The 119,324-nt window shown below is 43.4% G+C and overlaps 1 protein-coding gene across 2 annotated transcripts; it reads right to left on the bottom strand.

The window, feature by feature from the left end:
- Positions 1-7,370: 7,370 nt before the first annotated feature.
- Positions 7,371-104,766, bottom strand: MECP2 (methyl-CpG binding protein 2). Of its 2 annotated transcripts, none has more exons than XM_063119363.1 (3): positions 104,711-104,766; positions 18,785-19,117; positions 7,371-17,132 (listed from the first exon to the last, which is right to left on the bottom strand). In XM_063119363.1, exons 1-3 carry the CDS (start codon positions 104,740-104,742, stop codon positions 16,073-16,075), a joined length of 1,425 nt encoding a protein of 474 aa, XP_062975433.1. In that variant the 5' UTR covers positions 104,743-104,766; the 3' UTR covers positions 7,371-16,072. The 2 variants fall into 2 exon arrangements, with proteins under 2 accessions (XP_062975433.1, XP_062975435.1); XM_063119365.1 differs by lacking the exon at positions 104,711-104,766 and adding an exon at positions 82,267-82,310.
- Between the last annotated feature and the right edge of the window lie 14,558 nt (positions 104,767-119,324).

The following is a 119,324-nucleotide window of genomic DNA, read 5'->3' as shown; positions in this document are numbered from 1 at the left end:
CCAGAGAGGTGGGGCTTATGGAGCTAAACCTAGCAGTGGAGGCTGGTGGCTCCGATTTCGGTGGGGCTGGGAATCCATTCTGGGCTTCAGTCAGAACCAGCCAGAACTCTAGAAGAGCTATCTAAGGTGCTGAATCCCCCCCCAAATAGCTTCAACCCCTTGGGGAGCTTTTTTAGAATTCTGGCTGGTTCTGACTGAAGCCCAGAATGGATTCACAGCCCCACCACAATCGGAGCCACCAGCCTCCACTGAGACCTTTCAGGCCGTCGTCCCGTGTGTTTACCTGGCCGTAAGTCCCAGTGTACGCAGAGGCACTTATTTCCGAATAAACAGGCGTAGCAAGGGGTTACACGAGTAAGGAGGTGAAAGAGGAACGTTTCCATAGAGGGGATGTAGAGCTTCAGGGCTCCCGCTTGGAATCAACACACGTGTTCGGATCTTCATCCTTGTTTTCGGTACCAGCCGAGCACAGAGCCGAAATTATCCGCGAAAGCGGCAAGGTAGCTGGAGAGGAAGGCTCGATGGAAAGGGGCGTGAAGGCAAGGGGGTAATCCGGACGGCGCCTCGGAAGTTCCGAGTTCGCAGTACTTAAGGCAGGGACGGGAACCCTGTGGCCCTCCCCAGTCAACATGGCCAGATCTACACCAAGCAGGACCTGACACTTTGAAAAGGGTTTCAAACCTGTCTATGCCTTGTGTCCTGGGCCCCAACAATTGTCACTACTGTTATAAACTGCTTTAAAGCAGTAGTGTAGATCCTGCCCAGGGCCAGATATACATCAAGCAGGATACAACACTTTAAAAATGGTTTGAAAACTGTTTATGAAATGTGTCCTGGGCCTGAACAGTTGTCAAAACCATTATAAACCATTATAAGCAGTAGTGTAGATCCTGCCCAAGTGTGAGGGGATGATGAGATGCAACATCTGGAGAGGCCACAAGCTCTCCATCCCTAACTTAAGGTTGTCTGAGAGGGATATGGCCGACACACCCGATTATTAAAGGAAGTGGGGCAAAAAGTAAGCTTAGTCCAGAGAGCAGAATGCTAATAATAATAACAACAACAACAACAATCTGGATAACTATCAAAATGGAGAGGCAGGTACCTGCCTCTCCATTTTGATCGAGGCAGGGAACAACAATACACTGCGGCGCTGCTCCGTTACTCTTGACGCGATTGTGTTAACGCGCTTTCTCCTCGTTCTCTCAAGACTAAGTGCATTGCCATCGTCTGAACTTACTTCTGCTGAAGCAGTGTTTAGGGCGGCAGCCTTGCAATCTAGTTCTCTTCACTGTATTCAGAGGGTACTATTCAGATAGTCCTCCGTAGGGTAGACCCCATTGAAATGAATGCGACTTACATTAATCACAACTGTTCCATTAATTTCAATGGGTTTACTCTACGTAGGGCTAACATTAGATACCCAGTGCTGCCATCGAGGAATTACATGCTTGGAAGCAAACCTCTTCGATCTTGCTGCAACTTCAATCTAAACACATACTGAATTCTGACGACACACTAACCTGTGCCTATTAATCCCCCCGCCCCGTTTGATTAACGTATTGTCCAAACATGGCCATAGGCACGGTTGGGCTGGTAAGAGTGCTTGTTGCAACCTTATGTCACCCAAGTTATAACTACTTGCGTTTGACAAATAATAAACAGTGGTTCTCAACCTTTTTTGCTCCATTCCCCCCTTTCACCATTGTTCAGAATATAATTTCCCCCTTCCCAAGATAGTCTAACTCAAAAGGTGCATTCCAAATAATATGCATATAATATTGAAAATCTTTTTTCTATATTAGTCCCATTTAAAGGGGCAGTGCAAAGCATGGCCCCTTTTACATTCTCCGTTCCCATGCTTTGTGTTGCCCCTTTAAATGGGAAGCTTGAAACTTCTAGGATTGCGAGGGAGGGAGGGAAAAGAGAGCAAAGGCCTGGCTTTTGCAGACAACATGACACTTCTGGGACATTTTTAATAACGTGTAGGAAGACATAATCCACAGGACATCGTACTTTGCTGAATAGTGGTCCCAATTCCCCACCCCCCGAACCCTGAATTCCCCCCCCCCCCCCGTTGAGAACCCATGCAATAGAGGATCTGCTGCCTCCACCTCTGGGCAGGACTTACACTAGCCTGTTTAGAAAAGGGTGCAAGCCTAGGCTAAGACATAGCTACTACTTTCAGTGGCAGTCCTAATGCACACTTACCTGGGACTAAGTCCCACTAAATTATCCTGAGTAGACATACATAGGTTTGTGCTACAGTTTGGTTTACACAGAGACAGTATGCACTGGCTGGGACCCTGTAACAATATGAGTGTTTCAATTGGTCTGAGCACCATCAAAAGATATCGAAGTCAATGCCTAAATATGGCTTGCACTTTTATTTGCAGGGAGAGGTATCATTTGGATGTTCCATAACTACTGGTTCCAAATGCTGATTTTTAAAGCAAGTTGTGATTTTAATAGCAATACTACAATCTAGCAAATTTGAAGTGCTCAAAGAACTTCACAAATTTTACCCTAAGTAATTTCTTACAAAGCTCTTCGGAGTATCTTTTAAGTGCACAGCTCCGTTGAAATTTGAGCCAAGGACTTCCAGAGTCACAGCCCTAGGGGCAGAAAAAGAGATCCCTACTGAACTTTTGCCATGCACCCCTTCAGTGCTAGATCCTAGCAACCTTGCCAACTTCTTCCAGCGGCCAAGTGGTTTCTGAAAAGGGCTTTCTGCTTTTCTCAGGTTGCACAATGAAGGTAAAAGGGACATGTAGAGTAACTACCTGTGTTTATGACACTGCTTGGCTGAAGTATTCAATGAAGCCAAGAACATGTGTGTAAGTGGTAACTTACCTTTTATTTTTTATTGCATCATGATTTTATGCCATACTAAGGGCAGGACAACACCCCTCATTTAGGAGCAGGCATACATGCATACTCACCCACATTCCAGAGAGTTACCGCCTTCACGTGGCAATGAGTTGGAACCACTGACATCTCTGAACAAGATCAGGGACATGGGATTCAGGATACATGAAATAGTAATGAAGTAAAATTGTAGTAGAAGTCCAGGTTTCCTTGTGAGCCAAAATTTGACCCTATTGGCCACTTAGTCTGTACAAGAGGATGTGCAAAGCCAAAGAAATTCAGCCTGATCAGTTTTGTGATCAGTGCTGACACAGTACATATACATGCATGAAGATGTAATCTGTATGTCATATGGAAGTTTTGTTCTGTAAGTGAACATGCATGCACACTGTGCTTCTTCCTGTAGTTCTGCCCCTTGAAAGAACTTTGAAAGTAGTTGGCATCCTGTGGCAAGGGGCATTTGGTAATTCTGCATGTATTTAGGTCTTGCTGATAAACCAGGAAGCTTGGGGAAAAGCTTGAGCATCTCCTACTCAGTTGAATGGCTGCCTGCCATTTCACACCAGGCCACAATATCTGTGGAGCTATTACCACCCTAGGCTTTCAGGGCCGTAGGACAACGGTTTCTACAGTCTCTGGATAGTTGAGGAAGAAAGCATTCCTTCATAATGAAAAGGGACTTCATACATAGGAACACTTTGCCTCTAAGCGTGTTTCAGATACTGTTCTTCTGGATGACAAAATGTTTGCCCATTCTCACTTAAGCCTAGGTGCCAACATATTTGTAATCAGGGCACTAGCAGCTGTCAGATGATCACCGTGTCTGTGCATTTGCTCTGTGGAGGAGGGGTCACCCTGTGATCTACTAGAGGGCTTGCAAAATTTCTGAAGATGATCTATTCTTCTCAAAATGGGTTGGTAGAAGGTAGATCATGATATGGCCATAGCTGCTGGGATTCTCGGAAGAATGCCAGAAGTGGGCTTTGGTCTGGTCAAACAAGGCATTTTTATGTTCTTAAGCAAGAATGCGGAGTCAGGATTAACTCAACACAAGTTCTGTCAACTAAGTGTATGGGTGTGAGCATGTGAGAGAGGAAATAATGAATGCCTCTTTTAAAAATCCTCCCTCTAACCCAGGGGTAGACAACCTAGTGCCCGCCAATGTTCTGGACTACAACTCCCATCAGCCTCAGCATAGCCAACAATTATGTGAGTTGTAGTACAAAAGCAGAGCACCAGGCTGCTTACCCCTGCTCTGACTGAATGACTAGAATCCTCATTGTGGAGAGGATCCTTCCTGTCCTGAAGCTCACACATCTCTCTCAGATATGGATGTTCCCCCTAATAGTTTCTGTTCCAATGGAAGAATGCTTTAAATATCTGAGTAATCCATTGCTAACCCTAGTTTTAGTTCACACTTATTCTCTGCCTTTCTTCCATGGAGTTCTAGCCACCATATGTAGTATTTCCAGGCAGTCTCCCATATAGCACTGACCACATCAAGACCTGTGTAGCTTCACCAGAGTGGCTGGAACCACAACTGCAAAACTCCCTGGCTCTGGGGTCTTGCTGAAGTTTAATCTCCATGACAAATACTGGTCTAGCCTTAAGCAGAAAAAGGGTAATTCAATATTGTCGTATGTCACTAAATTATTTTATTATTTTTGAGTTATTCTCCACCCTATGGGAACTTCTAAATTTTGGGCAGATTGGAAACATCAATATATGTTAAAGTTTATTCCCAGATTTCCCTCACACTCCAGAGCGACAACAGAAACTAAACCCACACAGATAATTAATTTTCAATGGCTCTTATAGAGCAAGAGGACAAATTAATTGTAATTTGCAAAATAGTTGAGGGGTTAAAAACAACAACTCTAACCCTTGACAAAGATACGGGCATCACAAAAGATGGTATCTTGGTCCCCACTCTAATGGAATACCTAAGGGTACCCCTTTCCTTTCACCCATATATGAATGGCTACTACTCAGTTCTTTAGGTAAAAATACAGGACTGCACATAGGGATGTTTTTGGTGTGGGCTGGAGTTAGAATCACCCTCTCCTACTACTGGTTCAAACACAGGACATAACTTCTGCACACATACAGAAAGCGGCTTTCTGGCTTAATCACCGTGGTTAAAGCTGTGGTTTAAGGTATCTTCTGAACAGGGCCAATCCCACCCAACTCAGCTACTAATATTTTGTAAGAGTAGACAGTTTATATGTACGATAGGCGGAGGCTCATATGCATTGCAACAGAACAGCTGTTGATGGATCTTTAGGAAAGTGGGATACATTAAATGTGTTTCAAGTTCTCAAAAATTGAACATTGCTCTTATTCTGATTGTGTTGTGTCATTGGCCTAAGGCTGTAGTTTTCCAAACTGTATTCCAAGCTTCCCTGAAGGACTATGGTAGACCTTAACTGAGTTTACCACCATTCTGCTACCCTCTTTGTGGGTGGCAAAATGGAAGAGGGGGGATTTGAGGCACAGGTGAACTCAGTGGCAAAGAGCACCTTTTATCAGCTTAGGCTGATATACCAACTGCGCCCTTATCTGGACAGTGATAGCCTAGCTACAGTTATCCATTCTCTGATAACCTCTCGTTTGGATTACTGCAATGCGTTATACGTGGGGCTGCCTTTGAAAACGGTCCGGAAGCTTCAGCTGGTACAAAACAGGGCAGCCCGTTTACTAACAGGGCCTGGCTGGCGAGATCACATTACGCCAGTCCTTTTACAACTTCATTGGCTGCCAGTCCAGGTCCGGGCCCGATTCAAAGTGCTGGTATTGACATTTAAAGCCCTAAACGGTTTGGGGCCAGGTTATTTGAAGGAACGCCTCCTCCCATATGTACCTACCCGGACCTTAAGATCATCTACAGGGGCCCTTCTCCGTGAGCCCCTGCCAAAGGAAGTGAGGCAGGTGGCTACTAGGAGGAGGGCTTTCTCCGCTGTGGCACCCTGGTTGTGGAATGAGCTCCCCAGAGAGGTCCGCCTGGCACCTACACTGTACTCCTTTCGTCGCCAGCTGAAGACCTTTTTATTCACTCAGTATTTTAACACTTAATTTTAACTTAAATTTAAATTATACTGTTTTAACTCTGTATTTTAACCTTATATCAATTTTGCTGCGTGGTTTTATCCTGGTTTTGCTTTTTATATTGTATTTGTATTTGTGTTTTTAACTTGTTGGTTGTTTTTATGATGGTTTTAATTTTTGTGAACCGCCCAGAGAGCTTCGGCTATTGGGCGGTATAAAAATGTAATAAATAAGTAAATAAATAAATAAATTTCAGTAATTTTGTAGGAAGAGGGGGCAAACTCATTAACGTCTTAGAATCGAAGCAATACGGTAAGAGGAAAAGAGGAAGCTCCTGCAGCAGCCTCGAGCCATGCGAGCGAGGAGGAGCTGGTTGGGTAAGCTTTGTGTTAGGCAAATTTATTCGTAAGTCCCATCGATTTCCATGGGACTTACTCGCGTGTCGTCGTCCCCTGGTGCACAGACAAGTAAAGAGCGGGACTGGAGAGTTAAGTTTACTCTTTGTTTCAATGCCCCCCCTTCTTCCCGCGCAAACGGCAGTTTCTTCTCTCACAGAGGGAAAAAAGGACACAACCATTAGAAGAAAGCGCGGAAGGGGGGAGGAGGTTGGCTGGGCGGTGAGGGAAGTATTTCTTTGATTCTAAGATGCCCTTTTTCCCCAAATAAACATCTCTAAAAATGGGGTGCGTCTTAGAATCGATGGCGTCTTAGAATCGAAGAAATACGGTACCCTAGGAAACCTTTCTCCAATCTGATGCCCTCCAGATATTTTGGACTACAATTCCCAACATTCCTGAACATTTGCCATGCTGGGCTGATAGGAGTTGAAGTCCAAAACTTCTTGAGGGCATCAGGTTGGGAAGGCTGTCCTAGGCCCATGGTGTCTCAAATGCAGTCATCAGTGATAGTAGGATATGGCAACCAGGGCTGTGACTATACTGACACCTTGTGGATTCTGTCACCATACCTGTTCTATGGCCTCATCTGCTATTACAAGTAAAGACCAGTTCGAGAACCCCCTTGCCCACCACTGCCCTAGGCAGACCTATTGTAAAGGTTACCTATAGTAATAAATAGGCATTGGCTGCTATGTTTTGCCTGATATACAAAATAGGTAAGATGCTTCTACAGTTCTAACCCTCTGCATGTCAATGTATTGTTTTATGTATTCAATATTTTGCACCACTGAGTAGGGTCTCCCTGAGGTGACAGATATTTCTGTAATGGGTAATCTGGCATGCTCTCTAGCTGAAAACAGACCTCTCTATTCTGTCCAGTCCAAAGGTCTGTCTAACATAAAGCTTACATTCAAGCCTAGAAAAAATGATTTTAAAGGGTGGGATATTATAATGCCTAAAATAAATGCTCTTGCATCAGTAAAAACTGGCCAAATCCACAAAATGGCCACCTTCTAATCAACTCAAAAACTAAAAGACATCCTCATCCACAACAGAGAAAAAAATATTATATTTTAATGGCAGGGCAGAACAAATCTACCTTGGTAATGAAAGGCTCAAACAAATCTGTAACATTTACATAGGTTTATAATCCAATTCTAGCACAGAATACAGTACTTACCAACATGAGATGCAACTAGATTACTGTGTAGAATGCATGCTGAGTGCTAAGACTGGGCTTGAACCTATTTTTTTTTAACATAAAAATATAATTTGTTTCCTTTAATGACCGTACATATATAAAAATCAGTTGCCACAGTATCTTTGTTGCCAAAGGGGGGGGGGGGGGGGAAAATAAAAGCAAGTTGCTTGTTTTTAACAACCAAAAAAAAAAAAAGATGAGACACCCATAAAGAAAGGACTGTTTCTTGTAAATTTATAAGGCAAACTTTTTATATAATAAATAGGATACAAGGGTAGGGAGGGGGTTGGTGGATTTTTTTTTAAACATATACATGTACATTCAGACGGATTTTGTTATTTTCTTACTGAAATTATACAAATTTTCCTTTAATAAATTTCTTTTTTTTCTTCTTTTTTTTAAATATAGTCAGTGCTTTCAGTCTTTTTTTTTCTTTTTCTTTTTTTTGGCTGTACACAAAACTTACAAAAAGAGCAATCAATTTTAAAGTTTTATTAAACAATCTACTCAGAGTTCTTAAAAGTAATTGTCCCCAAAAACGCATCAATCAAATGCAAGGTGCAATCAGGACATATGGGTGGGGATGAATAATGAAACGTACTTTTAAAAATTAATTTCAAAAAGAGTCAACACGATTTGCTATAATCCCCACTTCAATTAGGTCCTATTTGGAGGATTCTTGGCAAGTTTTTTATTCAACTAAAATTAGAGACTTACTATGGTTGAATCAGAAGTTCCCATCTATAAGGATTAGTAGAAACTTCTTGACATTAAAAAAAATTGAAAACATTAATGGACCTTCCTTAAAAATACATAAAGCCCATCTGATTGGATATTACTTGAGCTCTGAATCTGGCAGAAAGTTTCATAGCATTCCTTTTTATTGCCCATACGGTGCTCGGTCCTTCTAATTTTCTGTCTTTTTTTTTTTTTTACCCCCAGCCAAATGAGTATTCACATGAAGGAATCTAGCCACTTCACACATTCTTGCTACATTGCCTACTGATGGTGGACTGTTAGAAATTGAAGCTGTACAAAATACCCTGGGAATGCCTTTTTTTTAAAAAAGAAAATGCTTCACCTATTACATCCGCAATTAACCTCCGTTTTCTCTTTACTGTCAACAGACAAGACAAAAATAAAAGTGTACATTTTCCTCCCTTTAAAAATCTATACATACGCTTGAAACACTCAAAAAATCTGAAGCGTTTGTGCCTGGAACAATTACTTTACAGAAATGTTCACGATACATACTCGTGGACCATTTAAAAAAAAAACACAAACACAGAAGGTTTTCACCGACATTCCTTTTTTTTCTTTTTTCTTTTTCAGGGTGGGGTGGGGAGATAAAACCCTACACACAATGAGAGTCTCAAACACCACAGTTTTGTTTTCTTTGTTTCCAGAAAAAGACTATTGAAAAGGAAAAGAAAAGAAGACAACCCCTCCCACCCAAATTTGTGTCTCCGAAATTAAAAATAATAATAATTAAAAGTCAGAAAGTGAAAGGAACGCCACTGGCGAGAGAGAGGGAGGGAGGGAGGGAGAGGGAGAGAGAGAGAGAGTTGGCTACGTGAGGATTAAGAGCTGTACAGGGTAGCAAGCACTCAGCATACATTTAATAACAGTCCTTGTAATATTTGGTCATATGGTGATCACTACTGAGTTGTGAAGCAGAAGGAAGTTGTTTTGTGGTTAGCGGCATGTTGACTGGTGGAAGCAGGGGAAGAGAGTGCCCCAATCCCTCCCCACCCCCAAATACAATAAATGGAGGAGAGGCTTTGCCAAGTTTATTATTAATTTTTTTTGCACTCACAAAGAAAAGGGGGGAAAAAAGGAAAACGATAAAAAATTTCTAACTCATCTACCTACTCCTCATGCAGAGATACACACAACTGCAATAAGCACTGCCCGTCTCCGCGGCTTGGAAAAGAAAACCCAGGCTCCTGACTGGAAGAAAAGCCTGTGCAAGTTGATCTACAGAATGGGAAGTCGTCTTGACCCACCTCAGTTAGGAAGAATGTAGATGCACTCCTGCCTCGCCCCCCACCCCCACCCCACAAAGTGTATTCTGCGCTCAGTTTAGTTATCTTTGCTTTTGGAAGAACGGCAGATTTAAGCTGCTACCTCTCGAGCGGGTATTGCTGATTTCGGCAACTTGTGGGCAGAAGCTGGGAGAAAGCAAATGGTCCAACAGAGCCTTCTTCCTAATGGCCCCTTATGGGACGTGGTGAGGATTGGATCAAGAAGTGCTAGCAAGCCGACCCTTTATGATCTACTTCCAAACACATCAGCCTTTGAATGCTAGTAGAGCCCTGATGCTATGAGTACTACCAGCACTTGGGAATTTTAGACTTTATATAAAATGTAATATGGATTACCCCCCAAATAATCACGCATGCAATAATAGGCAGCATCAGAAGGGCACATTTCCACCTGAAGAGCCTGTTTACCCTGTCTGAATTAAAAATATAGAGTGTTGAACTTGTTTCTATTTGGAAAGCTTGAATGCCCCCATCCCTACCCCCTACCTGTCTGCCCCTATGACTCTATCTTGCCCCTTTTTCGCTCAACCTATTTTTTTCTGGAACCACCTCTGCATAAAATATAAGGAGAAGGACCCATAAAATTGCAACATCAAAGACAGAAAGTCTTTGGAAATTAGATATAGAGTTGTGCTAAACTGGGGGGGGGGTGCGGTTGGGGGGGGAGAAGTTTTCAGCTGGTAGAAGGAGACACCTTTATTGTGGAGTGCTGCCAATTTATGCCGGCTGGCACACAAGGCACACAAGTAAAGAGGAGTGGAAGGACAGTGGCTAACCCTGAAATCTATGGAGGTGCTCTAAAGGAAAATCTCAGACAAGAACTTTTCTGTAAGGAGGAAGAAAAACGCTCTAGAAGAGCAGTAGGGGCTTCAGTTGAGAACCAAAAGGACTTTTCAAACAGCAACACTAACAAACTAAATTGTCTTACTATTGAAGTGGCCATAAACGACAGAACTAAAGCATGCTAAATGACATTGGTAAGACTCAAGTTCAATTGGATATAGGTTTTTATGGAAGCCAGTCTGAGTCCAAATTGAACACAACCCTTCATGTCTCTCCACTTTCACCATCCCAAACCCTGCCCCATAAAATGACGGAGTGCAAAAAAATGAAATTAAAATGTTGGCTATATTCAACCACATTGTTGGTTTTCCCCTCGTGGAAACAAAAGAGGAAATCCCCTAAAAAAAGAAGAACACAGCCAGAACTAAAAGGCAGTTCAATTCTGTCATGGAGAAAAATGACTGGCAGGCAGATGGGTCTATTTTATTTCCCCTCTTCCTATGATACTGAACACCAAGAATAATGGTCAAGAAGAAACATATGGTAATTCTCAACAGACCATATCTTTCCTTTGTCTGTCTGTTATCTTTGTTTGGTAGTGGCGCAACAGAGAAAAAGCAACCCCCTTCATTTATAATGCAATATACACATATATAAAATTAGACATTTTTTCTGTCTCTACTTGGTGCCTTAAAAAAAAAACGCACACACACACACACGCACACACACACACATATACACACGCAACAGAAATTAAATCCCCAAACAAAAAAGATTTAGGCCTAACGTTAAACTCTACACATTATTGGATAATAATTGAAACCAACGAGATGTTTATTTTCACTTGACACAGAAACATCGGGTGGTTCACAATGCTAACAAGGTAGAAACCTCTTGCACAGTCTCTCAAACGCCAGGCACTATCCACACTTGTCTTTTGAGGGTAGAAGTGGGCAGAGCTGAGAACGTAGGTTGAGTTCACTTCTGAGCTACAACTCTGTATCCCTATAAGTAAACAAGACTGCCAAGCCACAACCAATGTTAATTCCTGCTGGAGAAGCAGCTAGCTTCAATACAGTATTATGTCAGCCGGAGGGGGGGGGGTTAGCAGGGAGAGGCCAGGACTTACATCACTCACTGCTTTGACCTCCCGCTGCATTTCACCAATCCCTCTTATTTGAACTAGATTTTTGGTGGAAGACCCGAGTCTCAGAACAGCTGCGAAGTGGAGCAGCAAGGATGCCTACTGCAGCAAAGAAGTGGTGGGGAAGGAGACAGGCCAGGATTAAAACTTTCTGCCTGCTTGCAGCTTCTCCAGGGCAAAACTGCCCCCCACGGGTCGCTTTGTAACTGTATGGCAGAAACCCAGGTCTGCCGCCAAACATTGAGTTTGGCCTAATGTTACTGACAAAAAGCTATCCATCTTCCGTTTTGAGCCCTGGATCGCACCACGGAAGGGGGAAATGATGTGAAGGCGCCATCCTTTCACTTGTCTGGAATGTAGACACATATGGGATCAGGTTACCCCATGGTTTTTCAAGCTCTTCACTCTTCATCACGACTGGTCAGAGGAAGCAGGGATGCTCCAGTGCGAAAGTGAGTATTGGTGTTCTAGTCTGGATTCTCTGACATGATCTGGACTCTTCACACTTTTCCCTGGATACATTTCGGATCTAAAGACACGATAACCAGATCTACACTGCAGCTTTAAAGCGCTTTATAACAGTTTTGACAACTGAATACGGCGTGTGTCCTGGGCCCCAACAGTTGTCAAAACTGTTATAAAGCGCTTTAAAGCAGTAGTGTAGAACCTGCCCTAGCCTCAATTCAGTCACACATGGAAGCTTTCTCTGAGAAACATAAAGATCTCAATTTTGTAGCTTTTAGATAAGATTCCTCAGCTGATTATGGTGTGTTAGCCCCTTCCTCAGGCTATCTCCAAGACACTGCCAGAACTTGGCTTTAAAGTGCATCATTCTTTAAAAAGAAAAAGAAAAGAAAGGGAGGTCTTGCAATTAGGAGGGCAATTGGCCGCCTCAGTGTCATTTTGGGGCAGCAGGAGGGTGCGTGGGTATGGAAAAGGATTATCAGCTTCTGATGTGAAGCAAGCTCCATAGCAGGAAGTGCTTTGGAGCACTGAGAGAGGCCACATGTGCTTGTTATACCAAAAGCCACATTTTCTAAATGGTCTCTACCAAATAACTAGGAAAGCTTAAGGAGACCTCTTCAAGGCCCAATGCCATTGACACTGATTCCCAGTGATAACCCACAGGAGATTTGCCCATGAGAGTGATGGCAAAGTATACTGCACAAAGGTTTGGATGCGGAGTTTGCTTCCTGCAAAGGAAGATCCCCATTTGTAACCTAAGATGTACTGTTAGGAATCCTAGAAAGGTACTGGAATGCAAAAATGCCCTGCGCTCCACATTTTAAAGCAAAAGCTGCACGTGGATTAGCCCTCCCAATGTCTGTTTTAACTCCCACAGGGATGCTTTCCCATCCAAACGGAGTTCTGATATCAGAGCTCAACCCAGGAGAAAAATGCATGCGTGTGCCCGTATGTGCAAGAGACAAACAGTAAGAAGTAAACCCTAGGAAGGTGGAAGGTTTAGAGCACGCTCACACACCACCTTTGAACTCTTTTTGCCTCGCCTCCGTTTACAAGAACATTTAACACAAATAGGTTTGCGAAGACATCTAGTTTGGCCTTCAATCATTAGTCAGGTTAACTGCAATTTCCCACCGCTATTTTTATTCCGCCCTTTCTTTAGATCTGACGCTGCCCTGTCCTTCCGGATTGCGCACCACTTTACCCATAACCCTTTTCTGTGGAAACCTTTGTGACGTGAAAACTGCGCAAGTACCTTCTTTAGCTGCAACGACACATTCCAATGGCAGTGCACGGCAGATTCCAAATGTGCTTATCGCAGCTAACACACGTGCAATTCTCACATACATCTGTATATATGTTTGGTGTACGAAAAAGTCATGTGAGAAGCAGCCCCGGAGTGGAACGAAGTGCAAAATCCTGCACTCCATCTACGAAAAACCCTCCATAATTCAAAGAGAATTAATAAAGTAGGGAGGGCTATCCATGCAGACTTGGAAGCTGGAGCCTTGGAAAGCAAAACGGACAATAATTCATGCTGGCTCTGTCAGAGGCACATTAAACTTCCTCGAATGCAACTTGAGATAAAGGGGATGTTTTCCCCATCCCAGGTTTCCCGTAGCTTGATGAATTGTTAATTCCTCCTTCCCCACCCCCATTCAATTTGTGCCTTTTTTAAAACATAAAGGAAAAGCCCTTTGAGGTGTTTGTTTTTAAGTTATCACAAAGTCAATGCTTCCCTCACCCTAGTTTTTTTCCTTTCCTTCCTCTTCATACTTCTTTACATTTTCTGCCATGTTTCCACAGCAGAGTTTTCAGGGCAACCACCTCCACTGAAATGAACGGTGAACCATTTTGCAGATGATTTACCCTTTGGAGGAGGGTAGGAAGTGTTACATTCAAGGGCCCTCCACTGGCAACAGACTCAAGCCCAAACTCTAGCACAGTCACGTAGGAGACGTTTGTTTACTCCCCGGTAAGCAAAAACTTAGAAACCAGTCCCAACTCTACTGCAAATGCAGGAAGCTTAGTAAAAATGAGGAGTCCGTACTTTGTTGCACGGAAAGCAGGCCCGATCCTCATCAGTCTTCTCACAGTGAAACTGTAGTTTTTTCTATTATGGCCATTGTTCTTTATCTACAGTTAATAACTGCAAGTCAAATGCGTCTTTTGGCCTTTGATACACATAGAAGGAATTTTACTCCAATGTCTGGTGGGTAGGGAGGAGCTGGGGAAGAGGTTGCCTCTGAGGGCCAAAACAGACATGTCCAGAAATCTGTGATCAGACCGCCCAACACCGTAATTATTATTGTTTTTACACTTTATAGTACCTGTAAAGGACTCAAATTTTGATCAGAAGTGGGGCTGAGAAAGGGGATTCCCCCACTTCCACCCCATTTGCCCCATTCTTCCTTCCACACCCCGTCCTATGCTGGGAGAAGAACAGACTCCATACTCCCCCTGCTCCCCCAAGAGAACAACTGTGGGGTTGGGGATTTAGACTTGGAAAACATCCTTCTTCAGCACTGCTGCTCTGATCAAAAAAGTGGAGCCTCCTGTGGCTACTTTAAGGTTGTTTATTTTACTCTGTGGCAACTTTAAGGTTGCTTATTTTTATCCTTCCACACCCTCACAAAGTGTGAAAGGACTAAAGATTACGGTTTCTGCTTTATGCCCAGGCTCACCATTTTGTTATCAGGGTACTTTGCTACCGCACTGGACGAGGGACACAGATTGTGTCTGTGCTACATAAGCAGTTAAAAACAAAAATAAGCCAGCTGGGATAGCCAATGCTCCCCTCTCCGCATTAGATTCGGTAGTTTTCTCTATTCAGAATTGTAAAAAAAGAAGCAAGGGAGACCTTCTGTTTGAGATGAAGCCCCTTCCCTAATATACGCTACACTTCTGCTGAGCCCACTTTTCCTGGGGAGTGAGGAGAGGCGCACTCACCTACCATGGAAGAGCATGGTTGCCAGCCATAAGGAAGTCCTTTGAAATGACAAAATATTAGGTTTCTCAGTTCAGCCTTTGCCACGTACCAATCCCAGCACAGATGTACAGGTAGTTTCATAAACATTCAGCTACCTTTCTGCCCCAGAAGTAAAGTGGGAAGGTGAGCCAGTATTCAGTCAAAATGCCCCACCACCCCAAATACACACAGGCACGCTCCATACATCTTTCAAGCCATTGCCTCCCAAGAGGTGGGCAAAGGCCTCCATTAGTGCAAACGGTTCCCTAAGCTAACATCATTGACAAGAACTGGAAGAACTTCTCATTTTAACTCCTAGCATGTGACAACACACACACACACACGCACGCACGCACGCACACGCTTCAGCACACCCAAGATTGCTTTAACAAAATCAAAGGCCCCTCCTTTCAGGATAGACATAGGAAAGGAGGACATTCTTACAACGCTGCCCTCAGTATCCCAGTGGTCTCTTAGCAGCAGAACTGTCCTTGGGGGAGAGGATATCCTTCTTAATTGCTGGTCTAACTGGCAGATGGGGGGATATTGATTCCCCGGTGCACCATAACCCCATCTCTTTCTCTCTCACGTGTACACACATCCTACTGAAAACTACAGAACTCCAACTAAGACTGGACGACTACATTACATGGCACAAGGGAGGTGGAGTGGAATACAGACATGGCCCCCCACCACCCAATTTATCCATGGGGCCTCTTTAATATGGGGGGGGAGAGAAGCAGGATCAGGACGACAGTCCAGAGTTTGGAGCTGCCCCTCCCCTGCCAAACAACTCGCCTTGTCAGTAGTATATGCAGCAAAGCATGGCAGAAGGGGCAGGGGCAGATGGGGAGACGGTGGAGGAGAGAAGAGGGTGCCCCCATTCTGTAGAAAAAGTGCAAAGTGGCTTCCAGCCCTGGGAGGCATGTCTCTGCACCCCACACTGTGCTTGTCTGTATTAAAAATGGGGGAAGGAGGGGAGCAGAGGAAGAATGGTTTTGGGGAAGCTGATCGATTGAAAGCCGGGGCACTGTGGGGAAAGGGGAGTCCTACCCGGCAGCTGCCTGGAGTCTCATCTGGATGTGTGGGGCTGGGAGTGCCTGTCCCTCTCTTTGTTTCCTCTGGCGCTCACTTGCTCACTCACCCCCCTCAAAGTCAGCTGACCCGCTCTGACACAGGCGTCCTGGTGTCCACGGCCTCGTCCCTGTTTGTGGGCCGGGGCAAGGCCGCGGAGGACGACACAGTGTCTTTGCGCTCATGTTTGTAGGGCATGGCTGTGCCGCCGGGCTGAGTCTTAGGTGGCTCCTTGGGGCAGCCGTCACTTTCCGGAGCCTTCTCCTCTTTACAACTCTTGCTGCTCAAGTCCTGGGGTTCAGCTGGAAGGCTCTTGCTGTCCTTGGGGCTTTCAGGGGACTGAGCAGGGGGGCTGCCCTGGGGCTCTGAAGGTGACTGATGGGGCGGGTGGTGCTGATCCTTCTTGCCAGGGGAGGAGGAAGGGGCAGAGGTTGGCACTGCGTTGCCACCCCGCCCTTTCGGGCTGCTTTCCTTGCTGCGGCGCCCTGGGCTCTTAGCAGCTGTTCGCTGTCCCTTGGGGCTCCATTCCCCTGTGTTGCTTGGGGGAGGTGGGCTTGGCTTGGCTATCTCTATGCTGACCGCCTCACGTGTCTTGCGCTTCTTGATGGGAAGGATCGTCTCCCGGACAGGCTGGATGACAGGCTCCTTGACCGCTTTCTTTTTGGCTTCGGCAACGGCGGCTGCTGCTCCACTGCCTGGCTTACGCCCCCGTTTCTTGGGCACAGCCTGGGGGTCCGATTCAGATTTCCGCTTGCGGCCAGGGCGCTTGATGACCATGACCTGTGCTGAGGTGGTGGCCCCACCGGTGCCTTCTGCCTTTGCTCCTGCTGCAGACGACTGCAAAGGCATCTTGACCAGCAGCTTTCCTGAACTCTTCTCAATCACCCGCTTCACCTGCACACCTTCCGAGGCAGCTCCTCTGGGTTTGGCAGAGCCGCTGCCCTTAGGCCGGCCCCGTCCACGGCCCGTACCGGAACTTTTAGGGGCTTTGGCCTTCTTGGGAGGCTTTTGTTCCCGCCGTGAAGGGCTCCCACGTCCAGTCACCGTGAAATCAAAATCATTAGGATCCAGAGAGGTGTCCCCCACCTTTTCAAAGTAGGCGATGAGCTCAACTTTGGAGCGGAAGGCCTTGCCCTGGGGACTGTGGTTACAAGAGCCAGAGGTATGAGAAAAGACAAAAAAATAAGGGGGGGGGGAAGAGAGAGAGAAGAATTAATAGCATTCCAGTACAAACACACACATTAGATTACCACATGGGTTAAAGAGGCCTCGGCTTTGCAGGCAGTACTAAGGAAGTACAGGGTTGACTTTAATCGACAACCCTGTACTTGCTTAGCACTGGCTAAATGATCCTAGGTTGGCAGTGCATCCCACTGGAAACAAACATACATAAGAAAGGAGAGGGTTTGGGGAACATTGTGTTGATTTATTCCCTGTGGGATGAACCCTGCTTCTCCCCACTTTTGCTACTGAAAGCCGCCCCCGCCCCCACTGCAAATACCTGGCATATTATCTGTCAAAAAGTTTATTTGATGCTTTATTACTTAAGAACTATCCTCCCTTCTTTTTGCAATTTAAATCTGCTAAGAGGGGGAGGAAGGTGGTTTCCTGACTGACTGCTGTGTAAATCTAGCTTTGCAAAAATGGGGGTGGGGTGGGAGGAGAAAGAAAAGATCCCCCTTAAAAAAAAAAATTTGAAAGAAGGGTGCATGTGTGTCACAAGTGTGGTGAGCACACTGCACTGCAGACGAACTGCTGCATTTATGTACATCTCTCTCCACGATTGCCATATATTGCCAGATGCCTTGCTTGTGAATCTCACTGAGAAACCTGTCTAACCACTATCCCAGGTTCAATTCCATCATCTCCAGATAAGGAGCTTCAAGAGTTGTTGCCAGACAGAGCTGCAGAGATCAGCAGTCTGATTCAGAATAAAGTATGCGCAGTCTGATGGTAGACTATGGGTGCTTTCAGACAGATGGCACCTAGAGCTAAGGATCAAAAGGCACTGTGCAGCTATTCAGTCTTTCCCTTATTTAAGAGTTTTAGGTTTATATACAGTACATGTGGTGGGGTGTGGAGGGGGAGGATTGTAAACAATGAGGTTAGAAAGAAATTAAATATAGAAAATACTGACAGTGACAATCATGATATCAACAGTGATCATTTACAGTGCAGTTGCTGCTGATAACACAAACATCATGGCACTAGTTAAGGCAATTTTCAGGGATTTAACAAAAGTGAAAATTAAGAAATATGATCACCTCCTGCAGTACAAAATGGAACAGGGAAGTTGAGCTTAATTGATTCCGGATCTGTTTTTAGGTTCAGCTGATCGCTTATAGTTGTTTTTAGATGTATGTTCTTGTGTATACTGTCTGTGCTATGTTTTTAAATTTTGTATATCATTTTTAATGTTTTAATCTTATGTAAACTGTCCAGAGAGCTTCAGCAATGGGGCGGTATAGAAATGGAACAAAATAAATAAATAAATAAGCAGTGAACTGTGCACATAAACCCGCACAAGGGGACCAAATAAAAGTCCTGGAAGTTATGTTCTCGGTTCTAAAAGCCCAGAAAATAAGAGGGCTGGCTGTTGTTACTTGCTGGTCATGGGGAAGAACATGTGTCCCATGTTCCGAGGCACTTCGCTTCACCTCTCCCAGGATCTAAGCCTGACGCAAATCAGGTTCCAGGACGAGACCGTGGTAAGCACTGATTTGTTTAAAACCTCAGGGAGCAGCATATATGGGAGCAATGCACTACCAAAACACAAGGGCCCTCATCACTCACTTGATAAGGTAGACGTCATACTTCCCCGCTGAGCGACCAGACTTCCTCTGCTTGAGCTTACGGGTCCAGCCCTCAGGCAAAGTGGGGTCGTCATACATTGGCCCACGATCCCGGATAACGGAACGGCGCTGTTTTGGAGAGGCAGAGGCTTCAGGCACGGCCGGAGCAGTCCCAGCTCCTTCTGACATCTCTGCCTTGCCAGCTTCAGCTGGTTCTGCGGAAGGGTGCGCGTGCTCATGCTGCTTTTCCTCTTTCCGCTCCTTCTTGACTTTTTTGAGTTTGGGGGACTTGTCCTTCAGGCCCTGTAAGTCTTGGTCCTCAGATTTTTCTTCCCTGCAGGAAGAAAAAAGCCCACGTGAGCACTATGCATGCTACAGAGCAAAATATAAACAGGAAAAATGGAGGAAGAAAGAACTCATGTACAACCACAGGCAAAGCCTGGCTCATAAAATGCCCCCCTCTTTTTTTGAATACCGTCTGCTGGGAATTCAGTAGCTGGAAACAAGAGATGTAGGAGCCCTGGTGCACAAGTGTATGATTTTGGGCTATCAATGGAAAGAACCTACTCCAAAAAAGTCAAATTAAATTCTGTCGTATACATCTCCTGTAGCAGCAATATAAAGCCATTTTGCAGGACAGCAATAAGGCTTCATTTGGAACAGAGAATGCTCTTATACTGAACATATTTTTTTTTCAGTAGAAACTATGAATGGTATAACCACAAGCCCTAAATTATTGAGAAGTTCACATAAGCAAGAGTACTGAAAATGAGAAGAGATAAAGTTTCAATGCTTATAGACTTATTGTTGAAATTCCACTCTCCCTCTTTTTCTCATTCATTTCATTTCAATACTGCCCAATAGCTAAAGCTCTCTGGGCAGTTCACAAAAATACATAACATAAAAACTTTATCATACCAAATTTAAAAACAATTTAAAAACAGCTAAAAGAGTTACAATAAGATACCAGCAGCCTTATAAAACAACGGATATTAAACCCCCTTCTTATGCCATCAAACGCCTGGGATTAGAGGACAGTCAACGTGGCCCCCAAAATATGACAATGTTGGCGCCAGGCAGACCTCAGAGGGGGGATCATTTTACAATCAGGCGTCTACCAACAAGAAGGCTCTCTCTCCCTTGCTGCCATCCTCCAAGCCTCCCTTGGAGGAGGCACTCAGATGATGATCAGGGTGTATGAGTAGATTCATACCAGAAGAAGCACTCCGTCAGGTATTGTGGTCCCAAGCTGTGTAGGGCTTTATAGGTCAAAAGCAGCACCTTGAATTGGGTCTGGAAACATATAGGTAGCCAAAGGAAACAGGGCAGAATTGGGTGTTATACGTTCAGACCTCCTAGTCCATTCTATCAATCTGGCTAATGCATTTTGCACAAACTGCAGCTTGCAAATCATCTTTAAAGGTAGCTGCACATATACAAAACACTGCAGTAATCAAACTTGGCAATTACCAGAGCAAGAAACCAGATAATCCCTGTCCAGACAGGGGCGTAGCTGGTTCACCAACCAAACCTGGAAGAAGGTACTTGTTGCCAATGACACCCTCTATCTGGTCAGAAGAACCACCCGCTAACAGCATCTGGATTCAGCTTCAGGCGTGTGTGTTTTGTTTAGCTCTTATTCGGTCCATTGTCACAGCCAGGCAGTGATTTCGCACATCCACAGCCTCACATATTCTCTCTCTCTTTGAAATTCCAGGGTTTTGTAATACAACACAGTCTTGGAAGTCAGGATGGTAGAAAAGGATCTGGCTGCTCCTTTTAAAGGAATAGTATAATCATTGGAGACTACAAGGCTTGAACATAGAAATGTAAGAAGACATATGCTAGATCAGTCCAAGGGTCCATCTAGTCCAGCATTCTGTCCACACAGTGGCCAACTATCTGCCCACGGCAAACCCACAAACAGCACATGAGTTCAACAGCACCCTCCTGCCTGTATCCCCCAGGAACTGGGGTACACAGGCATACTGCCTCTGATAATGGAGATAGCATGCAGCCATCAGGACTAGTAGCCATCAAGAGCCTTATCCTCCATAAAAAATTCCATTCCCCTATTTAAAGCCACCTTGTGGTAGTGAATTTCATAATTTCACTATGCTTGGTTCTTCATGTTCTCAATTCTCCCACTGGTAAAACATTTCCGACACAGAGAATGAAGCCAACGATGGTAGTTCAAAGAAAGAAAACTTCCAGAGATGAAAACAAGGTTTTATCCTGGTTGTGCTTTTTATACTGTTTTTTGTATTTGTGCTTTTATTTATTTATTTAGAATATTTATATACTGCTCCCCATTGAAAAATTTCAGAGCGGTGTACAAGGTAAAATGAAAACAAAAACAGAATAAAACAGTTAAAACAAAATTAAAAAGAAGCAATAGCAGTAATCCAAGGCTGCATGTTAAAGAAAGGCTTCTTGGAATAAAGATGTTTTCAGGAGGCGCCGAAAGGAGTACAAGGTTGGCGCCTGCCTGACTTCCAGAGGCAGGGAGTTCCACAGGAGGGGCGCCACCACGCTGAAGGCTCTTCCCCTGGTGGATTCCAATCGGAGGATGGATCTATGTGGAATCACCAGGAGCAGGCCCTCGGATGACCCGCAGGTTGGTAAGGGAGAAGGCGCTCTCTCAGGTATCCTGGTCCCAAGTTGTTTAGGGCTTTGTACACAAGTACAAGAACCTCAAACCTGGCCCGGGAGCGAATAGGCAGCCAGTGCAGTTCCCTTAGCAGAGGAGTTACATGCTTTTAACCTGTTGGTTGTTTTATTATGGTTTTAATTTTTGTGAACCGCCCAGAGAGCTTCGGCTATTGGGCGGTATAAAAATGTAATAAATAAATAAATAAATAAAGGGCTGGTGAATTCCAAGGTGCCTATTTGCTTGGACACCCAGGTGCCTAAGAACCTGGAGTTCACTTTTCAGCACTGTACAGCAAGTGGTGCCTAAAATCCTGAGGTCGGTGCTTAAGAGTTGAATTTTTTTCTATATTTTCCAAGCAGATCAACAAAAAATACTCAGATACAAAACCTATTAGAATCATAGAATCATAGAGTTGGAAGGGGCCTGTAAGGACATCGAGTCCAACCCCCTGCTCAATGCACTAAACATAGAAGATACAGGACGTGGCGGACTATGTAATTCAGATTGCCAAATCTAATGTAATCAATCCACCCCCACCTTGGTGTCAGATTTTATCCTCTGCCATCTCCCTTTCCTTCACATACAAGTGAACCTGGCAGCAGAGACAAACAGAAAGACAGGAGGTGTTTAGGAGGAAGTGCTTAGATCCTCCAGGCTATAATTACTACTGCAACAATTCAAACTGTTTGTAAATAAAGCTGGTAAAGCAAGATCTGGCAGATTACGTTGCTTGCTTTCCGGAAGAGTGCAAAAAATCAAACTCAAGGCTGCAGAAACGTTGCTTGTTCACAAACTATTGGTGCTCTAGGAGGGGAGAGTGCACATTTCTCAAATGGAAGTGTGGTATATAAAAGAGAGCTGTGTATCTGTGGCAATACCAGGTGAATACTCTTGTATTTCCACTTATATGAAAAGAAGATGGCACAGTTCAGTAACAAATAACAATCATCTGTTTTGTCTCTTACTGCTAGCTGAAAAGCATTGCATAGTAACACAAAACTATCCTTTTTTCACTCTAGCAAAATGTTCTCCAAGTCACGTAGGCAGACACACTTGCAGTCCTACTTGCTATATTAATTTACCTGGGGGGTGCTCTTATAATTGCCAAAGCAGGCTGGAAATTGCTATATTATGGCATGGCATGGGGATGGCAATAAACCAACCAGTAGTTAGACCCTAAATATGAGCAAAATCCCACCCATTTCCCCAGGGAGATTTTACTGCGCCGAAAGTCCCTACCACTCAAAAACCTTTCAGCTACTATTTATTATCATAATTTTTGTTCCTACTGAAAATTAATAGAATGCTTTATGATATATCATGGAGAGTAGAATGTTCCAAATTTAGAACAAGCCAGAAATTTCTAGAAATGGAAGTCAGCATTCAGCAATGCAACATTTTATTGGAGTACATGTGGCACAAGTATGTGCTCTTTCACCTTCTCTCGATGGAAAAATGAGGAGTGTACATAACCAGTTTCCCTTCTGAACACAGGGCTGGCCAACGCTATAGATACTTCTAGACAGAGGTGTCCCAGCACTAAAAATTAGAAGGCAACTGTTCCATCTTTTCCTTCTTAACATATTTTCTGTGGTAACAAAGAAATGGTGGGAAAGCATGGGACAGTTATTAGTTGATAACAACAATATCTGGACCCCTGGTAAAATTCCTTGATGAGGCATGGTATTGACGCAATGAAAGCCTTATCTAGAGGTACCCTTTGTTTCAAGATAAATAAGCTACTCCCTTCTGGGATGAGAGTTTCCAAATCAGGTCACATAATACAAAAGCTGCACTCTCCCATGCCCAGCTCTGGGTTGGCAAAGGAGATGTGGTGACAGGCTGAGAGCTCAGGCAGAAAACTGACTTCACCCACTGGACATTCCACAAAGGCTTACCCTAACTGAAGTCACCACAGAGCAGTTGGCCATAGGAAAGAGCACGGTGGCCAAACTCCTTGTGGATATAAAGATAAAGAGCCCAGCTGTACATATCTTGTTAGAGAGGAGGACATTGATGGCCCCAGGGAGAGGTTTCATCTCTCTGATGAATGTAATATGCCAAAGGTTAAAAGATGGCTTCTCTGCCAAAGGGTGGCTACATGCCAGATTTGCATTCCTTAATGGTGGACATCAAGTCCTAGAAGACAAAGAGGAAAACTTTCAACCAATAGAGCATCGAATGTAACCTATGACTCATTGAGATTGTGCACCTTAACTTGAAAACTGAATGTAACTTAATTTTCTAATCCAGAACTGACCAACAGAAGGGTTAGAAAGAGACTAACACCTTCTTGTAGTCAGGGCCTATATATACTGTGCGATTCCTTTGTTCTGGGTGTCTCCGTCTTGTGGAACCGGAGAGCACCCCCATACTGCAGTATCGGAAGTAAATGGATTAAGTGTATTCTCCAGTCTCGTGTGTTTGATTGGCTATTAACGTGTTGGGGAAGCGGGCCTTTAAATCCCTGGTTATGTGACAACAACATGGGCACAGGAAATCTCTAATTATCCTGAACCAATAGTAGAACCTTTTCTGGAAACAGTCCTTTTAATGATGGTTTCTTTGAGAACAATGGAGAACAAGGTAAATGTTGATAATTAACATTGAATAGTAACTTCGGATGCTGCTGATGGGTTAAAGTGTCACCTTTTGCCGTACACATTATTTTAACCCTGGATGATAGAGTCTGAAGAATTTTACCAGCCCCAATGTTCAAACCCTATCAGAATATCCCTAAAAATTATGAATCGAATAATATCTCTTCTCCAGAAGTGCCCTGACCCATCCATTTGTTCAGCTGGAAACTGCCAGCCCAAGCTCTGCAAGGTGGATAAGAATCCACTGTTACATTCCTCAGGGATTTACAGTAGATCAGCAAGGATTTCTGACTCTCAATTGTTTAACTATAGTGACAACAAATTTGACTCTCCTCTGACCTAAATTATACTGCTGAAATGAAGAAAGCTAGGGAAGGGGTTTAACCAGGAGTGGATTTTTATGTGGAACAATTCTGATCTCCGTTCTGTCCAGTTCTGGTATTCAAAAACTAATACCTGGGTTCAGAATTCTTTAAATCTAAGTGTCTGTCTTTTTTTTTAGCAGGCTCTGGTTGGTAGATAGATTCCAATGTTCCAGTAAAAAATAAAGTAGATCCCGCGAGTATAAAGTCTGTCTACCTCTACAATAGATGTTCTCTCCACAGAAAGAACATTTCTCCCAGGTCTCACATGTACCCTAGCATAGTCCTGGATAGGCTGCATCCATATAAAGGAACAACTCTGTTACATTCTGGCAACCCATATTATATCCAGGTTGGTTTTTTTTAATAGCAGTTTAAACAATACAACATTAAATATTGAATGGTCAACAAACAATGAACAACAGCTGAGAAACTGAACTAGCCAAATACCTATAGAAAATTAATGCAAACTTATTAGTACAAAAATAAAAAGCAGCAAGTATATAATTTATAAAGTGGCAATAGCTTTATATATAATTCAACAGAGTTGTAATTCTAGCAGGGTATACAATTGCTCTACATCAAGGAGGCACTGATAAAGAGCTTTCCTCATTAGCATTTCACAAACAGTTTGCCTCGAAGAAGCAACACATAATTATGGAACACGTGTGATTGGGCAAGTTAAAAATATTACAAAGAGCCAACTTCTAAATATTGAACCTCAGAAGGATGTAGCGGCTACGTCACATTGTCAGGATTTCCCGATCTTTTTTTCTCTTTGAAGCAATCACTGACGCAAGCCAACTTAACAGCTGAAAGTGAACTCTCTTAGCTCATTCTGCTTTCAGGAAATGGAGCCCCACGTCGAGATGTTTCAACTACGTCCTATATTCCAAAAGGACACAACTGTGTGTCATAGGGATAGCAAAAACCCTACTGTATTACATTTTAATCTGTATAAAATTCTGCATAAAAAAATAAAGGAAGTGGTTCAGCCCATTCTGGATACAGGATTAGCCACTAAAAAGAAAAGAATAACAAACATATGTTACTCAAGAGAATGAAGTGGTTTGATTTGATAAGTGCACAGCTTATTGCACTTCTGTTATATGTTGGTATGTCTAGCCATACAATCAAGCTTGACATAAATGCTACTCTGACACTCAGATGTCTTGATGCAATTCAGTGAAATGTAGTGGGTTGTATCCAACTGTGCCTATCCATCAATGGCGTAAACATTACTGGCAGGATGGATTTCTCTTTCAGTCCCCCATACACCCCCCAAATCTGTTCTGGAGGACTGAAATGCTCATACCCCACAGCAGATCCGGGTGGGGGGTGTCTGGGGGAGGAGAGGGAGGGAATGTCTGCTTGCACAACATTAGATGGAACCTACTGTTTGGATTTAGAAGAACAGTTTTTCAACTCTCTGTATCTTGTTAAGGCAGAGTACAGGCTGGAAGAATACCTGGGAAGCACAATAATTCTTACATTTAAAAGTTACATTTACAAGATGTTACATTAAGAGGAATCAACCTTACAATGTAGTATATGAATGCAATAGTACTCCTGGATCATTGCTCACATATGTGCCCGCTACAGGGAGAAATTAGGCTAAAGCAAGCTGGATGCTTTCCTTAAAGAGCTTCTGGCTTTTCAGAAGAAAAATAAAATAATTAAAACTTACAGAATTCTTTACCTCGTGTGGTGGCGATCATTTGCTTAGATATAGACCTGTTAATAACTATTAGAAGAAGTATTATTTATTTAGTAAAGATACACTCTATTTTGCTACTCATAAGGCAACATACAATGCCAGATGTTGGGGAGAAAGAACAGGGAGAACAGTTGCCTTCATATCAGGGGTTTCCCAAGGAACCTAGAAACAGGATGCTGGTCTAGATGAACTCTTGGTCTCATCCATCATTGGGAAATATGTTGTGGAATCCAATTTGTGTCCCTCTGACAACAGCTCTAGTTGGATCAGTGAAATGCAGCATTCGACTTCCCCTTGGCACTACAATCCCCTGCTCTACCACCCCCAAATCTGCTCAAGGGTCCCCCAACTGTCTGGAACAGATCTGTGAGGGCCCAGAGAGGAATTGCTGAAAACTGCCCCCTCCCCATTCCGATGACAGAGGAACACTGCCTGGATGTTGCCCTTTGTTCTTTTGGCTATTAACAGTACAGCCAATTTTCTGAAAATTAATGCTGTTTCTTGCCTTATTATGAGCCCCAAAGGTGTCTGGATGTTTGCAGATCTCTAGAGATCTTATGCTACTTGTTCAAACAACAATACATTTTATGTCATAAAGGCAAACTTGCTGTCTCAACAATAAACTATGCTTTGCCATATGCAATATACATTATCCCCCATCAAGTGTGTGTGTGTGTGTGTGTGTGTGGTGGGGTATTCCCTAACATTTCACTACCTGTTTTTGGTTGCCAACAGCTGCAAACCAAACCAAATGAGAACTTCATATTTGTTTACAGGACATTCCCAAAAATTACCATGTCAGGGCCCCAAAGTGTGTATTACTGAATTTCAGTGCTTGCCACTCTCAACTGTATTACTAAATACAAAGATATTCAAACACAAAACAGACAGGTATAACTTGCATGCCTCTCCAGGACTGGTCCTACCATTGTGCAGAGTGAGGCAGCTTGGAATGTGTAGATTCTTATGTACACATAAATGCCTAGAACAGATGCTAGCTTAGGAAGTTCAGCATGCCAAGTGAAAATGACCATGAAACCACAGGAATTTCCAATGTCATGTGCACATCACAGGCAAGTCAGCTAAACTCTGTTGACTCTGTGCACGTTGTCACAGCACAAGTGAAGTAGTTTGCAAAGATGCTACTATGGTAGCTGAATCAGGTGTAACATGTGTGCAAACATCTCTTTAGGTACAATCCACGCTTGAAAGCGAGATGATTAGTAGAACTGCAGTGCCAGATTAGAGCAAGAGGGACTAACGAACTTAAAGGGACTGGGAATAGTTTTGTCTCTAATAGCTCTGGTAATTTGGGATGGTGAGGAATTGGTCCCTTCTCTAGCCCCGCTCTGCTTAGGGTTGTGCAAAAACCCCATAGGAAATCCTGGTATAACTTGATCTGTTTGCTCTAGCATGATGAAAGTGTGAGTGTGTGGGTGAGGCCTGAAGCCTTGGCCTCACAGGCTTTTTACTACTATCCTGAAATACGGCCTGAGCTCCCCTCTCTGCTGAAGGCTAAAGTCCAGGAGCAGATCCACACAGAGGCTTTGGGACGCCCTGAAGGCGCTTTAGGGCGCCCCGAAATCGATGATGTACACCCTACCTTAACCGTTCCAAGAAGAGGAGGAGGAGGAGGAGGCGACCCCGCATCGCCCCTCGCAGGGACGGGATGAAGAGTTGCCGTGCCCAGCGGCTTTGCCGGGGAATCAGCTGCCGCCCACCTACCCGCCGGCCTCCTTTTGCCGGCGAAAGAGCCACCCGGGTCATAGAGCTCGGCGGAAGAAGCCGCCGGCGGCTTCTTCCGCTGAGCTCTCCGACCCGGGTGGGCCTGGGTGGCTCTTTCGCCGGCAAAAGGAGGCCGGCGGGTAGGTGGGCGGCAGCTGATTCCCCGGCAAAGCCGCCGGGCGCGGCAACTCTTCATCTCGTCCCTGCGAGGGGCGATGCGGGGCCTCCTCCTCCTCCTCCTCTTCTTGGAACAGTTAAGGTAGGGTGTACATCATCGATTTCGGGGCGCCCTAAAGCGCCTTCAGGGCGTCCCAAAGCCTCTGTGTGGATCTGCCCCAGGTCATTTGGGCAGCTGCTGGGGGAAGAAGGATGCTCAGAAAAGTGAGCTGCTAGTTCTAGCTGCCATTATCTAGGTCACTGTAATCCGTGGCAAGCTGGGAATCAAGAGCTGGTTATATAGGGAACATAGAGACAGAGCGCAATGGGATGAAAGGCTCTCTGGAGCAAGTCAACTTTAGAGGATTAAATGTGTTGCTCTTTGCAGGCCTCAGACCCAGGCTCCCAGAGCCTCAAGCTGTCATCTTCTTGTTATTTGTAGCAAACATTCTTGCTAGCTGATGTAACAGGGCTTTCTACAGAATAGCTGCTCGCTCTAGACTCTGGGAACTCCCCATGCTGTTCAACATCTATATGAAGATGCTGGGTGAGGTCATTAGGGGTTTGGGGGTTGGGCGCCATTAGTATGCTGATGATACTCAGCTCTACTTCTCCTTGTCGTTGGAGTCAGCTGGGGTGGTAAAGGTCTGGAGGCTGTAATGGGCTGGATGAGGGCCAACAAACTGCAGCTGAATACTGATAAATGGAAGCTCTGTGGATTGGTGGTTCCCAAGTCCTGGAATTGGGTAAGTGACTTGTTCTGGATGGGGTTGCACTCCCTTTGAAGGAGCAGGTGCATAGCTTGCTTGGGAGTACTCCTACATCCATTCTTGTCACTGGAGGTGCAGGTGGACTCTGTGGCCTGGAGTACTTGGGGTCACCTTTGACTGATCCGCCAACTACGGCCTTTCCTGGACAGGGACAACCTAGCCACAGTAGTACATGTGCTGGTAACTTCCCGATTAGACTACTGCAATGCACTCTACATGGTGCTGCCCTTGAAGACGACTCGGAAGTTGCAGCTAGTGCAAAATGCAGCAGCTAGACTGCTGGCAGACCACATAACACCGGTCTTAAAGGAATTGCACTGGCTGCCTATATGCTTCCGGTTGGAATTCAAGGTGTTGGTAATGACGTTTAAAGCCCTAAACAGCTTGGGATGTCGATCCTTATATATGCCTGCCCAAGACTTGAGATCTGTTGGAGGAGCCCTCCTCCACATCCCACCATAGCAACACATATGCTATGATGGGACAAGGGAGAGGGCTTTCTCTGTTGTGGCACCCCAACTGTGGAATGCCCTCGCCTTGGAGGCCCGACTGGCGCCAACGCTGACTTTATTCTGGTGCCAAGTAAAAACATGGCTTTTTAACAAAGCCTTTAATGGTTAAATTCACCTGGCTTGCACATTGTTTTAACTGTTTTAATTGTTTTAACTGCTTTTAAATTATATACTGGTTTTAACTTGATTTGTTTTTGGCTGTGTATATTTATCGTTTTAAATTGTATGATTTTATCTGTAAGCCACCCTGAGATCCTAGTGATATAGGGTGGGATAGAAATATTTTAAATAAATAAATAATATTCATACTACCAGCTGAGCTGAAAGGTGCCTCAGCCCAAGCAAACAGATGACAGCTTCATCTCAAAAGGAAAGAGCTCAGCAACAGGAAGGAGGTCAAGCTTTCTATGACAAAAGCTCAAGCAATTAGATGGCAATCAAACAGGGTTATACATATTTCAATCGAATGGCCAATATGATGAGAGGGTGGGGTTTTAATGAGAGAAAAATAGAGAGAGGGAGAGAGGGAGGGAGAGAGAGAAAGAGAGATGGTGCAATTTAGTAGTTAAGAGCATGAGCCAGGAAGTCACCTTAGCACAGCCCTGAATTCAATGACTGCCTTAGGCAAGCCACTTTCTCAGCCTAAGAAAAGTATTACAGCAACATGGATTTGGAAAATTCTGTAATACGTAGAGCAATAATACTAGCCTGCCTTGCAGGCCTGCTGGAAAAAAATCTACTGAGCTTATGCTTGAGTGATGGGACTGTACTATTTCCAGTATCCAAACTGCACCACGTTCAGCCATACCCACTGAAAGCTGCCACTGCTATGACTGCTTTGGGGCAGCTCCAATCACTACTGTCAAGTATTCCTGCTCTACTAAGCCCCTGTAACCTTCCCGGATGTCTTCTCACACCTGCCTCTGCCAAACATTCCCCATAATCTGCATCACCCTAGCTCTCAGTTGAATGCTATCCCTAGCAAAAGAGCCCAGTTGCAACATCATCCTCTCTTTAGCCCCAACGATGGCTGGAAACATTTTTGGATAGCCACAACTCCAAGCGCTGCATTCTGAACTACATTCAGAAAATACGTACTGTATGTAACATACATTCAGGAAATGGAATGGCAGATCTGCCAGGGTATGAGAAGCACGATAAAGGGTTTTTCTACATAAAGCTTTTAACTTGCACTGGATTTTCACTCTGCTTCCAGATTCTTTACAGGTTAAAAATGGCTCCTCTGTACACTTTCCCCCCTCTAGGTTTCTTCTTTTTCTGCCTTTCTATTATGTTCAGAAACCATTAAAATATAAAGTATAAAACTATTCACATAAGGAAAATAGATAGCCCACACAACAATATATCTAAAACAATTTAAAACCATCAGTCAGAGACAATCCAGGATCCGATCAAAAGACTCATTATATGCTCCCAAATCTCAGGGATATCATCCCATAAGTGGGGGGCCACCACCCAGAAGGCCTCTCTCTTGTTGCCAGCCTACCTAGGGGGAGGGCCTTGGATGCAGAACGTAGTATAAGGGTCGATTCATGCCGGGAGAAGTGTTCCATCAGGTATTTTGGTCTTGAGCCATGTAAGACTTCAAAAGTCAAAACCAGCACCTTGAATTGGGCTTGGAAACATACAGGCAGCCAGTGCAAGCGGAGCACTATCACCATTATATGATTGGACTGTCTTGTTATCAGTCTGGCTGCCACATTCTGCATAAGCTGCAGTTTCTGCACCATCTTCAATGGCAGCCCCATGTTGAGTGCATTGCAGTAAACGAATTTGGATGTTAGCAGAGCATAGACAATTGTAGTCAGATTTCAGACAGGGGTGTAGTTGGGCCACCAACTGAAGCTGGTGGAAGGCACTCCATTCTACTGAGGCTACTTGAGATTCAACAATGGCTCCATGAGGACCACCAAGATATGAACTTGCTCTTTCAGGGGGAGTGCAATACCATCTATACAACTACTAGGTGGTGCTATAGTATAGCAGAATTGTGCAATTAGACCAAGATTTATAAAGGCCATTGAGAAAGAATGCCACAGTTTCCCCATTAAGAAACCACCACCACCCGCTGCAATAATAGTTGCAAACCACAGGAGAAGTGCTGGAAGATGATGACATCTTATAAACGATCCTCAAATTATCACGCACACAATAAAAGCCTTGTGTAGAAAAGCTCAAACACAAGGGATTGATGCAGGGAAGAACGGCTGTGCAGATGATGGGCTCTGTTCCCCCCACCTGCATAAATTTCCCCCTCCTCCACTTTCCCTTTTTAGAGCTAATCATGGTGCAGTGTTATATCTTTCCCAGTGTTAATGCCCACCATAGTCAGCATCATACTTTACAGAGTTTACAGCCAGCTTTAGAAGATGATTGGCTAACTGGAGTTAGCTGTAGATTTTTTTTTCAAATCAGGTGACACTGCACTAAATATCAAATAGTATTAGCGCTATTGTTTATTTTACCATTTATTTCCATATTTTGCCTTTCTAGAAATTATTCAAGGTAGCTTGTAACACAAGAAAAAATAAATCCATCTATCTATAAATAAGAAGTTTTAATAATTTCCCAGGAAAAGATATGCCACTGGTAAAATGCTACTTTCACCACAATTTCTGTTTTGTTTTTGTTTGCTTTTCCTGGGAAAAGGAAATAAAAAGAACTCACTTGGAGGAAATTCTGAAGCTGACAATCATTCTTCCACCAGTGTCACCTGTTTAACTTTTAAGTAAACTCACAAACGTACACCCTCAAAGAAAATACCCCAATGTACCTAGAACGGCATATTATCATTATTCTAGCCAGCTTAAAAATGGAAAGTGACATAACTGGATTTGGAGGCACTGAAAGATGCAAACACAAGCCAACCAGGAAGAACAAAACCAGCACTACAGAACAGCAGGAACCACTGAATTGCTGAGACACTTGTCAGCTAAGCAGTGGTCCTCTGAAACAGCAACAATCCCCAAAACAAAACTCCACAAATAACAGCCTCTGTAGGGAGCAGTGAAGCTCAGTGTATTCATTCAACAGCACAAGGGGAATTCCCAGATTTCATACTGTTTCCAATAAAGCTGAAATGTTTAAATTGCCTCAGAATGCGATGTGAGTGGGTGTCTTGCCTGTATGAGAGCACAGATCCTATTTCTGCCTTTTCCTTAGCTTTTTGGACAAGTTTCTTTTCTTTTAGCCTTACCATTTTGTCTTCTGGGCAATCAGTGTTTTGTGACTGACCCCACCCACTATGGCAGCCATTTTCTGAATGGGCAAACCTCACATGGCAGTCATTTTGTGAAAGTGCTCATGATGTGAAGTTCCCACTTGTCCAAGTGTTGGGGAGAATGCATCTGGATATAATATTATACTTCCCAGAAACTGTTTCCTTGAAATATTAACTTGCCTGTGTATTTCATTTATTGTTTGGATTAATGGTTCAACCAATGCCTCAAAGGAAGTTTTGGAATATTCTGTTATCAGATTGTCTGGTCTGTGTGAGTTCTTATTATTTGTTCCCTTTAATAGTGTGATTTCTTATTATTTGTTCCCTTCAATATTTGTTTTAATTCTTCTTTATAAATTCACCAATCTCAATATACCTGTTTTAACTGTGGCTGCTTGATCCCACCCCATACATTCACAAATATCCTTTAAATTTAGTTTTTGCAATACATAGAATTTTGAATAATATTTTACAAATTTCTCAACTCTATCATTATCTTCTCTTTATTGAGACTTTTAATAGAGATAATCAAACCCTGTTTTTGCTCCTTTATATGGGTATACTAATGGTTTATTGCTTTTGTTTCTATAGTGAACTGCTCTGTTTATATATAACAACCTCTATGATGTCTTATGTGTCCAGCATGACTAATCCCTTTTACTATATTTTACTGAGATAATCTGTTCTTTTTAAGTATACTTTCTAAATCTTATTAATATTCATGTTTTCTGTGTCTTATTTCTTCTCACTATTCTCCAAATTTCAGGAGCAATTTCTCAAGTTTATTTTATTTGGAACTAAAAAATAAACCTTTTCCCCCAGATAATGTTGTGAAATCAAAACACGTTTTAATAAAAAACCTCTTTTTCAGACCACGTAATTCTGGTTGAAATTTTAGTAAGTTGGATCTGGAGTTGCACGAAGCAGAACTCCATGTACTGGCTGATCCTGGGGTTGTCTATATGTTGTCTTTGCCCCGGGGTAGCTCTGAATCTACATTGCATTGGTTATATGACACAGCCACCGATTCGGAGCCACGGAGGGGCAAAAAGCCGAAGATCTGGAGTGGAAAAGTCAGGATTTACCCCAATTTCTCCTGCCCAAGTGAAGTCTTCCTTGTCTGTCCTCGCTCAGGCGCTGCTCCGCGGGCGTTCTCAGGTGGAAGGTGACCTGCCATTGGTCTCTGGAAGCCACAGGAAGGGGAGAGGGTGGGCCCGGCAAACCTTACGGCCACCAGAAGGCTTTCCTCTGTCTGAATAATTTGCCAACACCCAGCAGAGGAGGAGTACCAACTCAGTGCCATGAAGACAGCCCCCCAATTGGAGGAAGAGAGCAAGGCAGCCATTTTTCCTATCTCTTCCCCCTGCCCTGCGGAACCCTGTGCTCCAAAAAACTGCTATGGAGGGTTGAGGGACCCTCCAGAACAGTGTGTGAAGCAGTGCTGAAGGGAGGAGGAATCAGTGACAATTGCCACCCCGTCCCCTGCTCCTGGCAGGAAGGCCTTGCATTCACTGAGGAGCAATAACCTGTTCTAACAAATGATACACAACCAAATTAATGTCACTTCCTAATATTAGCTATTCTTCCGCAAACTAATAGTTTAGCAAGGTGTCATCAAATCTTTTCTGATTATTATTCGGAGCGCCAATATGTCCATTTGTTATCTTCTTTACTCCTACTTTCACATTAACAAAAACAAACCCTCTCTCACCTTTTACCACTTCCATATTTTGGGCTTCATATATATAGCCACTGCTCTTGATTTGAACGTCCCGATAACCACATATACTTTCCACAGCCTATTTTCTAATAGGTGATTATGTTGTTGTGTGTGTGTGTATATATATATATATATATATATATATATATATATATATATTCCCTATTAACATAATAAATGAATTTTTAACTTGAACCCATGCTACACCCGGGGGTGTTCTCACTTTTCTGGCATAGGTTGATCAACTGAAGTAATCCTGTCAAGTGGAGTTTTGGGGGGGAAATTAAAATGAATGTGGAAAATTGAAAAATTGTATTTATAAATATGAATGGGAATAATAATATGGGATATATAAGAAGTTAGATGTATCTTAAATGAAGCCCCATTGTCTGCATTTAAGTGCAGCTGAAGTAGAAATGTAAACTATCCAGAAATTTAGAAGCCATGGAAAAAATGGAAATTTGAGGGGGAAAACAAGCAATACTTTTTTTAGTGCTCTTTACGAGTTCTGCAATCATTTTACTGCTTTAGTTTGCCTTTCCCAAACTAGTGCCCTCCAGATATTTTGAACTGACTCCCTTCAGCCTCAGACATAAAGCAGCCTTTATGTTTATTTATTTATTTATTTATTGCATTTTTATACCGCCCAATAGCTGAAGCTCTCTGGGCGGTTCACAAAAATTAAAACCATGAGGAACAAAATAAAACAACCAACAATTTAAAAACCCAAATACAAAATACAATATAAAAAGCACACAGCAGAAATTGATCTAGGATTAAAATACAGAATTAAAACAGCAACATTTAAATTTAAGTTAAATTAGGTGTTAAAATACTGAGAAAATAAAAAGGTCTTCAGCTGGCGACGAAAAGAATACAGTGTAGGCGCCAGGCTACACTGTTCCTAAAGTTATATTATGTGTAACTTGGTTTGGTCATTAAATTATCATCTCACACTATTGCCCCGCTCGTGCTCTTCGCTCCTCTGATGCCATGTTTCTCACCTGCCCAAGGGTCTCTCCTTCCCTTGCTCGGCTTCGTCCATTTTCTTCCGCTGCCCCTTATGCCTGGAACGCTCTTCCAGAACATTTGAGAACTACAAGTTCAATCGCAGCTTTTAAAGCTCAGCTAAAAACCTTTCTTTTTCCTAAAGCTTTTAAAACTTGATTTTGCTCTGACTTTATACTGTTAGTTTTACCCTACCCTATGCCTGTTTGGTGCATTCTCTTCCCCTCCTTATTGTTTTATTATGATTTTATTAGAATGTAAGCCTATGCGGCAGGATCTTGCTATTTACTGTTTTACTCTGTACAGCACCATGTACATTGATGGTGCTATATAAATAAATTATTATTATTATTATTATTATTATTATTATTATTATACTTAAAATATTTACTTTTAAACTCATTTAGTACATTTGTAATTATTGTCTGAATAAACTACACTTTTGATTTTATATACCAATCATGATAATTTTATGACCAAACCAAGTTATCCATAAGATATTTTAGTTTCCTATTTAATATCTGACCCCAAGGAACATCAACAAGTATTCCCTGAAACTACTTGTGAATCATCCTAGAAGCCAGAAGAAGAACTGGAGGCAGAAGAAGGCTGCTGTACAGCATCTGTTCTTATTTGTAAGTAGTTTAGGGAAATTCCTAAACCTGCTCCTGTTTGTGGGGTGAACCATAGGGGAATCTAATCTGAAGAAAAAGCCACTGAGATTTTATTTAGCTGGGAAAGACTCAGTTTAGGAATGGTAAGCAACCATATTTAATTTAAGAACATGTAAACAATCTCAACGTATTATTTGAAGAATGGCATTTTATTCACTTTTGTAAATAATTTCTATTAACTAAGAGCTTATTTTTGTTCATTTAGAAAGGTGGTCTCTAACCACAGCAAGTCCAGAAACACGGGACTCTGTAGAACAAAACCCAAATTGTCAAAATGCAAATTCTCTTCCATATTATGATGTGGTGACTGTATTCACATGTTGAGAAATGATGATAAAGGTCCCTGGTATTGCTAGCCTGGCATATGAGAAAGAAAGTAGGTGTTTTATCTTGTTAGCAAGACACAAACCGGAGTGCATTTTTTTTTAAAGCAGCTAAGAAAATGTGTATTCTCAAGAAAAATAATAGACTTGTCTCTTCGTTGCATTTGCATGCTGTAAGGATAATATAGTTTACAAATTGGTTAGATTGAATAGATGATATTAGTGTAAATGACTATTGAGGATGATTAGGTAATGCAGTTGCTCACTTTGGGTGCTGCTGACTGCCAGGGGCAAACTTTCTCTGCCTCTTGTGTGTTTTTCTTGAGGCAATCCAGTCACGGTCCCATAAGTTAAAGTGGTCACTGAATTAATACAGTTACTTAATTTGTTATATTTAAAAAAACAAACAGAAAAAAACAAAAGAAAACCTAGATATTTTCCATTTCCCCCCCTAAGAACCGTTTTTGTTTTTTACACACACACAAAATGGTGTTTTGGATTATGAAATATTTTCTGTTAAAACTTTAAAACAAAGTCTTCATATATTGCTACCCAGTCTTTATTCTCCACAAAATAATTTTTATTTATTTATTTATTTTATTTTTATACCGCCCAATAGCCGAAGCTCTCTGGGCGGTTCACAATTTTTTAAAAAACTATATAATAAAAACACTTTTATAGAAAGTCCAGAGATGTAGAATGTTTGGAAATAATGAAGATATGGGGAAAATGTTTTCAATCCTTTCTGTAATATTCCCAGCATAGTTATTTTTTCCTTATTAAAATTATTGATCTAATGTATCTTTTATTGATAGACTTTTAGGGATTCTCCAAGTCATGCTCAGTTTCATTTGCTTTTAACATACACAATGCTGTTTTATGACTACTTGTTAGGTACCTGGGTAATCTTTTCATCTATACATATTACTGAATGTTTATTTCAGGCTAGCAAAATAGCTACTTGGCTGGATACAGGAAGCTTTATGAAACCTTGTTGGTTACTTATTTTAAGAATTTAAGTGACCAACATAGGCATATTTTAGGCAGGCTGGGAAAAGAAGAATCTTTGCAGGCTAAAACTTTTCCGGATTTAGCCAGAAAACCTAAACATAACGTAACAGCCCAAACCTGCAGCCTAAGGCAACCGACTCACTCTGCTATGTGAAAAGGCCAACCCTGGATTTAGAACCAGAACAGTGTCAATCACTGTTCAGCAAAATGTTCAGCAATCGGGGGAGGGAGGGGGGAAGAAAAGGAAAAAGAACAAGGTTTGCTATTGTAGTAGTCAGGGTGTGAAGCATACTGATCCTGCAAAACATGCTGCAGGGAAAGCTAATTTAACAGGAAGCTGAAAAGGGGGGCGGTATTTAAAAACATACAAGGATGGCCCCATGGCAGCAAATTCCACAGTGATGGGGCCACCACTGAAAAGGCCCCGCCTCTTGCACCCACCAACCTGATGGGCCTCACCAGCAGCCTAGAGAGCAAGGCCTCAGTGGCTGATCTTAACTGTCAGGCATTCTCATATGGGGGTGCAGGCAGTCCTTCAGATAATGTGGTCAGAAGCTGTTTAGGGCTTTAAAGGTGATCCGTACTTTGAATTGGTCTCAGAAGCACACCACAGCACAGAAGTAGTGTTATGTGCTCCGATTTCCTGCAAGCAACTAGGCAGTTGCATTCTGTACCAGCTGCAGCTTTTGAACTGTCTACAAATGCAGCCCCACATACAGCACATTACAGTAGCCCAGTCCAGGTGTAACTAGGGCATAGGTAACTGTAGCATGATCTGCTTTTTCCAGATAGGGTCTGAGTTGGTGAACCAGCTGATAAAGTCTTGGCCACATGCCCCTCCATTGACAGCAGAGGTTCAGTATAACCTCCAAGCTGTGCACCTGTTCCAAATGGAAGGGGGGGATGGAACCCCATCCAACACTGGTAGAAGACCTCTCTCCAGATTGGCAGATTTCCCTACCCACAGCAACATCCATTTTATCTGGACTAGGCATCAGCTTGTTTGCCATCATCTAACCAAGAACTGCCTGTAGACACAAGTTCAAGACTTCCACAGCCTCCCTAGGATTTGTAAATAGAAATGTGAGATAGAGCTCTGTGTTATCCACCTACCGATGACTCCTTCACCTAAAAGCCTTTGGATGACTTCCTCCAGTGGTATCACGATAATGTTTAAGTGTGGTAGGGGACAAGATGGAACCCTCTGATTGCCCCAGCACCACCTTCTGGTCCTCCCCTCACCAAAGGTCCAGAGTCATCCTAACACCGTGCCTCCTAATCCTACCCCAACTAAGCGACCCAGAAGAATAGCTTGACCCATGGTATAACAGGTCACTGAGAGGTCCAGGAGAACTAACAGGGTTGCACTCCCCCTCTCAGGTGACCCAGGCCCTTTCTAAGACAAAGCCAGGTCAGAAATAATCCATATCACTCAAGGCCACATTTTAAAAGATTTTCACCACAGTTAAGAAGGTTCTCCAATATACTCACCTCTTGAAATACAGATATGAATTTCAACTCCGATATGGAGAAACCCCTGGCCAAATAAAAGCTTCAAAAGAAGCATACAGCCCACAGGCTATTGTCTTACAGCATTTGCAATATAGACGCACAATCCTCAAACTATATACATGGAGGTACACGACAATAAGTTTACCTATAAGTCATTGTTCTGAAAGCATAGCCCACAATAGGCTGAGAACTACTGTCCATTTCATTATTCCCATTTCATAAGCAAAGCATAGTAGCTTTTGCTCTGGATTATACAGAAAACTGTTCAACAAACAAGCTGTTCAACTTTGATTTCCCCCCACAATTAAAATTCACAGCCTTTCGATTATTCAGAAGGACCTGGAAGGCTATAACTTACAAAGACACTGCACACTTATCTCTTCTGGGAGCTTCCATATGAAAAGGGTTTTTTTTTTTTTGCCTTTTAAAAAATAAATAAAAACACAGGAGAGACATGAACATGCTTGCAGTCACAAACATACGCTCCAAGGAACTGTGGTCCTTGTTGGTGAATCAAAGCAAAGAAACTCAAATTTCAGCCCATCTTGCAATCCAATTCTGTAAAGAGAAGTGGGGTGTGTGTGTGTTTTAAAGAGTTGTAATTCACATTTGTAGCACAAGATGGCACTGGGGTCCTGAAGAGACAGGTCTGTCATAAGAATTTAAAACCGTAAGAAGAGCCCTGCTGAATCAGACCAAAGATCCATCTAATCCAGCACTCTGTTCACACCGTGGCCAACCAGCTGTCGACCAGGAACCCACAAGCCCACCATGACCTTTTCTAAAGCAACACTTCTCAGGAACTCAGACCCAAATTAGAATTACATGGAGATCTAGGATTAATCTTCCCCCTCCCTTTACTTAAATTAATTAACAGCCCCAAAGGAAAGCAGCACTCAAGGAGGAGTTTTACCCCTTTCCCCATTTCAATCCTGCTCCCATCCACAGCAAATAGCAGACAGCAGCTATGTGGGGGTAGAGGTGGAAACAGTTAAACACCGTTTCCCCAAGTCTTGCCTATTTTGACCCTCAGTAGTGTCCTTTTCTGCTGTGGTGCTGATCTCACAATTTGTGACACAGAAGACAAGAAAGGAACGGCTAATTCGTACCAACACCTGTATGCTAGCAGTACACATCCTTCTACCCAATCTTTTCATCCAGACCCCAATGACTTAGAATTCTGAAAAATAAACATTTCTCAAAAGTTTTCAAACATGACTTCCCTGCAAACATGCCACCACGTAAACAATAACCAAAGACATTTTTATTCTCCCAAGGCATTTTAAACTGCTGTTTGCTGTATTTTATAATAAGCACACTGCTGTACTTTAAAATCCCCTTCTGTTTTAGCTGTTCATTTTTTTTCTTTTAAATGCTGGTTTTGTTGTTGTTGCTTTTAAAATAATACATTTTGATGTGTTTTATTATAGTTTTTTTATCATTGGTTGTATTGTTTTTGCTTTTATTATGTCTGTCACCCTAAAAGCTTTGGTTATAGGGCAAATCATAAATTGGGTAAATAATAAATTGGTTAATTGGCAAAGATATACACATTCTCCTACAAAGCCTCGTAGGTCGCTGTTTTTTGTTTTTTTAATGTTTCATTGAAGCAGCCCAGGTCAGTATTAAGAATGGTGTGTTTACTAACAAAACATCTACACAGCACCAACAGTAGGAACCAGCAAACAATTTTTAAACCTAGCACAGAAGTGTGGATCAGGGAAGAGTTTTCATTACACATTTCAATAATCAGAGGAAAACTCCATCTGTAGAATAAATTTAAAAAAGCACTCACTTCGCACTCTGAACTTTTTGTAAGTTCATTGTTTTTACTTTTTTGCTCATGCTTGTGGTCCAACTTCACCCACCCCATAATATAACACTAACAGGGAGTGCTGTTTATATGGTCTTAATTGTGTCCACATGTAATACACGTAATAGTAAACCTGACAGCCACTGAGATGAGAATTATTATTATTATTATTATTTATTTATATAGCACCATCAATGTACATGGTGCTGCAACTTCCAGTGGTGATGATCAGGAGCACACAGAAGCATTTGACCCTTTTCCTGTATACCGGGGTCCCCAACCCCCGGGCCACGGACCGGTCACGGTCCGTGGCCTGTTAGGAACCGGGCTGCGCAAGTGAGCTGCTTTCACACACACCTCACCCCAGCATACCTGGGCACGGGAGCCATTTCGCCTGCCCAGCCAAAGCGAAGCCAGGATGCTGGGGTGGGTTGGGGCGGCATTCCGAAGCTTCCCAAAATCATCTCCTCAAACCCCCCCCCCCGTGTCTGTGGAAAAATTGTCTTCCATGAAACCGGTCCCTGGTGCCAAAAAGGTTGGGGACCGCTGCTATATACTATTCCCCATGGGGCTGGGGGGCGGGGCGGGGGTGGATTTAGAGTAGAAAAACTTTTTTGTCTGTCTCTTCTGCCAAGACTCCTGTTCATGCATGGGTTATTTCTCAGTTGGACTACTGCAACCTTCTTCTCACTGGCCTTCCTTCTTCTCACATCAGTCCATTGGTTTCTTTTCACCACTCTGCTGCTAAGATCATCTTCTTGGCTCGCCGCTCTGACCATGTTACTCCACTTCTGAAATCTCTTCATTGGCTTCCAATTCACTTCAGAATCCAATATAAACTTCTCCTGTTGACCTACAAAGCTTTTCACTGTCTAGCTCCTTCCTATCTTTCCTCTCTCATCTCACACTATTGCCCCGCTCGTGCTCTTCGCTCCTCTGATGCCATGTTTCTCGCCTGCCCAAGGGTCTCTACTTCCCTTGCTCGGCTTCGTCCATTTTCTTCCGCTGCCCCTTACGCCTGGAACGCTCTTCCAGAACATTTGAGAACTACAAGTTCAATCGCAGCTTTTAAAGCTCAGCTAAAAACTTTTCTTTTTCCTAAAGCTTTTAAAACTTGATTTTGCTCTGACTTTTATACTCCCTGTTTGGTGCATTCTCTTCCCCTCCTTATTGTTTTATTACGATTTTATTAGAATGTAAGCCTATGCGGCAGGGTCTTGCTATTTATTGGTTTGCTCTGTACAGCACCATGTACATAAATGGTGCTATATAAATAAATAATAATAACTAGACATGGAAGGCTGAGTGCCCCCATCTGTGCTCTAGCCACCCATGCTGAAAATCACTTTTTAAAATCTCTATGGGCCATCTACTTGGACCTCAAAGGGATGCACAGTCACAAAAGGCTGGTTCACATGTAACTCTAAAGCAGAGATTAGCTTTACAAGAACAAACCACAGCAAGCCTCAGGCTGATGTATTTCCACCCCCACCAGAAGTTTGGAGGTTTCTATTTCCGTTTTTATTAATCGCGGGCATTTGTGTCATTCAAACCTGACAAACTGTGGTTAACTTTAACTATGATTTGTTGAAACAACCCACTTTAAACCATGTGTTATGAAGCAGATTGTTTGAACAAATCATAATAAAGCGGAACCACAATTTAGGCTTCTGACTGCATGCTAAGCTGTGGTTAATCTAAAATAGAAGCGGAAGCTTCTAATCTCCTCACAGCCATTCTGAAGAGGAGGGGCATGAGCCCAAATCTTGGTGCAGCTCATCCTGGTAACGCTAAACCATGGTAGAGTGCATAGGTGGGCAGAAAATAGATCAGGATCTACTGGTGATTTGCAATAGATCAGCAAGGATTTCTGACTGCCAACAGTTTAACAAATGCAACATCAACATTAGTTTTTCCATCTAAATTTAGCTGCTAATATGAAGAAAGCTTGGGGTAAGTAGGAATGGACTTTTGTGAGAAAGGGGTATGAGCTTAGCTGGGTTCTGATTCTGAAAAAACAAATTCCTATCTTCAGAATGTGTTCAGGGGTACCCTGTTCTTTTTCATCTGGCTCTGGTTGGTGGATCTTGGGGTTGTAATAAAAACAATTCTCTTCCTGTCTTTATGTGTGTGGGGGGGGGGAGAGAAGGAGCAGAGGCTGAGTTGCCTAGAACGGAGCATACTGAGGTCACGCTGGCCAGGGGTCAGTGGACATTGGGGGTTCCAGAGGGAGGCAGGTGTACTGGCAGGTTTCCGGGGGAGGGGGGGGAATCTCTGACATGATGGGTAAAGAGTGAGTGAATGAGAGAAAGAAAGGGCAGTGTCCCCACTCACTTTTTCCATGGGCCCCATCCATCACTGGTGTGTAACCCTGAACAACTGTCCTCGAGGAAATTCAGCTCTCAATGCCAAAAAGAGTGTCCACCTTTGATTTAGCATTATGTACACTTCAGGCCCGAGGTGGAAAGGACTACCTGCACCAGAGTCTCCTGTGAAAACTTGTCTTTTAAAATCCGGTTCTTGTTCTGGAAATTGTTTCAGACATCAGCAACAAATTGACCCTGATTTAAACAGGAGTATATTTATAACAAGTAAATGTGTATTAAACGGATAAACTGAGTACAACAAGGAGTTCTTTGATACTGCATTGTCTGAATGTGTTTCTGCCATCTCTTCCACTTCTGTCCGTGTGTATTCTGAACAGCCATTAATCTCCAAGTAAACAAGATGTATCCTGCCTTTTCTTAACAAAGGTGACATTTATTTCAGCACTTAGTAGAACCAGGTGACTTATTCTTACGTGGTCTTTGCACAACATACCGGGGGCCCTTTCCCCAGGATTTTTTAAATCATAGTTGCCATCCCTATACCTCTTTGTTCTGTATAAGAGAAAAGATACAGGCACTCCTGTTTTTTTCTCTTGTGGGAAGGCAAATAGCTGGGGGGTGGGGAAACGGCCCACAGAAAAAGGAATAAACACTGCCCTGCCCAATTCTGTTCCAATCAAATTCACAGTCTCCTGCTGCTGCATACTGCCCCCAAAAGAAGTTAAAACGGAAGACTGTTATTGCCTAGTTTGGCCCTGGGTGAAACTAAAGTTTAGCCTTACTGCCAAAAAGCTTGGGCAGTTGTTTTTAACGTAGAACTTAAACGTTTCTTCCCAAAGTGTCTACTGCAGACACTGATGCCCATATACAATTTGTTCCATTGAAGCAGAGGATCACCCAATCATTATCCCCACTTCCTAACTGACAGGCTCCATTGCTTTGTAAGAGAAGAGTGATGCTTTAGCAGATCACAAAGTAAGAAGAAAGTTAAACCAACGGGAGTGGGGAGGAGAAAGGCAGACAGAAATCAGCCTGGAACTACTAGAAACCTTTGCTGCATATAGGTGGAAAACGCCTTCTGAGCAGTTAGCGCACCCATCTCCCAACCAGTCAAGTAGAACACATTGTCTCATTTGTTTGTTAAACGATTTTTAATAAGCTGTATCTTTTGTATGCCTCCAAACATCCAAAGGGCATTTCTCTAAATCAGATTACTCAATGGTGCTGCCAGGTACTGTATACCTGAACACACACAAACCTAGCTCTTCCTTACTTTATGAAAACAAGCAGATGTGTCCCCAATTTCTTCCAGTTTTAATTGTTTCAGAGTTTTACTTCTCAGACAAAAATACTGGATTCAGAGTATATTTGTCAAATGTTGCAATCTGGGATACTCCGACAAGTAATTTCATTTACACCCCCCCTAAATACCTGGCGAATCATCCAACTCTGGGTTACCAGTTTGTAACCTGAAGATTCTCCTTTAAAATCTGCTGCTGAAATGGAAGGCAAGGTAGCGTCTTCTCTCACCCTTTTCCCCCAAACACAAAGATCTTTCTGTCCACTGGTTTACAGTATACCTCGAATCCTAATCATTACAATAGGTGAGGAAAGGAAGACATATAAATGGACAGTGAAGAACGGGTGGAAGAAGCTGCTGGAACGGATTCAGTAGCAGATTTTAAGATAGACACTCCAGTGTGCAACATGGGAAGCCTATGTCCGACTATAGCGGAGCCTAACTTAACTTCATATAAAATATAGCTACCATATTAATTGATAACCCATTTAAGCTTCTTTTTACAAAGGATGCTTTCAACTATTGATGCTTCATTCCTGGTAATGAGTTAAAGCCAAAATGGAAGCTAAAATGCCCGTGCCATATGTCTCAGGACAGCCACTTACTCTCCTGTGTCCATCCTCGCTTCATTTCCCTCCCACCCCCAAGCTCCTTGACCCAGAAGCAAGGAAACGATGCAACAGTGAAGCATCATCAGACAAGCGTTTTATAGCACGCTTGTTACTGGGCACTCACGGATTTTCCGTGAGTCCCTCTCATGACGCCGTCCACCTCCTGCGCGCTTCCCACTGGTTTCCCGCTCCTTCTGCCATTTTTTTCCGTAGTAAAATATCCCAAACAAAATGCGACTCTTCTAAGTTATAACGAAATTGGTCGCCATTTCCTGCTGTGTGCGGGAGAAGTTTCACTATAAAATGCCCACTAGAGGGTGCTGTCCCACTACACTGAATGGGCCACAGGGTCGCTGCTTTCTTCCCCTTTCTCTCCTGGGTGCTTCTTCTCCTCCCTATAGCGGAAGAGCAGAAGCAAGAGTGATGGCAAGGAAACACGATTCCCACCGGGACCTGACGATCCCCAGTATGACTCCACTGCACTTCCTGTAACGTCTGGCCAGCAAAAGAGTCTAAAAAAGAAGAACTGGGGAATCTGGGCGGGAACCCTCCTGCACATGCGCAGTGGAGACGGGAGGGTTCCCACCCAAAATGGCTCTTAGCTATGGGAATTTCTCGAAGCAGGGCTTGGCGCAGGCGCAGAGCCCATACGTGTGATTCACAGAGACCACGAAGAAGAATCTTAACTTGCGCATACTACTTCAGTCAGGTTTAATGAACAACCCACTCCAACTTAGACACAAAGTTAAAATATGAAGGAGATGCAGTTACGGAGTGAACCTACAAATTCTTTGCAAAACTCATTCAGAACTCTGAAGAGAGGGGTGAGTAGAGGAAGGTTTTGAACAGAGAAACAGCTGATGGGGAAAGAGGCATCCCCTCCCCTCGCTCTTCTTCGGCTCAAAATTACAAGCCTCGCAAACTTGCTTTTTATTTTTTTAAAAGAATAACTGTCAAGGGTTCGTTACACAAAATTGCATGCATGGATATATTGTCAAAAAAGAGAAGGAAATGATGGAAGATAACACTTTTCTTCTATTAAAAATTCAAAGAAAGGCTCAGGTACCAAAAAACTGATTGTGTTATTTACGCACACGCATGTATATATGCTTAAATCTAACTTCACTCCAGCAGGCATCTGCCAGCGCAACAAATCTTTCTTCCCCTTCCCTCCCCCATGTCGCCTGAAAACCTGCTCTGGAGGGCTTCTCAGCCCTCTGGGGCAGATTTTGAGGGTGCAGGGCAGGGGGCTGAAGAGGGAGGGGGAATCGCTCTGCTCTCACTGGCAGAAGCAGTTTGAGCAGCGGAATGGCAGCACTGGAACTATATGGCATAGGAGCCTGCCATGTCAAATTACTATTGCAACTTTCTTTGTTAAAAGTGAGACTCAAAGCTGCTGGAAAACATGCATTCAACATGAAAAACAGATGTTTCAAGGAAAACAGAGCCTGTTAAGTCACTGGAAACTTGGGCATTGCAACATTGAAAATGCAGCACCATCAGAAACAAGAGGTAACCTTGACCTTATCACTATCGCTCTTTCTCTTTGGAAGCAGAGATAGACAGTAGTATTCTACTCTTGGACAGCAGACTCAGTGGTCTATATGAAGTAGCCAACGTAGGGAAGCCAACCCTGGTCCTGATTAAACAACGAGTACCATGAGCACAGCTAAACTAGAAAAACAACAACAACCCACCACTGTCTTTTCCTGTCTTAATAGGGGGGGGGGATCTGTTGTTGACAAATCTGAAATGGGCAGGCCAATCTATACAGAGAGAGAGAATCACTGGTAAATCCATGTTCTCTGCTAGTAAGGTAACAGAATAGGAAATTATGGAAGGGCAGGGCAGGGCACGGAAGGGCACAAGCATCTGAGGGCAGTAAAGGGAACCTCCTCAACCCAGAGGTTCCCCATCCCTGTTCTATAGTCCTGTGTTTCAGGCTTGTTGCAGTTAGATGCTGTAGCAATCAATGAATGTAGTTCTAAAACTTGTATGTAAAAGAAACACTGTGGTATCCAGCCACAACCACCACACGCAATGAAAGAACCTGTGAGGGTTTTTTGTTTTTTTAAAAAAACACAACAATACTCAGATCAAGGCTTAGGTCTATGGAATTCACTGCCACGCTTTTTAGTAAAATTCCCAATTAGGCCTCGCAATTAGGAAATGATGGCTCACCTAGAAACTACTGCGATCAGGGATATCTCATGATGTTGTAATCAGAAACTCTCAATGTAGAAAGTACCACTTCACACTCATTTCACAACAAAACGCACTAAATCGATGAGATGCAGCCACATGTCAGGGAGCAATAATACAAATTCTTACTTTAAAAAAAGAAAAGAAAAAGAAAATCTGATCCTTATCTCATCTTTGTGTTCCCTAAAGACATTCAGCACCTTGGTCAACAATTGCTTCTGTCAACAAGGCTAATGAACTGGTGCTATCTGTACAGCTAGATCCATCTTTAGGAACCCAACAAGGATAGATTTAACTGATTTAAAGTTGGGCTAAGAAATAAACAAAAATATCTTCTTTGCTTGAGAAACTCAATTATTTTACCATCACTTGGTCTCAGCCAAACAGTTGGCGGGGGAATGCAAATTCTGGGGGGAACTGAAACATCCTCTTAACTTAACTTAACTGAAACATGCCATGTTTCTTGCCTGCCCAAGGGCCTCTACTTCCCTTGCTCGGCTTCGTCCATTCTCTTCTGCTGCCCCTTACGCCTGGAACGCTCTTCCAGAACATTTGAGAACTACAAGTTCAATCACAGCTTTTAAAGCTCAACTAAAAACCTTTCTTTTTCCTAAAGCTTTTAAAACTTGATGTTGTGCGGACTTTATACTGTTAGTTTTACCCTACCCTGTGCCTGTTTGCATTCTCTTCCCCTCATTGTTTTACTATGATTTTATTAGATTGTAAGCCTATGCGGCAGAGTCTTGCTATTTACTGTTTTACTCTGTACAGCACCATGTACATTGATGGTGCTATATAAATAAATAATAATAATAATAATCTTACAAAGTATTTTTTCTTTCATAAGTGAATTACTACTTAAAGTAATGTTGTCGTATAAAGTGATCATTTTCAGATATTGTGGTATGTAACACTGCACCTATGTGCACTTGCACTTGAATTATTCCTATGATTATGGTATAATACACAGTGAAAGATAATATGACCATAGTTAATAGAATAATGGAACATATTTGAACAATATTACAATTGTAATTTTTATAAATTTCTGACATAATATACATGTGCAAACATTTGACATATGTTTATGTTAGCCATATATAGTACTGCAAAGGTTGGTAAAAATCAAGTAGAATTTGGGTGTCTGTTGTTAAAGAAAAGGGTATTAGATTTTATTTAACAATCATCTGCGCTGATCAAGATTACTTCACGTTATTGAACTTATTAGCTGGCGCATTCTTCCCCACAGGCCTTGGAAACAGTGTCTGCTTCCAGACATGGCCACCACGGAAGACTGCCCTTTTAATACACCGCTCAAAAGCAGCTAACATTGGAATAATTCTTTTCACAGCATTTCTCTTTGCAGACAGCTTCTTTTTGTTTTTATACTTTTTTATGTTTTTGATGATTTTTAAATTTTGCCTACTTTTAATGTTTACCATTTTTAATTGTTGTAAACCGCCCAGAGGGCTTTGGCTGTGGGGCAGTATATAAATGTAATAAAATAAATAAATAAATAAATTTTTGGCTGTATCCACTTCAGTGCAGGGGGCTGTCTTAATGATGGAGCACTGGTGCTGTGATCCCCCATCACCCCATGGTTTCGTTCCTGCGGGATTGCACCATGTTATCCCCACATCCAGGAGTGAGCGTGGGGTTTATATGGATCATCACTGCGGGGGGGGGGGGGAGCTGCTACCTGTCCCTCCTTGGCTTTGTAGAGAACTTTCCAAAAGGGAGACTCTTCTCCCCACTCCAGAGGTAGCACAGGGGTGTTCCGGCGGCCATTCAGTTCACCAGCCCTACCCCCTGCTCAGGCAGACGGCAACCAATCAGGGATCACCATTCACCTGGCCACACCTCCACTGCGGCCCCAGAATGCAGCAACAGATGGTGATGCGCCGTCCTCGTCGCGCTCCAGACAAAGAAGTCGGGTTAAGTCCCCAACGTTTTTGTTTCAGAGCTTCGGGAGGAAGTTCCAGGGTGCGTGCCTGGTGGCTTCTGTGTCATATAATCAACACGCCACTGCATAGCCACCCCAGGGCTTTCATCACGTATAGACAGATGTTTGTTTGGTCATAAAGCAGTAAACAAAGTTCTCAATGATATGTATAGTTTCTTCTGGAATGATTCATGGGGCACATGGCAGTTTTAGCAGTACATCAGTAAACTCTGGCAAAGCATTCCATATGAACCAGGCTGTTACATTTCCATGCCCAGGAAAAGATGATACAGTATCACATCCTTTAAGAGCATGAACATTGGAAGAACATGCGATTTCTCAGGCCTAAGGCAGGTGATATTTTATGAGCAGCCAAATAACAAACTTTCCCCCCATCTAAAAACCACAGTTCATCATTATATTAAAATTAATGGTACTGACCTTAAGTCCTACTGATTTCCTAAGCATGACTAAGTCTGTATCCAACCCACAATTACAAATGTTTATCCATGTGAACATGTATATTATGTCAACAGTTTTTGTTTTGTAAAAATACAATTTTAATAATTTTATGTCATCATATAATTTTGTTTCATATTTCAGTCAGTGTGTGTTATACCATTCTCAAATAGAAGCATTATTTCAATCAACTGCACACACATATGCAATATCACAGTGCCCAATATCTTAAAAGTATCACTATGTATTAGTCAACAAATGGTGTGGATTTGGTGCTTTTATGAAAAACGGTGTGACTACACTATTAGCACTGCCCTTTATTCTTTTGAAATGGCTTCTAATGACACCTTAACATGAATACCATTAAAAAAATCTATAAGATTGGGCAATTATTATTCTAGTATACTGAAGTCCCATATGAGTATCTTTATGATGCATGTTGGGAGCATTCCCAGACACTTGATGGCATGTGATGGGGCTTTTAATATTAGTTGTTTTATGAGATCCTTGTATCTTAATGTAACTCTTTTTTTAGCTGTTTTAAAATTGTTTTAAAATGTTGTATCTTAAAGGTTTTTAAATTATGCTTTTGTTAGGCTTTTTTTAGGGCTTGTAATTTTTGTGAACCACCCAGAGAGCTTTGGCTATTGGGGAGTACAGAAATGAAATTAATGTTCTAATGTAACACAAACTGTTCAACACTATGTGCATGAGCAGACAGGAGCCCACCTAAACCCTCAGGTTCAATCCCATGCAAACAAGACGACTAAATCAGCATTCCAATTCACTTAGCAGATTCCAGATTTGGTGCTACATGCAAACCAGGAATAATGGTTTAAAAGAAACGCTAGTCATTTGCTAAAAAAAGCCAACAACAAACCGTGAGTTGTTTTGCTGGCTTGTTTAACAAACCAGAGTTTATTTTAAAACATCATTCATTGTTCACAGGTTTCAAACCAGAAATCTGCTCAAGTGGAACTAAATTCTGCTTTATTCCTCTTCCCGGTCATGTGGGCAGAGCAAGTATGCGAGCCTAGTGCTTTCGACAGGTGCCATTCTGCTCATGCACATAATGCTAATTTAGTGTTACATGCAAACACTGCAGGTCTGTGTTATGATGACACATGATTAAAAGGAGTTCAGTAAATATCCAGATTTTCCTGCTAGTTAATACCATGTTCTGTTACATTATAGACATTTTTCAGCCTTTTCTCTAGAAATCCATATTTCTTCTACTACTGCATGTTAATGCCAAAGTCTATATACAATTTCTATACCCAAATAATAACCTTCCCAGTGAAATCACCACCATGTTGACAGTTTCTTTTTTCTGCTTATATGATTATTTCCTACCTGCCAAGTGGCAAAAATATGTACTTAGGTACCTAAACAGCTTCTGTCTAGAATTACCATTGGAATAAAATCCGGTAAATTTATACTTCATATAATACCAAAACAAGTATGGTTTTGTGTGCTAAGCTGCACTATATAAATTTCATGTTTTAAAAGTAATTAATAGATATAATCCCTGTCCTCCCCATCAAAAATAAAAAGCATATATAATTTTTCTGTATGGCTTCAGAATTTCTGAAAATCTGACTTCTCTAATCAACACATTGGCCCAGGTTGAACAAATCATAAGCATGTGTGAATGAGCAGGAGGGAGCCAGCACTTCCATTTCCTGAAACATCCCAGGAACACTATGCCACCCTGGGTTGTTTAGGGTTAAACAACCCAGAATTTTAACCCATGGTTTGTAGTCGGATTAAAAGTTGGGGTTGTTCAACCATAAACAACCAGAGTTCACAGGTTCCTGGTTTGTTTTGGAAAGCTCATTCAGGGCAGAAACGGCGAATGGGTGAAAGTGAGGCAGTGGGGTCACTTGCTCCTGCACACCAATGCCAGTTCCTCAGTTGTTTATCCCAGGAATTGACATTATATGAACTAGGAGCTATCTTCATAGTGCCAAGTTGGCACCACATTGTGCTAAAACCCCGCATTTTTGCTCCTGCGGGGTTGCGCCAGATAATCCCCTTGCCAAGGAGCAAGCACGGGGTTTACAGTGATCATCTGCCCCCTCCCCCATCCCTCCCTGAAAAGAGACAAGAAAAGACGTGACTGAGGAGTTGGAGGTGGTGGCAGCTTGGGGGAAGAAAATTATTTCTTTACCTAAATTCTCCTCCCCACAGCAAGGCAGAGTGGGGCTTTCCGGCGGCCATTCCGCTTGCCGGCCAGCCCCCTGCCCCAGCAGAGGGCGACCAACCAACGGTCACTATCAGCCAGGAACGTCCCGGGGCAGCTCCTGAGCAAGAACAGACAAGCAGAAGAGCAGGGCTACCCTCGCTCTGGCCAGAAAAGTCGGAGTAAATACCCAACTTCTCAGCCGCATATCTTTGCTCTTTGCCCCAGGGTGGCTTCGAATCTGCGGCTGCATCATCTAACCAACACTGCACAGATTCGGGGCCACCCCAGGGCAAAGAAGAAGACATCAAGACAGGCCCCAGGTCAAAATGTTCTCAACAGATAAAATAAAGGCTATCCCTAATCCCTCTGGGCCTTGGAGAGCAATATTGTCAGGTTGAGGGCAGATCTATATCAGCAAACACATGGTTCCAACTTGGCACTTGTCAAGGAAGCAGTATGGGAGCTATGAGGGAATTAACAAAGGAGGATTGGCAGTTGAGAATTTAAGGAATCCCTTCTTCTCTGCCACTGTGGATCCATCAACATTACAGGTTTCCAAAATCTGCTGGAACAATACGTTTGTCAATATAGTGCTTCCTTTGTAATGTTTCGTTTATCTCCAAATAATTATTTGCCCTAGCTAGGATTTCTGACTCTCTGCTCAAAGCGTTGCTGTTTTTTTACCTCAAGTTTTTATTGTTTCTGTAACAGGCTCCAGTGCGACTGCAGGACCCAATAGCTCCACACTCTTTTACATCACTACACTAGCAATTTTATGCAGAGATCCTCCCAGGTTCAAGGGCCATCACTTTCTCCTTGCTTTGTTTCATTGGCAGGTCAGTTGCAAAAGCTTATGTTCTTCCATTGTGATTAACATCTGGTCAGGAACTTGACTGAAAGTAAAAAAATGCCAAGCTCATTTGATGCAATTAGTTTATGAGGCATCTGTCAACTAATTTGGAAGAAATGGTTTCCCACCATTTAGAGAGAGCAGAGACAACCCCTGCATGATCAACTCCTTTTTTAATTACAACCGTGACAGTTTTGTTTCCAGTACGTTGAATGGTGTGCAGGAATACCAAGCATGTGATTTTTTGTACAAATTACTCAGGGAGGCTTTTTAGAAACAAGGAAGCAAGTCTGGCCTCATCCCAAGACAAAGATGGTTGCAGTGTTTAATTCAGCATCGTGTCATTCTTTGCTGCAGATTTACTGCATTAATAAATCTGAAACCACTGGACAATAGGAAGAAGGGAAACCTCAATGACAGAAGAAACACCCTGTAATTTATGGAAGTTAAAACTCCAAGACCAGCGTGGATTGGCCCACTCAAGTCAGAAACATCACACAATCGTCCTCCACCAAGGAAACCGATTTGATTAGCAGCAGTAATTAAAGCAGGTGTCGTTCACAAGGCCATGTGGGCTTCAGTTATGTATGACAACAATGTTTCTGTAATAGAAAAAGTGTCTCTACCACAAAAATAGAGCACAACATAAATGCATAATTTTAAACATCGAAAACAATCTTGACTTGGGGGTGGCTTTCAGACAGCGGGCTCCTAGCACTAAGAATCAAAAGGCATTGTGCAGCTATTCCATCTTTTCTTTCTTAACAGGTTATCTCTAGTACTAGAAAAGATGGGAGGGTTGGGAAAACATAGGAGGGTTGTGAACTGAAAAAGATAACTGGACGATGACGCTATGATTATGTAACATTCAATGAATGAGGCAGGGTAATAGAGCCAAAAAAGCCTCCTCTAGAAGCACGCTTGGACGCAGTTTGGAATATGCCTCTACACACACACACACACACACACACACACACACACACACACACAAACTTAAAAATCAAAGCTCCAGACTGAAGGATGTGGCACAAACATAGTGTACAAAGCCCTTGCAAGCTAGAGTAGCTCTATCTGCTGCTCTCTGCAGCTTATTACAATTCAAAGCAACATAATTTACTCCAGGCTAAGAAGAATATCAACTGCATTTTAGCATCTAGACCAACCTTCCTCAACCTGGGATGCTCCAGATGTGTTAGACTGCATCTCCCAGAATGCCCCAGCCTGGCTGGGGCATTCTGGGAGTTGTAGTCCAACACATCTGAAGCGCCCCAGGTTGAGGAAGGCTGATCTAGACGCTCAAATGCATCCTGTACATTGGCTGTTGGCTGGGGATAATGGGGGTTGTGGTCCAACGTATTCGAAGGGAGAAGTTTGGAGAATGCTGCCATACACACCATCCAGGTGAGACAGAAATACGATAGAAAGATTAAAATGTAATAAATAAAATTTTAAAATAGATGAAAAAATGGCTAAGCCCTTGGCTTCACTGGAGAAAATCTCCTCTGCTACAGCCCCACATTATGTCTAGTGCCAAGAAACACAGCACCTCTTTTGGCATCAAGAGGCACTCAGAGGACCAGTTCACACTTTACTTTTGGAACTCCAGTACAAAAAGTATCCCAGTGTAAATGGCACAATCCACACACAGCACTGTCAACTGAAAAAATGATGAATATATTTTGCAAATGGACTTAATATACCACACTAGAGATGGAAGCAGGAAGGCCATCTTTTCCTACTGGCCTCTTCAAAATGAAAACGCTAAGAGAGCAAAGGTGGTTAGTTAGTTGATGCAGCAGGGAGTTCAGGTTCCTCAATGAAAATAAATACTGAGCCTAGAAGGCCCAGATTCAGAGTCTCAGAACAGGGCCTCCAAGTTTGGGAGCTGTAGAATCTCAAGGACAGATTATTCCAGCTAAAGGTCACTACTGGAGAGGTCTGGATCATGGCACGGGTCCTTCATCCCATTTAAGCCCCCAGGCAGTGAACCTAAGCCATGCGTGGCCCTCTTGTAGTGGGGAAGGCAGCCAAGGCAACACAAAACCCCTGCGCATGTACAAACAGAGACGAGAAAAAGGGGCTGAGGCCCACAACTCTGTGGAGGTTTGCAGAACTGGCAACAAACTTCACAGGCAGCCTCTCGTACTGGAAAGAAAGCGACACACTGCTAGATTTCCGTGCATGCAGAGTCGGGAAAGTCATGGGTGTCTCCAAAAGAGGGTGACACCCATATGTCCACAGGGTCTTGCGGGACCAGGACCAAACTTCGTACTCAGCATCCCTTGGTCAGGATTCACCCGTTTCACTCTCAAAACATTACATTGCATGATTACACAGAAAGGGGCAAAAAAGATGGTTGGGCAAAAAACTGGGGTGATCCAAATACTTATTTATTTAAAACATTTATATTCCGCCCTCTATCAATAAGATCTCAGGGCGGCATACAGATACACGGAAGTTTACAGGAATGGGACACAACTACATACGCAGCATCCCCTAGCGTGGTTGAATACAAGGCAAAATGAAAACCCTGCACAGCTGCTGCCACCCAACCACAACATTGAGACTTGGGGAGCTTGCAGTGTGTCCTGCTGAGGGAAGGGTTAGGGCAGGATTACGCTGAATGAGCAATCGGTAGCTAGGCAGATGATGGAAATAGAGATCCGGAGGAGAGTGGCAGCAGTGATTTTTACTGCTCTTACCTAGTGACTCTGTTGAGGGCTGAAATAGCCCATGGTGACCACCACATGACACAGAAACTCATGATGGTTTAAATAACCCACTCTGCAAACTATGGGTGATGAGTGGTTTATTTCACCCAAATAAGCCATCATGGTTTTAAAAAAATCCTGCCACAACGACATGGTAACTTACGATGGTTTATTTAACCCATCATTTATTTATTTTATTTATTTAGAATATTTATATACCACTCCCCATTGAAAAATTTCGGAGCGGTGTACAAGGTAAAATGAAAATAAAAACAGAATAAAACAGTTAAAACAAAATTTAAAAGAAGCAATAGCAGTAATCCAAGGCTGCATGTTAAAGAAAGGCTTCTTGGAATAAAGATGTTTTCAGGAGGCGCCGAAAGGAGTACAAGGTTGGCGCCTGCCTGACTTCCAGAGGCAGGGAGTTCCACAGGAGGGGCGCCACCACGCTGAAGGCTCTTCCCCTGGTGGATTCCAATCAGAGGATGGATCTATGTGGAACCACCAGGAGCAGGCCCTCGGATGACCTGTGACCGGGCAGGTTGGTAGGGGAGAAGGCCCTCTTTCAGGTATCCTGGTCCCAAGTTGTGAACCGCCCAGAGAGCTTCGGCTATTGGGCGGTATAAAAATGTAATAAATATAAATAAATAAATAAATAAATAAATAAAGTTGTTTAGAGCTTTGTAAACAAGTACAAGAACCTTAAACCTGGCACGGTAGCGAATAGGCAGCCAGTGCAGTACCCTCAGCAGAGGAGTGACATGCTGGAAAGGGGCAGCTCCAGACAACAGCTGAGCTGCGGCATTCTGCACTAGCTCCAGCTTCCGGAGCAGCTTCAAGGGCAGCCCCACATAGAGCGCGTTGCAGTAATCCAATCTTGAGGTTACCAATGCCTGTACCACCGTGGTCAAGCTATCCCTTTCCAGGAGAGGCCGTAGTTGGCGAACCAACCGAAGATGGTAAAAGGCACTCCGAGCCGTGGCAGCTACTTGAGCCTCCAACAACAGGAATGGGTCTAAGAGTACCCCCAAACTACGAACCTGTTCTTTCGGAGGCAGTGCAACCCCATCCAGAACAGGCAATGAGCCTGTCTCCCGGACTCGGGAACCACTCACCCACAGGGCTTCCGTCTTGCCAGAATTCAGTCTCAGTTTATTGGCCCTCATCCAGCCCATTACTGAGTCTAGGCACTGGTCCAGGACCTGCACAGCCTCACCTGATTCAGTTGTCACAGGGAGATAGAGCTGCGTGTCATCAGCGTATTGATGGCATTTAGCTCCAAATCCCCTAATGACTGCTCCCAATGGCTTCATATAGATGTTAAATAACATTGGGGACAAGATGCCCTGCGGCATTCCATAGCTCAATTGCCAAGAGGCCGAGGACTGGTCACCCAATGCTACTCTCTGAAAACGACCCCGTAGGTAGGACTGGAACCACTGTAACACAGTGCCTCCGATGCCCATCCCACGGAGTCGATCCAGGAGGATACCATGGTCGACGGTATCAAAAGCCGCCGAGAGATCGAGCAGGATTAACAGGGTTGCATTCCCCGTCTCTCTCTCGATAAAGGTCATCCATCAGGGTGACCAAGGCAGATTCAGTCCCGTAACCAGATCGGAACCCAGACTGGAATAGATCTAGATAATCTGTATCCTCCAAGAGTGCCTGCAGTTGCTCCGCCACAACCCTGTCAAGTATCTTCCCTAAAAAAAGAGTGTTAGCAACTGGGCGGAAGTTGCCTAATACCATCGAGTCCAGGGTGGGCTTCTTCAGGAGTGGTCGCACTACTGCCGCCTTAAGGACAGCAGGGACCACCCCTTCCCAGAGAGAAGCATTTATCACCCCTGGACCCATGGGTTATTGTGACATCCGAACACAGTCTATGAACAATTTTACCAGCGTGCCTGCACATATACATGCTTATGTTAGTCATTTTATTTCGTGGAGTGTTTTGCTGATAAACTTTGTTGGGTTGGTTTTTAAGTTGTCTTGGTACTGATATTGCGTTTTCATACATTACAAGTCACCATAAAAACCCAATTTATGGATAGAAATTTTGGAAGTAAATAAAATGTAATTAGTGTGTTGCGGGGCGGTGAGCAACTTAATACAAAAGGAACTTTTCTGGAAACAAATACTAGCTATAAATATAGGTTTATACACTGTACTATAGAGAAGAGTAATAGAGTTCAAGCTGAAAGGAACGGTTAGCTTACTGAAGGACGGGGCCCAGAAGACAGCAATGATGGAAACAGCTGCCATGTTGGGAAAAGGCTGTTGTGGCTGAAGGGTGGCTGAGTGCAGGCTGGGAGGGAACCAAGATGGAAGCGTCAACCCTATTCATTACATTACTTGCCTTATTTCTCTGCTTAGCTCAAGGTGACATACAATGGGGCTCCCAGGTGGCTCCCTTGACCAAACTTAGATTTTCCCAGCTTCAGCAAGATTACTGAAACATAATTCATGTATTTATTTATAAAATGTACTATCGCACCTTGTAGCTCAAACAACACAACAGTAAAGAAACAACAACCCAGCAATACAGTGAAATAAACGAAGAACGAGAAAGCAACAAGAGCTTTCAATAACAGCAGTCTGAAAAATTAATACGCTTAGATAAATTTAAAAAAGGAATCTGCCTGATATCAAAAAGATAGAAACCTCAGTGCTAGGTATTCCTCTTTGAGGAAAGTGTTTCACAGTTAGAGAGTGCTACCACCAAAAAAGTTCTATCCCTACTCACCACTGGCTCACCTTAGCAGGCAATGACGCCCGGGGGAGGGGCCTCGGAAGATGACCTCCGAATTCACAGTTTCATGTGGAAAATAGGTAATCCTTCAGCTCACGCCTTGGGATAATGAGGCAAAGTAAAGTCTAGGGCTCAGGCAGAAGATATAGGGTGCCGACCACCGGGATTTCTTGTGCTCAAAGTAAACTGCCCCATGCAAATGTGTGCATAGCAATGACAGTACAGGGAGGCAGGAAGATTGCCTCTTTCTATACGGCACACAGATTTCTCTTAATGATGCATTGGCAGCGTCTAAACATTCAAATGAAAGGTGCCACTGCTTGTGAACTCCCCAGCCTCTGCTGTGCAGTGCAGTGACCCTAAGCCAAGGGCCTTGTTGGCCTGCTTAGCTTGGCTTAGAAGCAATTCAGCTGCTTCCTGTGTTACTGCAGCCATTACACGGGGGTGGACTTTGGGACATGGAGAGACTTTCATTTTTGAGAATCAGGAGCAGCAGGCAGCGTTCTAAGAAGGCATCTTTGCTGCCTGAGTAAGAGACTTGTCCTAGAGCAAACTGAAGAGATGGCAGGGGCTCAGGGGCAGAGATGAAACTGCCTTGGTTTATAAGAGACAGGAGGGGACCTGCTGTATAGAAAAAGGGGAGAAATGTGGTGAGAAAGCCGTTTGAGGAAAGGGGGAAGATGGGGCCAGCGCAGTAAGAGAAAGACGAAGAATGGAGATATTGGCAGCATTTTTTAAAAATCATATTGGGTGCTTCCAGAAGAAGGGCCCCTAGCACTAGCAATCAAAAAGCATCGTGCATCGTTCCGTCTTTTCTTCCTTAATTTTTTTTCTTCCTCGGCTAAAAAAGATGGAAGCAGCGGTAGAATGGAAGACGGAAGAAGGGTAAATGAAGCAGTGTTTGTATTGTACGTTGGCCTCGCTTGTAAGTACCTACTGTATCTTTTCCCCCCCAAAGCTAAATGCAAAAGGAAAATTAGATGGTATCACAGACTGAAATAAAATGCTTTTTAAAAAGCGCAGGTGCTTTACTGCAACTGTGATTTTTTGAGTGGTCATAGGGATTCTGCGCCTAGAGCTGGGCAGTTTTGGCAGGAGCCTTTCCTCCCCACCACCCTTCCATTGGACACGCTCAGATCTGGGTGACACACCCTGCAGCATTCCAGGGTAAAGCTGCCTGCTTGGGGAGCCTGAGGAACTCCCATTGATTCATGAGCAGTAGGGTGGCAAACCATGGTGTTTTTTTGGATTGTACGGACCTCGCAAGAAACCAACCCTGGATTCTTAAGGGAGCAAATGGTGCGACTTGGCATGCCTGAATAGCAGGCTGAGACCGCATCTGATGCACAATAGTCACCAAAATATCTGCCCTGTCAGGAGGAAGACCCAAGACAGTGTTCAGACAGGCCCCGATGTACTGCAAATGCTGAAATGGGTGAGGATGGAATTTTCTTCATTCACCAGGACTACCAGATCATTTAGCAATGAAAGCATTGCATGGATATTGCAGAGCAAATGTGGGGTGGGGGGTGGGAGAGACGAGACTAAGAACCAATAATCTATGTACGGAAATGCAGTCACACCTTCCAGTCTCAAACACACTGTCACTGTTCTTGGGGCAGTAGCAAGCCCCAAAGGGAGGACGCAAAGCAGGAACAGACAATGTCCCAGCACAAAGGGGGGGACAGATGGAAATGAGGAAATAGGGGTCTCTCTAGTCAATGGTAGCAAACCGATCACCTCAGTGAAGCAATGGAAGAATGGCAGAAAGTGTGGCCATGTGGAAATTCTTTGGACAAATAAAGCAATTGACTACTCCGAAATCAAGAATAAACACTTTTTTCAGTACTGTGAAATACCAGAAAAAGAAACCCCCTATATTTCTGGCCAAGAGTAGGGGTTCTAAGATGCCTTTGGCCAAAAACAGATTTCATCCCACAAATGTTAGGACTAAGCAAGTAGCTGAAAAAGCCCAATGGGGAGAAGAAAGCTGAACTTGATGGCATATCTCGAGCATATAATGTTGAGGCATATCTTGTAATATATTCCCAGAAGTTGGCGAAAGGAAGAAGCCTGTTGCCAAAGAGCAATCCTCTGAAGATGGAGAGACAGGTTGCTTACCTGTAACTGTAGTTCTTCGAGTGGTCATCTGTGCAGTCACACATTATGGGGGGGCTCTGGCCTGCGCGGGGCCAGCTCCGGAAACTTCACTAGCTGAAAAGCCTTTTTGGGCGGGAACCCTTCCCCCACTGTCCACTGAGCATGCTCAGGGGTTCCCGCCCTAACTCCTCAGTTCCTGAAACCACCTAAACAATCTCACTGAGGTAAACCACTACATAATCAAGAATGACACCATAGTGGGGACAGTGGGAGGGTTGTGTGACTGCACAGATGACCACTCGAAGAACTAGTTACAGGTAAGCAACCTGTCTTTCTTCTTTGTGGTCTCTGCGCATCACACATTATGGGCGAATAACAAGCTGACTTACCAGAGGAGGGTGGTGTCAGACGAGATATGCAGCTCAAAATATTGCCGATAAGACGGCACGCCCAAAAGCACAGTCCTGACGTGCTCGAATGTCCAAGTGATAGTGACTGGCGAAAGTCAGAGGTGTTGACCAGGTGGCCGCTTTACAGAGGTCTGGTAAGGCAATCCCTCTTTCAAATGCCGTAGAGGTGGCAACCCCTCTCGTGGAGTGGGAACGCACTCTGCCCTCTAACGGGAGGCCAGCAAGTTCACAGGCTAGTTTAATGGTCTGTACGACCCATGCAGATATTCTTTGCGAAGATACTTGAAGACCTTTGTGTTTGCCCCCATAACAAACAAAAAGTCGTTGGGATCTCCGTTGCCGCCATAAATCCAAGTAGTCTTTGAACTTGGAAGGCGGATACGCTGTGCGAGCGGTAAAGTTTGAGTACGAGTGTCCTCAATGTGATGGCTCTTTCCTCCGGAAGGAAAGCCCTGGAACGGGTTGAGTCCAGAATCGCTCCAAGGAATTTTATCTTTTGGGTGGGTTGGAAAATCAACTTCTCCTCGTTGATGTATAGCCCTAATGTGTAGAGGAGGTCGATAGTGAGCTTGGTGTTGTGAATGGCTTCTTGTTTTGTATTTGCCACTAGCAGCCAATCGTCCAGATATGGGTATATCTCTACCCCCCCCCAAGTCCTGAGGTGAGCGCACACAGGTGCCATGCACTTTGTGAAGACTCGGGGGGCAGTAGAAAAGCCGAAGGGGAGCACCTTGAATTGGAAAATGTCTTCCCCTATAATGAAGCGAAGGAAGTGACGATGATCGTTGTGAATTGAGACGCAAAAGTAGGCGTCCTTGAGGTCGATTGCCGTAAACCAATCTCCCCGAGAGAGAAAAAGCAAGATGGTTGCTAAAGAGTTCATTCGAAATTTCTTGGGCTTGATGAACTTGTTGAGCTCTCTGAGGTCCAAAATAGGGCGAAGACCCCCATCCCGTTTCGGAACCGTAAAGTAACAGGAGTAGAACCCGAGTTTTAGAGCGCTTGTTGTTCTATGGCGCCCTTCTTTAGTAAGGATGTGGTCTCTTGTAAGAGAATGTCTGTAGGTGGTGAGAACCTTGCGGTTCCGAGCGGAGGGAGAGTAGCAAACTCTATTTTGTAGCCCCAAGAAATGATGTTTAGGACCCAGACGTCGGTGGTAATGGTCGTCCATGTAGGGTAAAAAAGATAGGGATTGTGAGGCAGTCAAAGATGACGTTTTTGGGCTCCATCCGGTTTGCCCTTGTTCTGTTTAAAGTGACCAGTGAATTGTTGTCTCTTGTACTGTGCTTGGGGTTGGTACTGAGACGTACAGTCCTGTGGTTGTTGTTGTCTTGGGAAAAATTGTTGCTGGGTTCTGAACCAGCATCTTGGGCGAAAGGCTCTTTGTGGCTGCTGTTGCCCGATGCCCATTTTCTTGGCTGTATTTTTAGCCTTTTGAATACTTTCCATCGATTCATCGGTGTAGCAGTGAAATAAACCTTCACCATCGAAAGGTAAGTCCTCTATACGGGTGCGTGCCTCTTGGGACAATCCCGTCGATCTTAGCCATGCATGTCTCCTTATCGCTTTTGAAGCACAGTCCGTTGCATGGCGTGCTGTGTTCAGCTCTTGTCGAGACAGTCTCATTGCCTCAGTATAGAACACGTTGGCTAGTTCCCTCTGATCATCAAGGAGCTAGCCAGACAAAGATGCCATTTTCTCCCACAGTAAGAGTTGGTATTTTGCCATGGTGGCTTGGTAATTATGGACTCTTAAGGACAGTGCCATAGAAGAATAGATTCTTCTACCCAGACCGTCTAATCTACGCCCTTCTTTATCTATGGGTGCATTATGCCTTCTTTGTGAACGTCCCTGGGAGACTTCCACAATAATAGAATTAGGTTTGGGATGAGTAAACAAAAATGGTGCTGTTTTCTCCTGTATCTTATACAGGTTCTCCAGCCTCCTTGACGTTGGTGGCATAGAGGAGGGCAGCTTCCAGGATTGTTGGGTCGTTCTTAACAATACAGGTAAGTAGGGGATGGCAGCCAGTGTTGAGGATTCGCAATAGACGTCATCATAGACTGGATCGTTTAGTTTTTCTAATGGCTGGGACATATCGATCCCCAAACACTTTGCCATCCTTTGTACTTGTTCAGCAAAATGTGCTAAATCTTCCGAAGGGGAGACCACATCTGAGGTTGCCACTAGATCATCTGGTGAGGGGACGGATGGTACTGGTGATGCCTCTTGTGAGGAGTCGGATTGGTAGTCCTCCTCCGACAGTGCATCCAATCTGTTTCCAACTTCATCCCGTCCGGACAACGGATGCATTGCATGGGTCGGTACCAGGATGGTCGGTATTGATGCGGTGTTTTCCACTGACGTGTGTGTCGATTGCGATGGGCGCCTCGATTGCGACGGTTGTGGGGGTGGCGGTGGTGACATAGATGCAACCTCTTCTGGAGGTGGGGGACAGGAGATTGTCTCCGAGGGTGGTTGGCGGAAACGCGGGTAGGAAGTGTGTGGACGTCCTTGAGGATAATAATAGTCTTGCTCTCCTCTGTGTCTCCAGTCCTCATAGTAATACAGAGGATACGGTGGAGGTGACCAATCAGCATAATAATCACGCCTTCTTGGTGGAGAACGGGAGAGTTCGCCATAAGCAGAGTGCTGGCGACCCGAATAAACAGAAGTTGGAGAGAGATCACGAATGTGCCGGTACGGAGACATCTGTCGATATCGATATCTGTCGGTACCGACTGGCGGGAGAGGTTCCTCTCAGTATCGAGGGGAGGAGGGCCCCCGGTCTGCTACGGCATTGTCTAAAGAGGAACCTCTAATTTCTCCCTCTGAAATGGATGCTCTCAAGGTGGAATCTTCCACTGGTATCGTGATTATCTGGAAGGGTGATGGTACCGGGGAGTCCAAAACTTCCTCAGACTGTGTTGGAAGGGTTAGTACCGGTGGTGAAGACGGTGTCGTCCATCTCGGTATCGACAAAGTCCTCGGTATCAAAAGCCTCTGTATCGGGCTCATCGGTATTGGAGGGGACTTTTGTAGTGAAAACCTCGATACCGGGCTCCTCGGTACTGTAGGGGACTTCGGTAGCGAAGTTCTCGGTACCGGGCTCTTCGATATCGATGAAGCTGGATTGGCTAATTTTCTCTTGCCATGTTTAGCCTTCAGCTTGCTCTTTTTCTTTTGGTCGTCTTCTGCCCCATTATGCTCTCTAGCCCTCTTAGAGAGCTTTTTCGCTGCTTTAGTGGAAGCGGTATGAGAAGAGGCGGGGGGAACCGATAGGGCTTCACTCCGAGTAGGAGGAGGCTGGGGCAAGGACTCCATTTTATCAGGAGAGGTAGAAACTCGAGCAGGTCTCGGTTTGTCTACTGCCGCCAGAGCCCTTTCCCAGAGAATCGCCCTAAGGCGGTCTGAGCGGTTCTTTCTCGCTTGTCTCGAGAATTTTAAGCAGAAGGCACAGGATTCCACTACATGTGTTTCCCCCAAGCACAATAAACACAGAGAATGTCCATCTGTTTGTGAAATCTTCTGTCCACAGGTTGAACACTTCTTGAAAAGTCCTGTTTGTGCCATAAGCACCTAACAACTAACAATATATATATATATATATATATATATATATATATAAAGGTAGAAAACAGGAGAGGAAGAAAAAAGGGAGAAAAAAACGACAATTTTTCAGCTGAGGTAAGTGTACCTAATCGTGAAGTCTCCAAGAAAGCTGTTGACCCACAGGCGGTTGAAGAGAACGAGGAGTTAGGGCGGGAACCCCCGAGCATGCTCAGTGGACGGTGGGGGAGGGGGTCCTGCCCAAAAGACTTTTCAGCTAGTGAAGTTTCCGGAGATGGCCCCGTGCAGGCGCAGAGCCCCCCCATAATGTGTGATGCACAGAGACCACGAAGAAGAACATGGAAGCTCTTCGTCAAAGGCATCAATTGGAATTATTGGGCTTGCTTGCAGTCTGGAAGAAGGGCAGTATTTCTGCTGTTGAAAAGGATCACTTCAGAGGATAACAAAGCTCAACAGGTGAGCTTGAAAACTGATCTGCCAAGGTTGATCATGGCCAAGTTTGTTGTTGGTGTAAAGAGGATGAAGAAGACTGCACACCAGTGTACAGTTTATGGGCTGTGATTTTCACTTTCTGCACATGGTCCTAGGTATGATCTTTCTTGAAACTAAAGAGCCATTCGCCATCCTAGGGTATATCCTTAATCCTTGAATATGCCTCCTGGGTCAGACCTGCAGCGTACAACCACGCATTCCTCTGTAACGCCCCTGTCCCAGCCATAGTTTTAAATCTACAGTTTGCCATGTGGTGTGCTCTGTTGATTGCTGACCAGCCAAGCAGGGAGTCTTAGCTTGGAAAATCATGACCATGCACATTGCCTTCTGGAAGGTGATCAAAGAATGATGAAGCTTTCTCCCAAAGGAAATGTTGGTAAGCAGCCATGTAGACCTCACAAGGCTATAATTCTCAATTCACAAGGCTAAAAAAGCTGTAGAGTAGATCTTCTGGCTCAAGGAATCAGCTTTCTACTGTCCCAAGTAACTGGTATTGTATGTGATTTCTGTCTAGTCTTGCCTTGGAACGCCTCCATAATGACAAAGAGCATGATAAAAGAACTTGGAGGCTTCCTCTTGCTCTCTATACAAGTTCTCTATCTTGCAAGACATGGGAGGTATAGATGAGAGTTTTACCTGCAGCTGCTTAAACACATGAAAGACTGCAACATGAAAATAGTCACTAGTGTAACCAAATCTGAACCCTCTCGTAGACAGGATCAGTCCTGAGAGCCAGCAGAGCCTTGATTTAGCCATCCTGAGGACCTGTTCAGCATAGGGACGCACATCATCTGTGGGAAATAGTGGAGCCTGGACTCCCACCATCACATTTAGAGTTGACAAAAGCACTAATGATGCAGTCGACTCACAATGGTAAGCCTCTGGATGCAATGTTGGGTCTGCGAAGGCCAAGGGGACCAAGGACAAAATAGCATTAAGTAAGGTGCAGACATGGTCTGAGCAGTCAAGGTCAAACCAAGGGCTCCCTTGGAAACACTTAGATTTGTCAGTACAAAAATCAGTACCATTGCAATAGGTACCAATGTAGGTATTGATCCACTCATGGATGCCAAGGCAAAGTGCTGCGCTGTGGATATCAGGGGTGCCCGATAGAGGGAAAAACAGACACAGCCAAAGCCATTGCAGAAATTGCAGGTGGAGCATGACTGAAGTATATAACCAGAGTAGAGTATTCAACAACGGGCACAGTATCAGGGATCTTGAAACCACAGAGGTGGCCCTGTGCCAACTATGATGAGAAGGCAAAGGGGAAGCTGATCAGCTTGGGTAATAGTGATCCATATTGCTTCTCTCAGATTGTATACCACAGTTCATTTCATGCTGAGTATTGAAAGGGGTGTGTATGTTCCCATAGAGAATGCAAACGATGGCTGTGGTGCTGATCTCCTCAAGAAGGGTCACGCCGATGATTCATGAAGGCCAAAGAAAAACAAGACTCTGGGGCAAAGGATCTCAGTACTGAGGAGAGTGTTCCCAACATCCAGGAGAATAATGGTGCGGAGAGATAGGCAGGGTTTGCCAACCAGGAGATGGATGTGGGCCTGGGGACTTCTCCCAGAACTCTCCCTCTGAAAAGTAGCCAATGCATTGAATATTGTTGGATGACTGACATTCGAGTGCCAACTGCATCATCTCAAGTGCCAGGATAGGCAATCGCAAGACAGAAGGAGGTGGCATCATCAGTGGGAGTCTGCAGTCCAAGTTGGTTGGACATTTCCTAGTTGGAAATTAAGAGATGTCATCTGCCTAACCCACCAGCTCTGCAGGAGTTGAGACCGGTATGGAAACCGTTGCTGTTCTTCAGTAAAGCACACTTAATTCAACAAAGCAACTAATGTGATTCAAACATTATTTCAAACAAATTCAAAACTTGGAAATTATTTTTATTGGGATACTCGTAAATATATTTCCTAAATTGTAAGGAGGAGGGAGGAATAAGAAAATGAAGGCACTAATAACTGTTAACATATTAATTTTAGCCTATGCCCAAAGGATGATGTATTCATATGTATTATAATGCATGCACACATCCTAAGGATAGTCAAATGAAAAAGTCAGGTTGCCTACCTGTAACCGTAGTTCTCTGAGTGGTCATCTGTGCATTCACACATATATGGGCTCTGCGCCTGCGCTGAGCCAACCACAGGAACTTCTAAAGCTGAGAACGTTGATTTAGGCGGGAACCCCTCCCCCACCATCAAGTGCGCATGCGCTGCGGGTTCCCGCCTATCTCCTCAGTTTCCGAGACCGAATTGCTGGTTCCAGAATCTAGGAGATAGTATCTCTATCGATGCCGAGGATAGTCGACACCGAAGAGGGGATGGTGGGGGGGTTGTGTGAATGCACAGATGACCACTCAGAGAACTACGGTTACAGGTAGGCAACCTGTCTTTCTCTTTCGTGGTCTCTGTGCATCACACATATATGGGAGATTAGCAAGCTGACTTACCGGAGGTGGGTCGGTGTCGGCTGTCATTACTGAAGGATCGCTGATAAGACGGCTCTGCCGAAGTTAGAGTCACTCCTGGCTCTGGTATCCAGCCTATAGTGTGTTATAAATGTGGCTGGCTTTGACCAGGTCGCTGCCCTGCAGATCTCCGGGATGGAGACTCCTCTAGTAAAGGCTGTGGACGTTGACATTCCTCTAGTGGAGTGTGCCCTTATCGGCTGCGACAGTTGCAGGTGTTGAGATTCGTATGCTAACTGTATAGCTTGGACGACCCAGGAGGCAAATCTTTGAACTGATACTGGTAGTCCTTTCTTGGGACCTCCGTAACATACGAAAAGTTGCCTAGTCTTTCGGTACGGAGCTGTTCTATCCTTATAGAACGCTAGAGCTCGTCGAACGTCGAGGGCGTGTAGCGTCTTTTCTAATGGTGAAGTAGGCGATGGAAAGAAAGTTGGCAAGACTATATCTTGATTAATGTGGAATTCAGATATTACTTTAGGCCGGAAGGACGGGTCTGTACGGAGGACTACCTTGTCGTTGTGGAATGTGAGGAAAGGTGGATCGATGCGGAGGGCTGTAAGTTCACTGGCCCTCCGTGTGGCTGTGATCGCGATTAAGAAGGCCACCTTCAGAGTGAGAAGCCTTAAGTCCACTGTTGCTAAAGGTTCAAATGGGACATCGAGAAGGGCTTTTAAAACTACTGATAGGCTCCATTGTGGAGTGAAAACTTTTAACGGTGGAGCTAGGTTGTTAACTCCTTTTAAAAACTGTCGGACCCATGGGTGTGAGAAGGCTGAGTATCCATTGATTGTGGATCGGTTGGCGGAGATTGCAGCCAGATAGACTTTTAACGATGTTAGGCGCAGACCCTTCTGGAAAAGCATATTCAAGAAGGTGAGTATTCCATGAATAGAATTTTCGTGTGGGTCTATGTGATTCTCGGCGGTGAATCTGAGGAAACTGTTCCATTTGGCTGCATAAGCCTTTCGGGTGGACGGTTTCCTGGCTGCTTCGATGATTGACGTTATCTCTTGTGGTAGTTGTCGATCTAGTGCTGGATGTTCCATGCCGTTAGTTTTAGAGATTGGAGGTCTGGATGGCGTGTTTTACCTTGGTGTCGGGTTAGGAGCGGCATTGACACCAGCAGGTGGAAGAACTGGCCGTTCGATAAGTTGAGGAAGGGGGCAAACCAGGCTTGCCTGGGCCACCACGGTGTTATCAATATTCCCATGGCTTTGTCGATAGTTATCTTGTGAAGAGTGCGAGTTATCAAGGGAATTGGGGGAAACGCATAGAACGGGAGTTTGTCCCATTTGATTTGGAATGCGTCCCCTTTTGAGTTGTTCCCCACGCCTCCTCTGGAGCAGTAGGTCGGTAGGACTGAGTTGTGTTGGGTAGCAAACAAGTCTATTTCTGGTTGTCCCCATCTTTGAAAAAGTTGGATCAGGACGGGCTGGTCCATCTCCCATTTGTGGGATGTTGGTATCTTTCTGCTTAGTGCATCGGCCAGGATGTTTTCTTGTCCCGGTATGTGTATAGCTGTTATCGAGATGTCTCGCGGGATGCACCATTCGAGAATCTGCAGAGTCCTGTGGATTAGGGATGACGAGTGTGTTCCTCCCTCCTTGTTCAGGTGCCATAGAACTGACATGTTGTCTGTCAAAAGCTGTATGTGGTGACCTGTTAGAAGGTCTTGAAAGGTGAGAAGCACTTTTTGGACTGCAATCATCTCTAGTAAGTTTATGTGCATCCTGCGTTCTGAAGTGGTCCATTTGCCCTGTGTTTGGAGATGTGCACAATGAGCGCCCCATCCGAGTGTCGACGCGTCGGTTGTCAGGGTGTAGGACGGGGAGGTCTGTGCAAAGGGCATGCCACGATTGAGATTGTCTCTGTTTTGCCACCATAGGAGAGATGTCCTTATTTTTAGTGGAATGTAGACATGGAGGTTTCTGGTGTCTACAAGGTTTGGGAAAGACTTGATGAACCAGTGTTGTAAGGTTCTCATAGGTAGTCTTGCCCACCGAACCACTGACACAGTTGCTGCCATATGCCCTAATAGGCGTTGAATGTGGAAGGCAGTTGTCTGGTTGGGTTTGGATAGTCGGTGAGCTAGGGTTATTATCTTGTCTATTCTGTCGCTGGGCAGGTAAGCTTTGGCGGTCTTGGAGTCGATGACTGCGCCAATGAATTTTATCTTCTGCGTTAGAGTGAGTTGTGATTTCTCGAGGTTGATGTAAAAACCGAGTGTCGTCACTGTTTGAATTACTTCCTTTATCGCGTCTTGGAGCGCTGAGTGGGTATGGGCTGTTATTAACCAATCGTCCAGGTAAGGGTAGATCTCTATACCCTTCTTCCTTAGAAAAGCGCAGACGACGGCGACACATTTTGTAAAAACTCTCGGAGCCGTTGCCAAGCTGAATGGGAGAACTTGAAATTGGAACATTTGTGTTCCGACAAGGAATCTCAGGAAGCGTCGGTGTGTTGGGTGAACTGTTATATGAAAATACGCATCCTTTAAGTCTATTGAAGCGAACCACATGTGTTGATGTAGTAGTGGGAGGATGGTAGGAAGGGTAGTCATACGGAATTTCCTGATCTTGATTGTGCAGTTGAGATTTCTTAGATCTAGAATGGGGCGAAGACCTCCGTCTGCCTTTGGTACCGTAAAGTATCTTGACAGGAAACTGTTCTTCACGTCTGGATAGACCTCTGTGATTGCTTTCTTTTGCAGGAGGGTGGCAATTTCCTTTGCAAGAGGTTGAGATGGTCTTGTCACTCTTACGGTACCGACGTGATGGAGCGTCTTGAATTCTATTTTGTACCCTTCCCGGATGATCTTGAGGACCCAGGCATCTGATGTTATATTTTCCCATTCGGTGGCAAAGGGTTGGAGTTGATGGTTGAAGTCGTAGGAGGAGTTGGTTGGAGCAGTATGAAATTCTGATTCAAAGCCTCCACTTTGAGGCAGTGTCCGGTTTCCCGCGAGATTGTTTGAAGCGAGGGTATTGTTGCTTCTTTTGGCGGTGTTGTTGAGTCGTACGGTGGAAATGATCAGAATATTGTTTATTTTGTGGGAAAGATCTGTTCCAATATCTGGTCTTGAAAGGTTGGGGCTGAAACTGTGTCATGCCCATCTTTCTTGCAGTTTGCTTGGCCTTTTGTATGGAGCCCATTGTGTCGTCTGTATTTGCGTTGAACAGTCCCTCGCCGTCAAACGGCAGGTCCTCGATGCGAGATCTTGCCTCGGGTGTTATCGAGGCTGAGCGCAACCAAGCGTGTCGGCGTAAAGCGATTGCTGCGACCATGGCCTTTGCGTCGCAGTCGACTTGGTGCCTGGTCGTGCTTATTTGCAGTTTCGACAGACGGATCGCCTCATCTTGAAAGACATGGGCCAATTCTCTTTTTTCCTCTGGGAGGTAGTCACATAGGGAAGCGATTTTTTCCCAAAGAAAAAGTTGGTAACGAGACATTGTCGCTTGATAGTTAGCAACTTTGAATCCTAATGCTGCTGAGGAATAAATCCTCCGACCCATTAAGTCCAGACGCCTGCCTTCCTTGTCTGATGGGGAGGCATGGGCTCTCTGGGATTTGCCTTGTGACGATTCCACAATAATGGAGTTGGGTTTTGGATGGGTAAAGAGAAAACCTACATCCTTGTCTTGCACTTTATAAAGGGATTCTAGTTTTTTCGATGTGGGAGCCATAGTAGCCGGTGATTTCCAGGATAATTTGGCTGTTTGTAGTAGCGTAGGTAGGAATGGGATCGAAACTGGAGCTGTTGGATCCTCGATTCTCTCCACAGGTTGATGAGTCTGGATCCCTAAGGATTGTGCCATTCTTAGGATCTGGTCATTGAAGTGAAAGGTGTCCTGAGACGGAGACAAACCTTCTGGAGTTTCTACTGCTTCTGCGGGAGACGGGATCGAAGGTCGTGGTGATGACATCGATGTGGCATCAGAGAGGTAATCGTCGTCTGACCCCGAATCTGAGTGATGGTTGTTCGGGCGAGATGTCGGTGGCGGCGGCAGTGGGCGGTCATCGAATGACGACGCCACTGAAGCAATGGCCGTTGGTCTGGTAGTAAGTGAGACACTGCGGGGTGGAACCGGTGGTGGTTGATCTTGAGGTCTCGAGATAGTAGCTGCAGCATATCGATGTGGAGTCGAGAAACCTGATCGGCCTGCTCTTGATGGTTGTGAGTCTTAGTCGAAGTCCCGAAGGCCTTGTTGATTTGACGGTATCGACCATGCCGAAGAGCGTATCCAACTCCTATCCCTTATGGGGGATCTGTGCTCTGACTCATATGAACTATGTCTAGGCGTGTTGGATGCTATCAACAGGTTAGAGCCATAGCCTCGCTGTCTGGGCGATGGCTGCTGTGGTAGATCTATGACAATTATTGGGCCAGGTGGCGATGAATCTTGAATCTCTCCTTCTGAGAGTGATGCTGTGTTTTGTCGACTCTCTCTCTATATATGTGGTCGGTCGCCGTGGTTAGATGAGCGATGGCTATGAGTTGGAGTTGGTTCCTTCTGATACCGAGGAATGCTGTCCTCTCGAGTTGTTTGCATTTCTCCATGATCAGCCCCTGACATCGAGCGCGTCGGTGTCGAAGGGGGTGGAGGCGGGCACGGTAGCGAGGCAGAAGGCGTTGGGGATGTGTGATCGACCCCCGATCTTTTCACCTTTTTTACTTCATGTTTAGAAGTATCTGATTTCCTCTTTTTTGCCTTCGCTTTATCAAGAGGTTGTTGATGCTTAGTGTTCGGCTTCTTGTGCAGTTTTTCTGCATTCGTTGGCCGAGGAGCCGGTATCTCCTGTTCCCGTGAGGGCGTGCCCATTGAGTGTTCTGTCGACATGGGTCTCGGCTGGTCGACTGCAAGTAGCGCGTTTTTCCAAAGGACTGCTTTAAGGCGGTCAGACCGATTTTTTCGAGTTTGCTTAGAGAAACTCATGCAATGGGCGCAGGAATCAACTATATGCGCCTCGCCCAGGCATAGGAGGCAGAGTGAATGTCCGTCTGCCGGTGGAAGTTTGCTGCGGCACTTCACGCACTTCCTAAAGGGAGCTCTTAGTGCCATACGCTACGATAGAAAGTACAGTAAAAGGTTCTAAGAGAGAGGCAGAATTTTTTTATATATATAATAATAATTTACTTATTTATTTATTTTTAGGAAAGAGTAAGAAGTAGAAGAATAGAAGGAGAAGGAGAAGAAGAATATAACGAACGTTCTCGAAGAGGATAAACTAGGTAAGTAGAAGAGCGAAGTTCGGAGCGTGTTGCCAGCAAGGCAGTCGAAGAAAAACTGAGGAGATAGGCGGGAACCCGCAGCGCATACGCACTCGATGGTGGGGGAGGGGTTCCCGCCTAAATCAACGTTCTCAGCTTTAGAAGTTCCGGCGGCTGGCTCAGCGCAGGCGCAGAGCCCATATATGTGTGATGCACAGAGACCACGAAAGAGAACTGTTTATTACAACTTTGAAACTACTCCAGTATGGTGTAGTGGCTGGAGTGTTGGACTGGGAGTCGCGAGTTCCGGGTTCTAGTCCCTACTCAGCAATGGAAGCTCACTGGGTGATTTTCGGCCAGTCACAGACTCTCAGCCCAACCCACCTCACAGGGTTGTTGTTGTGAGGATAAAATGAAGAGGAGGAGAATTATGTTCGCTACCTTGGGTTCCTTGGAGGAAAGAAATCGGGATATAAATGTAAGAAACCAATCAATCAAATTTCACAGATACTACATTATGAGTTAATTTTGTGGAACAATCTATTTTTTAGAATTGCAAAATTTTCTGTAGAAAGTTTTCCACATCACTAGTTCTTTCACACTAAAACTGGGGGTGGGGAGGGAGAGAGAGATCAAAGAGACCCTAAAGCTCAACTTGGGCAGGTTGTGTAACACAGGGTTATGTTTCTAACAGATCTTTAATACCTTTTTGCAGGCTCTGGGGATTACTTGTCAAGCTTAACCTTGGGTACATGTGCCAAGAGCGTACCCCTTGGAAAGAGTCTGCAAAAGCCAGACAGCCAATATGGATGCCTTCCCTTGGCCTACAATCTTTCAAAGTGGAAGGTCCCCCTGGCATCATACAGAATGCTGCTTCCTGCCATCACTAATGAAAGATGACAAGAGGTAGCAAAGGTGTGAACTCTTTTGCTACCGACGCAGGGCCAAAACAGACATGACGTGTGAGTTCCATGATCAGTAATATAATAGTGGACACCTGCATTTCTCTCTGCTGGGGGAGCAATTTAGATCTGGAAAATGGCATGCGGTAGAAACAGTTAATACACACCAATGCAACTGATGTGATCAAAGTTTGAGCTCCTTGTGACCACTTTTAAGAGGGGAGGAAAAAAGTGTCAGGAGACACTAATTACGGTGGCAAAGGAGCAAAGCAGACTAAACCTCCCAACAAGCACTTGCTCTTAGATCAGTTAGATTGACTCCCTAAACATGGGTCGCTCTGCAGAAAAGCTAGGAGAATGGAATGAGGGAGACAGGTTTGCTCACAGTTTCCTTGCTGCTTCCCTCCTCCCCTTCAAAAGAACTAAACGGTCTCTATTTACAGGGTGACTTCTATTGTTGTTGCTGCTGCTGTAACCAAACTCAGTTTTTTAGACATTTTTCTCCCCTACACCTCCCAAGTGCATTTTTGTGGTCGGTATCTTTTCCTCTCTTTTGGGGAATCCTTTAAGGGACAAGGACCCATATGCTATTGCTACTGGCCACTCTTAGCCCTTGAAATCAGGCAGGATGAAAACCTGAATATGTGCCTTTTTAAAACTAAATTAAAACCAGTCGGGCCTATACTTCAACATGCACTAAATCCCCTTTTTAAAAAAACCTTTCAAAGGCTAAAAATAGTAATACGAAGGGTTTCAAATATTCCCCTGTTCATAAGCACTGCAAACGATAACTGCTCAGGAAACAGCATAATGTTCTAGCCTCATATCTGATGCCTAATGAAAAGGGGAGATTCAGAAGAACGTAAGACACTGCACTATTCAATACAGATTGTTAATGTTAAAATGTTATAGTAGCAAGCAGCAAGCTGCCTCTGCTCAACATTTCTCCTGCACTGGGAGCAGTAGCTTCCTATTCAGTAGCACACTAGAAAATATCTCCTGTTTCCGAACAACTTTAATGGGCAACTGCAATCAACATAGTGACTCAGTGGAAATGGTGCTTTTACTCCCTGGGTATCTTTTGAGTCAGATCCAGTCCAATTACTAACACATCCAAGTTTCCATTCTGACAAGCAATCTGAACTCAGGCTAGTACACCCACAGCTGAAGTTCAGTGGCATCATTTTTTCAATCACTGTATTATAACACATCGAACACACAGAGAGAAAACAGCTGCTGTCAAGAAGGTCACATCATGAGTTTGTGGGGGTGGGGGTGGGTGTCACCTTTGTCCTTGCAAACTGAGCCCACTGAATTTTAAATGCTGCTGAAGAAGAAAGCACAGTGATTACTTAAGATGGCTGTTGTTGCTGAGTCACTATTCTGGCTCAATACATTTCATTTTAAAGTAAGAGTTTCACTTTCAGACATTAGCAAAATGCAAAAAACTCCTGAAAAGGAAATTGTTAATAGATGTCAACAGATATTCCTGAATTATTTCTTTGTTTCTCACTCACAGAACTGAAGGATTGTCTGTGCCAGCATTCCATAAGATGATGTTAAATTTTCATCTCAGCTCTGACATCAATACAAGGAAATCCCCCATTCCCTGTCCTGGATTAAGGAGGAGGATTAAAGAAATATTGCCTCAATTTCCCCAAAAAACCCACCCAAAACCTGTGTCTAGATCAATATCATAATCCCTAGACCCACCAAATCTCTCCTGTGAGGACAGGGAAGGTTCTGGACTCCATAACTTTGTTCAGCCTCCTTGACAACACTTTGCGCAAAATTATGTCTGACCCACTGACATACACTTTTGAAGTTGTATAACCTCCAAGAGAGCCATGAGAGGGACAGAAGCGGAACTTCACACACACCATGAGAACCACCCCAACTGACCCAGCATAACCAAAGTATTGTGGCATAGGCAAGAGGTGGAGGTGGGGACAGAAGACAGGCACATACTGGATACAAAAGCATTGGAAAAACCATAATTGCAGCTAACGTTTTGTAAGGAACAGGAAGCAATAGCACAAATAAAAGCAGACAATTGAATAAAAGTTATCTAAATTCCCTACCAATTTTTTTTACATTGCTTCTTATAGCCAAAGTCCATAGAAAGGCTATCTTGAAATACAATCTTGTGTGCATTAACTTTTTCATGGCCTGTTACATTTTAATTCTTCCCCCAGGAGCTCAGACACAGGGTCAGGCTTGCTAATAAGGGTGGAGTGAGGGATCAATTACGAATTTTGTACCAGGCTCAGAAAACCCTGTCATTAGCTTTGGCTGTGTGGTCATGTCTAAAGGGCCAATGTAAAGCATAACAACTTCCCATATAGCTGCCAGCAAAAGGTTCACTCCATAGAGCTGGTATAATGTCTTAAGGGCTGGCTTATATCCATGCAAGATCTGCACACCAGTGCAATTGCTACCTGGTGGTACAAGGTTAATATCCATAGGAACCTTGACTCCACTGTTTTAAGCAGATCAGTCTCATGAAGTCTCCAGAGCACTGTCTTGGCCAGTATTATTGGAAGAGATTCAGTACATACAGCTTGAGGATGTGGACAAGTTGTTTGGATGGGTATGTGCAACCACTTGAGTATTGGATCCTTGCCCTTTGGGGCTGGTGAAATCTACCAGGCAAGGAACAGACGATTGGTCCAGGAAGGTGATAAATACCTCCTTACGAGAGCTAGTAGTCCGCAGTCACTTGAAAGAAGTGGCAGTAAGACCACTTCCTTAAGAAGCCCTCCCTGGATCCAGAAGGTCTGAACAATGTTAGACTCGTTGCGTTAAGTCCTTTTCTGGGCAACGTCCTTGAGTGAGTGGTCGCTGACCAGACCCAGGCACTCTTGAATTTCTGGATCTGTTTCAGTTGGGGTTCAGGCCGAGTTTCGATTACCTGTGTCATTATGGTCAGCATTCTACTTTCCACTATCAAGGGTCGTTTCTAGAAAAGATGATTCCACTCACCCAACCCCATCATTATTTGTTATAAAAGACAGAAAAATCTTCCAAGATCTTCTATGCACAGCAACATCTTACAATTGCAGACTCCAAACTGAAATCAGCTGAAAACAGTGTAGGAAATGAATCCTCTTTACAGGACCAACTCCTTCTGCTGTTTAGAAAACAGACTGACAGCCACCAACACAAGATGCCGAGTTTGGATGTTTATTACAGAATACACACTATGAATTATCTTGATGGTTTGTTTTGAAAAATTATTGCAGCTTGTAAACAGGACTTCAAGACGTGTACTGAAAGTGCAGCACTCCATTCAAATCGATTTTAACTCTCCTCCAGCCAGAAAACAGCTAGCTTCTAAAATGCAAACTAGTTTTATGATTGCTACAAGAATGCAGAACCAGTACTGGCCCTAAAACATGTTACTCCAATTTTTTAATTCTGTCTCCAGGACAGTTTAATGCAATCTCTAGTGTTGGGGGTTTAAACTCAAAATCACTGGAGCAATTATTATTTCCCGTGTATTTCAGTATTCATTAAAAAGCGAGGAGGAGGAGGAGGAGGAAGTAAGTTTCTATTTCTCACTGCTGCAGGAAAAAATGGATACATGATCTGAGCAGAAACCACATGAGAAAAGCTCAGAAACCCAAAATGATGACAGAATGTACTGTTTAACTCATGATTTATAGGGCTTAATTCATGATTGCTGAATGCCTGGGGTGATCAGTGCAACAGAGGCTGTTTGATGAACAAGCCCTGCTAGTTCTTTCAAACTGGTGAAAGCTTTGATAGCATTTTGGGCATAGAGAGAGTGGGAGCCCGCATATTCTTCTAACCAATTAGCTGTTCAAGTGCGATTCACACACATTTTTGGTAGCCTATTCAATTCTCCTCACAGAGAAAAAAACAACAACAAAACGAGGGGGGTAGAGAACTACCCTGTTCTTTTTGTGTCCTTTCTTTTAAAATTCAAGGCTGACAGAGCAAAAGAAAGCAGGAGTTTCATTTCACTGCTGCGAGAGGTGGCAAACTGCAAAACTAGAGCAGGCACATACTTTGGTAATTACGAGATCTCAAACCTAAGTTACGGCCTGTGTGAAATCACATTTGCTTTAACAAAACAAAGATGTAAATACAGAGCTAACTGAATATCCTCAGCTGAACTTCAGCTGGTATGATAGATATTTTTATTCAGTACAGCTACACCACCCTAGACTGGTTAAGCAACTCATGGACTGCTGTATGCATTTTCCTCATGCTTTAGTGAGGAACAAGGCATCAGAGTCAAATTCCTGTCCAAGTGCAAAAAAAGAAGGCAGAAAAGTAAAACCTAAGAGGGCAAGAACAAGGACCCATCTAGTCCAGCATCCTGGTTTCCCCACCGTGGCAGGGCAGATGGTTCTAGGAAGCCCCAAAGCAGGCCATGGGGGCAGTAACCATCCCTCACTCCCCACCTCTCATTTTGGCAACTGCTTACAAATGTAAGCACTAAAGTGGTATGTGGTGCCTTGTTAGTCAATAAGGTTTTTAAAAAGGTGAAGGAAAGGAGTGTTTGTTTTTCAAAGTACACAGAGGTATACACACACACACACACACACACACACACAAACACACACACACACCTCTAGTAACCCCTCACTACCACCAACCTGCAACAGAAAGCAGCAACAACATGGTTAATTTGCCTATGGAGGTTTTGCCACAGCTTTTATAACTCTTAAAACTGGAGGGGAAGAACCATTTAATTCCGCTTCCAGACTAAACGCAGTCACAACCTGGTTTGAACACAAGGGCAACTAGAGGCAGACACTACGGCTGTGTGAAAAATCAGTAAGATCACCACTCGTAATTGTAGCATAGCAGACGTACGGGGATGTTCTTGTCTCCACGCTTCAACTAACACAATGCTCAGCTCATGGTGCAAGACCACCCAAGTTTGCCTTTCTCCACCCACGTGCATACATTTTCAAAACACACCCATTCAAAAACTTCTCCCATTCCTTGCCTCATTGCAGGCCTCTAATCTTCCATCATAATTATCTGTCCAACTGATGGATTTCAGTACAATTAAAGATAACTGCCTTTAAAAAACCAAACCCCCTATATGCTTTCTGCTACATCATCATTTATCATTTCCTTGTCTGCACCAAACCACCTGGATGCATTTCATATAGGCAAAATGCCAAGGAGAATCTACCCACAATAGAACCACAGCTAGAGAGTAAAAACGGGATTTCTACAAGATAAACTGAAGTGAATTAACTGAAATCAAGATTTGCATCGCTATTAAGAATGCCGATTCAAAAATTTAAAATCAAGGTTTTCATTTTGTAATTCATGAGTTTTCTGAACAAGCATGCATCCCCTCAACCATTTTGTGGTTAAGCAGCATGGTTTAGTGTGTTGTCTGAACCAGGCCATCAAATTTCCCCTTGTACAACAAGATTTCCCCCCTGCCACTCCCCCCCCACGCTGCCAAATCTGTTCCAGAGGGTCTCCCAAATCTCCAGGGCAGATTTGGGGGCATGCTGGGGCCTGTAGGGGGGAGAGGAAATCAGTTCTGCTCACAGTTTCTCTTCCGCTGGTAGTTGATCAGCATTGTATACAACCTATAATATATTTATCACTAAATAAAACAATTTATACTATTTAAGATCATAATCCAATGTCTCTGTCACTACACAATTGTATCGGTTTGTTGACAAGGAGGTCAAACTGTAAAGTTAATTGATTTTTCTTTGCCTCTCCATACTACACAAGTATGAACTCTAGAAAATTAAGGATACTAAATTTGAATACAAGGGCCACAATACTGTACAGACGTGTGCAGGATTATGGTCTGAGTACCCAAGGGATTAGGGTGGTGGACTTTAATCTTTACCCACATTAATTTTCCTGCGAAGTAGCCTCCCTTAAAAGCAGCTATGAGGCAAATAACAATGCCAGGGGGGGCATTTAAGTCAGGAAAATTGTGAAGGGAGGGTTAACACACTACTTCAGTTCTGATTAAATCTCTCCATTCGGCTGCTTTTAAAAGAAATGAATGGAGATGAGTGATCCAATCACAGATGTCCAAAGTCTTGCTAATGTAGCCCTAAAATTTACTTGATCAATCCACTGACTGAAGTTTGCAGCCCTAAAAAGAATAACAAAAATAAACACAGAATTGGTAATTTTATAACTGTACACACATAAGGATAGCAGGGAAAGCCCGCATTTGAGTGGGAGAAGGGGGAAAGGAGAAACAGATGCCGTCTAGGATTGCTCTCTTAAAAAGTATTTTAATATCTGCATATGAATTGCTTAGATTTTATTATATTAAGTTGCATGTAAGTTTTATCACACACATCCCAAAAAAGCTTGTCCATATTGATGCAAAAATGAATGCCAGCCCATACACATTTTGACTTAAACTTTTTATTTAGGCTTACTCTGGGTCAGGTTTAATCTGAAAGTTGTAAAATCCACTATTGCAGACTGGGATACGCTAAGTGCTGAGGCATGGACAATTGTTTTTATGAGACTCTAGCCATTTTATGTACAAAAAATATATGAAAAAAGCATATATGCAATATTCCACATGATTGCTTTGAAAGGAATAAATCTACTCCTGCCCTCCAAAGATCTGGCCAATGAATGCAAAGGACTCCAGTAAAGCCAATACAAGACCACCAGCAAAGGAAGATAATCCTGGACTCAACTGGATATAAATGCCAGCTTATAGTTCACTGCTTTGTTCTGGCATGATCCACCTGCTCTCCCGCAACACCTCCCCCCCCCCCCCCGCCCACAACTCTCTTCCCTTACGTGTCTTCCTTAAGTCTGAGGGCAAGTGCTGTCTCACATCTTCTTTTATTGATGTGAGCAGTCTTGGGAGACAATATTTGTCTGAAAAGTGGGATAAATAAATAAATAAATAAATAGAAGCCAAATGCTTGTCAATGTTACTAAAAAGAAGCAAGGGGTTTCTGCCTACACAGTGTAGCCTGCAGTCCCCTAAGCACCACAAAATCTCTAGTTACAGGCAAGGGAATACACACATACACACAAAACTCATAATGTATCCTGTGATTGCTATATCGGTGTGTCAAGTGCAAAACAAATATTATTCCATTAATAGTTAATGACACATCTCAATCTGCTTTTAAATTAAACTGGTATAAATTACAGGAATAATCCAACGTGCAAAAGCATAATGTGCATTTATTTGCTTGTTAGAAAAATACTTGTGAGCACTTGATGTTTGTGGCATCTGTTCCATTTAAAGTCATCTCATTTTGCAATAATTCAGAAAGAAAGAGAGGGAAAGTATATACACAAAAGTGGCTAAATACCAATGAGTTTATTTTTTTAATTTGGACGTGTAGTCCTAAACTATCAACAGTATTTTTTATCTACACAATTTATATACTGCTATATATCCAATAAAATAGCCAAGCAGTGAATAATGGAAGGGAAATAATAATAATAATAATAATAATAATAATAATAATTTCAATCTTTAAAATCAAATTGTGCCAATAAAACTATGGCTGGTTAATCAGGAAAGGCTTATTTAAATAAAAACATGTCTTCAGTAGGCACCAAAAAGGAAACAATGTTGGCGCCTGTGTGACATCTACTGGCAGGGAATTCCATAGAAAAGGAGCCAATACATTAAAAGCTCTAGTTTGAGTGTACTCCAGATGGACTCCAGGTCCACGCACAACCACCCAGAATCCATCATCTGATGACTGTAGTAATCAGACAGGCTGGTAAGAAACAAGCCACTCTCTGAAATATCCTGGTTCCAAATTGTTTAGGGTTTTATACACCAATAACAAAACCTGGCCTGCTAGTGTACTACAAGCCAATGTAGTTCCTTCACTAGAGGTATTACATGCTGAAAAGAGGCAGCTACCAAAAACAGTCAAGCTGCTACATTCTGCACTAGCTGCAGCTTCTGGACCAATCTTATGGGCAGCCCCATGTAGAGTGTATTGCTGTAGCCCAATCCTGAGGTTACTAGGACCTCTACCACTGTGGTCAAACTAACCTGTCCAGGAGAGGCTGTAGCTGGCATACCAATTGGAAACTGGTTGAAGGCACTCTAAGCTGCCGTGGCCACTTGGGCCTCCAGCAACAAGGATGGATCCAGGAGCACCCTCAACCTGTAAACCTGCTCTTTCAGATGGAATGCAACTCCATCCAGAACAAGCAATAACCCTATCTCCTGGACTTGGGAACCACTCACCTACAGGGCTACTCCCAGTGGCTTTAAATTGATGTTAAACAACGTTGGGAATAAGATGGTACCGTGCAGAAACTTATACCTCAATTGCCAAGAGGACAACATTCATCTAGAGTCTCTGAAATCATCTTTGCAAGTGGGACCGAAGCCATTGTAATACAGTGCCTAATCCTACCAAGCTGATCCAAGAGGATACCAAGGATGATGGTCTCAAAAATTGATAAGAGCTATTAGCCAGAAAGGGCAAGGACTGAGAGGGCACATGGTTCGTGGCATTGATGCAAGCACCTTGCCCATGTCATCAAGTATTCCTGTTCATAGATATGATACTTCTACTATCATTATTTGGTTTGTATTATGGACATTCACTACGTGACAGGATGGAATACCATATTTCAAAAGTAGAAATTTTGGCAGCTATTATTTTACAGTGCTTTCATAAAGTAGTGTACACAGTACAGCTGTGTACAGGCAGCCTGAGAGAGTATGAGGCAAAGAGTAGGTGAAGAAATGTATTCAGTGCATATGTAGAAAAAGCTAGAGAATTCGATATAATCTACAGAATCAAGCATCATGAGAAGCCCAGTTTTTTGTTGTTATATTGTTTTAAAAGGTAGGTTCTTGCTCACGTGGCTATGCAATGCCTATTAAAATCTCCATTGCCATAAGGGGGCCTCAGTAAGATTTTCAGTGACCAGGAGGTGAGGCTTCAGTGCCCTGTATGCCTATTAATATAACTAGCAAAAGCAAATTATGCAAACTAAGAATATATATACGGACTTCATTTATTTGCCCATTTTTAAAGGTTTCAGAATTCAGTTCCCCTTTAAATACAATGTACACATAGCCCTGGCAATAAGGCAGTTAATGCCTCCTTCCCGATAGTTCGGGCATCGTATAGTCCTCCACCCCAAGATACGGTAATATTGAATACATGCGTCTCTTTAATCTGGCTTTAAAAACTTACCACACAACAAACAAGTTCGCCATAGCAATCCTTTTCCTTACTCCACACAAAGCTAATACAGTGTAAGAAATAAATTTATTATTACTATTATTATTAAATTGCTTCATATAAAACTAGTACTGCCTGGAGAAATGCTTCCGTCCATTAAGAGAAATACAGAGCTGTTTTAGAAGCTGTGTCATCATATCAATAGTTCTGCAGAGCAAGCTTCAGTGACTAGCAGATCTCTGTTCCTGATACAGGCAAGAGTCATACTAGAGAGCTCTTTCAGCACTATTATAGTGGGGAAATATCCCAGAACTACATAATTTTGAGAACATCTTAAAAAACAAACAAACCTAAAGATCTGCTTCTACATTAGAAGTAGATCTTCAACTTCTGTATTTTTCTACTTCTTAGGAAACAGGGTTGAGAAGTAGGAAATGAGAGTTTGAGCCCACTTGGGGAAGAAGGGAAATGCCCACGGCTTTTTCATGCCTGGCCAAAAAACTCTCCGACTGAGGCAAAAGAAAGGGAGCTCCTGAGACTTGAACCCACAACACGAACTCCACAAACCAGGCCCCTAACCACCGAGCTACAGCAATAGACAAAAAGGCACATCATGGGGCATTTGTCCTGCCACAAATGGAAAGAACACAGCAGCTACAGGGGGAGCCCTACAAGGTAGAACCTCTCACATTTTACATGCAGGCGTCCTGGGTTCAATTCCAGGGTACAACCCCACACTAACTAAAGAGGGGATCCAACAACATCAGGCATGGCTGCTGAACCAATCAGGAGGAGTACTGCATGGACCAATAGCCCTTTTGGTGCACCTGCCTCTCCTGGCAACTCATGACACCACTCCGCTCCTCTATGTTGCCCAACAGCCAGCCCGACTGGGAAGCAGCCCGACTGGGAAGCAGCCCGACTGGGAAGCAGCCCGACTGGGAAGCAGCCCGACTGGGAAGCAGCCCGACTGGGAAGCAGCCCAACAGAACCTCACTGCTTCTCCCTTACATCATTCCTTCCCTCCCATGCAATTGCCTGCCCCATACAACCTGGCAGCAGCACCCATCCCATGCATCTGCCCTCTCACAGTCCAGGGCAGCTGACTGAACAGAAAGAAGAGGGGCCATTAGCCCTGAGCGCATTAGGCCTCCTGTCCCCCACTCCCATCCCTACTGAGGCCAGCTGAAGCCAGACCACACGAGGGTGAAGGAACGGGATCCCTATCTATCGCTCCCTGGCAACAAAGGCACAACTCATGTGGCAAAGGCAAAGCCTTTATTGAACAGCATCCAGGGTGGTGTGGGTCCTGAAAGGAAGAGACGTGTGTGTGTGTGTGAGTTGCCAGCCAGTCACCCTGGCAGGGCTCCTGTACCTTGCACAGAGGCTCAACACATGGCAGGGTAGCAGGTCCAATGTCCTGCATGGAAACAGCTCCATGGTGGGAACACCTTTGTATAACTGGATGCCATGGAGAGCGCAAGAGTGGAAAAGCCTGCCTGGAGCAGTAGGTTGTCAACCCCACGAAGGCACAACAGGGAGCATCCCGGTCACTGCTGCGGGTCATGGGGTGGGACTCCTTCCTGGTCTGCATAGAACAGAATGTGGGAAGAATCCTACATCTGGGCGAGAGCAACCTCTGGAAGGCAAGAGGAGATGCAGGTGGAGAGCAGTGAGCCACAGTCAGCAGCTGGTGCACAGAGGCCCTGAGCCTGAGTGCACCAAAGATGTTTGCAAGGAAGCAAGAGAGAAAGAAGAGGGAGTGGGAACACTGAACGCTCAGCCAGCACCCGTACCTCAGCCTACCCCACTGCAGTGACTTGGGTTTGGGAGGAGACAAGCAAGGTGCAATTGCCATTTGTTCTGCTCCATGCATCCCGGCTGTCATACTGCAACACAAAACTCACTTCCAACATTACTTGAAGGACTGCCTTCTCCTGTACCAGCCTGCCCACAACACCAGGTCATGAACAAAAGCCCTTCAGACCTGTCCACCATTGAAGAGATTAGGCCAGTGAGTTCAAGGAAGACAGCCTTTTCAGTGGTGAAATCAGCTTCTCTCAGCGGTTCGTCAAGCCCCCTCTTTGCAGGTCTTCTGGAAGGCTCTGAAGACCTGCTTTATTTTGCTGGCCTTCCCATCATCTGTGGATGGCAGTTTTTACTGGGGTAATCTATTTTTATAACGTTTTACAGTATTTCATTGCATACTTAATTTTCCCTTGTGTGTAGACTTTTGTATGGTTCTTCATCCTGCCTTGAGAGGGTTCTACCCCAACAGGCAGCCTAAAAATAATTTTAAATACATAAATAAAAGTTCTCAAGAGTATTTGACAAGGAGTGGCAATGGCTGAAGGGAGTGCTTGGCCTTTGCCAACAGAGAGCTTACCTGCGTGTGGGGATGAGTGCCTGCTCTCTGTGTGATGGTGGTGGTGGTGGGGGGAGGATACTGCTCCCTGCTGTTGTGGGGGAGCGCATTGTAGTGATACATGGCATACAGGGCAAAAGAGAGGGTGGAAGGGAAATTGGCCACAGTTGTCCCTTGCAGCATGTATTCCCCCTTCCCTTGCTTACCTGTGTGGGGTGCTCTGTCCTGGAACCCCCGGTTCGCGGAGCTGAGTGGAATTTGGTATTGAGTGTTTGTGTCTATACTCTCAAGGCAACCTACCTGTTGGGATTCTAGGAAGAGAGGTGTTAGCAATGTGCTGAGGTTTCTAGGCGTGCTATTGAGACAAGCTATTTGTGCAAAGTGCTCTTTTCTCCCAGTTTCCCATTACCAAAGTCCACCCTTGTGAACTCTTAAGTATGCACAACATAGGGCCAGAGATGTAGCCCTACACTGCACACCCCTATTATTCCTGTGTATGGTTAAATACTTGTGCTGTTGTGTAATGGTTGGGTGATGAATTATACCTTATTCTATGTTTTGTCATGGCGATGTAAGTAGGGTGATCATCTATACAGAAGTTACTTTTAATTAAAAAAAATCCTCCCCCTTCAAGTCAATTTGAGGATTAGAGTTAGGTGCCTGGCCTAGGTCTGGTGTGAAGCTGTGCTGTCAAAAGTGGCATGGGCATTATCTGGGGGAGTATAAGATATGTCATGTTCTCCTACCCTGTGCCGCTCATGGCTCTACCCTACTATGGCCATTCTACCAGTGTATCTTCACTGGGGGAGTGTTCCTCTGGCAAATCTAGGCAGTTCTTCAAACATCATGGGTCTTCTTCCAAATCCTATACCACCTCAGCCAGCAGAACGCGAGTATAGGATTGCATCCTGAAGTACTTTGTGGGGGGGGGAGTACTTTCAGAGTTGTAGAAACTCAGTCGTTTTTTTCACAGGACAGTAGCACCTGCAATAACTGAAGATAAATTCCCTACTCCTACCCCACCGCTCAAAAATCTTTATCATCAAACACCAAACACTTCTTACAGGAGATGAAAGTGTTTTACAGACTCCTTTTCTAATGTCCATATGAGTTCAATGTGATGTACAATTTTGTTCCATTGAGGGAAAGTTCTTGATATGCTCTTTGGTTCTATAGAGAGCATGGAAGTCCTTCTGTAAATCACTCCCATAATTCAAACTATAATGTGTCTACTCAAGAAACAGGCAGATTTATGACAGGAACGCCAGGCCACTACACCACTATTTAATTGACTATATTCAAAATATGGTATGTTGCATAGCATAATAAAATGGGTTCAACAACAACTTGTTAACTGAAGCCAGAGAACCTGCAATGTTCACAAAAGACGAAACTAGGGCTACAGTTTCTCACACTAGATCCACAAAATGAAAACAATTACTGTTCATATTTTGGTTATAAGGTGCTTTGTGAATATCCTTCATTTTGCATACATAAATTTCAGCTGTACATATCACGGGAATTCTGCTCAAATGTATCAGCTTGCAGTGTCAGGGGTTCATTTTTACTGCTTCCATGCTAGCGTAGCACATTTCATTGCCTTGTTGCAAGCCTCTCAGTGTTCACCTTCTGTTGACGAGCCCTTTCAATCTGTATCCACTTCCATAAGGTAGCAGCATCAGGACTTTAGGGCCATGGTCCAATATTGCTAACTCAAGTGATTTCCATGGCAAGTTTTAGCTCTGAGGAAATAAATTTAAAAGTTCTATTTGCATCATCTCATTTTCTTCCCTTTCCCACTGAAAACACAAGACATACATGAAGACACATAACCCCTCCAAAACAAAGGTAATCTCAAAAGATTGGCTATGACATATATAAAAAAATTAACTTTATGCAGTGAGGGGAAATGCAGCACCAGCAAATCCACACATGAGGCTCAGAGCAAGAAAAGATGTGCTCTGAACCATCACTTCCTTAATTTCAGTATTAACCCATGACACAGCTTCTTGCAAGCGCAAAATATGTATGCAAATCCTCACAGAGAGAGGATAAACAATTCAGTTCACTTGCAGGTTAGATTCAACCTTAATTACCACATAAGGCCAATTCTTAATTTTACGTTCATAAAAGCACAGCTGCCCCAACAGCACTCAAATGATAACATAACTATTTCCAAACACAGACATTTGTCAGACAAGACACCAAAGCGGTTCTTCAGTTTCAATATCATCTCTCTAAAATATGTATTCCTCTTCTAAGTAAAGCATGAATATCACCTGAGGGCACCCCTTGCCTTTTAGAGGTATCATGAAAAGCAGCCGTTACTGTTAGCTCCCAAAGTGTTTGTTAAGAAGACCCACCCGAGCTAGACACAACAGGAGCAGACACACTTATTTGCATGTCTGCCCCGTTCACATATAAAACTGAAGTGAAGAATCAGAGAAAGGTGTGAGGGGAGAGGAATTCTTCCTAATTATCTACTCACGTTTAAGAACTAGACTAAGGAGAAAAGTGCCTGGAATGACAGGCTGAGAGGTAGTTCTCTCTCTTTTAATACGATAGCCCAGCCTCTTATGCTAATAGGACAGACAGAAGCAAGAAGAACAAACATGGATGCCCTCACCATGCCTAGTTTGGCCCTCAGCACCACTGTAGATGGAGATCTTGCAGCTCCCATTAGTATATTTTGAATCAACCTCTTTACAAATCACTTCCCAAATATTTTAACTTGTTTTCAACATGCACCTTTTCCAACGCATTAATCAATGAGTCAATTAGACCCTCATTTGTGATTTACAGGGAGGGAGGGCAGACGAGGAATAAAGATGGTACAGCAATAGGAAGCTGCAAACTACACTTCAGCACAGTATGATCCTTTCAAATAAACAGACACCAAGGCCGGAAGCTTGGTGCATAGTACAGAGGAGAAATTGTTAAGGATCTAGTCAGCCTGCAAAAATACAATCCACACAGCTCTGCCAAAGCCAACTGAAAGCCTGGTTTATCAAGCCCAGCTTTATAGTTTGCTTTTAAGCCTTCCTCCTCCTCTCCCAAAAGCCCCAACACCACCACTGTATTGCTCCTCACGCAACAACAAAACAACCGTGGCCCAAGAGCATACCTTTCCAAAAACATAAAAGCAGTGGCAGCAACCATTCATAAAACAGGCTTGTGACTGATCACAAAGACTGGCACTAGGATTTTCACTTAAGCAAGCCACACAGCACACACGTCCAATTCAGAAACATACCGTCCTTTTAAGGTGAATTGCCATGTTGGGCCATTTCCACACACCAGTGGACGTCGGTCTAGGAAAAAGATGCATACACTATCACGTGTGAAGGCAGCTCACATCTATTTTGCCAGATGAAGATTGGGAAATGCTGTAACCACCATGATTTCCCAATACACGTACATGCAGTAGCTTTACCCTACAAAGCATACTTTTTAAAAAAAAAACATTTCTAATAGCGCAATCCTATACATGTTTACTCAGAAGCCCCAATGAGTTAAATTGGACTTACTAAGTAGGCATAGGACTGCAGCCGAAGTAAAACATCCTTTGGATGTATGTTCTTATTAGGCCTTGGGAAACTGCCTTTATCTAGCACAGGAAAGCTTACAGCAGCATGAAAGCAATAAGCTGGCTTTAAAGATGATCTATAACCAAGATGACAGAGGCGCCCCAGCCCTGGCTCCATTCCCTGTTCCCAGCTGGCTTCACTCTGCCTTTCTTTTCCTTGGGCCCTGCTTCTTCTCCACCCACCCTCCTATGATCCCATACCATTGCCCAATGCCATATCTCCTCTCCCCCTGTTGCTCCCCATTTTTGCATGCGAGCGCACTCATCTTTCTGTTTTTTTCCTCCTGAAAATCATAGCTGGCCCATGCTGGAGAAGTACCTTCCCATATTCTGAGCATCCCCACAATACTTGTTTTGCCTAGGCTGGCTAAGTGGGTCAGGAGCCGATGGCAGAGAGATGTCTATGCTCACCATGTGGAACGTTATATAGGTTGATTTTTAAGGATTCACTTGAGTACTTCTCATGTTATTTCAACAATCCTTACAAATAGCAAGAATTATTATGTGGGGTGATATTATCTCCACATTACAGATGTTGGGCCAAGACTAAAAGCCAAAGGCCACCCAGTAAATTTGTGGCTGATGTAATTATCTCCTCACACTCCTCAACCAAGTAGCCTTGGTGGATGGGAGCATCTTTTACCAACTTCAGGTGGTTCACCAGCTATGGCCTTTCCTGGCTTCCATGCTCTGGGAACTTCCAAGTTGGGTTGTTATATACATATGGGGTTGCCCATGAGAACAGCTCAGAAGCTTCCACTGGTACAGAATTTGGTTGCTAGAATTCTGGCTGTTTTGTCTAAGTTGAGCCACGTTATATCATTTCTGAAGAAATTATTTGCTACCAAGTCCAACTCAGTGCTGGTGCTTACCTTTAAAGCCCTAAATGCTTTGGGGGGGGGGTGTCAAATATCTGAAGGGCTGCCTCCTTCCATATCATATTGCCCATGCATTAAGATCTTCAGTGAAGGTGCTTCACCAAGTTCCATTCATGGTTGAGAGAAGTGAAAAATTTACAAAGGAGAGGACCTACTCTGTGGTGGCACCCTGGCCCTGGAATACACTCCTGCAGTAGATTCATTTTTCACTGACTTTGTATTCTTTTGAGCGCGAGTACAAACATTTTTTGCCCAGACATTTTAAATTAACTGTATTTGTTTGCTGGGATTATTATTATTATTATTTTATTTGTATCCCGCCTTTTGCCCAAAGCTGGGCCTCAAGGCGGCCTTACAAAGTTTAAAATATACATGGGGGGGGAGGGAAACAAAACCATAAACAATTAAAAAATACACAACAAAATTATAAGACATTAACATAGATGGAGGGCCAGATTATTCTCCAAAGGCCTGCTTGAACAAAAAAGTTTTATCTTGCTTCTGAAAGCCCATCAAGGAGGGAGCCAGCCTAGCTTCCCCGGGAAGAGAGTTCCAGAGCACCGGAGCAGCCACCAAGAAGGCCCTCTCCCATGTTCCCACCAAGCGTGCCTGTGAAGAAGGTGGGACTAAAAGAAGGGCCTCTCCAGAAGATCTCAAAGCACGGGCAGGCTCATAAGGGAGAATACGTTCTTTCAAATAACCTGGACCCGAACCATATAGAGCTTTATAGGTCATAACCAGCACTTTGAATTGTGCCCGGAAACAGACTGGAAGCCAGTGGAGCTGTTTTAACAGGGGAGTTGTGTGCTCCCTATAACCAGCCCCGGTCAACAATCTGGCTGCAGCTCTTTGAACCAGCTGGAGTTTCCAAACACTCTTCAAAGGCAGCCCCACATAGAGCGCGTTACAGTAATCCAATCGGGATGTAACTAAGGCATGTGTCACCGTGGCCAGGTCAGATATCTCAAGGAACGGGCGCAGCTGGCGCACTAGCTTTGACTGTGCAAATGAACTCCTGGCCACTGCCGAAACCTGGGCATCCAGGCTCAGGGCTGAATCCAGAAGTACACCCAAGCTGCGTACCTGCGTCTTCAGGGGGAGTGTAACCCCATCCAACACAAGCTGAATCCCTATTCCCTGATCTGCCTTTCGACTGACCAGGAGCACCTCTGTCTTATCTGGATTAAGCTTCAATTTGTTCGCCCTCATCCAATCCATTACTGCCAACAAACAGCGGTTTAGCACAGAAACTGCTTCCTTGGAATTGGGTGGAAAGGAGTAGTAGAGTTGGGTGTCATCAGCGTACTGGTGGCACCGCACCCCACAACTCCGGATAACCTCTCCCAACGGTTTCATGTATATGTTAAATAGCATGGGAGACAAAACAGAGCCCTGAGGGACTCCACAGGCCAATGGCCAAGGAGTCGAACAGGAGTCCCCCAGTACCACCTTCTGGGTCCGTCCATCCAGGAAGAAATGGAGCCACTGTAAAACAGTGCCTCCAAGACCCATCCTAGCAAGGCGGCCCAGAAGGATACCATGGTCGATGGTATCGAACACTGCTGAGTGGTCCAGCAGAACCAGCAGGGACACACTCCCCCTGTCCAGTTCCCGGCGAAGATCATCCACCAAGGCGACCAAAGCTGTTTCTGTCCCATAACCAGGCCTGAAGCCATATTGAAATGGATCTAGATAATCTGTCTCATCCAGGAATCCCTGGAGTTGGGAAGCCACCACACGCTCCAGTACTTTGCCCAAAAATGGGATGTTGGAGACTGGCCGGTAGTTATCCAATACAGTGGGGGCCAAGGAGGGCTTTTTCAGTGTGGGTCTTACCACTGCCTCCTTCAAACAGGCTGGGACCCTTCCTCGGCGAAGGGAGGCATTGACCACTCCGCTTACCCACTCAGCCAGACCCCCTCTGGCAGCTTTTATAAGCCAGGAAGGGCAAGGATCTAGTATACACGTGGTGGCTCTCACCAATCCAAGGACCCTGTCCACATCATCGGACTGTGCAAATTGAAAGGTATCCAATAATGCTGGACAAGCAGGTGCCAAAGTTACATCCACTGGATCTGCATCAACATTAGCATCCAAGTCAGAGCGGATCTGAGCAATTTTGTCTGCAAAGTGCTGGGCAAATTGGTCACAACAGGCTGTTGAAAGGTCTGAAATCACTTTTTGGGGGCCAGAGTGTAGAAGGCTCCTGACCACCCGAAACAGCTCTGCTGGACGGCTCTTTGCAGACGCAATAGTGGCAGAGAAAATAAGTTTTTTCGCTGCCCGAATTGCCACAGAGTAGGCCTTCAAATAGGCTCTAGCCTGTGTTTGATCAGATTCACTCCGAGTTTTCCGCCGTCGCTCTAGCCTCCGTCTCACTCATTTCATTGCTGCCAGCTCACTGGAAAACCAGGGGGCTGGTGTGGCTCCACAACGTGAGAGAGGACGCTCAGGAGCAATCATGTCCACTGCCCTGGCCATCTCTGTATTCCAGAGATCAACCAGGGCATCGACAGAATCACCTGCTGAGGCAACAGGAAAATCCCCAAGAGCCATCAGGAAACCATTCGGATCCATCAGCCTCCTGGGGAAGACCATCTTAATCGGTCCTCCACCCCTGCAGAGGTTCTGAGTGCCAGCAAGTCTAAACCTCACCAGGTAGTGATCTGTCCATGACAACAGAACTATATAAAGTTCCTCCACTCTCAGATCCCTGTCACCCCATCCAGCACAGAAAACAAGGTCCAAAGTGTGCCCAGCAACATGGGTGGGGCCAGATACTACTTGGGATAGACCCATAGTTGCCATGGCGGACATGAAGTCATGAGCCGCTCCCGACAGGGCAGCCTCAGCATGGATATTGAAATCCCCCAGAACAACAAGCCGTGGGGACTCCAACACCAAATCCGAGACTATCCCGGCTAGCTCAGGAAGGGAGACTGTTGAATAGCGGGGTGGACGGTACACCAACAGAATCCCTATTCTATCCCGGGCACCCACCTTCAGATACACACATTCAAACCCTGCAGACTGTGGGACAGGGCACCTGGTCAGGGGGATGGAATCCCGATAGACCACTGCCACTCCACCTCCCCGCCCTCCAGGCCTTGCTTGCTGCTGGACAGAGAACCCTGGTGGGCAAAGCTAAGAGAGATTAACTACCCCAGCTTCATCCAACCAGTTCTCTGTCATACAGGCCAGGTCGGCATGCTCATCCAGGATCAAGTCCTGGATAGCAGTTGTTTTCCCATTAACCGACCTGGAGTTCACCAGCAGCAATTTCAACCCAGGAGGTCTGTTGCCAGGGCCATCCAAATTATTTGAATTTGGGGGGGGGGAAGTTTGGGGATAACCAACACCCTGTCATTGCACTCTTTCTTATGACAGTGCAGCTGTCTCCCCGCCCTGTATCTCCCTCTGCCCTGTATAACTGTGACGGCTGCTCCTGGACTCCCATCACCTCCTCCACTCCCAGGAAAGCAGTTATTCATGACAGACTGACAGAAACCTCACACGACTAAAAGGAAGCAGGCTGAAAGTAGGGGGAGGAGATTGTAAGCCTATGCGGCAGGGTCTTGCTATTTACTGTGTTATCTGTACAGCACCATGTACACTGATGGTGCTATATAAATAAATAATAAGAAGAAGAAGAAAAGAAAAGAAACAAAACAAAACAAACAAGGGGACAGGCCCTCGCCCTTGTGTACTGCCCTGAAGTGGCTTCCCCAAAGTAGCAAACCCCTTTGGAGTCCCCTTTCGGCGGCGAGCCCACCCCCAAAGGAGCCTGCCTCTTAAGCTCCCAGTCCCCCAAAGTTGTTGCAGCTGGGGGTGAGATGTTTCTTTGCTGGGAGCCTGAGTCTGCTAGGAGGCAGTTGGAGGTTCCGCAGACGAGGCAAGACAATAGCAGCCGCTGATTGGTCCCTTGCTCTGCAGGCCTTCCTCTCCTGGCTGGATCAGATGGTCAAAAACCCAGGTAGTAGGAGCCTGCCTCTTAAGCTCCCAGTCCCCCAAAGATGTTGCAGCTGGGGGTGAGATGTTTCTTTGCTGGGAGCCTGAGTCTTTATTGTGCTGATTTAGCTTACTGTTTTTGTGCTGTGCTTGTTTTTGAAATTTTATGTGCACTGCCCTCGGATAACTTGTGGATGAAGGGCACTTTAAATGTTAAAATAAATAAAATGCCATTCCTTGTGCTTAAACACAAAACTGCCCCAATCACACACAAGAGCCAAGGAGAGAATTTGATGCTAAAAGAAGAGCTCAGGTGAGGAGTGCAGAACCTTTACCTTGTAGCTCACCCTCCCATCAGCCCTACTTCTCTTCTAGATTGAACTCCAGTACCTAAAATGACCCCAGCTAAGAGGAAAACACTTGCAGAGAGGGAATGCAAAGAGGGTGCAAATGTTCAGTTCCCCTCACCTGTGTGGCCCCTTTCGCTTTTTCTATTTGATTGGAAAAAATCTGTTTAAATACTAGGATTTGCCACTTCACATCTAGCTTGGCCATTAGCCATTACACTACACCAACTCTCATTAGGCATCAAAATCAATGTTTACATTCTACACCTGCCCAAGCTGGCAAAAGAGAAAGACAATGATTTATCATTTTTAGGTGCTAAGTTCAAAATATTAGGTACATGGAAGTTTTCCCAGCATTGGCCTTACGTCAGAGCCATTTTCTCAGTTGCAATCTCTTGAAAACCTGGGTTTTGAAAGAGTTAGCTCCTAAATGTTAGCATGCCCTTCTAGGGCTAACAGTTGTGGACATGAACACAAGGAACATGCGTCACACATGCAGAGGTGGGTGTCAAAAAACAACCCAGTAGGAACGTACTAAATTAGAAGTCTGAACTACCACCTCCTTCTCTTTAAACCTCTCAGGGACAAGCTATAACATTTAAATGACCTTCTCTTCACATCAAATTTAAACTGCCCTGTAAGGACTGATGGCTGCAATAGTGCTGTCCTTCTAAATGAATTCAGAGACCAAAGGAAATGGGAAATGATAGGGCAGGTGAAAGAAAAGCGAGATCAAAGGAAGAAGGGCAGGTGTTTTGCAACTGGAAGTTCCAGCAAGAATAACCACAAAGTAAGTATGCCAACCAGCCACCCTTACCACAAGTTACACCGTTAACGAGTGGTTGGACTCCAGGATACTCTGAGCCACAGCAGCAAAATGTCATCTCACTGCCCAAAGAAAACACGTACCTTGCCATCCCTGCTACTTAGGAATTTTTATTGATGCTGCTAAGCTTTGGAGCTTTTCCTTCCCCAAAAGGCATTAAGAACATAGTAGCCTAAACAAGCAGATGAAGCAGTAGGCAAACAAACATAATGAGCATGTTTAGAACAGATCCCTAAAAAGCTCAATAATGTAAAATCCCAGCTGAACTAGGCATACATGCGCCTTGGGCAGGATGCCAGAGATATTCAGTACCTAGTTATTCCCATCCCTTTATTTTGTATTTGTCATTACTTGTTTCAGTAGACCCTAGTTGGATTGCCATAACATGCTCTACATTGGAATGGAGAACAGGTTTTAGATGGGAGAACAAATTGCTCCCCACCAGGCTGTCCGAGGGTGTGTGTGTGTGACATCAGGAGCTCCTTCTGCAGAATTTTATGCCCCATCTTTTAGTGGGGACAAGCTACAGATAGTATGGTCCATTCCACACTAGAGTCCCAGAACACTGCTGAGGTACTGTTCTTCTCAAACCTATAGGAATTAGAGTGCTATATTCTCAATAAAAATAAGAAAATGTGTTCCCATAGGCTGTTCTCAGATGGAGGGCTCCTAGCACTACCAATCAAAAGGCATTATTAAGCTATTCCATCTTTCCCTCAACTGATCTTTGTGTTATTAAAAAAAAGACAGAAGCAACAAGAAAACATGGGAAGGTAACAAATGGAAGATGATGACATATGGCCCCTTCATAAAAGTCTGTTTGTGATTGTCCAACTGCAGAATGAAAGCCTAATCTAAAAATACCCATGGTCAAAATCTTAGGAAGTATTACTCAGAAGCCAGTCCGGTTCATTTCTAAAATCAAAGGTCACCTGTTTGAAACATGCCCTTTAATTAATTGTTTCTTGTTGCATGCAAGCTATTGACCCTTTAATTACTCATGTCTTCTTTGCAGTCAGAGCAATCCCGTAATTTGATTGTTCATTTATTGTGTTTTATTTTTGATTGGTGCAATTGCACTTTGAGAGGGGAAATAAAAGCACAAATACATAATTATTTAAAACCCAAAGAGAAAACAAGTTTTTTAAAAGGCAGAACCTATGGTTATGCTTGAAGGGACCATGTAGCATGACATGTGAATGCCAGTATAACCAGAAAATGCAAGACACACAATGTAGAAAGGTGGAACACAAACCATGCCTCTCAACAGGTGCATCAATAACACAATACTTTACCATACACACCAGAAACAGTGCTGCTGCAATTCCATTCAAAGTGAGAGAAACTGCTAGAAACCAGGTTTAATTTTTAAAAAAAAATACTAAAAGAGGGGAGGACAACATCGAAGACACAGGTAGGCAATGAACTGACTGCAATTTCATCTTGATTTTTCTTAATAACCAAATGAACTAATTAGGTAAATTCCAGAAGAAAGGGTTAGTGTGGAAGCAAGCTATACAGCTTCTATTCCAGCTCATCTGTGCTGCCTTTTTTCAATTTGCTTCTGGGCTCCATTACTACCTTTGAAGTCCTAAGTGGACTAGGCCCTGTGTACCTTACTGAACACCTCCTGTAATCTTTTCCATCCCCAAGAATTAGTACAGACCTTGGTTTGTGTTCCCTCATTCACTGAATACAGTATTTGGGATCTTGGAATAGGGCCAATAAACTCTTTGGAACTCCATATTCAGAGATCCACTGGGTTCCATCTCAGATTAATTTGTGTCAGCAATCATAAGGATATTGATTGGAAGGATCTCTGTTCTTTTGCAAATCACTTTGGGAGCCTAGAAAAGAGCAATTAAATAACTGACTTTGGACTGTGAAAGTGGCATCCAAGACCTTCCCAACACATCAGCTCCATCCCTAGGAAGTCTGAGTTCACAACAGAGAAAGACACAAAATCAGTGTATCAAATCAGCACACAAGGCAGGGGAACAAGAATGTTTAATGCTTGTGGATTAATGAAAGTGACCCGTCTAAGAAAAATGTGTTTGACAAATCATTTTGAACCTTTTCACATTTCCATATAGAGAGTCAATGTGATATATTGGTTAGAATGGTAGATCTGGAGTGGTAAATTATGGGTTTTAATTCTCATTCAGCCATAAAGCTCACTGGATGAATTTGGGCAAGATATTCCCTAGCTTAAGCTATTCCACAGGGTTGATAAGATGAAATGGGATATCCCCTGAGCTCCTTGGGAAAAGGTGAGTTACAGACGTGATAAATATACAAATCAATTCAATTCTGCCTTCAGCATATCCTTATTAGTATGAATTTCCAAGATTTAGCAGTTTATAGGAATCTAAAATTTGTTTGTAATTTAGCTGATGGATGAGCACTATTATGTGGAGGAAGCTAACAATGAGCTGTTTCCTACTCAACAGTGAACTGCATTTCTTGCATTACCTCTGTAGGACAAATGGCGCCACGCACGTGATAAAAAATTCAAGCCTACCCATAGCTATTACCACAGGGCTTCCTGAACAGTAGTACCTGCAAAACAGTTCCTCACTCTTGGGGGGCAAGTGGGCGCAGGGCCGCCTATATCTGAAGACCTATGAAAGTCCCAAAAATACAGTATTCATTTTCAATTAAGAAAAATGTATGTAAGCTAGAAATGTCATCTAGTTTTCATCCCTTTTCTCCAAAAAAGATATGTTGATTATTGTTCTTCCACTGCAGCCCTATACAGATATACACATGGTTAATAAACGTGACTGAATATCTAATGTTGCAATCCTATACACCCATCTGAGAATAAATCCACTAAACACCCTAAACACACTGGGACTTACTTCTAAGTATAGGATTACACTGCACACCATGGTTAAGAAGTGACCATAAACTAGGATACAAACCATGGTTTGAAGTGGGTTTGCAAACTTAGGCTAAGTGCGACATCTGCACCATGCAACCCACGGCTAAGGCAGTTTCCCCACCTCTCCAGTTTCTCTGCTTGCAAGTGGGTCTCACTATACACACTCTCCAAGGGCAATGCTTAGCTTGACAAATTAAACCAAGGATTAACAAGGATCTTAACAAGGATTAAGGCAGCAAACTATGGTTAGTACATGATTAAGCATTATGTATGTATTAGGTCAATATTTTCATATATCTATCAATAAAGGTGTAATTCCTTGTCTGAACAATTATTTTTGAAAAATACCATGTGACTAGATGCCCAGAATTCTCTCATAATCTGTCAATAATAAGCATTTAAATAGTGCTTTCTTTTGAGTTTTCACACCGTTTTAAACACATACCACCCAGTAACCTATATGGTAGGTTCCTATTATTGGGCAAAGAGAGCATAATAGCTTAAGGCTACTTACCAAGTTCACGTCTGAGACTCATAACACAATCTGGATGCTTGTGTTCTGTCTAATGATGAGGATTCCCAAGCAGTAAGCTGGGTATCTATAGTGGGCCATGCTGAAACACTGACTAGACTGCCAAAGGTAGCTCTTGGGGACGCTACCATTGAGAAGTAAATAAACATTCACATGCTTATCGACTTTACTAAGTGGGTCATTTAGTAAAAAGATGAATCACCAATCTAAACCTAGATCAGAAGATGAGTTAGAAGGGACATTCTGCTTGCTTTGTTATGCGTTTCAGACTCTTGCTACAATTCACTTGGTGATGTATACAGGAAACAATACAAGAACTGTGTGTGTTTACAGAGAGGAACATCATGCCTTGTAATAGTAAATCGGCCCAACTTTACCAGGGAGCTGCAGGGCACAACGCTGGGGACAGAGGAATATTGTTCTGGGCTACACCCACAATGGACGATACCTATAATTTCAAAGTCTACATACAAACCGGTTGAGTCAGAACATTTGGGGTTTCTAGCAAAAAGCTTAGATTTCACGCCCACAAACCCAAAGCAAGCACTCTGGTTTGGTCTGGACCATTCCTATGCTTGTAACCATAACCATGACTGCATTATTAAAGCCGTGGTATATGTGGCCATTGCCTATATTTACTCTCTCACTTAAACATATGTCAAAATCTAAATTGCCAAACAGCTCAATTTGATTCCCAAGAGCTACCACATGTGTCCTGTCAGATGGACTATAGTCTAGGTAACCCCAAGATCAGACTGTGCTAGAAACGGCGTAGTTTACACTATACACACAGTCTTAGCTGGAACACTATTTAATGTTCTAATTTGAAAAATTCAATATTTCTGTGCCACCAACAAATACTTCAATTTGTTTCTATATATGGACCAATTTGATATGCATGTGAAACAGTGGAGTCTTGCGCCTGGCGCATTTCAAATCCATATCTGTATGTTTTGCCAGTGTCACATGTTTTAGCCCAGAATTTGCTGTAGTAAAAAAGCAGAAAAGGCTATTTGTATAGCACTTATAGGACAACCTGAGAAAGAAACACACAAGCCACAAGAGAATATATTTGACTCGGAAATAAGAGCCCATGACTAGAGCTGCTAAGAGAGCAACAAAAGCATTATTGGCAATATGCAGTGAAAGCCAGTTCTGCTTTAATATATAGCTATGCATGAGACATTTGTTGATTAGTGACCATAAATCTGTAATTGTGGGTCCGTGACTGACTCCATATACTATAGTCATTGCAATAACATAGCTAGATTTCTCAAAAATTATTAGCAAGTACATGCTTAAACCGAAATCATGATTTCCCATACAAACAGGTCCTCCTTTGATCCTTTATCCCAGGACACAATAAACAAAAAAAATAAAGTAAAAAAAATACAGAAGTCATGTTTGAATATAGCAGAATTCAGACAATGGGAACTAAAGTCACTTAAGCATTTAGCATGACTAACACTTCAGTTATGGCATTAAACGCAACATTTGAACAGAGATGTAAAATTCAGTGTTGAATTTCTAGGCCCCAAGCAACCAGGATTTTCCCAACCCAGAATTTGATACTAAGGGTTAGGGAGTGACATTAATAAAGATCTTAGCATTAGAAGATTCCTCAAACTACAGTAGGCTACCAGTTAAACCAGAGTGGCCTTCTCTATGGTGGCACCTCGACTTTAGAATGCCCTTAAGAGAGAAATAGATTGCCTCGTCCTTGTTTTCTTTTCAGTGCGAGATTAAAATGTTCCTAATTCATTTTTAAGCAATTTTTTTCTTTTCTTTTTTGTTTGTTTTCTGGTTGAATAGTTTTTATGAGTCTTATCTCGTAATTTTATTATTGTCTGTCTTTCTCTCATTTTATATACATAGCCCTAGAATCCCTTGTGGATAAAAGGTAATTTACAAAAATTCTAAATGACTAAAATAAAAAATAAGGCTAGCATGTGCACGGTTATGTCAGCATTCATGTGGTCTGGAAAGTACCACCTGGAAAATAAAGACCGGTATCAGACACCAAGAATAACAAGACATCACTAATCCCATTGCTACTTCTCCCCACTCCAAGCAGTGGAAAAAATGTTGAAGGTAATTCTTCATCATTCTCCATATATGCTCAATGTGCATATGCCCTCTGGGCAGATCCAAGTGTAAGCCAGGAATGGGAGCACAATGCCTCTACTCCCTTGGGCTCATCAGAAGGTCCTGCAGGGAGCCCTTCCTGTCGGTGGTGTTTGTGTAATACAGGCAGCTTGGTGTGAAGAATTCTTACACAGGCAGTTTGCAGAGCAAGTGTAGGGAAACACATCCATCAAATGTTGAAGGGTTTCAACTAATAATGAAAGATCAAATATAAGGGAAGGAGGACTCGCTTCAAGAGGTTCCCAGCACCATGTGTCAGAAACGAGTAGCATCAGAATTCCACCAAAGAATCTGTCATAAAGAGCGATATAAGCTGACTCCTTGTAAAACTAAAATCCCAAACAAGAAGCCCAAATTGTGACTGTTCACCACACACAGATTAAGAGCACAGATTGTTAAAGTTTTACTTAATAAACCAGTCCAAGCTTTAGCCAAAGAAGCCACAGTTTGAAACAACACCTATTTCAGCAAGGGTAGCACTATAAGACAACTGCAAACTAGCGGTTGAAAAGGAAAGGAGAAACAAGGGACCGGTTTGGCAGTTCACAGAGACAGCAGAAATGGGATCAGGATGCTTTGGGGAGAAAGAGAGAGCTGTGAAGAATTAAGAGGCCCTCCCCGTCCCCCTCTAATTTCCATCAGAGATAAACTTAGCAGAAGCAGATATGCAAATAGAAGTATTTTTTGCATCTCTCTGACATCACAAGTATGCACATTAATAGTGTTCACAACACAGCAATGTCTTGATTATAATCTGCCTCTTCCCTCAGGGCATATTAGTGTTTTAGTTTGGGAGAAGCTACACACCCAAGAGTGCAAAGATGTTTCCCTGACACACAAGCCCACCTGGATCTATTCAGCCAAGTTAGGAAAGACATGTAGAACATGAAACTAACATTCAATAATTGGAAAGAGAAGATTTCACACTAAACTGAAATTACCATTTCACAAAGAGAACTATATTCAAAACACGTGATCCTTCAGCCAAAAATATATGATATCTGCCTCATATGTAAAAGTAAGATATTTTTACCTTTACAATTTTCTGTTTGCAACATTAGGGGCTAGAAACACTGACATGCTTAAAAATCTGATAAATAATACAAACATTATTTGTATTATTGTATCCTCCCATATGTACCTGCCCGGACCCTAAGGTCATCCTCAGGGGTCCTTCTCCGCGAGCCCCTGCCAAAGGAAGTGAGGCAGGTGGGCTGTGGAATGAGCTCCCTAAGGACGTTCGTTTGGCACCTACATTATATTATTTTAGACGCCAGGTGAAGACCTTTTTATTCTCCCAGTATTTTAACAGTCTTTAAATTAATTTGAACTTGCTGTTTTAAATTTGTATTTTAAATTTGTATTTTTGCATTACTGCTGTTTTTATCTTGGTTGTGCTTTTATATTGTATTTTATACTATGGTTTTATACTGTTGTTTTATACTTGAATTGTCTTAATTTTGTAAACTGCCCAGAGAGCTTCGGCTATTGAGTGGTATAGAAATGCAATAAATAAATAAATTATTATGGAAATCACACCTGATATTCCATGCCAAAATCTTAACAATGCAATAAACTAAAGCTCCAGGTCATACATTTGCAACACCAAAGAGAGAGTGATGCAAGATGAGGTGGGGCAGCACTTCTAATACAGGAAAGCAGCATAAATACATAACTGACTTAAATTTGGTACGTATCCACAGCAGATGATGCTCTGCAATGTTTATTTATTTATTTATTTATTCATTACATTTATTCATTACATTTCTATACTGCCCAATAGCCGAAGCTCTCTGGGCGGTTCACAAAAATTAAAACCATCATAAAACAACCAACAAGTTAAAAATACAAATACAAAATACAATATAAGGGTTTGTAGGGTTTCCTGAATAGAAGGATGGAATTGCCACCTATGACCGTAAGATAAATTATGGTTGTACCATTCCAGTGGCTCACATAAGCATATTTAGTTGGCATGAGCTGGGCAAAGAATATCATTGGAGAAACAAAGGAACAGTCAGACAAGCCTGTGATAGATCTGGGAACCTGGTTTGTGAAGAGCAAGTAATGGTATTATTGGTAGGACTGGAAAAGCCCTGGATAAGGACCCTTTTGGACACCTTTTAAATGCTGGCAGCTAAGAATCTGAAATAACTTCCAGTCTTAGTTTTGTGGACAAGGTAAGTCGGGATAGGCTATAACTGCAATGCCAATACAGAAGAGAATTAGTTAAGAGTGTCAAGGAATTTACGTGAACAATGCACATGTAATGTTAAAGGCTATTTAATGTAAATGTCTATCATTTCTATCAGAAATGCTAGCAGCACATAAAATAGTTGGCATGAGAGAACTATATCAAGAATTGTTATTAACGGCATCACAACATTAGAGAATTGGTAGCAAAAACCAAATGAAACAGTAAAGTGTGCATCAAAGGACTGACATAAAATGGACAAAAACAGCACCATGTCATTTAATATTAGATGATACTGGGACCACAGCATCAAAAAGGACAATGTAAGAAAAATTAAGGGCACACTACATAGTTGCCATGAGTGGTTATATGACCAGTGAGCAGAGCGGGAAAAGGTAAGATGAAGTTAAGCAGTTGGCATAAGCTAGAGGCATCTCCAAGGCCTTGAGGCAGCAGGACTAAGTAACATTACACAAAGGGCTGGTGTATACAAGACCCAGGCTCCAGATTATATTGCGAGTCAAAGCATCAAAACTGAGGAGAATTGCAGTGGGCTTTACCTCTCTACACTCCACTGCTTTGACTTTTTCTCCAACTGCTTCACTTCCAGTATTGGAGGTGGGCTGGGAGAAAACGAAAAGAAGCAGGGCAAGAGAAAGTAAAGCAGGGAAGGGTTCCCAATAACCCATGCACTCCTTTTAGTATTAAAAGTTGACTTCCCCATTCCTGTTTTATAACCAAATTGGCAAGCACATATTTAGTAAATGGTCACACATCTGGATTGGCCCAAAGAGGTGCAAGGAACAGTTACTGCTGTCTGCAATCCCTTGCCTCCTTTCTCATTCTCAAAGCTGCAAAAGGAAGTAGTGGGTCTGTTGGATTGCCCAGAGAAAAAGAAAGAGAAGTCTGTGGCTGCTCCTGCCTCTGCCCACTTGCCTTCTCGCTCTCACTAGGCTGCACAGCATGGGGAAGTGGAGCCACTGAGGCTGCATGAACCAAAGAAGGCAGGAGCTGCTCCTTGCAGAGGCAACTACTATGTCCTCACACTTGCTCATCCTCAGTTTCTGGCAGTGCAGCAGGGATAAGTGAGTCCTGTGGTGCTGTAGACACAGTTTCTATAAGGTCAGGGGTGGGCAAACTTGTGTCCCGCCAGATATTTTGGCAGCCCTAGCCAGCATAGCCAATGAGGGATCATGGGAATTGCAGGCCAAAACATCTGGAGGGTCACAAGTTGCCCATTCCTGTTCTAGGTGGTACAGCAGGTAAGTTTAGGTCCACTGGTCCCAACACCCAGAAGAATCTAGATTTGCAAACAGGCCTCATCAATCACATCCTCTTGCTAACCCATCTGCGTGCACATGCTTGCACTCACTCTGTGCAGCTGTGGGAATTTGGTCCAGCAGTCCAATCCTTCCTACTGTGCCATGCAGAGAGAAAGAAGGAGAGCTAGCAAACACAGGTAATGGTTGCTCCTAAAAGAACAGTCAACACTTCTGTTCGCTAATTCACTCTGATCAGCCACACTTCGCCCAATCCTCTACGCCGAACTACCCAAAGAGAGAGGGAGAGCAACCAAGAAGTCTTTCCTACAACACATGAATGCACATAATCAGAAGCAGCCATCACATACCCAATCATGTGAAGGCAAGGGCTGCTCCTATAAGAAACAGCTGCCAACTCATCTCACTTGCCTGTACTCTCCCTCACGCCAGTGGGGATTGGGCCCAGATGCTTATATGCCACCCTAAGAGCGCATGTGAACAGGATAAGCAGCCGATCCCCTTTCTTGTTTATCCTATATCTCTGTACAAAGTGGCCGGGGGGGGGGGGGGAGATTGGGCAAGTAATGGCTTTAAGGAACGGGCGCTTCTGTTTCCAATAAGTCACCAGTAGGGAGGTTTGGCCTCACCTACTCCATTCTCTAGGACTACTCTGCCCAGGTGAGCACGTATGATCATCAACCTCTGTTCAGTTCCATGCGTCCCTACATCCATTTGGTGCCATGGTGGTAGGGAACGAACCCAATTCTCACCCAGAAAGGGGTGAATGAGTGTGCAGAGGCAACAGCTCAATTGCAGTCTCTGGGCAGTGCCTTGGGGCCCAATCCTCCATAATATACCGAGAAAATGCACACAATCCAACTGCCAACTTCCTCATTACACTGGGGAGGACTTGGGGTGGGGGGCAGGATGACACACACACCCAAGCATGTTGCCAAATGTCCCCTATAATCTGGAACCAACACTGGCAATGGGGAATTGGTGAACGAAGGTCCATGAAGATACAGGCATATGGACAAGGCAAAGGTTGGCTGACATGAGCTTAAAGAAAGGAAGATGGCCAAAACAGCAGAGTGGCATTAGGGAGTAATTCTGGGGCGCTGACATCAGCGAGGTAGCACCAGCGAGTTGGCACAAGTCACCTCTGACCTTAGCCGCCGCCGCCCCCCCGGCCCGCCTCAGGGGGCACGCCCCTGCCTTCCTCTCCCACTCCTCCTCCCTTCTTCGGCAGGAGGGTCGGCCCCTCCCATTGCTGGGCAGAGGGGATCGCTGTGACGCACTCAGGGGCCCTGGGCGCGCAGGAGAAAAGGGGAGGAGAACCCGCGAGCGGAAAGAAACCAACGGCCGCAGCCCCGCCGAGCATCCCCTTCACCCTCCCTGCCGCTACAGATGGTCCCGTCCAGGACCCCCACGCGAAGGATTTAATGGTCCGGCCCTAGTCCTCCCCACCCCCTCTCTTCGGGTCACTCACAATCTCTCATCTCCGCTCGGCGCCGCCGCCATTTTCTTCGCAGCGAAGAACCCGCGGGGGGGAGGGGGGGGAAACCGAGCCGGAGAGGAAACCCGGAGAGCCATGCCCCGCCCCTTCGCTGCAATTGGACGCCGAGACCATCATTCAGGACACCTCCATAGAACTATTGGCCGGTGCTCTTCTACACGGGCGAGGCTGCCCCGCTCCCGGCGGCCGTTAGAATTGGCGGGAATCGCTGTCAGTTACAACGATATAAAGTGGGCTGGGGAGAGATGCCCGCGCTGTTTCTGATTGGACCGTGCATGTTGTCTGCCTAATGATAGGCCGGTTGGTTCATCGGTCACTGAGCGAGAGGGCGGTGCGGAGTCTCAAGCTTAAGGGTTTTGAAATGTAACGGATTTTCTTGTTTGTGTGTTTTTTTCCAAACTGCCTCAGCTGTCCCTTTACAGGCTGCGATCTTTCTTAGTGCAAAATGGTAAAAAATAATGCGAGTATCATCTCTAATACGTGGTCCTCAGTGTTTCCATCCAGTGATACCAAGGTCATGTTTCCACAGCCACTACATAACCTGTCCTGCTCAGGAGGGCCACCTGCCCAGCCATAGTGTTTGTGTGGTCTATTAACATCAATGCCTCATTACATGGTTATACATACATACATCAAGTCCACCCTTAGTTGCTTAGTTATATTTGCATAGCCATCCTAAGGCTGACTGTAGAAATTTCCTGTTATTTGGTGTCTACGTATGTGACACCAGAGAAAAAAGTGTATAAAACCTAGCTACCTCCCTTGCGAGGTAGGCACATGCTTTGCAGCAATTAGCTCCTTGTGTCTCTATTTTGCAGAATAAACGTTGCTTGACCCATACTTCATCTCCTCTCCTCCTTGTGTGCTGAATTGGACTTGGTACACCAGGGAACGAGCAATTTTTGCAACATGACTTCTATCCTCCCTCTGCTATAATGTGGTCTAATTTACTTAAGTCCATTCCACAGCTCCAGAGACTTGTGCGCACTGTCAGAGAAAGGTGCGCAACTACCACATCCACATTGTAGCACAGACATTTCAGAGCCGCTTAAAAACAACTGTACGCTCATAGTTGTTTTCTCTTCCCATAAAATAGCCTCAAAATCTAGATAAGGGGCTTCTCTATATAAGGGTTAAGTCAACAGTGTCCTGCAAAGCTTGCCTCTATCCCTTCACAGGAAGGCCACTGTATTATAACCTACAATGTCAGGTAGTTCTGTGTATATGACACACAAGCATCCACACCAAGACTTCATCTATGCTGTTTCATGTGTTATAAGCATCTACAAGAATGTTATATCCCATAGCAATTTTGGTCACCCACAGAAACACTTGAATGGCCACTCAGAGTTCATGTACTATACTGCAGGGGTGGGATGACTTTGATGGCAGTCCCGTAGTGGGAAATAATAGCTACAATTATGGATGGGAAAGAAGAGAAGATTTAAGCAACCCCAAATTCCAGAGATAAAATAACAATGTCTCATGACACCTTAAAAGACTACTTTATTCCTTTGTAGTAGTGAACAAATAAGCTTATTTCAAACCATTTTAAAAATATATATTTTTTCGATATTTACCAAGTGACATCAGACTTACTGATGTGAAGCACCACATTAGGAGTTATGAAAGGACAATCATCAAAAATCTTACCATCATTATAATAATTCACTTTATTGGCTACTAGTAGGAGTGCTTTCTCCGCTGTGGCACCCCGGTTGTGGAATGAGCTCCCCAAAGAGGTCCGCCTGGCGCCTACACTGTACTCTTTTCATCGCCAGCTGAAGACCTTTTTATTTTCTCAGTATTTTAACACTTAATTTTAACTTAAATTTAAATTTTACTGTTTAACTCTGTATTTTAATCTTATACCAATTTTGCTGCGTGGTTTTATCCTGGTTGTGCTTTTTATACTGTATTTTGTATTTGTGCTTTTAACCTGTTGGTTGTTTTATTATGGTTTTAATTTTTGTGAACCGCCCAGAAAGCTTCGGCTATTGGGCGGTATAAAAATGCAATAAATAAATAAATAAATAAATTTTAAAGCACAATCCTTTGTGTCAACAAGAAGTAAGTCCCATTGAGTTCAAAGGGACTTACACCCACACCAGAATCAAGGAAAAAGTAAGGGTGCAATGCTACGCTGGCTGGGGAGTGTTGGGAATTGTAGGACTTTTTCTGTCCGAACACGCATAGGATTGCATGCTAAGGGCTCATCTACACCTGCAGCCCTTTGGGGACTGACGATCACGGAGTTTTCCCCTTCCGGGATTGTCCCTCAGGACAATCATGCCAGTGAGTTGTCGCGGAAGTAAGAGAGACATTCTGGGGTGCCATATATATTAAAAAGACATGTGCGTAATTGCGTGGGTGCAATCCTGCACGAAGGTGAGTTTAAAAAAAAAAAAAACCACAACAAACTCGGTGCTGGGAGACGCCGTGCCCCATCCCAAAGATGGCAAAAATTCTCACCCTCGATGCCCACGGACTCCCCCTGCACAGCTCCATGCTCATTTCCTAAGGCCTGCTACTCCTGAGGAAGAGGGAAGACCCCAGGAGAGCCACACGGCCTGCAGAGCTTGGGATGGTCCCAAGGCAGCAGAAAAAACCGGGGGGAAAGCAGACTCCGTTATCCCAGGAGAACTGAGTGCTCATCCCCGGTTGACCCTGGGATCAACTCTGCGTCATTTTGACACGCAGGGACGACCTCATGACCACCCCGGGATAAATGGCAGGTGTAGATTAGACCTAAGTGTAAGGAGGCGTGTATGTGTTTGAGACAGATGCCTTAGCTAGACCAGCCTTTATCCCGGGGCGAACCCTGGGATCGTCCCTGTGCATCCAGATGTCACACAGGGGATCCCGGGATCAGGGAGGGATCATCCCTCCTTGGCCCCGGGATACAGCCCTACACTTTGGGCCTGCTTTTTTCATGGTCCCGGGCTGTCTCCGGGACCGCGGAAGGTGTGGCTCGTTGCCGTGGCTTGAACCGGCTCCAAGCAATTACCCGCGTTGAGCTGGTAGCCATGCACGGGGCACAGTGCTCCTCAAGAGCACTGCGCCCATTGGGGGTAGGGTAGGGGGAGTGGGGAAATTACTTTTTTTAAAAAAACAACCCAAAAACTACCTCTGTGCACAAGTGTCTGTGAGCGCCTCTTCATTTAAAAATTAAAAAATGGCGGGCGCAACACCTCTCTTCCTGAAGTCGTCGCACCTTATGTGTAAATGAGAGGTCTCCCCTCCTCTGCCCTGGACTTCCAGGTAGGTCAAGCTAAGGCCAGAGAGATAAAATGATTTAACCCTTTACGCAAAGTTGTTAAATCCAGAAATATACTCACTATCCCACATAGAGGTGTGTCAGTTTTAGTCTGTAGCAGCAAAAACAAGTGTCTTTTATGCTTATGCCATAATAAAGTTGTTAATCTTCAGAGTGCCACAAAACTCTGGGTTCATGCAGAAAAAAGGAGAAGGAAAACTCACTAGTAGGGATGGTGCTTTAGCTCAGGAAAGCATTATAGCTGATCTTGCTCCAGACTTCAGGACAGTAATTACTGTTGCTGTCAGGTTTAGCAGCATGTTGTGAAGGTCAACTACTTGTCTCAATGTCGCTTGAATAAAACACGCAGTCACAAAAAACAAAAGCTTGCAAAAAAAAAAAAAAAAGCGCGGGAAAAACAGGAGCAGGAAGCTATAGCTCCCACCCATCCCCTGACTTGCCATGCGCATTAACTACAGTTACATCTGCCCTCTAGTGACTTTAATGCAGAAATGCACCAAAAACACCCAAAAGTTGAAGTTCTGTACTGGGCAAGCCCAATCAGTTAGCCGTAAACTGGGACATTTGTGCGGCAAATATTTTCTAAAGACATATACAAGAAAACTAGAAATGCCCCAGGTGAATCAGGGTCGTTACGAGTTAGCTCTGTGTACCTGATGAGTCTTGTATTCACTATACATAAAGGCTCTTCATTTGGTCATGCTAAAGGCCTCCTTTCTGTCCCCTTTAGTGAGGCTGAGGACAAACGCGTAAACCTGTTCCAATAATCCATAATATGACTTCAAAGTTAAGTTTTAAAAGCCTTTGAATCTCACACAAACAAGCTGCAGTGACCCAGAATTTTCTCTGGGTTCACAATAGGTTTCCTACTACATAGATAGTGGAATGAGCTCCCTAAGGAGGTTCGCTTGGCACCTACATTATATGCTTTTAGACGCCAGGTGAAGACCTTTTTATTCTCCCAGCATTTTAACAGTCTATAAATAGGGTGACCATATGAAAAGGAAGACAGGGCTCCTGTATCTTTAATAGTTGCATAGAAAAGGGAATTTCAGCAGGTGTCATTTGTATATATGGAGAACCTGGTGAAATTTCCTCTTCTTCACAACAGTTAAAGCTGCAAGTGCCCTGCCCTCTTTTAAATTTGGTCACTCTAGTATAGCTCCTGCACTTTAAGGGGGAATTTCACCAAGTTCTCCATATATACAAATGACACCTGCTGTAATTCTTTTCTATGCAACTGTTAAAGATACAGGAGCCCTGTCCTTTTCATATGGTCACCCTACTATAAATAAATTTTAACTCGGTGTTTTAAATTCATAATTTTGCATTGCTGCTGTTTTTATCTGGTTGAGCTTTTATATTGTATTTTATATTATGGTTTTATACTGTTGTTTTATACTTTGAATGTTTTAAATTTTTGTGAACCGCCCAGAGAGCTCCAGCTATGGGGCGGTATAGAAATGTAATTAATAAAATAATAAATAAATAAATAAATGATAGATAATGTAATGTTTTACTAGAATGGTTCCAACTCACTACTGAGGCAGTTTTGTCCCCAATACCCCCTTGCAACTAGCATTGCCAACTTATATACACACACAAGGCTTCAGGGCCTTTTAACACGTATGTAACAAAGCACGTATCCCATATTGAATTCCAGCCTGTCATGCAGCTGTTAAACTCATAGGAGCCCTGCTAGAAAAAAAGTTGCTTGCAGCCCAATATATCAATGCAATCACACAAGGATATAAACATGCACAATATACTCAAGCAGCTGCAATGGGAGAGGCAGGTAAGAAATAATTATATTATTATCTCCACACAGGTTTGGTGATCTGATTTAAATCAGAGAAATTGTCTTGCATTTTATCTGAATTTATACACTATCCTATTTCACAGACTAGGCGTACAACGTTTTAACACGTCCTCCCTTTTTCATTATTCCCCTGATTTCTAATTCACATTATTTTCATTGATAGAATTTTCAAAACAAAACAAAAAATCCTACTAAACGTCCTCCTATGCTCTTCCATAGGAGGAGAGAAAAATGTATAAAATTTCAAATATTTGCATTTGTACAATACAGTCCAGTGGCTCCATGCGTGCATATACTCTCCGGTGTACATATTCTATAGCAAACTCAATTCTCCGTGTGCATCCCTTTAGCCAAAAAAGCCCCATTGGCACTTAACAGGGAGGTATCAACAAGTTTGGGAGAACCCAAAGCTTTGCAAAAGTATAAAAAAATATTTAGGAAAATAATCCTATAGGGAGCAGGGGTGGCAGACAAAAACAGCCTCAGTGAAAGTGAAAGGCTGGCTGGCGATTGAATAGATATAGCTAACTGGAACCTTCAATAGGAACACTCCACACACCAACATTTTGTTGTGAGTACCACTTGTGAGATCCTACCAATTTGTTAATATAAATGAACTATGATTACAATTTTATTATATAAAAAGAAAAGCATCAGTTAACCTCCAAATTAAATATTGATATTTGAAATGTTGATCATGGTCACATAATATTCACAAGGTTTATACAAGAAGAGGTAGAAAAAGGATAAGGACTTCACAAGATTTCAAAGCAAAGTTGCAGACTGGGGGAAACTAATTAATGGTGACAAATTAACAGCATAACTATTAAAGTTATGCATTTTTCTCACACTCTTATATAATTAGACAGTTTAGCTATTGTGGCACAATGCCACCATTTTTTTATACATTCTTTTACGTTGGGTATATTTGGTGTCTTCCATTATTTTGCATGAAAGACTCTTAACAGCCAAAGTCATATAACTGACAAGTTAATGATTGGAGAAATTACCTTTACTACCACCATTCATAGTCTATTCCTTTTTTTTAATATACTCATTTTTGCTTAGTTTCTTGATGTTAGTGACTTTTCAAGGAACTAAACCTACAGCTCACCATACATTCACTATATCTTTTGCAATGGGCACCTGTTTTATCACCTGGTGGTTGTTGTTTTAATTGCTCTTTTAAGTAGTGCCATACATCTTTCCTGCTACATCTTTCTTATTGAGCTTTCTAACTAACCCCAGATCAGTATCCGTTTAAATGGATATTGTCTTTGTAAATTATCTGTTTTAAGTTTTTATGGTTTTTAAATTTTGTATATTATCTGTTTTATGTTTTTCCGGTTTTAAATTTTGTATATCTACAATGCTAATAATAACATTATACATTTCATCTTACTACTTTAAATGTAAACTTACTTCACTATTTGGTATAATATGTGTCATGAATAACTTAGAACATAACATTGTACAGTTTGGTATATTTTCCAACAAACAATTATTAAAAATATATTCAGAATTATAGATAGAGCTGCAAGCTGCTGTACCCTAAGGTACATGTGTATAAGCTTTTGCTCATGAGGAAATTAGGGGGGAAATTAAAAAAATATTAGCTTGAAAACTTTCAGAATGTGAACGGCTAGTATTATAATTCATTGCATTTTTAGAGACATTTGTATACTAGTATTAGTATTAGTATCCCGTCTTTTGCCCAATACTCAAGGCGGCCAATTAAGTATTAGCAATACATATTCTCCAGAATTTCAAATTTTAAAGAATGACACACAACCCAAAATACCAGATGTTTCCAAGGTTCTTTTTATAGGTTTTATGTCTCTAAGTTTATAACATAAAATGAGAATGTAAAAATGTAATTGCTGCTATATAGTAAGATTCACTTATCTAGCAATTTAAATCTTCCTCATTTTGGATATGGCTTATATCCTACCACAACTACTATAATCATTTCTATATGCATATGGCTAAAATCTACACAGTGCTTTAAAATATATGGGGGAAATCCTAATGATACAAATTATGAGTCTTTGACACACAAAAGTCTAGACAGATTCTTTTGATATATATACAGCTTCAGCCGAATTGCACTCCGTACCCCTTTTTTTCCTTTCTGTTCCCTGTGTTCCTCTACTTCAGATGGTTAGTAACTGGTTGTTCTAATGTGTGCCACAATCTAGCATAACTGTACTGTCAAAGCCAATTGTGAAAATAAATTATATGCAAAGCAAGAATGCTTCTCTTAACCCAAACAATATTCTTGTTAAATCCTCTTTAGAGGTAATAAATAAAGCTTGCAGGTATATATTAACAAAAACCACCTAGTTTGTAATAAATAAAAATAAGGGGCCAGCTACAGTATACAAACAGTATGTAGCAGCCTTTGAAGCTGCAGCCAACAAATTTTCTCTGTTGTGTTGCATTCATCAGTTTTGACTATCAGGATACAATAAATTAGAGAGGAGGGGAAAAAGAAGAACTATTTTTATGTGTTAATTAAGGTTTATTTGGCTTATATACATAGAATGGATTTCCAAAGTATACAGTTTGTGTATATAAGATACATTTTGTCTGAAAATTATACTGTTCTAGATTAAAATGTGAAACAAAAACTACTGAAACAGAAACTACTTATCTTTAGATTCAACAGGGATAAATTAAGAACTACTAGTATGTAGTAAAATGGAAACAAAACAGGGAATAATTTCTAACACCAAAAATAAGAAACACAAAGTCCAGATCAAGCTACCAAATGGCAAAGCAGCAAAATATACACTATTGAAATAGTATATCCAAACACAATACAAACTAGAGTAATTGAAATTGCAGTACTATGAAAGACAAAACACACACAAAAAATATACATATCAACAGTGCAAAATACATTAATACAAAATATTCAGATTCTTAAAAATTAAATTTCCATCTATTATACTATTAAAAAGCTACCAATAATCAAGACGCTAAATTAAAAATATATGAAAATGGAACATGCCAGTATGGAAATCTAAGTAATAAAAATGCAACCTTTACAAAACCTAAAATCAAACTACAGAAATATAGAAGAAAAATAACAATTAATTTAAAAAAATCAAAGTTATTGAAATAAGTATGCAATATCTGCACTACTGAAGCAAATACATTTCTACTTAAATCAGATCCACTTAGATCAGTTTAGAACTATTACATTTAACACAGTGAACACATAGCCCTCCTACACATTTAGAGTCAGAGCTAATACCCAAAGGACACAAAAAAACTTATTTTTCCTCTAACCAATGCCAGTTTCTATTCCTTATATTTTCCTATGTTAAGTGAATTGCTCTGTGCTGTTTCAGCTGGTGCAATATAGGTGTCACATGATCTGACTGTCTAGCACCTGCTGCATTTGGTACCAGTTGAAGTTTCCAAACCATCTGTAAAGGTGGCCCAACATAGAGCATATCACAGGAACCCAGTCTGGATGTCATTAGAGCATGGATACCTGAAGTCATTCTCTCCAGATAAGGAGATACTATACTAAGCTGATAAAAAGCACTTCTGACTACTGCTGCCATCTGAGTTTGGATTTATGTTTTAGCGTATTCTCCCTTATCCTTTCCCAAATGACCTCCAGACACCAGTTCAAGAGTTCTACAGCCTCCCTGGGATGAGTAGATGAAAATAAAAGGTAGAGCTGAGTGTAGCTGCACATTGATGACACCTCTGACTGACTTCTCCCGTAGGTTTTATATAGATATTAAAAAGCATAAGGGACTGGATGGAACCTTGCAGCACCCCATAAGCCAATGGCCCATGTGGTAGAGCAATAGTCCCCCAGGACTACCTTCTGGGACCAATTCCCCAGGAATGACTGAAGCCACCATAATACCCTGTCTTCCAAGCCCAACAGTCCATACCATGGTCAATAGTATTGAAACCTGCCAAAAACTTGAGGAGAACCAATAAGATTTCACGCCTACATTTATTCACCACGGTAAAATATCCACCAGGGCAGCCAAGATGGTTTCCATCCCAAACCAGGTCTGAAAGTAATTAAGTGGTAATCTAATATCTGGTAATCTAATTTACAAGCTGAACATGGAAGATTAGCATATTAAAGGGACATTTTTTATGTTACAATCATTAAAATTAGAACATTTTATGTGCAGGTGGTTGTGATGATGGTTAACAGTGCAGCCCTATGCATGGCTACTCCACTTGTAAATCCCATTGAGTTATATGGGATTTACTTCAACGTGCATGCATGTAGTGATATTTGCCCAACGAGAGCTGTCATCTTTGACTCTTCCTTGTGAGAGGCTAGATGATTGAATTAAACATAGTGTGTGCTCCAGCACTACTTGCTTTTCAAATTGTTTGATGTGCTCTTCCCATCACTATCTGGTGCACTTAAGTCTTTTATAGTTTTTTATGTATTTGTGATTGCAGGGCACAGTAAATGTACATTTGTTGCAAGAGGTCCAGAGATCTTTTCTCAACATAGTACTTCTGCTGTGAGGGTACTAGTGTTGTTCCCCGCCTCGATCCAAAGGGAGAGGCGGGTAAGAAATTATTATTATTATTATTATTATTATTATTATTATTATTATTATTATTATTATTATTATTATATTTTCCCAGCACTCCAACAGCATTTTTTGTGTGCAGGGAAAATGTGATTATTTCTACCCTATCAGCTAAGCACATCAATTGTGATTCAGAGTACTCTGTAGAGTAATTTCTCAAGTGTCCCAAGCAACTATTGAATAGCGTCAGGACTGGTCCAAGACATTTCAGTGCCTGAGACAGAAAATCCAACAACACTGTGCTTTGATTAATTAACATGGTACCTAATCCACTGGGGCATTCTCCTGCACAAACTTCCTTGAAACAAATAGAAGCCATGCAAGAGCGTGGATAGATGGTGTTCCATTAGCCATGTCTGTTCACCTCTACTTTGTTAATTTAATGGTGCCTCAATTCTATTGCCGGAGGTGGCAGTCTAGAGTTTGCCAACCTGTGCATGGTGAAGATGAAGACAGATAAACCATGCCCTGTTTATTTATTTATTTATTTATTTAAGGATTTTTATGCCGCCATTCAGCCAAAAAAGGCTCTCATGGCGGCTTACAAAAGTATTTCTTGACAGTCCCTGCCCACAGGCTTACAATCTAAAAGACATGACACAAAAGGAAAGGGGATTGGGAGGGAGGAGGAGGAGGAGGAGGAGGGGGAAAAGGAAAGCAAACTCAGGCACTACAATCTTAGTTGGAAAGTTCAGCAGTTACAGGTGACAGCAGGAGGGAGGGGGCTCTCAGCTGGAGCTGGACCCAGGCACGGTGGAGAGGTGCCTGGCTGCTGCTTCCTCCCTCACTGGTGGCCTCTGCAGTTACAGTTGGTAGCAGGAGGGAGGGGGCTCTCAGCTGGAGCTGGACCCAGGCATGGTGGAGAGGTGCCTGGTTGCTGCTTCCTCCCTCACTGGTGGCCTCTGCAGAGACAGTTGGTAGCAGGAGGGAGGGGGCTCTCAGCTGGAGCTGGACCCAGGCACGGTGGAGAAGTGCCTGGCTGCTGCTTCCTCCCTCACTGATGGCCTCTGCAGTGTCAGTTGGTAGCAGGAGGGAGGGGGCTCTCAGCTGGAGCTGGACCCAGGCCCGGTGGAGAGGTGCCTGGCTGCTGCTTCCTCCCTCACTGGTGGCCTCTGCAGTGTCAGTTGGTAGCAGGAGGGAGGGAGCTCTCAGCTGGAGCTGGACCCAGGCACGGTGGAGAGGTGCCTGGCTGCTGCTTCCTCCCTCACTGGTGGCCTCATGCTGTTCCATGCTGGAACCCCACAGAAATGTTGTCAAGACTTAGCAAGAAGGCAGGACAGTTGCAGGAGATCAAGACATGGGACAGCTCCCTGTGGAGCAGGTTTCAGAGGCCCGATGCAAGACACCCTAGGGGAGAGGGGTTACTTCTAGCTTTGCTCCTCTGAGGGAAGCAATTGCAATTTAAAGGGGCCATGTCTTTTTTCAGGCATTGGCTCCAGTGCAGCTGGGGAGCCTCCTGCTGCCTCTGGCTGTCAGGTGGTGGCAGTAGAGGCCCCTCCTGCATTGTGTGAATTTTTGAAGAGTGTGCGCCAGAGAGAGTAGCAGGCTATCACTCTAGGGGGGAATCTACACTACTGCTTTAAAGCGCTTTATAACAGTTTTGACAACTGTTGGGGCCCAGGACACACTGTATATACAGTTTTCAAAGTGCTTTAAAGCGCTTTAAAAGCAGTAGTGTAGATCCCCCTAGGTGAAGCAGAAGTTGCTTTCTAAGGTCTCCAGCAAAGCAGTTATTTCCTGTGCTTTTTCCTAGGCGCAACTCCGGCCTCAGTCTTAGAGTCTGAAAAACGAGTCCAAGGCAACCTCATGATTAGATCCACATTTATAACACAATGTGTATAACAAAGCTCTGAGTGTTCATTTGTTTTTAATGAAAAATAGCCTTGGGGTATTGCTGTTTTGAGTGGAAGAATGAGCAGAAGAAGGAAGTGCTTAACCCTTTTCCTGCCAGCTGGTTTTCCATTCAAAATTCACCCCCACCCTCAGCAACCTTTTTTCGTACAGGGGTCCAGATGCAGATTTTGCATATTCATGTATCTGGAACTGTGCCGGAAGAAAAGCAGCAGGTGGAGTGGTTTTGGGCAAGAAAAAAACAGCCATCATGGAAAGGATTGATCAGCCCCTGTCTCCTACCTTATTTACTCCTCTATTCAAAATTGCAGCCTCCAAGGAGTATTATTAGTATTAGCATCATCTCTCTTTTCTTGCTCATGGTGGTTTTTCTAGATGAACATGACGGGCTTTGCCAAGTCATGCTGTCTTTTACTGATTCAGAAATTTCTTGACTATTGAACATGTTTTAAGTATGACTGCTTTCTAGATGTTGGTATGGATGTATTTTACTAGTTTCTGAAGATTTTCTGTAAAAAAAAACATTGATGTGATGCTGGTGACTGATGTGACTAAAGGTATAATTGTAACTTTTTCCTGTTGCCATCATTCCTTAACTTCCGTAGCCAGTGGTGTATATTTTCCTCTCTTTTCCTCTTCCTTTTCTCCAACATTTTTGTCATTAGGTATTGCTATGCTGATGAGATAAGTATGTTTTTCTTTTTTGTCTATAACAGTTATGTCTGGTCAATTGCAAGGTATTGTCTTGTCTGTTTGAATTGTCTGTCCTAGTATATTTTATGATCTGCATTCTCCAACATTGTTTCAGGTGAGTATGTATAGTATGGTGCTGTATGTACATCGATGGTGCTATATAAATAAATAATAATAATAATAATAATAATAATAATAATGATGATGGCCAGTTGATGGTGAATTATTTTTGCAGCTGTATTGTGTCTGTCCATATAGTCCATTCCTGCCAGAATTTTACATCCTCCTGTTGTATGGTCTATTGTTTCTTGGAATTGGTGACATTTTCTACATGAATCTGTTTTACACTGTTATCTTTTATGATGTATTTTTGGTAGTTCTTGGTTGCTATAACTTGATCCTGTATGCCTATTAGGAATCCTTCTGTTTCAGGAAATAGCTCACCTTTCCTAATCCATTCTTTGTTTATTTGTGGGTTCTGCATTATGTTGTAATGCTTCCCATGTTGCGGTTTTTGTGCCCATTTTTCTTTTTTCTCTGCGAGTGTGAGTTGTCGTGTTCGGTCTTTGTTTTGTTATACTGGGTTGAGTGGGATGTAACTTTTATCTGCTTTTACTATGGCTTTATGAATGGGGTTGTTTTTAGTGTGAAAGAATTTTCTGAGTAATTTTATCTGTTTGACATGAATCTGGAACTGTTCAGGAAGAAAAACAGCATTATGGGTTGGGTTTTAATTATTATTTAAATCTGGGTTTCATTACAAGCATTTGGGCCTGTCTTTTTTCCTGTCTGATAAACCAACACTGCAGCAGAGGGCACTGTTATCTCATTATAACTGCCGACTTTGACAGCTATGAAGAGGTGCACATAGCAGAGAATTTTAGCTGAACAGACAAATATGAGTGTCCACTCTAGGAATTAATATTGCTGGTTAGAGACCTGTGTCACTTACAGTTTTAAGCAAAGTCATAAAGGGTTTAGCTAGCTTCTTCAAGAGCAATAACTTTCCTAAATTAAAGACTACCGTCCTGGACTTAATCAGAAATACAAATACTAACAGTCTGGCTTTGCTAGGAGCCTAAGTTTGCTGATGACATGCAGTAATTCAGGACAGTAAAATCCTGGGCAGATTGTGAAGAGCTCTGTCCAGTTTGTTCCAAACTCAGTGACAAGGCAGCAGGGTGGCAGGTGAGATTCAACCTAAATAAGTCTATAGTGATGCTTACTGTGGGGAAAATAACGATAACTTTGCATCACTTGCTCTGTTTTGAAAGTGGATGCCCCATGTGCACATGCATTGGACACCACAAAGAGGAAGGGGCTGGGTTGGATGTTTGGCTTATGGGTGGAATCCCAAGAAATGCAGGAAAATTCTGGTGTGGGGAGAGTGCTGCCCCTCTAAAAGTGATGATGATCATGGACTGCAGGTGTATGCTGCCCTCATGGTACCAAGAAAAGCTGAATTGCCCCCACTCAATGATCTTTTACATTGCCAAGGGACAGATCTTCTCATAGTTTAATGAACTGTGTTGCTGGCTTGGAAAGTAACAAACCATCTCTGAGTACCAAATTATTCCTCAAAAAGGACCCTGTGAACAACAACAAGGAAAGCCTTCTTTGAACTGCAAAGAGAAATGCTCCCTCAGCGTCAATAGGATAAATTGGGTGCATATTTCATTTCAAGCAGTGCAGTGTAGACAGAATTCACCTGCATCTGGATGTACCTTTGGATCCTGATCATGGTTCCTGATTCAGCAAGTGATACACATGTCAAAGGCAGTTTCTGCACATAAATCTTCTTCGGAGGAAGTATGGTAGTATGAGAAGGAAAGTAAAAGGAGGGGAAATCACCTTTTTGCTCTACAAAAGTCGGAGCAAAGTACATGAACTGCTAAAACAAAGCGTACTTGTACAGTTGTATATATTAATGGGGTCCAACTTGGTTTTATCTTCTCAGGAAAGAGAGCTTGTACTTCTTTCAGTATAAACAAAAGGTTAAAAATCATATCTGTTTGATCTGGCACTGCAGAAGGCAAATTTACAACTCCACATTGGGGGGGGTATCATCCAATGAAACTGACTGGCAAAAAGTTGAACATTTTTTATATATATTTATAATAATTATTAAGTATTAAATGAAAATATAATTATTAAATTTTATTTAATATTTATTAAGTATTAAAATAAGATTCCAAAACAACATAAACAGTAATAAATACACCATAATACTAATATACATTTTTAAAAAACCTAATTGTTATAGAAACTAATTTGAAGAAGACAAAGTAAACAATTACAAATTTTAAAGCACATAGATATTAACTAGCATTAAGACATACATTCATAATAAAAGGTGTTATT

The sequence above is a fragment of the Elgaria multicarinata genome, chromosome 3, assembly GCF_023053635.1.
Source record: "Elgaria multicarinata webbii isolate HBS135686 ecotype San Diego chromosome 3, rElgMul1.1.pri, whole genome shotgun sequence".
Classification (NCBI taxonomy): domain Eukaryota; kingdom Metazoa; phylum Chordata; class Lepidosauria; order Squamata; family Anguidae; genus Elgaria; species Elgaria multicarinata.
This window is presented reverse-complemented; position numbering and strand designations above follow the sequence as displayed.

Coding starts and splice junctions, on each gene's coding strand:
- MECP2 (XM_063119363.1), bottom strand. CDS start 104,742: ATGGCGGCGGCGCCGAGCGGAGATGAGAGATT. Junction 19,118..104,710: donor CCGAGCGGAGATGAGAGATT/GTGAGTGACCCG, acceptor TTCTTCCTGCAG/GGAAGAAAAATCTGAGGACC. Junction 17,133..18,784: donor TATGACGTCTACCTTATCAA/GTGAGTGATGAG, acceptor TTGTAACCACAG/TCCCCAGGGCAAGGCCTTCC.